Source organism: Haemaphysalis longicornis, unplaced genomic scaffold (assembly GCF_048455015.1).
Source record: "Haemaphysalis longicornis isolate Haplotype H1 unplaced genomic scaffold, Haemaphysalis longicornis Haplotype H1 scaffold_4, whole genome shotgun sequence".
NCBI lineage: Eukaryota > Metazoa > Arthropoda > Arachnida > Ixodida > Ixodidae > Haemaphysalis > Haemaphysalis longicornis.
The window spans coordinates 180,106,549-180,250,727 of NW_027526361.1; the positions used below are offsets into that span (position 1 = coordinate 180,106,549).

The 144,179-nt window shown below is 46.9% G+C and overlaps 1 long non-coding RNA gene across 1 annotated transcript; it reads left to right on the forward strand.

Moving 5' to 3' along the window:
- Positions 1-57,399: 57,399 nt before the first annotated feature.
- On the forward strand, positions 57,400-61,659 carry LOC144179530 (uncharacterized). Its single transcript, XR_013324272.1, has 3 exons — positions 57,400-57,709; positions 59,430-59,538; positions 60,047-61,659. It is a non-coding gene; the product is annotated as an uncharacterized LOC144179530 (long non-coding RNA).
- The last annotated feature ends 82,520 nt before the right edge of the window (positions 61,660-144,179 follow it).

Below are 144,179 nucleotides of genomic sequence, written 5' to 3' on the forward strand. Positions count from 1 at the left end.
AGAACTCCTTTTCAAACTCAGTATGTAGAAAGTTTCTTATTTTGTTTTTGAGAAAAGACGTTGTTTTATTGCGGTATTATTTCAAGTTTGGTAGATGGGCGAGGGACCTTGTTTTTAGAAATTTCTCATATAACCGGTTTTTCTTTCTCGTCAATTTAACGTATTCTTGATTTTTTTGTGGTGTACGATTTCTTGTAGACTTTCTTACTGTTTTCTGGAAAAACTGCTCATGGTATATGCGTTTAAATCAAGTAATAAATTGCGGGTTCACCGCGTCTGCACTCTCCCAACAAAAGACTACATCCCTGTGTTGATTTTTAAAAGCACATTTCACGAGCACATAAAGACGAAGTGATCGTGAACTGCACTGTGTAGCACGCCTAAAAGTAAATTACTTTTGTTCAGGTAAATGATAAATACACCATTAGGTGTGGCTTTTTGCATCGTATCGCCTTTAGCCGTCTGTGTCAGAACGAAATTTTATTTAGTTTTGACACAGACGTTCAAATGATGTATTAACGATATAATTCCACTGTTCTGGCTTGATGGTCCTATTGATGCTTGAACTGCTTGTTGTATTTTAGAATTCTGTTCACTTGACTTCACTGCTACCTTTGAACATTTTTTTGTAATTTTTATTTAAGGTATTCTTTGTTTTGTATTTTCCAGCTTTCATGTTCACCTTCTTCTTTTTTTCTGTTTTGTTCTATACTACTCCTGCAAACCCTGTTATCCCCAGTCTTATGTAATGCCTACGGGCCTTTAAGGGTATAATAAATGAAATGAAATGAAATGAAATTACCACTTGATTCAACGATAAGTAAAAGAGCTTCCTGAGCAGGAAATCGTTTCAGTATAACGTTAAAGTCATCCCCAAGCATTAAATTGAGCGTCATGTTAGCATTGCTGAGTTTTCGGCCCACAAATCCAATAAATGTATTTACCTCGGCATCAAGGGACCGATACGCTACGTAATAAATTTGTCACATTCATATTACCCAATCTCATGCAACGCCCCAAGCATACTTCATCAGCTGCCGTTAGAATTTACAAGTTGCCCATACCGCTCCTTACACCATAGTTGTTGGCTCTCGAAAATATTTTGTCTGGTTGGTAAAATTGTTTTTAAAGTTGCCTTCGTAAATGGCACCGCATCCTTTCGTTAGGTCACACACACACAGTACCCAACTAGTGTCAAGTGAACCGGTGTTTACGTTCCCCTTGTAATTTCTCAGCCCTGGTAGTTCAATCACAAAGTCATTGCAAACTTTCTAAATGTCTTCTCTTGTAGTTTTGAAGACTTTGTCTGACAGATTTATTCGAACATTGTCGTAGCAGCCGCCATACATTCGTCAAATTCTTCGTACCGTAACCGGGTTCTAGTTGCGCCGGCCTCGTCACATAATGAAGCCCCGCTTTAGCTGTTATTGCTGCCACGGGTGAACAATTTTCTATCCTTTCTTTGTCGACACAATTTTCTGTTTTTTTTTGCAGCGATTTATCACTCAGAGTTAGGCCACGAATCCTGGTTGGTGTATTCTTATCCTTTTATTTTTATTTATTATAATTTATTATTTATTATCCTTTTATTTTTATTTATTATTCTTAGCCTGCGCTGCCGTCATAATCTTTTCAACTCCCTTTCTCCCGCTTTGAAACATTCTCTACCTTTAAAAAAAGGGGCACACAGGCACTATTCTCCGAAGCAAAATAACCTCTCCCCCTTAAAGGGACCCTGCAACACTTGCCATCGACTACTAGTACTGTATTTTGGGATAAAGTCTATTGTCCCAGAAATCTCCTCCCGTAAGAATTATGAAAATCCGTTCACAATTAACGAAACTACGCGCGATGAGAAATCGCGCATAATCGTTCCCTCTCAACTCGAGCGCGGACAAGGCGACGAAAGCTGCGCGCTCTCTCCCGGAGAGGGGGGCGGCTCGCGGCGTTCTCTTCGGCGGCCTTCGATATATCACATGCCGGGTAGTTTTCTCCTTTTCTCCGCAACGCGGAGGGGCCTATTTCCGGTCTGGTGCCACAAAAAAGCAGGCATGAGTGCCTGCTCGCAAGTGCGCGCTCGGGCTGGTAGGGCGTTTTTGAAGCAATAAACGTTTGTAGTCGAGTGATCCCGTTGAAAGGGAAGTATTGAGCTCATCACTCAAACTCCGCGCGCACTCAAAACACAAAATAAACGGCAAAACTGTGCCTACAGGTTCAGGCATAGAAGAGGTTCGTACACAGCGATGACGACGACGGAAATGGGAGAATCTAGCCGCGAAGTTGACCAGTGACAGCCGATCGGGCAGCCATGGCCTATGTGACGTCCCTTAGGCCATGCATAATGAGGACAACTGAAGAGAGAGCGGTTTGTTTTTCCGCGTCTTTCACATCGATTTGCGCGCTCACCGCTTCACGTGCACGTGTAATATTTGGCTCAGGTATTCCTGGCAGTGTAATCTAAACGTCGCGCAGGTTTACTTGCACTGCTCAAAGAGTGTTGCAGGGTCCCTTTAAGTGAAATCGTTAAAAGAGACCACTGGGCACGGCCTCACGGCAATGGCAGGGCACAACCTCACGGTAGAGGGTACAAGGCTGAGGGCACACGGCACAACCTCACGGCAATGTGAACAACGAAGAGACACTACAGAGACGACGGGGTCACAAAAGAAAGAACTGGAGTGTCAAGACAACAATATTTACTCAGTGGGTCTGAGTTGCCTTTTAATCCGTGATCTTGTAATCTCAGATTGTATTCTTTTATGTTTGTCATAGGCCTTTTTCTATAAATTCAGTGCCAAAGTGTCCAGGGCTATTTTTAGGGGTTGTCATGCTGTAACTTTTGTGTCGTAGTGCGAATTTCCAGTTTAACCGCCCCCACTAAAAAACTCGGCAATTATTATATTCAGTTTCGGGAGGCCTTGTTAGTACGGCGCTTGAGACACCCAAAGAGTATTTCTGGTGCTTAATATTCTTTGCTCGCTAGCGCCATTCAGTGAAAACCAACGACGCTGCTTGTTCTCTGTGGACAGTATAGCCACCCTTGCCTTGTGTGCCTACATGTCCCACGCTGGTAGCCGAATGAGCACCACTTTTAAGATGTTAGAAAGGAGGAACGTGGAGATAGATGGGGCAAGGAAGGTGTGAAAACTGCATTTGGGAAATGAATCAAGCGAATATAATTACTACAAATTATGCCACGTAAGGTAAGTATCACTAATAGTAATGACCACCTCAGCATGCATCGGAATTATTGCGTGTCAGTCTTTTGTCTCCCCTAGCCCCTGCAACAGAAAAGAAAGCAAATTTTGCGTTTACAAGCTGCATCTTCACACCACAAATGTTTATTGAAAGGAAAAAAAATTGCGTTAGTTTTGTTTCTTCAACGTCCATAAAACGATGAGGTATTTTCTCGAAGGCTAATAGGTTCGCGTGAACGCAATTGAACGGGAAAGTTAAACGTGATTAATGTGATTAATGAGATAATGTGATCTGTGATTAATGAGATACGCCCAAGCTTCGTCGCAGCGCCATCGAGGAAGGGCGCGAACATTTCTCTCATTCGCCGCCGGGGCAAGCCTCTCACTTACGACCATCTCCCCCCGGACTGAAGGAGAAGGAAGCGCTAAGGTAAGGCACGTCCGGACAGCTTAAACACATCACAAGGAGAATTAACCTAGGTGCGCCCATGAGGCAGACAACTAAGGTGGCGTTACGAGCACCAGTTACTACTAGCAACCAGGCGCTCCACCCAATAGGTAGTCAAAGCAAGATTGATGATATTGTTTCGCTACATTTAGAAAACTAAGTTAAGGAACTTGGTTCAACCGAGCAAAGCATAAGCATCCCTAGCAGTATCAATTTCTACTGCAGTCCTCAAAGTGAGGCATAGGAAATAAAGTTCCCAATGTTGCCCCTTTACCCAGAAATCTGTATCGCAAAATAAATGAAGACCCGAGACGGCAAAGGGTTACATTTACACAGGAATTTGTGAAGAGATCGCCAGCGAGCGAATCGATATAGTACGTAAGCATTAGCTCAAGTAGAGGCAAACCCAGCATCCTAGTACTGAAGAGGCACCTTAGACTCGTAGTAGCTACCACACTTAAAAGCAGCCCCAATATCTACGCTGCAGCCTTTGAACTAACAACCATAGCCAAAGTCATTCGATACCATGACGTGTTCACACTGCACAGCGCCCAGGCCATGGAACTCCCGGTAATCATTTTCACATATTCCCAAGAATTGTACTGGTTACCCACATTAAACGAATAAACATCGATACAGCTGATCTATAAATACTCACTGTCGTCATCACTATACGATATATTATGGACGCCAGGCCACGCGATGTTTAAAATGTTCTGGGAAGCCCGCTCACAGGTGCGTTAAGAATCCAGGCAGCAAAACACCCCTGCACGTATAAGAAAAGAAACCGCCCTTCCTGGGGATACAGATGATTATGCACAGCTCTGGATCAGCAGCAAATCAAAGTTATACATTAAAATACAAATCCCAGAAGCAAAAATTACAAACGGCAAAGAACGTGGCCTGCTGAACCAAAGTTCTGTATTCCAGATCGGAAAGTGTAACGTTTGACCTTAATGATCTTGTTTTTTTGCCAACTGCGCACTCGCAATGTTTGTTCCACTGAAGTACGCCAGGCTAATTCAGTGCACAACGCTAACTAATAAGGGCACATAAAGAGTAATCACAAGGTAATTTTTATCTCCTGTAACGCCGGTGCTGACATCAGACCCTCAATCTCATACAACTCGGATTCGCGTTAACCGATTTTGTACATCTGCATACTGTATATTTACACTTTTGAACAAGTTATCGACGATCAAATGTAGCCTAAAGAAATAACTATATATATATATATATATATATATATATATATATATATATATATATATATATATATATATATATATATATATATATATATATATATATATATATATATATATATATATATAAGGTTAGTAGAGACAGAGACAAACGAGAAAGACGTAGAAAATGGAAATAAGTTTACTGACGTTTCAGGGAGAGGACTCCCGTTCTTCAGAGTTACCCGATCCTTGTTACCGGTGACGCGCATGTAAACTCACTGCTCGTGGCGGCGTGTGCTTTGTAGTTTTAAGTGCGAATGCACTTCTTAAGCGACCCTGAACCTGCGTCCACCGGCGATGTCCGCATAGCATACCCACGTGGGGGATTGGCCAGGAATCTCCTCGTCTTCCTTGGCAAAGGGGGGAGATGGGCGCGCGCTGCCTGGCCGCTGACATGGCACATACCCACGTGGGGGATTGGCCAGGAATCGGGCGTGAGAAGGGCTAATGCACCCGCTTAAAGGAGTACTGACACGAAATTTCACAGCTGAGATCCGCTCTAGCAATCAAGTACAACGACAACACAAATAGGTGTCTGTGAATAAATGCATCTTTCTTTCTTTGTAGTTGTGTGTGTGTGTGTGTGTGTGATCTCTCTTTCGCGAACATTACCGAACCGCGCAAATTCAACTCGTGCATTCGCACTTTCACATTCTTCCCCTCGGGGAAATGCGGGGAATTTTTTTCCCTCCCGGAGACACCGGATGTTTTTAGGCCTTTCGCCACCCGTGAACTCGTCGCATTTCCTGTTATCACCACCACTCGCGTTCATGCAGCGTGTTCCTCCTTGACTTTTTCTTGCCTCCTCCTTGCCACCTTGTTCCTCCCTCTTCCTTTCGGTGTTTTTTTTAAGGCTCTGTTTCGCCTGCCTTTGGCAGAATAAGCTCTGGTATGGTGTGTGTGGCCGTTTGTGTGTGTGTTTCCCATATGGCTTGTGTTTCGGGGCGCCGCCCCCACTATGAGTCCGTACGATTTTACCCAAAGCTTTCATGCCTGAGGAAGGCCTGTCTCAGGTCGAAACGTTGAAAATAAAGTCTCCGAAGAGCGTACTTCTACTTTGTGCGTATTCCTGCTCCTGCAGTAACTAAGGACTCTACTTCACGAATATATATATATATATATATATATATATATATATATATATATATGACAGAAATAAGGGTTGGCAGTCAAGAAAACCTCGGAAAGCAAAGGGGAGGTTGTGGTGGGTCATAGAAAGATATGAAGAATTTTTTGAGTCGAAAAGAAAGTGGTGAAAAAATGCCCGCCGGGTGGGATCCGAATCCACGACCTCCAGAATATATATATATATATATATATATATATATATATATATATATATATATATATATATATATATTTGTATATTTGTATATATATAAATACAAGAAAAGAAAAACTTCGAACAAGGTAAAAGCACGATTGTTGCCAACCTTTCAGCAAAGAGATTTGCTTTCGTCATATATATATATATATATATATATATATTTATAAGAAAACTTTGAACAAGGTAAAAGCACGGTTGTTGCCAATGTTTCAGCAAAGAGACTTGCTTTTGTTCAAAGTTTTCCTTTCTTGTGTTCCCTACCATCTTAAAAAGTTCAACTGCTCCCTATATATATATATATATATATATATATATACTCTGGAAGCTGGAAACATAAAAACTCACACCGAGCGCGAAAAAATAAGGTAAGTAGATACAGAGACAAACGAGAACGACATTAAAATAAGAACAAAAGTTTACTGACGTTTCAGGAAGAGGACTTACTTTCTTCAGAGTACTCTGAAGAAAGGAAGTCCCACGAATACGCCAACCAAGCCTGCACTTTTACCCTCCGTGCTATGGAGCTGCACGAAGACAGTCACCCGCTTGTCTTGTTCAGGATATAACCCAGCATTATCGCCCTCAGAGACAGATCCTACCTTTGTCTTACCCTGACCTTTCCATAGAGAGAGAGAGCACAGTTTAATGGTGCTGACGAGGTCTGTCCAGCAGATAGCCTAACATGCTAAGTGAGCTGAATAATGACACAAATAAAAAAAAATACATGAGGTCTGTAGACAGAGCTAAGTATTTCGAGGTAAAATTAAAATAAGTGTTAAAACACACTTGAGGAATGTTCTAAGGCACTGGAGAAATGTTCGCTTTCAATTTTAGCAGAGTTCAGGCCACCTCGGAACGACTACACGTGGTAATGAAATCACTAGGGCACGTTAAAAATAAAGTAAGTGGTAAACACGCACTGGCTAAAGTGACCTTTCCATAGAACAGCAAACTACCCTACAGCTCATGCAATCCGGCTCCTTCCCACACCCGACGCATCTTCACTTAATGCACCCGAATGGCTATGACGTTGAATGTCAATTTTGCTCAGAAGTCAAAACACTCCGCCACATAATCGCGGTGTGCGACTTTAGCCCTCAGCACCCTCCTCTCTTTCCGTGAACTACCTAACAAGAGCAATTCGAGATGCTGCTGCCCAGCCCCTCTCTGCCTAGCCAGCTTCAGCTAGTAGACAGAATACAGGCTGCGCGGACTGCATATTGGCTACAGTGAAGGAACCACTCCCCTATGCCGCAGTCTGGGCTGTTCATAACTCTGTACAGAATTATTCTCTTCTCTTCCTCCTTCTAATCCTCCTCCTCCATCTCTGCCGCCGATCTCGTAGCCTACGTCCGCGACGGCAGAGGGAGAGAGAGAGAGAATGGTTTAATAATAGAGAATGGTTTAATGGTTTAACGGAGAAGTGAGATCGTCTAACACCGGGTTTGAGGTTCCTTTAATTAAATAAAATGAGTTTCCACTCATGTGCTACACCAGTACAACTCAACCAACCACCGTTCATGCAGCATGCAATAATTTAACCTTACCAAGAATATCTCTTTGAAGTACAGTCAAACTCGATTATAACGAACCCGGATACAGCGAATTGTGCTATAAATCGAACAAAAAATTTGTTACAAAAATGCATGCGAAACATATTCCTTATAACGAAGTTCACATCGGATATATTGAACTCGGCGTGCCTACAATTGCCACCGAAATGCATGTTCTCGGAGCGGCGATTGAGATACTGGTTGGCCACGATTGAGATCTTGAGCCTCGCATGGAGTCACGTGACGCCTGACACCTTACGTAACTGTTTCCGACGCACGGGATTCCCGACGGAGCACATCGAGTCAGTGATCTGCGCGACGATCAGTGGTCTGCATCGGCGGTCTGCGCGAAGAGCTCGGCAACGTTACAGATGCTGTGCCTAAAGGAGTGTCCTGTGAGGATTTCCTGAGTGTCAACGATTTTGCCATCACTGGGAGCCCCTCAGGCACAGACAGCGTCATTGATGTCATGGCAGCTGGTGCTGCTGAAAGCACCGAAGAGTCTGAAAATGAAGGGACACCCTCTGCCTCTTCAGGGCTTTCATGAAGATTAATGAAGCGCTTTCGCCAGTTTATGTGCTCTGCCAATATTACTTCCATATTGAAGGACACGGACTTGAACTGGCGCAAACGACGTCAACGCCGAAACGAAAGTGCAAACAAAAATACCACTCTTTTCTCAAAATGGCAGTTAAGGCGGAAAGTAGGTTTATTGCATGCAATAAATGGATAGTTTTGTGCAAGGTAGTGCCATACTTTGCGTTTGTTTCTCTACGTGAAAATGTCAGGGGGAATCCCGCGTATTGCGAACTCGTTAGAAAAAAATTCGTTATAGACGGGTTCGGCTATATCGAACTATTGCATATATCGAACTAATCGCGGTGCATATTACAGTTCGCTATAACCGGGTTTGGCTGTAACAGAGGGTGCGGTTAAGTGCATTTCACTTCTCTCTGGTTTCACTATTTGTAGAACGACGTGAGTGATTTCAAGTGTCGTCGCATGGGTGATCGTTGTGGGTACCGTTCACAGCTTTGCTTTCCAACCACATTCATAGGGTGTATTGGCGCGAAGTTTTCCTTATTACAGATATTGTATTTTCAGTGATTTTCGCCTGGTCTATATATAATATTTGCATGCTTTGCGATGTTCCCGTAAGTAGGGCACTTAGACTATGGTGTTAAACATGCATGAAAATGGTTCATAAATGTTACTTAAATACCCATACTACCTTGTTTATGTTTATGTCTGTATACTTTTCTGCTTACTTTGTTTTTATGCACGACTGCTGTACACCCGTGCATGCACAAAAAGTTGTACATCCTCCCCATTCCTGCTATAGCCCCACAGGGGCTGCAGTATGTTCAAGTAATAATAATAAATAAATAATAAATAATAAACACTGTTGAAAACCTTATTATCAAGATCTCTATGAATGTACATCAACAAATAGAAATTTCTTAAACATTAGCACAGCAGACCTAAAATTACAGTTACAGATATTGGCCGCGAGGCCCACCACTGGACAGGCCGGCACTGCGATCGTTGTGACGTCACTTGTAGGATCCCCGTTCCTATCTTGCTGCATAGTTGGCGTGCAGCCAGTGATGCTTCGCTTAGAGAGCGTGTTATAAAATTATTTTCGTGTTAATTTCCGTCGTTTCAGGTTTATTATCAGTGCGTCCAGCGCAGTTTGACCTCATGGGGACTTTTTAACCGTATCAACTGTAGTGCATTATCCGCAAACAAAATGAGTGTGGTGGTGTATGACGTATATGCGAGCGAAGCGTAAGCAGCGGTTTGTTTCCCCGATCAACAACGTGGACTATGACAATCGCCGAGTTAAGTTTCTAGATTGGCCTTGTTTGCAAGAAATGTATACAGCAGGAAATCATGAAGCGTTAACTGCTCGCAGAAGCAGACGCACCCGCCGTGCCTGCTCGCACCGTCGACGGTGCGGCTCGAACCGACGCAGGTCGCTGCAGCAACAATTTGTCGCCGCTTTTTAAAATCCACAAGTCGTAGAAAAGAAGTCCCAGATTGGTGAAAGTGGTTGTTATGGTGATGAAAAATTGTGTTAGGTAGTGTCATCACCTGTTGTTTTCAAAGCGATGCTCAAATTACTGCCGCGATTTACACCGGATGGCCGCGCAGGTCGGTCCCGGCAGCGCGGGCCCGTTCACGCGTGGTGTGGTGAGTGGCCGAAGGGTGGCGATCCCTGCGCGCAATAATCGGCCGAAGCCATGGCAGGCATCTTGATCATCGATCACTTAAACGGCAATCACAGCGGTTACAGAGTTCCACATACGATAAGGGGGTGACAGTGCTGTGAAAAGTTGTGTCAGGGACTTTCATTCACAGCTGTAACGTTAGCGGTGATGAAATATCTGCCCGAAAGCTAAGCCTAAAGTTCCAAACATTCGATTACATGCATGCGAAGCCGGCGGCGAGCTGTTGAAAAACCTCCCGTCACGCGTGCGTTTTGCGTTTGGGTTCCCCTAACTTCTTGGGGGCCCCCAACGCTCGGTTCTTCTATTCTAAATCTCCTCATTACCACAAATCATTAACGACGTGTTTCGCCTCGTACACAGCCTCGCCTTGTGTGAGATTCGAATTTGATGCTTGAGAAAGGCCAGGGCGCTGTAAACAAACAAAAGCCCACATTACAATTTTAATTCTCGCGCCGAGGCCCTAATGAAAACTAAATATAGCCATGTCCAAACCAAGTTGTGCATGTCCAAGTTGTGTTGTTGTTCATGTGTCCATAAGTTATCTACCATTGTCTGTGTGCCATAACAACTAGGACCCCCTGAGGCTGTCGTACGACAACCTTTTTGTCCCCGTTTTCCTACATTTATTTGTATCAACAATGCTGAATAAAACTTCAAACTACTGTGCAAGAACTACTCCGTGTATTGAATTCATGATAGCAAATACCTGGAAGCTGGGATTTACAGACTAACCCTGACTGCGTATACTTGAATCTTTCAACGGAGCGTGGTGCTCAACTTTTGTTTGCGACAAAAGGAGACTTTGCACGTTGGTGCAGAAAGGTATCGCGAAGAGCAGCAGTCCAGCGCTGCACCCAAGCACTCCTCAGCTGTTAGCTCCAAACACCCTTATCAACCCCGTTCAGACGTACAGTCATCGGGTATGCCTAGCGCATCGCTACGCGGAATCGATATGAAGGGCAGCGACCGACGGTTCCATATCCAGAGAAGCACAGTGCGCGGAGAAAACAGTGACTCGCCCTTTCGATTGTTTGGTGGGAATGAGGATTAACTTCGTAGAGCTTCACCGCCCAGAGAGAGAGAAACCTCTGCGCGCACCGCGCTCAATGCAACTTAAGCTGCAGCCGACGGAAGAGGTTTTTCACGCTTTGTGCACCGGTGAAAACGCCTGCGCTATCCGGCTCTTCGAACACTGGCTGAAACGGGGCTCTTCGGTCGACTGAGAGAACTGAGAAAAGGATGGTTTCTGAATCCCGTTTACGCGCCGCGACGTCTCTTCACGAGACAGTGCACATTCGCTATCTCTCATGCTTTGACGCACCGTGACTTCAGGCCCTGTCAATGTCATTTTCAACCACGCTTTCAATGATGCTGGGCCCGTAAACTGAACAACTATCCAGCGCAGTCCCAACATTGCCGCAAGAATAAATATCAAACTATAGTTGATGATGATGGTTGGTGTTTCATGGCGCAAGGCCAACGAGGGCAAAGAGCGCCAGAAAAGAAGTTATATAATGAAGCGAAGTGATTACCACAAAAAGGTAGGTATAAAAACATGTAAACCGAACACAGTAAAATCAATTAAAGGTAATGGTGATGGCTGGTGTATAGGGCCAGATTTGATTATGCGTGATATGAGATAAGGTTTAAAAACTTAACATCTGAGAAATACTCAAACACACGTTTCAGGGAAACCATGGCATTGTCACCAAGAAACAGCGATGGATGTAGGGGAATATGTTGTCTGTAGAGTTCTCTGAAGTGTTTGTGTCGTGTTGTGTGAAGTGCCTTGCATGTTATTAGTATGTGCACTACGGATAGGGCCTCTCCGCACCTGCCGCACTGGGGTCTAGGAGATCCCGTCAGCAGATACGAGTGAGTTGCATGCGTGTGCCCCATCCGTAGCCTAGCCAAGGTGACTTCTGTGTTTCTGTTGTGTGAGTCAGCTGTGTACCGTCCCAAGTGTGTCTTTATTACATGTAGTTTGTTGTCTGTCTATTCGTTCCAGTGTGTTTGCCATGTTCTGCGCAAGTGTTGTCTTATGTGTGGCTTGAGGTCTGTATATGGTACGCTTGTTATGTCTACAGTGTTCCTGAGTGCAGCAGCACCGGCCCTCTCGTCTGCCAACTCGTTCCCAGCGATCCCAGCGTGTCCTGGGACCCAGCAGAGGAGCAGCCGATGCTTCTCCGCATACACCGACATGATAGTGTTGAATACAAGATTAATTATGTTGTTTTTGGGGAGTTTATGCGATGATAATGCCCGAAGAACACTCATGGGATCTGTGTAGATGATAGACTTCGGAATTTGATTTTCAAGTATGTGTCGTACAATCAATAAAATTCCATATGCTTCTGCTGAAAAAATTGTTGTGTGGACGCTCATGGTTCTGGCTGCACTGAAATTCGGACCATGAGCAGCGCAGGAGACCATAGTGGAGGTTTTAGACGCGTCACTGTAAAATTATGCAAGTGGGTATTTAAACTACAGAGATAGAAAGTGCTGCAGTATTGCAGCTCGCGGTACCCGATTTTTGTCAAGCTTTATAAAAGAAAGGTCACAGGACACAGGGCGAACTTGCCAAGGCGGTAAAATCTTTAAAGAGGATGACCTGTACACGTCTAAAAACGAAGCACTCAGATCCGAGGCTCGCTCTCTCGCTCGAAGTGAAAAAGGCGGAGTAACGGACGGGCGATTTACAAACAGCACAGATGTGGATGTATCGTTAAGGACAGGATAAAAAGGGTGGTTATTCTGAAATGAAATTTTAAAAGCATAAAGTAAGTCCATGTACGTTCGCTGGTTCTCAAGGCTCCACTTATTACATTCAACATATAGACTCTCGACAGGGCTAGTGCGAAAAGCACCCGACGCAAGCCGCAGCCCCAAGTGTAGTACTGGGTCAAGCATTCGCAATGCTGTCTTACTCGCCGACCCATATACCACACTGCCATAGTCCAAACGAGACCCAACCAAAGCAGTATAGAGCCGTAGTAGGAGTTCTTTGTCGGAACCATACGAATGGTGGGAGAGAACCTTCAGGATATTCCTTGTTTTAAGACATTTATGTTGAAGTTTCTTGATGTGTGGAATGAATGTGAGTTTCTGGTCAAACACAACACCTAAAAACTTGTGCTCCTTGTTCACAGGAAGCGACACGCCATTAAGTGTAATGTCTGGGTCTGGAAGGATCCCGCGCTTCCTAGAGAACACAACGCAGGAGCTTTTTGCAGGATTCAATTTAAAACAATTCTTGACTGCCCAGCTGGCAAGTTTCTTGACGCCGAGCTGGACTTGACGTTCGCATATTGACATATTACAAGATTTAAACGATATCTGCACGTCATTTACATACATAGAGTAAGAAATTGTAGGCGGCAGTGCCTTCCCAAGGGAGTTCATCTTTACTATGAAGAGAGTGCAGCTTAGAACTCCACCTTGCGGCACGCCATTTTCCTGCACGTATACCTTTGACAGTGCAGAACCAACTCTGACGCGAAAGGTTCTCTCTGACAAATAACTAATAACGGTATTTAACATGTTACCAGAGACACCGAACGACTTAAGGTCGGTAAGTATGCCATAACGCCATGCGGTGTCATAGGCCTTCTCTATGTCAAAAAACACCGTAAGACAGAATTGTTTGTGAATGAAGGCATCCTTAATGTATGACTCTAGTTCTAGTGCCACAAGTTGATCGTTTGTGGATCTCCCTGCCCTGAAGCCTGCCTGGCAGCTGTCAAGAAGACCGTTGTACTCCAAAATTACACGAGCCTCCGGTTTATCATGTTCTCGAGAAGCTTGCACAGGCAGCTGGTCAGGGCAATGGGTCGATAGCTAGCGGGAGAAGAAGGGTCCTTCCCTTCTATCAAAAATGCTACAACTATGGCATCCATCCAAGACTCTGGAATGTGCCCTGAAAGCCATATCTTGTTGAAAAGGTGAATAAGTGTTACAAGAGTGTCTGTGTGTAAGTTCTGTATCATTGTATATGTAATGTTGTCTGGGCCAGGAGTTGAGGGTTTACACGTGCTCAGAGCACCCTTCAGCTCATGAAGTGTGAACTCAGAGTTATAAGAAGTGGCTGACCTGTCATTGTCATGTAAAAGCTTCTTTTCGGCCATTTGTTTGTGTTTCATGAAAGTGTTTGTGTAGTGTGCTGAACTGGAAACGTGTTGGAAGTGTTGTGCGAGTGTGTCAGCCTGGTCTTCGAGTGTGTCCCCTGTTGTGCTGACCAGAGGCAGGCTGTGTGTTTATTGTCCTTTGAGTTTGCATACTCTTGTCCATACTTTCCGTGTGTCTGTGTAGGAGTTTATTGATGTTATGAAGGAACGCCAACTCTCTCGTTTTGCCTCACGACGCACACGTTTTCCTAACGCCTTGGCCCGTTTGAACAAAATGAGGTTACCCGACGTGGGGTACCGACGAAGACACCCCACGCCTTGTTCTGGGCCTCTCGCGCCCGCCTGCAGTCCTCATTCCACCACGGCCTCCGCTGGTTTCGCGGGGCACCAGAGGCGTGGGGAATGGACTTTTCGGCGGCGTCGAGGATGTGCGCCGTCAGCACTTGGGTAGCTTCTTCAACGTGTAGGTGTCCTATGAATGTGTGGTGTAGTTTGGATGTCTCTGTAAATGTATTCCAGTTAGCTCTTGCTTCATTAAACCTTTTATGGGAAGATGGACTGCTCGGGTCTGTACCTATATACGTTAATGAAGTGGAGAAATGGTCACTACCATATGGGTCCGTGCCCACACCCCACTCAAGACATGGAAAGAGAATTGCAGAGCCAATAGCCAGGTCAAGATGTGAGTATGTGTTGTGACCTATGTTATGGTATGTAGGCTGTTTATTGTTGAAAAGGCATGCTCCAGAGGATGTAAGAATCCTCTCTATCAGGCGACCTCGGGCATCCGTACGAGAAGAGCCCCAAAGAGAATTGTGAGCATTAAGGTCGCCTGTTAGAATGTATGGTTCGGGCAGCTGGTCAACCAGCGCCTCGAAGTCAGAGCTCAAAAGTGTAACATCAGGAGGAATGTATATGGAGCAAACCGTTATCAACCTATTAAATATTATTAAGCGTATTGCTACAGCCTCAAGGATAGTGTTTAAAGTGACAGGGTGGCATGCTAAGGATTTCCGGGCGATTATGGCCACACCGCCAGAAGAGTGTGTGCAGCCATCCCTGTCTTTCCTTTATACCAGGTAACTATTCAAGAAATTTTTGTGTTTAGAATTCAAATGTGTTTCCTGAACACACATTACACTTGGCTGATTGGTATGCAGAATCTCATACACGTCGTCAAGATTATTCAGAAGGCCTGTGCAGTTCCATTGTACTATGTTCTCTCTTCCCATTATGAAGTGTTCGGAGCTACTGGACAGTGTTGTTTATGTGTCGTCTTTCGGGGCTGTGACTCTCGTCTTTTTTGGCTTGTCGGGAGGCTTTGGGGTCGGGACGCGTTCCTTGCGGTGCACCGCAGACAAGAACGGACCGACGTCCATTTCATCCTCGGATTCCCTCGGAGCGCCTGAGGGATCAGGCTCCTTGGACTGCGAACCCTTTGGGGCGCGCTTTTCCTTGCCCGCAACCACCGAGGGATTCAGGAACGCCTCGGATGGCGCAGGATGGGTGGGTGGGGGTGGGAGCTGCCGCTGGCTCCCCCATGTCCATCTCTCTGCGCCCTCGCCTGTGGTTTGGGACGCTGGAGTGGAAGTGGAGGATGTAGCATCGCTTCCACCAGACGTGGTTGCCCCCACAGCCGCTGCTGGCTCAGCGAGCGGTGCGGAGGCGGGTTGGGCTGCCTGAGGCAACCCAGGGGAAGGGGGCGGGGGCGGGGGCGGGGGCGGGGGCGGGACCAAGTCCAACTCGCGGTACTGGGTCTCCGCAGAAACCAGACGCCGCTCCGCCCCCCGGCGAGCTGCGTCGGCGAACCTCCCCAGAGGGAAAGAGGCGAACCTCTTCCGCCCCTCTGGGAAGGTGACGTTTTCAGTGACCTTGATGTTAATGATTTTGTTTTCTAATTGAAACTTTTCCCAGCTGCGGGACCATGCTGCGTGCGGCCCCTGACAGTTTGCACAGGTGAAGGTAGTAGAGTCACAGTTTTCAGTAGGGTGGTTATGTGTGGCGCATTTCGCGCAGGTCGTTTTGCCGCGACAAGAAGTTGTAGCGTGACCGAATCGCTGGCACTTGTAGCAGCGGCGCGGGTTAGGTATATACGGACGTACTCCACACCTAATGAAGCCAGCATTGATGTGATTAGGAAGTTTTGATTTGTTGAATGTCAAGAGTATATGCTTTGTGGGGATTTCCTTATTGTCTCGTCTGATGGTGATACGCCTCACTGCAGTTACACCATGATCTTTCAGGCCTTCCAACAGATCAGCTTCGGTCTCATTCAACAAATCGGTCTCCGAGATCACACCCTGAGAGCTGTTGAGGCTACGATGGGGAGTGACTCTGATGGCCAGATCTGCCATGCAGGTTTGCGACAGAAGGTTAGTGGCTTGTTGCTGCGTCTTGACATTGACTAGGACTTCACCGGTTAGGAGTTTCTTAGCATCGAACGAGTTTCCGAGGATGCCTTCCAGGAACTTAGTGATCAAGAATACGGACATGGAAGAAACAGGGTTTGTTTTGTCAACTGCCTCGATAACCAAGAATCGAGGATAGCTGTCAGGATTCGGAATGTGGATTGTTGAATGGGATGGAAAGGAAACTTCGGTGCGGCCCCTTTTCGGGGGCCGATCACGTCTGGGGGGCGGGGGGGGGGGTTTGAATTATCCATATGGCATAGGAAAAAGCAGGAAGACGGGGGTACTTTCTTCTTTGACCTTACCCTGGTAGTCAAAGAGGTCCCGAAGCTCCCTGCCTGGTAGACAGGCAGGGAGCCCATCGGCCGGAGCTTGACCAAGGCTCCGACGGCCACCGTTCACGGCTTCTAACCCTTCACCTTTCAACTTCTAGCCACGGTAGGTGACAGCTTAAGTATGGGAGGCTCGGGGTACGCGGTGTCGCCACTCACCGTCACCAAGATTACTCAAGGTGCCCCGTGCGGGGTCTAACTATAGTTCTGCAATATCTGTGGCAAGGACTGTAACTACTAAGGCGGTAAGTTGGTTGGTAAAATTAGACTGTAAGTAATTTTAAAGAAGCCTTCGTCGCCCTGAAAAAGTACTTTGCTAGTGATAGAAGCTTAAGCAGACGAACTTTGTTTCTAGGATGCTAGTTACTTCAGTGATTTCTGAGGACAAGCTTGGTTTTACCCAGCGACAAGTAAACGCTAAGAAATTACACTTTGGATAGTCCACACAGTTTGTAAAGATGGTAGCTCACTAAACAACGCCGCAAAACTTTATTAAAAAAAACACAATCGCTCAGGCGGAGCAATGGGAGATCATGTTGCCTATAGCTTTCACCCAGTGGATCAAGTCTGGGCTATCCAGGTGGCGGACGACTCTGCTAGAACACAAGGCCGCTTGGCCGACGCCAAGGATAACCAGCTTCTCTCAATAAATCTCCCTGTCTCTCCCATACACACACTTAAACGCGATACTAGCTATAAAAAAGAAATGAAAGGCAAGCAGAAAAACAACCGTCTTGCGTATATTCCATTTCAACTATCCAATTTATGGGCCGCAGTCTTCAAAAGTAACATTGGGATACACTATCACTTCCAGGCTTGCAGTAAAGTAGCTTTTCAAATGAAAAAAAAAAAACTAGCAAAAGAAATTTTTAACTCGGCCTCCAAGTAAGGGAAGTATTAAGCCTTGATTCTAGTGTGCATGGCTTCGGCAAAATAGAGTTTGTTTACAAGTGAGCCCATCATTTCGTGGGTGCAATCGCCCGAACAGACAGATGCATTTTACATCGCTCGAATTCTGTGGCCTTACTTCACTCCGGAGCGTTTAATTTGAAGAATGGACAGCCTAACTGAACTATTTATAATCCCGGGGAGGGCCTACACAAGAACCACAGAGACGAAACTATTTTTACATGACACAGAAACACAGATAAAAATGAAGTCACAGAAAGTGGGCACGTAGAAATACAATTAAAGATTATTGAGATCGAGGCCCCACAAAAAGGCATTTATTGCAGGGCGCGCCGGCTTCGCAGCGCTCAGGCCATACACGTCAGTCGAGTAACATCAATCACGAAGTCTTTTATCAGGCGAAAGCCCTTAATGGCCCACTGAGCGAACAAACTGGTAACCGTAACGAAAAAAAGGGTTACTTCGAACACGTTCTGTATGCTATAGACCTCCCCACAGCACTCCCGATTTTGCTCGTAAACTTAACGCCATGTTAAATGATCTAACTACTTCATACCCCAACGCCCGCATTCTCCTTTTTGGGGATTTCAATCATCCTCTCATTGACTGGGTAAACCAAATTACTTTGACGTCAGGAGAACCCGAAGCGCACGACTTTCTTGATGTGTGCCTAAACTTTAACTTAACCCAACTTGTAACTGAACCAACTCGTGTAACTCATACGTGCGCCAATACCCTTGATTTAATACTAACGGATCACCCTGAGAGCCTTTCGTCCATTTCATATCTTCCAGAAATCAGCGATCACAAGGTAATTCATGCTGTGTTTACCTTCAAACCGGTGTCTCACCAGAAAAGTAAAAAACCTATACGTCTTTATGACAAAGGAAATTATACAGCTATCATTGATGAACTCCGCTCTTTCTTTCCATCATTCGAATCATTATTCCAAAATAGACGTGTGCAAGATAATTGGAAAATATTTACGGACAAAGTGGATTATCTTGTGAGCAAATATATACCCACATTTAATTTCCAGGCCGACACTCAAAAGCCCTGGTTCACCAAAACATTAAAACGCCTAGAAAACAAAAAGAGACGCCTCTTTCGTTCAGCCACACAGAAGGGAAACCAATGCGCATGGGAAAAATACTATGTAGCTGAACATGACTACCTAGGAAAGATATGCGAAGCAAAGCACTCTTTCTATAACTATAACTTGCCGAACATTCTAAAAAGTTACCCACGCAAGTTTTTCGAAATAATCAACCCTCACCCTACTCAATCGACTAACTTCACCGATGATGCCGGCAGACCAGTGAGTGACGGCGATTGTGCAAACATCTTTAATAACGCATTTGGATCAGTGTTCACAAAAGAAACAGACATCCCATTTTTCATGCCGACTTCCACTATCGAACTCTTCATGCCATCCATCACATTTTCCGTGTCCGGTATAATATCTATAATAAACAACCTAAAGCTGTCGTCCTCCGCTGGTGTAGACAATATTAACTCCAAGTTCCTTAAAAACACTGTAGATGTATGTGCCGAATACTTATGTTTATTGTTTTCACAGTCACTCTCAACAGGCCAACTGCCCGACGATTGGAAAAAAGGGAAGGTCATTTCAGTCTTCGAAACCGGTAACAAAAACTCGCCTCTAAATTATCGTCCAATCTCCTTAACGTCGGTGCCTTGCAAAATCATGGAACACGTCATATTCACTCACATTATCAGTTTTCTTGACAAGGTTAATTTTTTTCATCCTGCACAACATGGCTTCCGAAAAGGATTTTCATGCGAAACACAGCTAGCACTTTTTGTCCATGACCTTCATTCCAATCTCGATAATAACCTTCAAACCGACGCCATATTTCTAGATTTCACCAAAGCATTCGATAAGGTACCCCATAAACGCCTGTTACTGAAACTTTCCCACTTAAACTTACACCCCGCAGTCTTAATCTGGATCCAAGAATTTTTAAATAACCGTTCCCAATCTGTCCTTGTAAATAATCAGCTCTCCAATTTTATTCCAGTTACATAAGGTGTCCCTCAGGGTTCCGTCCTTGGCCCCTTGTTATTTCTAATATATATTAACGACCTCCCAACGAACTTAACTTGTAACATACGCATGTTTGCTGATGACTGCGTTTTGTACCGCACAGTAGCTAATGTATCCGATCAAATTAGCCTCCAATGTGACCTTAACCAAGTACAGCGTTGGTGTGAACACTGACAAATGGAACTTAATCCTAACAAATGTAAACTTATGTCGTTTCAGCGTCGCCATAACCCGCTCACCACTTCCTACATAATTTCTAACACTAATGTTCAACTTCTGCAATCATACAAATACCTTGGCCTAACTTTGTGCAGTGACCTAACTTGGACTGAGCATATCCGGACTATCATCGCGGCTGCTAATCGTACTCTCGGCTTCCTAAAACGTCATCTGCGCAACGCACCTCGCCATGTAAAATTACTAGCTTATCAATCCCTCGTAAGAAGCAAGCTCGAATACGCGTCGTCAATTTGGAACCCACACCACGCGTATCTCATCACTGCACTCGAATCACTTCAGAACCGGGATACTACATTCATTCATTCCTCATATGCCTATCACATTAGCGTGTCATCTTTAAAAGTAGAAATTGGCCTGTCCCCTCTGTCTTCCCGCCGCCGCATTGCGACGCTTTGCTTGTTTCATAAACTTTTTCACAGTCCACTTGCAATCGAACCTTACATCTCCCACCCATTTCGCAGATCACATCGCATTGGCCATATCTTTCAAGTTACCCGTCAACGTTCCCGCACCGTTACTTTTGCTGCCTCATTTTTTCTTCGTGCAGCATAAGACTGGAATGACCTCCCCCACCATATTGCAGCAATCACCTGTCCATCAACATTTATGCATAGCGTCACAAGCCATTTTTCAAACTAATTCATGGCTTTTTTGTACGTTTTTGTGTAACCCCACCCCTTATGTAATGTCCCTCCGGGGACCTTTAAGGTAATAAAATGAAATGAAATGAAATTCAGGCGTTCCGCTGCGCGAGCTCAAGGTGGAAAAAGTGTCAGCGTGTCCGTTCGCTATCTGCAAATGTCTTTGGAAGTCGATAGCCTTGTGCAGCCCCAGCGACATTGCCTGTCCTCTCTCGCACAGCCAAATCTCATGCTGTTCTCCTCCTGTCTCGGCTCTGCCATGATAAACGCAGTAGAGGACTGCTGAATTCTGTTTAATTCTTCTGCGTTGCACTGCTGGTGCGGCATCTGCTGGAAACTTTTGCTACTTTTTCGCCCGGCGTGGAGCCGTACATTGCAGGCTTAACAGCAAGATCTTTTTGAGTGTTGTGGTATAACGTCGTTCCTAACGTGTTTTTGTGCTGACTTTCACAACACTGACGCCCAAGTCTATTTTGTAACAAAGCAACGCCGCTTGTATCAGTTACCTATTTGTGTGCTGCCTCAAATATGCTTTATGTTCTCTTTTTGTCGAACAATGTACACTAGTATGAAGTTATCGATCACTTATAGTACTTTGGAAATGTTTTCCCTGCATAAATGTCTGGGTGAACATTCTTGTACTTTTGACTAGGCGGCTAAATTGAGCGACAGACAGACATGCATACCGACAGACCGATATCCTCGGATTTAGCAGCTCAAGAAAGACCATAGTCTTGGAAATCGACCCCGCGCGAGTGCGTAAACTCGGCCGTTGCGAGAGGTCGTCATCCCCGCCAGTATACCGTGTATGATGCAGCAGAAGAACAAACAGCGAACTTTACCATCGTCGGCAGCTCTTTCGTTGCAGGCGGGCATGAGCGAGCAGCGGCGTAACACGTAAGAGAGAGATCGTAGCTATTCGGAACTGTTCAGGTGGATGGCAAAGCGAGATGCCTCCAGCGGCAAGGCAGCAAGGACCTTCCACAACACGAGGCGAAACAAGGCTTCTCAGACGTTCAACTCGAAACAAAATTTTGCGTTCACAACGCATAAGAAGTGGTCACACGTCTTCGCATTTTTTTGTTGACTTTAATTTCAAGCGCTCATGTTCGGGCAGAAAAAAATGTATATTGAGCTCCTGAAACCGTTGCAGTGAAGCCGGTGACAGTGCGCTGGTATACGAGTGTCTGACTTACAGTAAATACCTAGGTACGTACCATACTGAAAAGATGTTCACAAATCCTACGTACGTACCGTGCTGAAAAGATGTTCACAAATACAAGTAGATTTATAATTTAGGAGGCCTACAAGTAAATCAAAACTTCACATATATATGACATCTCGGTAACCGAGCACTGCTATGTTTTTACTTATATGCACCGAGTGTCGTGGACAGCACGTTAATTTCTGAAGAAATTTATCAGGGTGTTTCAGCGTCCGTTTGAAATGTAGAATGAATGTTCGGAAACTTGGCCATTTTTAGAACGCTGAATTGCACAGATTTATACAAAAACACCCACTTAGCATTACCAATACCAATCCATGGCCATACTCAGGGGCCAAATATATTCAGTTTCTTTACACAGCCTCCCTTTTTCAGTGATTTTGGAGTTTGTTAAGGTGACAATACGAAACGGCAAAGGAACTCGGCGGTGTATAGGCTCATCGGAAAAAGTACATGATTATGACCCGTATTTTTCCACTGCGGTCCACTGTCGGCAAGGTATTTTTTTCACGCTGAGACTATCCGTTACTGAAAATATGTACAAGTTGTAAGTGTTACCTTTGAATGATAACCCAAAGCACAAAACCGAGCGTTTGTTTGATCGCGCTAATGGTATTCCCTCAGAATGTTTGTTCAAGTGGAAAGATTTAGTGGTTCCCTCCTTGTGTAACTGTCACCGCGCAAAAAGTAAATCGCAAATCCCGCAGAGCGTCGCTTTAACTCCAGGTACCAAGCAGGATGGAAAGTTTGGCCAGATACCAAGCTGGAAGATAAGCAGAGTGAGGCTTCCCTACAGAAAGAAGTAATGGTTTGCGCATAAAAAATGGCTTGGCGAAAGGGCCGCGTCACCGCGTTTTATAAAAATGACAACGCATCATTATTTTCATGTCGCAAGGTATACGCAATAACCATACGCGAGTTATGAGGGCTCTTACCTAGACGACAAGCAATTTCCCATAATTTGTGGGGAAATAGGTTCACCAAGCAAGTCTTTTAGAGTACACACGCAAGATAGTAGTTTTCTGAATAATGTTGAATTGGTTCCTTTTTTGCGCTTTTTTTACTTTCTGCGGTTGTTCTCGGCGACGGTTATTTTACTTTTCCCTCCTTGTTTTGCTCCATTCCTTATTGTACACAGGTCTCGTTGCTCACGAAACAAAATTCTGCGTACGCCAATAGAGCGGGATAGCCCCGTTAAAAAATAATTATTTTAGGTTCGACGTGATGGTCACGCTTTGAAAGAGCAGGTGCAACATACAGATATAAATAACTTTAAGCACCTTATTTTCTCGGCTTTTAACCAGAGGTCTGCTTGTTGTACCGAACGATTCTTTGTTGAAAATGCACTAATGCAAAAAAAATTTTAATGACTCGCTCTGCATGATAGAACTTAGAGTTATACAAATATTACGCAGTAAATAACTAATTTAATAATACTGCTGAACAATGTTCCTTCAAAAAGGATTTATTTATGTACTCACGAGAGCTTAAAGCATTGGTTAACCATGTTGACAAAAAAGCTGTCGATCCTCGTACACTAAATGGCCGACTCCTCAAATGATAATACACAGGTCAATGAATGGTCTCCATGACGCCACATTGTTAAGGCAAGGTCTTGTCATCAAATTGAGTAAAAGGAAAAGTGGATAAATTTAATTTGACACTGGGCGGGGCTCGCACCACGGTTTTTAAGAATCCGTCACGAGCACGGAATTACTGTACCACGACAGCCCGGTTATTCTAGCTGAGTAAAGGTGATCTAGAGAATGGGTTGCGGCTCTCGAGTAGAATACGTGTTGGAAACATTTACTCAGCAGTAAAGGAGGGATTTTAGCTTGATTATTTCACAGGCAGCAAAATGTGTAGGGCTAACAAGGGCAATCGGGGAAACCTCTAAGTAATAGAGGAAAAAGACGTTGCAAATAAAAAGGAAGATGATAATGACATGACACGGACAAACCACAGGATAAGTGCCACTGTAGGCCCCACGTCCTTACCGGGCATGAAATGAACACGCGGCCTTCACGTTACAATGATAAACTAATTAAACATATGCGATGTATGCGGCGATGCACTCTGAACCGTCTACGTCGAGAGCAGCTGCGAAACTTTGCTGCGCACACAATACCGGCGTACCTGTCCCAAAATTAAGGACTACCGCTTTTCCAAACATTACATCATTAGAAGCTCCTAGGTGTCCTTGAATTTTTTTAGGCAACCGTATTGAGCATACGTTTCAGAGCGAAGTTTTTATTGTCTCACTGATTCGTGTGTGAACGCCAAAAACACACTGCAGGAAAGCCAACTTTTTCTGACGATGATGATAACCGTCAAAGCAGCTAACCAAACCAAGCGCTTCGTGCGGTCGAAATCGAACCCCGGTCCCTCGCCTTGTTATGCTGACGTCTGTCTGATTGCGCCATGCCGGTACTGCCGAGGAAGTTTAGATTTGGAGGGGTTGCAAGGACGTGCAAAGTTAGAAAAAAAAATAGAACAAGCACCCGGCCGTCGGTTTTCTCGCGGCTATGGTTGAACAAGAAGCTTTCAGATCAAATGGAGAAGGGCCAAAGTCAAAGACAGTGGGATCAAACGTCCAAGCTGCGTGGGAGCCGAAGTCAAATCTCAACGAGACAGAACTGGAAGTGAAAACTCGGACGTGGCCTCGCTCGAGGAAGGGAAATTTTATATGGTGATGATGATGATCGTGTGCCTGCGTCTTTCCACTTCATTGATCTGCATTGCACTGGCGTGAACGACAACGTCTCCCTACAGCACAATAAGAATATAGACCGAATACAAAATCCAACTTTAGAGCAGTGGGAGTGAGAGCTGGCCAGCTCAGATCCTGATCGTCAGCTTCGGCTCATCGAGAGGGCGAAGGCGGCAGCAAGCTCTTCTGGGGTCCTGCACTGAGGACTCCACTCACAGCGCTCTTATTTGATATAAATAAAAGTTTCCCTCCTCCTCCCTACTGGTAAGTTCAAACTGGCATTCTTGAACGCCCAGGTTTAGGGAACGCATCCGAAGGAGAAGTTTTAAAGTCAATAGTCTTTCTTGGGCTACATAGACGCGAAAAAATTTGGTTTGTCTGTCTGTCTGTCTGTCTGTCTGTCTGTCTGTCTGTCAGCCTGTCTGTCTGTCTGTGAATTCAGCGACCTGCCCAAACCTGAAAGAATTCTGAAACGGGAAGTTCATATCAGGAAAATCTTTCCCATCCGCTAGATATGGTTTGGAAAGATCTCGAAAAGTTTTTTTTTAAACGAAGGCATTTTTAAAACATTGCGCGCATCTTCGAGACCGAATAACGCGAATTGGTATTGGGCAGTATTCTTTGAATTGACAAAAAAAGCGCTCTTGGTATTTACGATAGCAAATACAAATTACGAAATGTAAACCAAAATTTCCCCCAAAATACTAGATGCTTTCGCTCCCGAGCCCAGGCCTTGCGGTGGTACTTCAAGAAGTATAAGAGTAACGAAAGGTTCCAGTAGATGACGCACGAACAGTGGAACGCGTGAAAGTTGAATACATTTCAGGAAACTTTCACCGTGTTTAACATGCGAGGAGCGACATGGGGGTGGGAAAGAGCCTGATAGTTGTGGGCGAGACAGAAGTAAGGCATTTCCAGCGCAGAGGCGGCACGCCACTACGTCTTTTGACATTTACAGCGAAATTAGCAGGTATGATTTATTGTAGGGTTTAACGCGCCAACGCAACGCAGGCGATGAGGCGAGCCGTAGTGGAGGGCTCCGGATTAATTTTGACCACCTGGGCATTTTTAACGTGCACCGAAATCTCGTGCACGCGGACGTTTTTGCTTTGCGCCTCCATCAGAAAAGCGGCCGCCGCGGCCGGTAATCAGACCCGTGACCTCGTGCTCAGCAGTGCAACGCCAATGTATCAGGTTCGCGGTCGAGTTTGATTGATTGATTGATTGATTGATTGATTGATTGATTGATTGATTGATTGATTGATTGATTGATTGATTGATTGATTGATTGATTGATTGATTGATTGTAGGGTTGATTGATTGATTGTAGGGTTGATTGATTGCGCGCCGACGCAACGCAGGCGATGAGGCGCGCCGTAGTGGAGGGCTCCGGAATATTTTGACCAGCTGGGGATCTTTAACGTTCGCCGAGATCGCGAACACATGGTCGTTTTTACTTTTCACCTCCATCACAAAAGCGGCCGCAGCGGCAGAAAATCGAACCCGCGACCTCGTGCTCAGCAGCACAATGCCTTAGCCACTGAGCCACCGCGGCGGGTCGGTGGAGTTTCGCGTACACACGCCAACGCTAGACACCGCTTTTCACAGCCGAAATGGTCTAGGGTGGCTACCTCGTTCTTTTGAGACGAAAAAAAAAATTCAGATGGGCTAGCGCTCACCCGCAATTGAATGGCGAAGCTCTTGTAGATGAGCATTGCCAGACACATAGTTAAGTTTCAGTATCATAGTATATTTTCATTGTTGCGGTGCTAGTACTCGTCGTCATATGCAATGAAGAGGTCGCCATCTTCTTCCAGGGGAGCGGTGGATGCAAAGCCATCCTCAGCATTGCGGACTTCCAGCAGCTGAACTGGCGAAGCTTGCTGTAAGTCGCGCAAGGCTTGGACCATAGCGACGCTGCGGGTTTTTTGTACCTGAGCACAGAAGGACACGTCACAACGCAGTTGCCCAAGTCTGAAATTGTTTATTTACATGTTCCGTCGTCGCTTTGCACTGTGCTAGTAGTAGTCATCATCATATGCATCCATATCGTCGTGGTCCTCATACAATAATTACATGCGCAGGAACGCTCAACGACAGCGCTGAAGTTTTTTTTTTTTTTTGCCAAAGCCACTGCGCGTGCCGGGAACGCACGGCGGCTGCCGCGAGGCACGTGCTCAGGAGCGCTGCCCATTTTCTTGGTATTTTTTCTTCAACACCAAGCTTAGGACTTTTATTAAAAATCTGCTGTTAAAAGTTAGCCTGATTTTTTTTTTCAATCTCACGGGCTGGTGCTTTGTGCATGGGCTGGGGCCGACCACACGTGTTTTCTCTTGCTGTATGCGCACCCTCTCCTTTCGGCCACCAGTTCGCCGCCGGCGCTTCATAATTTTATGCGAGACTGCGTACATTTCCTCTGAAAGGATGTCTTACGATCAATACATTTGTGTTTAGGAGCAAAGCCGACTTTAAGAAATTGGTGTAAGCTTGGTCTTTTTAAGCTGGTTTTCTCACATTGCGTGCTGCGCAGAGAAGCCTACTCAAACAAAATAAATTTTGGCTGGCGAATACGATACTCCCTAATGGGAAATTTGAGCACAGCGCGAACAACAGAGTCTTCTCGGTGGCGCGCTACTCTGGATTCTGGGGTCGGCCGTGCCGAGCCCTTGCTCGGGCAGAATTCCTTCGTATTGCGAAGTAATCGCGTCATCGGGGAACGCACGAGGGCGCGCGCTGCTCTTGCGTTACCTTGTAGCGCGTCACTGCCACGAAACACTTCTCGCGCGGCACCCTCGACCTGCTGCCTTCCATTTCCCGCCTTCGGCATACTCTGCTCCCCTACATTCCTGCTCGGTCTGTCTTCGGTGTCCTTTTCGTTCTCTCGGTTACATCGAAACCGAAGGCAGGGGACGCTTAAAGGGGCCATGAAGAAAAAATGCAAGTTTGGTTCATTCAAAAGATTGCCTCGTTAGAATCATGCTGAAATTACTTTTAACGTAATCTTCGCTCAAATAAGATGTATAATTACGAAAAAAAAGAATGGCCATGCGAACCACTAGCTCATTTCCCGCAACAGAAATTATGATGTCATATCAACCTGCTCTCCGATTGGCGAAGGCCAGAAAAAGCAAACGCAAATTAAGCAGAACTTATCCGCTTGCCGAACGAGCTATTTGCCCTTAAATTTAGGGCACATTCTTTTATATCAGGAAGAATGGTGCGGCAAACAGTGGAAGTTACAAAAGCACACGTAAACATAGAAGTGCCGCTGCGTACTGCTGTTGGTACTGCGCGCACTATACTTCGTTTAGATGCACAGCAATGCGGGGCTTCGGGGTTGTCTCAGACGGCACTGGCCAATTGAAGCAAGCGACGGTGTCTTACGTGACCATATTCGTCGAGCGAGCACCATGTTTCACGAAACGATTATTTTCTCCGGGGACAAAAAGAAGCCGGGTTTAAACACGGTCACAGACAAACCAAAGGCCGAAAACGGCTTGCCGTGGTGTGGTAGCGCCCTCTAGGCTGACTAAGAGTAAGCAAGTCTCCGCTCCACGCTAAGTTTAGCTAAGAGACCTGTTCTTATAATGTTATTGCAAACGTCGTTCAAACACACGTTTTGGAACATGAATAAAAAATGTAGCTTAAATTGAGTAATTTAGCAGTGAATAAAGCATCGTTTCTTTCAGGACAAGCGCTGGGGCACTATAGAACACGATATCTTTCGAATAAAACAAACTTGTATTCGGTCTTCATGACCGCTTTAAGGACTGCGCTCTAAAACAGTGAACGCGACTTGAAAGCATCGACGAAGAACGGGCCGCGGCCTCTAAGCGTAAGTGCGATGCCCATTGGGGCGCCAATAGCGCGAAGCTGCAAAGACAATTCTGCGCGGCTACAATACTTACCCTCCCCAGCGCGACAGCATTTTTTGAGCGGGAATTTGTGGCCAACCAATTGTGCTCTGTGCAGCGAATCGTTTGGAAACATGCTTACCGTATGCCTCGGTTCGGTTACCATGCTAACTCACAAACCGCTGCGTTGGTCATCCGCATTCGCAAAGTGGAAAAGCCCTCAATTTTGCTAAAAATTTGCTCACTATTGGTCATTTAAGGCCCCTGCCCTCAAGGTTGTGCTACACTTATACAAGTTAGGCCTGGCCTATACACCTTTAGAAATTACGTTATATGCACTTGGGGACTTTCAACACTATAACGTAATCCAAACTTTGTCACTTGCAAAAAGTAATCTTCTCTTTCTCGTCGGAGAGACAAATTTTTTCGTTGATATTACTTCACCACTGGCACAATTCTAAAAACGAAACCCGAAGCAACCACACAGCAGTGCATTTAGCAATACCGTCCCTGGGGTAGCTGGACTGAATATTGGCAGCGCAAGATATTCTTTCCAAGAAAAAAAAAATAGGAAAGGGCTTTTCTTCCTTCTTCGTAGGCATGTGGGAGCCGGACCGTCCAACCTACAATATTCGCCAGGCTGCAGCGAAATAACGCAATCCATTATGGGTGATTTGTTTTCATTCGCTATCACACGCCTTCACCCTTCAACCCAAGAAAATGAAGAGCCCCGTCTAGCGAAGACGATCATTTTCAGTATTTTTTGGCACTCTGGTATTACCATCTTAGGCATATCTGGCACACCCCTCTTGCGTCATATATCTGGCATTAAATCACCCCCCATCGCTCTTGTCAGCATACTTAACTATTTATTTTTATTTGGCTTATACGTTACTGCATTGGGTTGTCTTTGGTACAAAGAACGTTGGCTTTACCGCGCCTGTGCCTTAAGCTGGTGAGGCCACGCTTAAAATTTTTCTCAATTTCTGTCGTCTTCGCTTTTCCCCGGCTATCCGTTCCACTGTCGTGAAGCGGCTTCATTGTTTTCTTCGTTCGCTATGGAGGATCTTCGCTCCTGTAATCAAAATTAATCGTTCTGAAAGAAAGCCTTCGTTTGAATTATGCGCAGCCAAACTTCAGTCGCAGTAACAAGATAAAAGTAACCTAATTTGCCACGTTTACTCAATTTTTTTCGTGTTTTGCTTCCCTCAGTTCTTTTCTCGGTGCTGATAAGTTCGCGTAACTGCGCACCGTGTCCGAGGAAACCTCTTGGAACTGGTTGTTTACAGCCATCAATAACTCAACTGTGTAGTGTACCATGCCTCTACTATACTATGCATACCTTGTATAGTGCCCGTGCACACTTCTCAATCAACCAATCAGTTTCATTTTCGCTCCGAAAAGTATAGCGAAAAAGTGGGGCCGAAGAAAATGCACATTTCTGCCTTCAACAGCGGGACGCAACTCACACAAAGATTATAAGTCAGATAGTAAGGCATACGTGTTGTTACGTAGCCAAAGACCACGCACAAGAACATAGTTTTTTCGAGCGAACTTTTTCCCCGCTAAAACTCAGAGAATATACTAGCGACGTAGAAGCAGTCAAAGAAGTCTGAAGACAGGCGTCGGTGAATCTAATGCCGTGGTGTTTGCTTTACGAGCATTTATATTTCGGCGGTAATTCTTCGAGAACCATCGAATCAGATCTAGAACGTTCGCGACGAAAGACGAACATTCTATTTTAGTGACGACAGGCAATACACACATCTTATCAAATTACATTGCCGGAGTACGAAAGGAAGAGACGGAAACGCGCCCTTCGCTTATGACGTAATTAAAACAGCTTGGCGCGGCCAAACGCTGTCAACAAAGCACAAAAACAAAAAAACCAGAGGATATAGTTTGCGACATTGCATCCCCAACCCCCTTAAAGGAGCCATGAAGAGAAAATAAAACTTCGTTTAATTTGAAAGAACTAGGATTCAGTATCTCACTCAGCTCCATTAGAGCCACAAAAGATATTTTTTAACAAAAAAGCAAGAACTATTTAACAACCTTCAAATTTTGCGCCACAGTGACGTGTTATGAGCAAGAATGACGTCATACGAGCCAACAATAAAACATAATTTTCAGTGTGTTAACTGCACGTTAGCATTCAAGTGATGCGGTCAAATGGAACTAGAGGCCCCATTACAGACGTCCAGTCATGTGTCGTCGCGACAGGTCAGTTAGGCGGCCGCCAATCGCACAAACAAGGTTCCGTGACGTCATAGAAAAGTTGCGGGAACTTGGCTAGGGGGTCGCGACTGCTTCACACGTTTTCTTTAACATCTCCGTTATTTGTTCGAAGATTGCGATGATATTGGTATCATTCTTATCGGGACTAAGCAGTCTTTCTAATAAACCCAACTTGTATTTTGTCTTCATGGCTCCTTGAAGAGTGCATCGACTCGATGCTGCAAATAAAATTGTAGTCCAAGCAATAAAAAGTCGTTCATCTTGTAAAGTAGGGCTTGAGGCGAACCACGTGGATGACTTCGGGCAGCGTGCGTCATCGTGCCGGGCTGGAGTCACCGTCGGAGACGACCTCGTAGTTCAGTTGGCCAAAACATCGCTGGATATTCTATGTGGTGCGCAATGCTTGCGAAGGAGCTTCTCACTACGTCCGCATCGTCGAGTCGGGGTCCAAACCCACACAACATCGCCTGGGTGATACTGGGCATCTCGGCCTCGGAGGTTGTAGCGTCCGACATCCAGCAGCTGCTGCTTCGGCCAAGCTGGCGGGCCTCTTCCTTCCGCTGTTTGCATCCTTGGACGTCGGCGTTAATGTCGTCGCCTTCAACTCGTGGTAGCATGGCGTCTAGCATCGTCGTCGGCTGTCGTCTTAAGAACGAAAGGAGTCATCTGTGTGGTTCCGTGGATACCAGTATTGCACACGAACGGGACATAATACAGTATTTAGTAGAATGTTTCATATTCAATGTCGACGTACATAGACAGCGTGACCGCGATTGTCTCATTCAGGCGTTCGGTTGGTCCGCTCGTCTGTGGGTGGTACTCCGTGGTCTCCGGTGATCCTTATTGCTTTAGCGTAGAACGCCGCGCCGTTTTACGGCCCGCGATTACATCCTCAGAGGTACAATGAAGCAGTGCAACTTGGTTAGTGAAGTCTTTTGCCACTTTTACATCAGGCCCACTTGGCATAGAGGGGGTGCCCGCGTAGCGCGTCATGTCGTCCGCTACAACAATCCCCCTGTTAGCGACTCGTAAATCAGGGAACGGGCCTTCAAGGTACATTTCGATGTGTTTGAAAGGACGCGACGGCATGGCGATGGGCTGTAGCAGTCCTGCGGGCCTCGTCGGTGGCGTTTTCTGCCGCTGGCAGTCATGGCAGCTCCAAACGCAGTTGGCGACGCCGGATATAAGGCGCGGCCAGTAGTATCGCGTCTTGATCACCCCGAGCGTTCGAGCTGTTCCGATATTTCCGGAAGACCGGTCATCGCAGCACGTTTCCAAAATATCATCGTGGAGGCCGGCGGGGGTGACGAGAAGTTATTTCGTTCTCGTTGTAGGGTCAAAGTTGTTCTTCACTATTCTTCACTAGCACCAAATTTTTCAGGCAGAATGCAGCGGAGTTGCGCTTAAATGTCCTTGGCACGGCGACGTTGCACCCTTCGAGATAGTCCATCATGTCACGCAACTTTGGGGCGGCTTGCTGCTGGATGGCTAGGTTGCTTTCTGTCACGATGCCGAAAAACGCGGTGTCTTCATCGGCCCCATGTGGTCAGGGCGCGTGAGAGGACGTCAGCGTCTGAATATTTCCTGCCCGATTGGTCAACGGTGGTCACGTCAAATTCCTGCAGACACAGGCTCCATTGCCCAACAAAGCAAGAAGGTTCCTTCAAATTTGCGAGCCACCAAAGTGCATCGTGGTCTCTTAATACAACGGCCTGCCATGGACGTACGGGCGAAACTTTGAAATGGCCCAGATTATGGCGAGGTACTATTTTAAGTGCAGAGCTCTTATGGGGCTCGGCTTGTCGTCGTAGCTCGTTCGCTCTCACGCTATATAGACACCGCAGGGACGGGGCATCACAACCTGTTCCCATTATGAAGTACCAACTAACTCGCATAGACGCATTAATTTAGCCCAAACAAAGCCCCGCGGCGTCGCGCACCCAAACAGAGGCACCGACAAGATACTCGCTTGTCCCTCGATTCATCTCCCGGCCAAGAGTTCACAGCATGCTTGAACAAGCGGCTTATATATTGCAAACTCCCAAACCTCTGGTACTTGTCGTACATGTCCCCATTATTTAGTGCAAAGAAAACTGCAGGTACATTCGAGGCAAAGTATACATAATAAACCCGCAGTCCTCACGTCCCTTTAGTTAGGAACGCTCATTAGGTTGGGTTTTATGATAGTCGCGAAAAATAGGTGGCCCCCGAAGAAAACAAATTACACCATCTTCCCGTTGGGGAACCCTGAGTTGTATTCAAAACAGCCTGGAGTCGATTGAAGTGCCTATTAGTTTTCAGTTCGTCGTTTCCGTTAGGTTGAGGTACGCAGGTACCGTTATATTTACAGTTTAGTTTCCATGGTAACTATCACACTTTTCACCTACTGGAACTACGAAATGGGAAATTGCGTTGAGCCCATGGCTGTTTCGCATACTACTCAGGGTTCCCCTATGGGAAGATCATCATAATCATCATCATCATCACCAGCCTATCTACGCCCACTGCAGGGCAAAGGCCTCTCCCATTATTCTCCGATTACTGCGGTCCTGTGCCAACTGTGACCAATTTGTCCCCGAAAACTTCTTGATCTCATCTGCCCATCTAACTTCCTGCCGCCCCCTGCAACGCTTGCCTTCTCTGGGGATCCACTCTGTTACCCTTAATGACCAGCGGTTATCTTGCCTTCGCATTACATGCCCTGCCCACGTCCATTTCTTCTTAATTTCTACTAATATGTCTTTAACACTAGTTCGCGCCCTGACCCACTCCGCTCTCTTCTTGTCCCTTAATGTTACACCTATCATTTTCCGCTCCATTGCCCGCTGAGTCGTTCTCAATTTAAGTTGAACCCTCTTAGTGAGCCTCCAAGTTTCTGCCCCGTAGGTGACTACCGGTAATATGCAGCTGTCATACACTTTCTTCTTCAGCGACAATGGTAGGCTGCTATTCATTATCTGAGAATGTCTGCCATATGCACCCCACCCCATTCTGATCCATCTAATTATCTCTGCCTCATGGTTGGGTTCTGGGGTCACAACTTGGCCTAAGTAGATATATTCGCTTACCACTTCCACTGCCTCGCCACCTATCTCAAACTGCTGTGCTGTCCCGAGGTTATTGATCATTACTTTAGTTTTCTGCATATTAATTTTCAGGCCCACTGTTCTACTCTGTTCGCCCAGTGCGGAAAGCATGATTTGCAATTCATCCCCCGAGTTACTTAGCAAGGCGACGTCATCAGCAAATCTGAGGTTACTGAGGTATTCTCCATTAACCCTTACTCCCACCTGTTCCCAATCCAACGTTCTGAATACTTCTTGTAAGCATGCTGTGAATAACATTGGAGAGATTCTGTCTCCTTGTCTGACACCCTTAATTATAGGTATTTTACTGCTCTCCCTATGGAGGATGATGGTAGCTGTAGACCCATTGTAGATATCGTCATTGTATGGGAAGATGGTGTAATTTTATTAGATGCGACGGGGCTATGTCTCCCTCCCTTGTCGTTATTGCGCCGTCCACACCCCCCCTGCGTATGCTCGGCTTGCTGAACGCCCGGTGGTGTCTTACCCTTTAATGGCTGCTGGAGCGACAGTGTTGCCGGTGTCTTCCTGGGACGGCCCGAGATGGGCCTAACATGCGCAGTAGCGATGTGGGCGGCGCAACAACAAGGGAGGGACATAGCCCCGACCATGAGATGCTGGAGCGACAGTGTTCCCGGTGTCTTCCAGGGCCGGCGCATGGATGGACGACGGACGACGGAGCCGAGAGCAAGAGATGCTTTGCATCTAAAAGTTAACACAACCTGAGAGCTGTCGGAAGTGCGCTGCAGTGATTCGCCATACGAGCTCTGGCGCCGATTCCTCTGTTTGTGCCCCTCTTCTCTTGCTGAATTGAACAGAGGTTTGTGCAACGCAATTCAATTTCCCCGCCTTCGCAGTGCTCGCGAGCTGTCCCAGGGGAAGGCGCAGAGCTCGCGCGCCTTCTTCTGGGTCAGGCGGCATCCTATTCTGCATCGTTTTAGGTGCAAAGCATCTCTTAGTTGACCCTCCGTTATCCGTCGGCGTCCGGCGTCCGCACCTGTCCTGCTTGTCCCCCTCTCCCCGCCAGCTGTGATAACGCCGCTCTCCTCGCCGCTCGGCTCGTCTCGTGCCGGCTCAGGAAGACACCGGCCACACTGTTGCTCCAGGAGCCCTAACCAGCTGTAATAAGGCCGCTCTCCTCCTCGCCGATCCTTCTCGCCACTCGGCTCGTCTCGTGCTGGCTCCGGAATACACCGGCAACACTGTCGCTCCACGTTCCATCTCATAGTCGGGGCTATGTCCCGCATCCGACTAAAACCCGCCCGCGACCGCCGCCAAATCGGCCTAAACACACCAAACTATGCTGGCAACGCTGTCGTTTTTGCCTCAAAACGTCTCCAACTTTGGTCTGAAAAATCGAGGGCCTTTGGCCGTGCTGACAACATTGTTTTGCGCATTTCTTGCTTTTCCGTTCGTGCGGGCCGTGCTTCTCCGGCACCGTTGGACGGTCTGTGCGCCTTCGTGGTTTGGAATCGCAGCTTTTACTCCAACTGAAGTTCCTAGGGTCCTACCGAGCCTCACGTCAGTCTGCGCCTCAGCTTCGACGGCGCAAAGTCGGAGACTTCGCTAGCTCGGTTTCGTGGCCGTCAACGTCGGTGGTAGCAACAAGGTCGGGAGGAGGTAAGTGTTTAGACTTGTCACATCGCCCTTTTCATACGGAGAAGAAAACACACAAGGTGAAGTTGCCTTTAGTGTTCGTGGTAGAAGTGTAGGCTAATTTCAAAGTGGATAAGCTACGTGCCATTTCTTGCGAAAGCACACGCGAAACACACGCTAGTGTCGTGATGTTTTTCTTTTTTAACTTACAGGCTCATATGGGTAACTGTTGGCTAGAATCTTCGGTGGTGTCACTATGCTTACCACTAGTGACAGTTATTACATGGAGGCTTACTACGTTAACAGCCGTAGTAAGCAGAACAGGGGTTTTAGATTGCACGCACAAATGTAAAGCAAGCAATGTTTCGGAGATATTTATTTCGTATCATGTTTCATCGAGACGCCGCTCACTGCGCTTTCGTTTCAGGGGCTGATAAATTTCCACCACAGTCCCAGCATGTGTACGGGTTGCTGACCGGTGACCTGCTCCGTTTCTAAGAGCCAGACCTACCTCAAGAGACTGCTTGTCCAAGCCTTGGCATACAGGGTGCCACTGTTCTCATTGCGGATGTAAGTGTTTCGCCGAATCTGCGCTCCCGATCCTGTTTTTCGTAGACAGTGCAGTGCAAGTATATTTCTGTTGCGGAGCCACACATATTTGTGGCGCGCGTGCGTGCGTGTGTGTGTGTGTGTATGTGTGTGTGTCGATACAATTTTCACCTGTCCTCACAATTTCTGTTCTAATTTTTTTTAAAAACAGAATGGAGAATTTTCAGCGTTTGTATGCAGGAGTTGGAAGATGGAATTTATTTCACGGAATGCATGTCATGACTTATTCTGTTGGAGGGAAAGCGCAATAGAGATACTTGATGCTTTCAATGAACAAATACTGTGTAGCATGTGGTGGGCCCACTTAACACACTCACGTTTGATTCCCGACAGTTGGTGTTGAGTGTACGTAATGCAGCTGCTTCTCTTTTTCAATTGCTATATTCGCACTACAACGGTTGCTGAGCATGGTCGTTTTATAGGTTATTGAATTGCTAAAGATTGCAATTTACTAACGTAATTGCACTTCAGCAGAAATTTTCTCAAGCAATGCAAGTGTGGTTTTGAAATTTTTGGTTTCGAACACGGGACACTTCTTGGCCGGTCTCACATCACTAGACGAGAATTTCTCTCGCATTGCTCATGCTATAGTCATCTCCCTGAGCCTATTTGTGTACACTGTAGCACAAGAACTAAGGCCTGCCTGCTGCATTTCTGATTGCTGCTATCTTGCTTTGTCCATATCCATTTGTTGCCCCTGGGTTTTCTTCTCTCACACCCCTCCACTGAGTGGTGTCTTCTTCAGGCCTCCGGTTCCTTGGTGGCATTGTCATAGGTGTGAGCAAGCTTTCATGCGACAAAAGGTGCTTTTGAACGAGTAAGCCATGTCAAATTCTTTGATGAAAAATTAATCCTGAAAGCAATGTTTGACTTCGATCTCTACGTACAGGTGCCGTCATAAGTGGAGCACGGGAGCTGCGGCCGAATTGTATCGGAGCGCCGTGTAGCTGCACCGGCGGTAAATGAAAGCACGAGAACACGCATGCGCGCCTGCCGACGGCGATACCCCATCTGTACTTCTCAAACCACTTTTTTTAACCTGGCTTCAAGCATTGTTCGCAGCATACTGGTCTCGGCGATGGGGCTGATAGCGTACACAAGTAAAAATATTTGAACGAAAAACTCACTACAAATTCCAGTGACAGCGCGCCGCTTCTCCGGCAGCTGGAAGTGCGCCAAAGACGCTGCCAGAATCGTCTCTGCTATCAGCGCCGTCGCCGAGAGCGGCACTGTGCTGCGAGCAATGCTCGAAGCCAAATTTAAAAAGGGGTTTGAGAGGTATAGATGGGTCATCACCGTCGGCAGGCGCGCATGCGTGTTTTCGTGCTTTCATTTACCGCCGATGCAGCTACACGGCGCTCCGATACAGTTCGGCCACAGCTCCTGTGCTCCAATTACTTATGACGGCACCTGTACGCAGTCACAGACTGGTTTTTTAGATTGTCCAATCATTCAGACACGTCAGTGGCGCTGCCGTCCACCCTATTGTGCCAGTGTATAACGACGTCTGAAACTTAATATGCTGAAGCCATTCACCATCTGGTTTTTCTGACTTTTTGTTTGCCGTGACGAGAGGTTAAAATGGCAATAACCGCAGGATCCCTATTGCTGTTCGCTTTATCCTACAGCTTTCAACTAGAATTTTCATGTACCACCCTCTGCTAACCTCTTTTTTTTTACTTCATATTTTGGCCATGCAGCATATGAAGAAAAGATAAGACGGTAGAAGAGAGAGAAGGGGTACAAAATCACAGGTAGTCAGGAAATTGATGCCCACAATGGAGAAACTTGTGATGCTTCCATGTGAAGGAGGAGAAAGAGCAGGCTCAGAAGAAGTTGTCCAGTGCCAACCTCCTCTGAGCCTGCTCTTTCTCTTCCTTCACATGGAAGCATCACAAGTTACTTCGTTGTGGGCATTTACTGTGCGTTAGATATCTGCTTTTGGCATTTCTTTTTTTGCTCCGACCCTGGTTTCTACACACGATTATTACCAGTGAGATTTCGTTCTCTGTGTACATTCGTTTTTTCAACTACTCTCACATTCCCTAGAAAGTTTGAACAATTGGTCAGCTTGTTCATTCATTTAATCTTGCATAACATATTAACTAGAGATGTGCAAACAGGAAATTTCGAACTGTGCATAAAATACAAATAGCAAAAACTGACTGGATGAATGAATCAAATATATTCGAATACAGATATCTTTTTCATTGTTTATAGAGTTTTTAAAACAAAGTGACAAAAAAGATAACTTAGGCAGTCGTCAGAACCTGAGACATTAGAATATTTATGTATCGATAGCAAAATGGTACAAAAAATGGCAAGTAAACGGCAACCACATGCTGCGACGGCAGAACGTAACTCAATGGGTACAGCAAACTGGTAGTGTGGATGACGGTGACAAGCGAAAATGTTTATAACCAGGTTGCTAAGGGAGTCGACAACAGAAGGCGACGGGCTGACGCCGCCGCTTGCTTTTTGCTGGACAGAAGCAGCCCACAGGTGAGCAGCAGCGACGAACGACGACAATGCAGGGCATTGGCGGCAGTTTGATCATTTTTTTCACTTGTTGCTGTCACTCGTGCTGTCACTGTTTGGTGTACCCATTGATTTACAGTTTTCACGTCGCTTCTCGCTGTCGCTGCGTGTGGTTGCCCCTTAAAAGATTAAGACAGTATGGCAAGGCAGCCGAATGAAATTTGGCACACCCTGCCGTGAAAAATGCGGTTTCCTCAACATGTTGTGACCAGAGAAATTATACAGTTGGCTACCATTAGTACAAAGTCCGCAACAAAAAAACAGAAGGCACAATAGCGCATTGCTACTTGTCCGCAACAATCTTATCTTCTTGGTTTTGTTTTGTTGCCTATTCGAACGTGACACAGCTTGCCGTGATAGTTCAGACTTGTGGTGAAAATCGAAGCCTGAAGCTTTCACCACGCAAACTGTTGCACGGAGCTGTGTGCAACAAAGAAGGTTGAGGGCCTCAAAAGAGAGATGCTTACACTGGTACAAGTCTCAAGTGACCAGCTGCTTTATCAGCTATGCGCTGCCTCGGTTGTGATGGTGCCAACATTGCAGGACACGGCGGTGTTTTGACGCTTTAAAATTTCCAATTTTATGAAGATGTGAAGTTCACCTTGATGCTTTTTATTCGAAATACTTTCAATTAATCGAAAAATTGGGTTTCAGCTTTAAATTACCGAGCAATTTCTTCTACTGAATTGAATGTAACATTGGTGGGACCAGAGCATTGCTTCCAATTACCCGAAAATTCCAATTAGGTGATGATCAAGAGTCGACTGCATTTGAATGGCTTGCTCCAGGCATTGAAAAGAGGTTATGTACGTTAGTGGTTGGTATTAGTGGTGGTTGGTTAGTGGTTTACTTTAATGCAAGCATTTCCAGCAAGTAATAAACCTTGATTTTTCACTCATACTACCATATTGATGGGAAACTTCGTTCCAGTTTATAAATTTTGCCCAGGTAGCGTTGCACCTCAGCCAACATTGGCTGCCAGAGTTCCACTCTTGTGCAAGGCTTTTGTGGTAGGCTTTCTTGCATGGCTTCGGCGTCGTGCCAAAAAAGCTAACACTAAAAAAAATGCCATGCAGTGAAGCTTGGAAGTTTGCATGTCATGTGGCAGAGCCAACTTTTATTCCTGTATAATGAGCTGCAAACCTTATCTGCTCCATGAGGATAAATATTTAGTGTTATAAGCAGTGAAGAGCCACTATATTCCCTGGGTACACATGGAGCATGGCTTACAAGGAGAAATAACATACAAAACGAAAGCAAGTCCTTGGTGGCTCCACAACACTGCAGGGCTCCATAGCCTCCCAGCTGAAGCCATCAGATTGCCTGGTATTCATCGGAGCTGTCTGGGGACCTCATGACTCGTGCCTCGACAGTGCAAATGGCGAACCTATCAGTTTACGTGGTGTTTGTCGAAGGTATTATAGTTACTAGCACCGTGTCTCGGTATGGAATGTGGTTCGACATCGGGTGTACTGCTAGATTCTGCGCCAGCTAATACAACATATAAATAGACATCTCATTTTTTAAAATGTTTATACCCGTGGTGGACTTACTTCTTTTACCCATTTTTTAACTGTAAAACTGATGCTTCACTCAATTATTCTACTACTTCAAGTAAAGTGGATCAGGAAATTTGTAATGCAAGTGAAAGGTGTCGTGACCATACCACTTTTTACATTCTGTCTTGCATGCTCATGCTCCCAGCGCTGCTGCAGCAGCAAAAAAGAAATGTAAGGAAAAACAGGGAAAAACACTTTTTAAAAATGAAAAAGGGCTGGAGTTATACATCTGTATATCATACTCTTCCTGACGGGGATAGACTGAACAAACTTCAGAACCAACCAAATTTCAGAACTGTTCAGCTACAGAAATAATTTCTTCGCAACGCAGCTTGCTAAGGCAATCTGCTTGCCATTTATTTTTTACAGCGCACCTCTTAAGTGGCCAACTGCACTCAAATTTCACCTCGACCAAATTTATTTTAATGTCTAGTAAGCACCCCCACATCAGCTGGGACACGAGTGGTAGCCCCGTGAACTGCCTCGTTAATCAGTCAGAAGCGTTTAAAAAAGCTCCACCGCAGACCACGCTGCACCTGCCGGCAGATTGCGTAAACAGCCATGACACGCCTGTGACGCTCCAGCTGACGGTGGCTTCTTCCTCTGGCCAGCCATGCAGCTAGAGAACCGGTCAAGCTCTGCTGCGAACACTTCACCCGTTTGCTGCCCCGCACGCCGTCCGGCTGCTCGCTGGATGGCTGCAATGTCATTTTAATGGCCGCGCTCTCCTCGATTTCGGTTTCAAAATGGCCGGTTTTTGCTGACCGCTTGCGGCGTCCACACGCGTATTTCAGCCGTTGTATTTTGCATCTTGCTTTCTTTTTCAGCAGACTATTCGGAAATGGTGTTTTTAAGAGGTCGAAATTTTGAATGCAGTTGGCTTTAAGTGCCCGCTTGACTCCTGTGGTTTCGTGTGGCCGTCGACTTTGTTGTAACCGAACGAAGATGAGGGCACTGGAGATAAATGAGATAAAGCAAGCAGGAAGGCGGAGGAGGAAAGTGTGAAAGGGAGGGCAGTACGCAGAGGCCACGCGAGACATGCTCAGTGGCACCGAGGCACTGTGAGAAAACGCCAGAGTAGCGTCTGCGTCGTGTGTTCACTGATGACACGATCACTTCCTGAGACACAGCAGCTACACGCTGTCACCGAGAAGACTGCAGTTTGCACTGCGCTCCAATTTTACATTAGGGAGTATCGTATTCTTGAGCCGTCTTTTTTTCTTTGATGATTATTCCTAGAGCAGTGTTCAGAAAAGTTTGCAGTATCTTAGTTTTGTATCATGTTTACTTTTAGCGCACCCAATGCAGATAGGCTGCTACCAATAATCTCGAAATCACACACCGTAAACAGCTCACTGCAATTGAAGAACAAAACACACTTGGTCTGCCAACAGTATTCAGCACATTTATTTTGCATTCCGAGTTTTCGAATGATACTTCAGCTTTATGTGCACAGAGGGCAAAGGTATCATCAGGCTGGACTCCAGTGTGCCAGTGTATTTTTCCAACAATGCTCCAACCATACACAAGAAATCGCTGTTTCTGAACCAAAAGAAAAAAAAACAAGCTATTCGTGGTTGCCTGCCGCTTTTCTTGTTTTTTTTTGTCTGATTCATAGCTTGTTCTATTTCGCCCGTTTGGAGAATGCAGAAATTTGTAGAAGCTTACCTCAGGTGTCACATACACCTGATGGAACATAGCTTGCACCACATGAAAAAGACAGTGAAAACGTGTCTGTTACCAGTGGCTGGTCACACAGAAAGGAACGTATAAAAGCGGGGCTTTCTTGAAAGAAAACTAGCAGCAAGCCACACAGTCAGCAGCAGCGGCATGACGGAAAAAAGCGCGCTTACCCACCGAAAGACAACGTACCTAAATAACAATATGTTGTCACCAATACTTAACAAGAGATTAGGTCGAACACTGCATACAAATCTGCTTGTATGCATTTAAAATTTGCCGGCAATCTACCATGCTGTTGCTTCTGCTACAAGCACATTCATGCACCATGCTTTGCTACAGCGGATTTCGCGTTTTTGTGGATTAATACCATGTTATTTTGGCTTTCTCTATTACCATTTCATACTTGCTTTCTTATGAAGCTTAACGAGTACTCAGATCGCAATAATTGTAAGTGGCCGCTAAATTTAGCGAAATGTTGATGCTGGTCTGCTAACATTGATGTAAACAAACATTCAAGATGGCGGCGCCCATGTATGCTTACGGCAATTGAGTTATCGAACTCAAATACCGCTTATTCATTAGTTACAGTCTATATTACGCTGCTTTTGAGCTTACGTGACGCACCCGAAGCCGGAAAAGCTTCGGAGCCTAGCGGTTCTGTACAGTTAACCTGTGTAAAGTACTACTATTAGCCAGTGGAAGAGGCCGAGCTGCTTACCGGCGTTGTCGCACGTCCCGTGGCTGTAACTTGGTTGCTTCATTGGGGCTCTTCGATTTACAGTCTCGGACTCACCGTGGGTAGTCCGCGGGTAGTCCGAGGATTCCCCGAAGTCATAGGGATACATGGAAAAATCGAATGCCGGACTGCTTCTTGGAGAGTCCGCGGTGAGTCCGAGACTGGAAATCAAAGAGCCCTACTGTTTGCGGTTGCGCTGTTGTTTTTATAGTACTCCTTCGATGTTCAGGCATGATTTGCAGTCAGTGTAACTTGCCTTGTGGCATCGATTTCGTTAAAAACTACGTAGAATGACCGTTACGATGTGCCGATATTCGGATCAAGAACTTGCAGTGACGATGCGATGACGATTGGATGTCTTGCGAGTAACGATTGTGCGAATCAGTCAGTGATCGAATATTATTCTCTAAACATTTAAATTTGATTAAATCTGATTTTTATGGGGTTAAAATTGACGAGTAAATTAGTGTTAACCTATGATCCTATTGGACCGCGGTAAGGCGAGGGCGACACTCGCAAAAATTGCTCACTGCATCGGTGGCGCAGCTGGTTGTGGTGCGGACGTTCAATAATCGTGTGTAGCGAAAATAAGAAGTTTATTAAACACTGAAAGTGTGCGTAATAGCCGAACATAATAGACAGGACGAGATTGCAATAGACGTTTGCATGTTTTGGAACATGCAGTGAGCACCTTGCTTACACATTGGTTGACTTCCACGACCAAACGAATATGGTGCTTTTTGCTTAAGCTATCACGTATTACTTCGCATGGAGTAACCTGGAATGCTATACTCATACACTGCAGGGTTTCGTTACGTTCCAATGTCCATGCAATTCATCCAGTACCAGCACCCCCCTGTCGCTCAGCTGAATGCTGGGGAGTGCCACATTTTATCAGAAAATGTGATGTGTACCTGACTATATCAAAATTTTCCTCTATCCACAGCACAAACGTCAGGAGTTCCTCCACCGCAATTTCATCTGGCTAGTCTTACCTTCGGGTGGTGTTGTAGTGGCCAAGGCCAAAATGCATTGGCTAGGAAGCTATACACAAGTTTATGTATCTTGCCTATGCCACTAGTGCGTATGTATACAACATATGCTGGCACACGTATATACATGCACCAGCATATATGCTTACAGAATGCAATGCATGCCGGATGAGAAAATTTGTTTACCTAATGTGAATCGATGTGGTAGCGCTCGAACAGTCACTAAGCACTGCTTAGGGCATGTGTAGCATGCTAAGCACTGCTTAGTGACTGTTACTTATCTTGTTTTGTGCAACTATTTGAGCCACTATTCTGGGTTCAACACTTCATGATGACCTTGGCATTGTTTACTCTGCGAAGTTCTAAAAGCGTGATAATGAGCACTAATATCAGCTGAATTACATGGCCTCTCTCCCTGAAACTATTGGAAGGTGATAAAGGCGATACGCTGTCCTACCACCAGACGATAAGGCCATGTAAGCTGGATCCTGACTATATATACCCTAGCCTCCTCCTCTTACTGCCGCCTCTGTGCAGTTACTGCACTCTCCATTGGTTCTTGCAGCAACTGCTGTACCCAGCATACCCGACGCCCCTGGGCATTGCCTAGAAAAGCTCGTTTGTTCACTTAACATTCTTTCGCTCTGTGAACTTTTGTTATGCCCTGGATGCGGTCTAACAGAAGGGAAAATGTTTGGGCGTGTTGGTTCATACTCTCACGAGAAACATTGCGCAGTAAAAACAGAATAACTCGAGCACGGGACAAGTGCAAGGTTTCAACAAATGCTTTATTGCAGGGCCAGCACATATAAAGACATCTGGCTCGTAAGAGGAGAAAATAAAAAATAAATAAACAACAAAAGATGAGACGAAACCCGCCACATGCCGCCTACACCAGGAAATCAAGCTCTGGCTTTGATAAAGCCACAGACACTATGCGGACACACTGATCACCAGAACATGCTATCTCACTTGCTTCCAGAAGTTTCTCGTCAGCCCAGAGCAGTGGTAATGCAAAACAATTGTCTGGTCGTACATGGGATAACAAAGGTTTCCCGATACACACATTTTACAATGGGCAGCCAGGTGGCTGTTAGTGGGATCAATGTCTTGTTCACAGCCACGAATAGGCTTTTGGGCTTGTGCAGGTTAACCTGTCTAGAATGCCGCTGTTTCTGTTCCACATCGTCATTCCTTCCCTCGGTCTTGCCATCCTTGTCATGCTGGACATGCCATCCAGCAAGATAAAGAGAACACACCTCCATTCCAAAGGGGCAGTGTTATGTCACCCATGCCTCATTGACACGAAGTCTCCATGAACGAGTGCATGTGTGTTTGCTTATGCATACGTGAAATCGCAGTGTGTCCTGTAATCCTTTAAAAGGAGAAATTGATTTTTTCCTCTGTAATCCTTTGTCTAACTCTCACTGCACATTTTTTTTGCCAGGACCTGTTACTCCCAGGGAGCCACAAGCCAGGTAGCAACAAACTTGGTGCAGATTGGTACCACTGGTGTTGTGTCCCTGGAGCGAGCCAAGAACTTCTGTTCGTGGTCAGCGGGGTAGAGTGTCTCATCTGTTTGAGCGGTGGACTGGAGCCATGGCACTTGCAGAGCAAGAAGAAAGCGATTGTTGTGGCGCAATTCAGTGACATTTTGTTGCTCATGCCCTGCCAAAGGGCACAAAGAAAAGTTTTACGAGGAGTTACTGACACTGCTAAACTTTTTTCTTTGCGTGTACATATGACAGTACTTCGTGGTGCCTTGCATCATTCAGCACTGCATTTTTTCATTTTGGCTATGAAAGAATTTCTAGCTCTGTTATAAGGAATTTTAAGTTTAGATTGCTGTCAGCACATATATTTAATGAAGCTTGCTTTCTTTTCCGTACAGCAGTTAAAATTTGTAGGTTAATGCACGGAAGCCATACTTGAGCTGTAATGCATACCGTAGTTGCAGACTATCGGCTAATTAAACCAGTTGGTGCATTAATGTTGTCTAAGACTTTGCGCACGAAGGCAATTTTATTTGCCTTCATGAGAAAAACAGCTGCTCTAGAAATGCACACCTCGTGCAACTGTTTTAATGACAGCGGCGGAGTGAGGAATGAGTTTAAAAAAACTGAGAGGGGGTTTATGAAAAACAGTTTTGCTCCGACCGACTTTATATACAGTGACCTCCCATGCTCGCTGATGCCAAATGTTTTTTTTCTCCTTGTTTGGCCTTTTTTAGTTCTTTCCTATGCCAGTGCACCAGCTTGTGCTGCTTGTGATCCCCATTGAAGCATTGTGAGCTATTTGTCTGGCCTGTTGTCAATGGTATTTCGCCTCCTCCTTAGTTTGTTGCACTTATTATAGGCTCATTGGCACTGCGCCAAGTACACCTGTGGGCTCGACAGTGTGCTTCAGTGAATCGCTTTCTAAATGCGAAAATATTACTTGCTATGTTGCGAAACGCTTGCACCCGGTCAGTGTCCACAGAATGCACATTCGGATATTGTTTGCAAAAGCGTCCACAACAGCTGACAATTTCCTAATGCATTCCTAACATTCCATGTCACAGAATGGTGCGCACATCCATGGAATTCCATGGATGGTTGTTCCATGGCGTGAAACAGAAAGAAATAAACAAGAAGCACTTGGTGTGCACTGTTGCATATACTGCTGCAGAAAAAGAAACATTTGGCGCTTGCTCAATTCCGATTTCCTCGCAACACGCTCCGTAAAACGTGCAACACAAAAATAAATGTGCATTCAAATAAATTGCTACCGCAGTCTTTGTTGGCCCTCTGCTTCAGTCGAGGCAGTGCCGCAGCAGCATGGATAGTGATTCTGTAATGAGTGGCTGCACCGAGTGCACTGTCAGCATTGTAGGCTATAGGCGGCATTGGCGGAACGCTCGACGACAAACCGAGCCATAAAAGACGCTGTCGCGCTCTCATCCTGTTAGAATATGATGAGATCCTGTGCAATTTTCTTGCGTTGCACTTTGAGTCAACCGGATGGTTTACTGTTGCATACAGCTGAGCAAGGCCAGCAGCGGCATAGCAAAAGCATTTTCTTTTTGTTTGGTTCTTATCGCTTTGGTATACGGGCGTGGCTCAAAAAGATATCACGAAGATAACTATGTGTACGGTTCTCATCACCGGCCCTGACCAGGGCCAACTCACGTATACCCAACTTTGCCATTTGTAGGGCTGGCGAGCCACCTTGAGGACGGTGCTACACGAGTGGCACAGTTTATGTGAAAGAGCCGCAGCCCCTGAAGAAGTTTGGATCAACTAGTGCTCCTGCAGCTGGAAAATTGTTATGCTCCCGCGCAAGAATGACGGCATTTCCCTGCTTTAAATGGCCAATTTGGAAATGCTTTGCACAAACTCAAGCGTTTCCTGTCAAATTTCGCATGTGCGCAAACGACCGTCACGCCAAAAGAAAGCTTCTCCATGTAGAGCCAAGGTTAGTAAAGGTTATGAATGTTTGAATGAATGGGAATGCTCAAAAATAATAATGGTAGTCGAGCCAGAAAGTGTGGTACCCGTGTGGTTTAGTTGTATACGTTGACTTTTCCATTGGTGAGAGTCAGGTCTGGACGAGCCATTGTATTCTAGGTGCTGACCGGTGATATACATACTAACTAGAACGGTCGGTTGTTATTGGTACAGCCACTGCATTTCGTGCCAACAGTCACTCTGTGAGCAAAGTGAAGCTGGTGAGGTTGGAGATTATTTAGCACCACCTGATGGAGTGCGCCGTCCCTACCCAGCATTTTCAGCATGCTGGCCCTCATTGTCACCGGCTGCCATGGGAAGGTCGCTATCTATAAGCCAGCCTGGTTTTAGCCGCAGCGTAGTAAAAAAAACAGTGCAGAAGGAAAGATTCTTTCATTCATCCTCTTCACCTGACCATACACATAATCCACATGGATTATATGTGTATTGTTGTTGAAGTGCAGTTGCAGCATGCCAGGATATAATTTTGAATGGGTACGTGTTTACCTCTCATGGCCATTGCTATTCTTTCTGGTGCGTATAGTTTTGTTTTGTACACCTCATTGTAACCACACAAATGGCGTGTACAGTGCATTTGTGTAAATAAAATTTATTTACAAGTGCGATTCCTTTTCTTGTGTTGCACCTTTTCAATATAGTTTGTATCTACTTGTCCAAGTGTCAGTCCTACGAGTAACCTTCATCGCCAGGTCCTGCCTAACAGATTAAAATGAAAATATGGCAGCAAAGCAAGTCATCAAACCTACTTTATTTTTCACTAAGTGCATACAGAACATTTTCACTGAAGAACTGTCTGTTGGTTTGTGTACACTAGCTGGCCGGAAAGGCCTCCATGGAAGTATTACAAATTGAAGGAGCTCCCATTCGTAACATGACTGAGACAACAACTCGACCGAAATGTTTACAGAGGTGGCACAACTTTGCACTGCTACAAAGAGCGTTGCCTACCTGTATGCTATTTTTGTCGGAAAAGGCAATATCTGGTGTACACCATGGTTTGCTCACTGTTGAAAACAATATCCCAAATTCTAAAAGGCTGCAATAAAATAACACTGGCCTGTCAAAGCAGCACTAAATTTTTGAGTCGTAATATAAAATCTGAAAGTAAGGGTCCTATATTGGTCTATGTAATTGAGCAACCCCAACAGCTGAAACTTATTCCCTTTTTGTGTGTGTGGGAGGGGGGAGAGGCTTTGTTCAACTTGTGTGCCGAAGCTGCACATGCACGTCGAAGCACACCATATTGTTGGCTATGGATCAATTTTGACTACTTTGGGACCTTGAAATGTGCAGCAAAACCTCTACACACAGGTTTTCTTTTTCGCCTCTACCAGAAAAATGGCTGCCATAGCTGGGATTGAACCAACATCTTCGATCCTGGCAGTGAAACATCCTAGCCGCTGGGCCATTACAGTGGGTAGTACATAATGGTTTTAATGTAAACTGGATCTATTTCTTGTCAGCAGAAACGTAATTTAAAACGGAACCATAAGTGCTTTTGGTAATTTTTGCTTGCATCAATAACCTGCTAAGGTTCCCTACAGAACGCACAGCTCCTTAAGTTGTATCAAGCTATAGAACACATGGCAGATCCTGAAGACGTTTTTCAGAAGATCGCAAAATAGAGACCCACGATTAAGGCAAATGTGTTATCCAAACTTATATGGACCGAGCTTTCAAAATGTAAGTAGTGATAAAATGCGATACCCTGGAACACATGAACGCAATAGCCTAGAAATTTCTAACAGCACCTCTAAAGTGAGTGACCTAGCGTAAATTATGCTGTGTTTTTCCTATTTTGATTATGCCTCAGACAGGGCCACATTTAGTCAGGAAAGACAGCTTGCAAATGTGACGTCTGGCTGGATATCACAGGTGCCACGCATCTATACCTCAGTTAACGCTATTTTGCTACTATAGAGTGCAAATGGCAGATTTATGCTGTACGCTTCTTCTATCCGAAGTGCAATTTTACCGTTCTAGGTATTCAAAATTTACGAACAGAGCTATAAAAGCTTGCTCTGCCATACAACATGCAATCCTTCAAGCTTCACCACAACGAACGCCTGTTTGGGTCGGCTTTTCTGCACGACGACTAAGCCTTGCAAGAAAGCCTAATAAAAGCAACACCTTGAGCAAAGCCAGAGTGGTAACTCTGCTGTACAGTAACTGAAGTGGAATGTTACCTGTGCAAAGTTAATGCGCCGGAAAGAAGTGTCCGGCCAATGGGATGGCATGAACGAGAAATTGAGTTATTACTTGTTGGCTATGCCTCGGTAGCATACTGGTCCTAGTAGGCATGCATAGCAAGGGCCTTATTTCAATGACTGGAGGGGCTGCAGCCCGTCAAATATACTTCATTCAGAGTACGTTGAAGAACCCACATGTCTCCAAGAAAATGTGTGCCAAACTTTTTTCACTGCTCCAGTCTCTTATTAACCTTTTTTTTGTACCATTTCTAAATCAGTGCACAAACTCTACATGTCAGGTTGTGATTAACCAATTTATCTTTTCTCTCTCTTTGAGCTCTGCTTTCAAAGCTGTAAACAGGCTAAATCAATGATATTCAGTCGAACATATTTTATTCCATCTGCAGTCACTTTTTCTATTCTTGTGTGATTTGCGGTACAAAATTTCATATTTGTACACCCCTGCAAAAAGGTGTATCGCAGGAGTAGTAAATCTAATTTCTTTGGAAGAAGTGGAAGTTTTTTTTCCCCCAATCTGAAGCAGCACGCACAGCATGATTTTTCTGTAAATTACATACCCTCCATTATAGAAAAAAAGAATTTGGCAGCCGTTTGACTTCAGTGTGTGAGTAGTAGCGCTTGAGCGGGGGAAGCACAGTTTGATTACCGTTCTGATTTTTTTTTTGTTCAGACTGACGAGTGTGACACTGAGCATTGATATCAGTTGAAATACTTTGCCTGTCCACCCGTGAGACTATTTAGCTTGCAGAGCCAACGCACTGCATGAGTACGAGGCAATAAAGCCGCAAAAGCCGGAACCCGGATATATATATATATATACTGTAAGAAAACTAAGCTTGAGCTCCCCGCTTCTCACAGTCGGCGGCTGTCCTCTTTGCTGTCTTAGTAAATTGACCACGGGTTGTGCTCAGCTCTTTTTTCCCAAACCTTCACGCCTCTACTCCATGAATAGGATGAACAACACTTTTGCTTGCTTGCAACATCCACAACACAAAAACCTCAGCTTAAAACAAATTTATGGTAATACATATTTTTAGGGTTTCCTCGAGTTTGTCTTAATGAGCGTCTACTGTATATATGCTCTACCCTGCTCTCCTTACTGTCGTTCTCTGTGTATCCTGTGAAGCTACAGCCCTTACTAAGTGGGCCCAGATGGAACCCGCTTGTCTTTAGCGTGTGTGAATAAGACGCAGCATAAGTTGCTCTTCCTTTGGTTTTTTTTCTTTAAATGGCCAATTTGGAAATGCTTTGCACAAACCCAAGCGTTTCCGTCGGAGGGGTTCGGCTTTTGAGGCACCAGACACGTGCATGAATATCTCGTGGTCAGCCTCCCTAGTGCGTGTGCACTAATAATACCCTGCCCTTGCCAATCCTCGAGTGGGCATGCGCCATTCTTCAGCACACTTGCACACAGTTTGTCGTAAGAAGCATGCTAAGCTTCTTGTTAAGTGTGTGATGGGACACCCTTGACTTGACAAGTTTACATAAGCCAAATGACCTAAAGTATTAGGGACCATTTGAAAACGCGCACTTTCGGTAGAAAATTACCCAGGCTGTTTCATTGCAAAGGTTGTAATTGTGTACCCAAATTGATAAACAAAAATAGCGGAAGGAAGCTGTGGTGTAATGGCACATTAAGTTTGTATCAAATGAAGGAGAACAATATGTGCGAGTGAGACCCCTCTTTATCAATCTACTCTAAGGAATGTGCCTTCTTAAGTTCTTTTTGTGTGTGCTCTGGTCGAATGCTTGTGGCCTTTTGTTATTGCTTTTCTCATACATGATGGACGTACCCTAAATAAATCAGTTGCAAGTAGCGTCCGTCCTGTTAGTTCAATCCTGGGTGATTTGGTATAAAACAGCGCCTCATCCTAACGCCAAATACAAGCATAATACAGCGCGGCACTTTTCTGCTGTGTATGTCTTTGTACCTACCTTGCTGAAATTAATAAGCGATGCAGGCATCATAGTGGGTAGCACAAGCCACATGCAGTAACTAGAGCTTCTATGTACAGTTAAAATGCATTGTCCGTTTCCTTGTTCACCCTTCGCACTAACTTAAGATTACATGCTTTTTTAGATTCTTCTAAACTGAACACAAATGCTTGCACACGTCAAATTATGCAACGACTAAAGATCCCACAGGCTAGAATACACTACAAATTCAAACAGACTTGACAAGCTGATACACTACAAACATACCGAAGCGGAGCTAGCAGGCTCTAGTAGAATGAGGTTATTCATAGAAGTCCTGAGTAATTAGTCACTATTGCTAGGCATGTTCCATCATAACTACGAGATAAAAGCGACGGCCAGAAGCACGCCGGCTAATACACGAAGCACAGGCACCAATGTCGAAAGCTTGCAGGGAGCGTAAAGCTCGCCTTCCACTCTCCTATTCCTTGGCACAAACGGGTGGCGGTGCTGCACCAAATGCACCAAGGTGAGCCAACTTCACACAAGGATCGCACGGAGAACACTCAGCAGCAGTTTGATGAAAGCAACCAGCAAGATGGGCACATTTCCGGCGCTGCACAGTGGAGATCGGCTTCTTCTGTAGATCGGCTGATGCGCGATACCCGCTTTTAGGTTCTGTAGTGCTGGGCCGTGCTGGGCAGCATCACAGCAGACCGCAGCGACTAAAACCCACGACAGGAGCCGGTCGTGCTAAAACCCGCCCGCAACACGGTCGTTGGTCAGGGCACGTTGCAAGTGTTGCCAACATAGCCATGAGGGGCAGCGTCCAGCGTCGGTCGCGGTAGGAATAAATCAGTGTTGCCAGCACGCGTTTCTCGAGTATGCTGGCAACAACGTCCGGTCGGCGGGCGGGTTTTAGTCGCTCCGCTATGTCCCTCCCTTGTTGTTGCGCCATCCACACCCCCACGGCGCATGCGCGTCTCTACTTCATTCTCCTCTCCTCCAGCTGTATAAAAGCAGGTGCGCGCGCTGCGCGGCGTTCAGTCTGCTCCGAGACACCGCCTGCGCCGGTTCTGCTCCGGTGTGGAACCTACATGGAACCCCCATGCTTTGCATCACCTTATAGTTCCCTTCGGGTAGATGGTGTAATTTTTTTAAAGACGATAGTCTTTCTTGGGCTACTTAAACCCAGCAATTTCAGTCTGTCTGTCTGTCTGTGACTCGATTCAGCCACCCGGCCAAAGTAAAACAATGCCTGCGTAGTATGCAAAGTAGTATGCAAAGTAGTATATGCATACTACTACGTAGTATGCGTAGTAGTATCTTCCCGTAGTATGCAAAGCAGCCATGGGGTCACTTCAAGTGCCCATTATTTTCAGTAACTACTAGTAGTCTTACATAGTCACAGCTAAATCTACCCATCTAAGTCCGGTGTAATGTTCATACTTGTTAACATTGTTGAAGAAAAACAAGATATTACGCAAATATAAGACCGCAAATTTATACAGAAGTGATATTTGAAGTGCTTCCTTTATAAAAAACATTACACCATCTTCCCGTAGTATGCAAAGCAGCCATGGGGTCAATTCAAGTGCCCATTATTTTCAGTTCGGCGTTTCCGTAAGGCTGAGGTACGTAGCTACCGTTAAATTTACCGTTAGGTTTCCATGGTAACTACCACACTTTTCACTTACGGAAACTACGAAATGGGAAATCGCGTTGAGCCCATGGCTGTTTCGCAGACTACTCAGGGTTTCCCTATGGGAAGATGGTGTAATTTTATTAAATGCGACGGGGCTATGTACCTCCCTTGTCGTTGTTGCGCCGTCCACACCCCCAATGCGCATGCTCGGCTTGCTGAACACCCGGTGGTGTCTTACCCTTTAATGGCTCCTGGAGCGACAGTGTTACCGGTGCCTTCCTGGGGCGGCCCGAGATGAGCCGAGCATGCGCAGTGTCGGTGTGGGCGGCACCACAACAAGGGAGGGACATAGCCCCGACCATGAGATGCTGGAGCGACAGTGTTGCCGGTGTCTTCCTGGGCCGGCACGAGACTAGCACGCTTCCCGTTAAAGGACTCCTGGAGCGGCAGTGTTGCCGGTGTCTTCCTGGGCCGGCGGATGGATGGACGACGGACGACGGATGACGGAACCAAGAGCAAGAGATGCTTTGCATCTAAAATCATACATGCTTGACTTTGGCGAAATTAAATACTTCATCAACTGCAGAAAAAAAATTCACTCCGCCGTCGCCTGCTGTCGCCCGCGCCTCATAGCTTCTGGCGCCATTTTAAGAAATCAACCGGAAACAGTTACGAAAGGTACCACTAGGTAGGTTCCACGTTCTGCTTGCAACGCACGTGGAGTAGGGAAACGCGGTTCTCGAAACGTTGAAGTAGGTCGCCTCGATTTACGCGCGTCTTCGCCGTGCGGTAGCGTTGGCACCGAGACACCCGGTTTGGAACAGTGGAACGCGGGAAATTTAAAATGATTTAAGCAAACCTTCGGCGTCTTTACGTCGGGAGGAGCGCGACGCAAGAGGAACAACATGAGAGGTGAGCGGGAAGCAAAGGGAGGCATTTACTTGGCAAAAGTCGATAAAGACTATCGTCTTTTGACGACATTTGCAACGAAAGGAGCAGATATGCGGGCAAATTTTCATGCCCTCCCTGCAACGGCACTAGCGGGAGTTGTGCTAGTTTCGTGTTTGCTTTCATCTCGCACGTGCCGGCGCCTTACTGCGAACACTTTTTTCGCTTACTTTCGTAAAAACCAAGCCGACGGGCATTCCTAACGAAATAGACGTGGGAGCTGCTGGTTATTTACACAGATTTTGCCTGAAATGTGCCTGCAGTTCTTTTGCGCTAAACAACGTGGGGATGTATGACAAGCGACAGCGGTTCACCAGTTTCGAACGGTTGTAACTATATAAAGCGCTTGTTTTTGGAAGCCTATGCTTGGGTTTGTTGCCCAGGAGGGCCTGCAGTATTTATTGAGCGTGTTGAATGTACACATCGTAGTTTACAGGTGTTTTACTGCAAAAAAGTTAGTAAAGAAAGACAAGTACCACCGTGGGGTACTGCTTGGGCCTGCTACGTTTATACACCGCCTGATTGCGGCGGTGGCTGGAAAGCGTGACAGCGAACGAACTACGTCGACAAGGGGGGATGCTATAGTGCTCTGCACTTAAGTAAAGAAAACAGTTCTACTCAGCGTGAAAGCTGTCGGACGTGCAGAGCAGTGATAGGCCCGAAAGGCTGTGGGCCGTTATCCTCTCATTGCTACAACCGCTCATGCTTTTCCCCTCCCTGTCTCGCTGCTCCGTTGATACTTTAAACAGAGGTTTCTATAACGCAATTCAAATTTGTCGCCTTCGAACTGCTAGCGCGCTCGGAGTAAAACAGCGCAAACGTGAGTTAAAGCGCAGATTGTAACGCATGTCTCCCGGGGCCACTTTAACCGCTTACCCAAAAACCCACCCAAAGAGCGTTCCTGACTAAATGAACCCGGTGTTGGCCGCCTATTTACAGAGATTTTGCATCAAATGTACATGCAGTTTTTTTTTTGCGCTAAATAATGGGGAGATGTGTGACAAGTGCCACGGGTTCAGGAGTTTACAGCGGCTATTACTATATAAACCGCTTCTTTTTCGAAGGCTCTGTGTTACACCGTTACGCCGTTGTGCTGTTTGGGTCCGTTATGTCGTATAGCGACTTCGCCTGATTGCGGCGGTGGCTGGAAAGCGTGACAGCGAATGAACTACGTCGACAAGGTGGGACCCTAAAGTGCTCTGAACTGAAAACTCCGCGTTCGAAATGGCGCAGAAAGGCAAAATGAAAATGAAAGCAAGAAAAAAGGTTAGATCCGTTCCACTCAACGCAAAAGCTGTCGGAAATTCAGAGCAGCAGTGTAATTTCTGTTCCTAACCTGGCACCCTGTACAACATGGTATGGGAGGGTCAGAACAACCGATCGCTTACCCCCCTATCCTCACCCAACGTACAAGCAGTGTGCGGGCTAGCTGGACCGCACCGACCTCTCAACCCAACGTTGAGAGGTCGGTGCGAGGTCACGGGTTCGATTCCAGGCCACGGCGGCTGCTTTTCTGGTGGATTCTAAAAGCGAAAACGCCCGTGTGTTCGAGATTTCGGCGCAGGTAAACATCCCCAGGTGGTAAAAATTAATCCGGATCCCTCCACTACAGCGGCCCTCATTGCCGGGGTTGCGTGGACGCGTCAAACCCTACAATGAATGAATGAATGAATGAATGAATGAATGAATGAATGAATGAATGAATGAATAAATCAATCAATGAATCAATCAATCAATCAATCAATTAATCAATCCAACGCACCCTGTTAGAGAGGGTCTGCAGAGCCCGCGCGGACCAGGGCTACACGGTTTGGACGAGGCCCCCTACCGGGCGGGCGCCCAACCATCAGCGCCTGAAGCTCGTCTTAATAAAGTTTTCCCTCACCCACTCTTATTTCTTGGTTTTTAGAAATTCTGTTCGACCAGGTTTCTACATTTACGTTATTTTAACGCTTAAAGGTGGAACTTCCGCAGAATCTATTTTATTGGGAAAATGCTGAGCGTTGCACGTGTCGGCTGTGGGGGTACCCGAAAATAATGCTACGCATTAAAACATAGTTCTGCGAATCGTGCTCCCGGCTTCTTGCGTAGAGATCTGGCATTCGCTTCTGTTGCAATTAAATTATTAGCTGACAAATCAGCGTCACTTAAATTAAAGTCCGCCTGGTCGTTGATAAGGCTAGCTTAATAGCTAGCTTTATCAACACCCTGGAATCTTTAAAATCGTGCTGCAGAATTTTTTTCCAACTGTACATTTATGTCATTCCACCATATGCCCTCAGAACTTCAACTTCCCCAGCTGTCATTGGAATCCCGTCTCCAGATATCTCGGCATCGCTGTTACGACCGATTTTTTCGCTTTCTCCCCTGAAACAGCCATATAAAAACACCGGCAGTGCAGCAATGCTTGCTCACTCCCATGAAGTGTAGCTGCCATGTGCCCGCACCGCAAGTTTCGACGCTGATTCTTTGTCTCATCTACACATCACTGGAACACCGTTCTTCCTAGAATTGCTGCGATGACTAACATCGCCAACTTCAATAGGGACACCTAAAATGCTTATCTACAAACATTCTCTTTTTTCATTGTTGCGAACTGCCGTATATGTCAACCACTCACTCAATGATTCAATAATCCTCAAGGGCTTGAGACAGTAGTTAAAATCTATGAACTACTAACTCATTGCTTATAATTTATTAAAAAATACATACATGTTGTCAAGGCGAATTTAGGCTCGCTAGCCAAGGCAGCCAAGGAATGGTGGTTTAGCCTGTAACAAATAGGAGAGAAGACGCTCTTCTTATGCATACAATGTGTTTGCCTACCAAATACGCTCAATTTTGCATACATACCACTGTCAAATTAGCGCCCCGTGCTTTGCATTTTTGCTTTACCTTTCTTTCCCCAACATGTTTTATCTTCAAAATATGAAAATCTAAGGCGAGTGCAGCCTTTCCTACATTATGAAATACATCATTTTCAGTAGTTGCGCCCCGCTCGCATCAGCATGTTAGCGTTAACGAGTCAGCGAAGTTGACTTGATGGCGTTTCATTGAGTCGAATAAAGCGAAACCGACGATGAAACAACACTGTAAACGCAAACTAGCCGGAAATGGAGTTTTAATCAAGTAATGTGCCCTGAAAAGTACTTATAGCAAAAAATGTACTCCCTAGGCATGGTCTAAACAAGTGAACGAACCTCCATGGTAGTACCGTTGCCCACCCGTGTAGCAAAAGGGAGGATTTAGAATGACATAACACCATTTGTGAGATGGCGTTCGGTCCCTTGTAAACAACCACGTTCACAATAAACTCCCCATCTGGGGTAATCATCTCAAGCGGGCGGTCGCCATGTTAGTCTTGTGTTGTTTCCGTGTGTCAGCACTTCAACCGTGGACTAATACTAATTAGAACGAGAAAGCAGGACGTGACAGTTGCATGCAGCTACAAAACCGATACCGTACGTATACCCGTATAGATGCTTCAGCCAGCGCGATCACAAGCAGACAGCGCGGCCGTGTTGTTTCAATCTGTTTATTTTGGCGGTAGGTGTTGTCAAACTGTGCTGCTAACAAAGAGCCAGTTCTCGCCGTTGCAAACAATTGCAATGTTCATCTGCTTCGCTTGCTTGCGCATATATAGACAATTTAAATTCTCGTGCCAGCGCGCCAACGCACCCGACTGCAGCGACTCAACTTGCCCTGGCGGCACGACTTGCTGCCCGGATGTAAACAGCCTCCGTGCTATCAATGCAGCGCGGCCGGTGACTTGGTGCGGCCGGAGCTTCAAGCGCCTCGCCTTGGGCCATCATTTTTTTCTTATTTGAGAAGGACTAGTAGTGCCATTTGGTGGAAAGATTTTTATGTGCCCCTGTCACACGACGAACGGCCGCTAACAACATTTGGATACGGCGACAGCTGTGGACAGCTCGCTGGTAAGTGCTCTTTCATCAGTCGATGCGTTTGTCAAACGTTTGGATAGGGTTAACTGCGAAGTACCCGTGCCGCACACAGCACGTACACGCACGGGCAAAGAAAAAAGCGCACACTCGTTTTATTGTACTTGTTTGTGGCTTTTGGGGTATGCATTCGCATTCTTTTGTAGGCCGGTTTGTAACAGGGCATTCGATATGAAATCGTTTGTCGCGCGCGGCGTCGTTTCAAAGCAACGTGATGGTTACTCAGGTAGCCGAATCGCCTCCGACAGCGGTGCATCGTCGGGCCCGGTCGGTGAATATTGTGGGACTTGCAAAGAAAAAAGCGCACACTCGTTTTATTGTACTTGTTTGTGGCTTTTGGGGTATGCATTCGCATTCTTTTGTAGGCCGGTTTGTAACAGGGCATTCGAGATGAAATCGTTTGTCGCGCGCGGCGTCGTTTCAAAGCAACGTGACGGTTACTCAGGTAGCCGAATCGCCTCCGACAGCGGTGCATCGTCGGGCCCGGTCGGTGAATATTGTGGGACTCTGTCTCTCATATGCATCGAACTGCTCGTGTTCTTTTTAGTTAACTGCTCTACTTTGTAATATCTATTTGTTAACGCTCCTGATGGCTTGCCCGTCCAAATATAAGTCTTTGTGTTGTTTTCGTTCAAGGCTCTGACTCATTCTTAGCGCTCTGGTCGGCGAAAGCCGCAGATCAGACGGCCACCCCCTTCGAAAACTGTGCCCTGTAGATTCGGTGGGGTTGTTTGCTCGCTTGAGTCGACTCTTCACATCTAACAGCGTACCCTATTAAGGAAACGGTGACATGCGTAAAAGATGCTATGAGCCTATCGAACGATTAAATGCATATAGTGTGGACCACGACGGCGACGTGGTTCGAAACCGAAATGTTTTTATTCCCTTTCGGATGATAATGAGGGGTCTGTATACAATCGGGGCCCGTGAGTCGCCAGCTAAAGCCACGTAATTAAAAACACAAATTCATGCCCTTATGGAAGAGAACAGAGTTTGCCGTAGTATGACACAAGTCTGCCGGGTATAACAAAGGATATCATTTTTTTACAAGAACAATGCACGCACTCTTCTTTTGTTGGTAATAAATTTGTCGTAATCAATAGTAAGACCATACACAAAAATTACTCGATTCATCTGACACCCGATTTGGACACGGGGCTTGCAGCTCCAAAAAGTGCACTGTGGTTTTACGTGACGGAAACTTCTACAATCACGGTAAATTAACTAAGGCAGGTGTGTGTGGCATGCAGCGTTGGTAAGTTTGCGAGAATAGCGTTTCCATTTCAGCTGTTTTTTTTTTTTGTTGCCATGCAATCACAAGTAATTTGGTGCCATGAACGAGGTTTACGTTAGCTAACAAGGCTGTAGTAACGGTTGCGGCTACAAATGACCTTATGCACCAATCACGCTTGTCAGCTCGGTGACACAGAATATTAAGGTGTCAGAATACGGATGACTGAGTCGCCTAGTTTATTACTACTGTAAAAAAAAGTGTTTTCTGACCCAGTGAAGGACTTTCCTGTATGACTAGCTGTGTTATGACAAATGACCATACTTGATGGGACAAGCCGTAACACATTAGCTTTGGATGTAACACCAGGAGGGAAATAGGTGGAGGTATCTGCAAGTATAACTGAAACAGTGGGTGCCTGTCCGGCATGAATTCATTATTTGTTGACACGATTTTCTTCTGCAGATCCTGATACATGATCGAGTTGAATGACTTCATAGATCTTAAGGCAGGATAGGCTGTGCTGTACAAGGCAAGGCTGCATTCGGAAACCAAGTTGGCCCCTCCAGCAGAAGTGAGTATTGCCACGGCTTGCAACAGCCGTCCAGCTCGCAAAAGCTCCACTTTTTCTATGAAAGTGAGCCACCATGGTAGGGGGGAGGCAGTGTAAGGGTTTGCATCTTTAACTGTGTGCCCACTCACTTGAATAGATGCAAGCTGGCATCTTAAAGCAAGAAACAGCAGTTAACAAAATCATGCAATACCAAAGTGTTTTTCAGTCAAATACAAAAACTAATCTATCAACCTACAGAGACTTGCATTTTATCTTCACTGTTATTTAAAGTTGTGCACGAGTATATTGTGCGGAAGTAATATCTTTTTTATTACTGCAAAAGCCACGACGGTTAATGTACTGGCACTTGGTCTTATGAAGCCTTTGCATTCCTAATTTAGGTACTGGAATTCGCAGGGAACCTGGCCTTACAATTTTATTACTGTACCGAATTATTAAGTTCATTTAACCATAGTGTCTGTTTTGAATTTTACGTGTGGGGCATTTTTTTTCTTTTTTGCTTTTTCAGGCAGATGTTCCTCTGACTCCCTGCCTGCATTCCGTGAACGGGGAAGTTAGCCTCCACATCGATGGCCAGCGTGTCTTGACTGCATCATCTTTACTGGGAGGACTGTGTAGTCTGTTTGCATCGTTCTGGATTTTCAACATTCAATATCCCAAGAAGGCACACAGAGCTCTAACGTTTGTGGAACATGGCTTTTTGGACCTTGCCTGCGCCAAACCACGTGTGAAGGATTTAGAACTAATTAACTTTTATCGCATCAATATCGCTCACTAATATTTGTTTTCAATCCTGTAATCATTGGATAGTAGTCAAAAAGAATTCCGTATTATATTTCTGACTTTTTCTTTTTTCTTTTTTTTACTGAAAAGGGGATATTTGATGGGCCGTTCTGTATGCTCATAATACAGCTATCTTTCAGTGAAGCAATAATATTAACAAACTAATTTAACTTGAAACAATTATCTAAATAATATTGGCAACTGGTGCGAAATGAATCAACTAAAAATTATCCGAGAAACACGAATTTCTTGGCTTTTTATTCTCACTCTAAAGAAGCTGTCGCGATACCACCCATTCTGTTCTATATCATTGCAATTAACCCGTCAGACTCGGTCACTTTTCTTGGCGCATTTGTGTCTTTATCAAAACGCACTGGTATTTTCCGCAGCATATTTTTCGTTCTTTATATTACTCATTTATCCATAGCCATCTCACTGCAGTCTGTCTCCTACATCATTTATCTCTTGTGCCTTTACCACCTACAAAATGCTTGTTACCTTTCAATATCAAATCGTTGCACAGCTCTCGCTTATTTCACGACAAATTGAAAAATTGTTTTGTTGTTGTAAACCACTGCAACCATTTTTTCTTCACTTTGTGTACTTAGTACTGATGTGTACTGATAAGTTCTGATAAATACTGACGGGTTCTCGATCCTCTAGTATTATATAATGATTTCATTTACCATGCGGTTGTGTTTGTGCCTATCTGTTTTTCAAGTATTTCCAGTTCTTGTATTATTATTGTTTCTACAATTTGTTCAACTAGCAGACAGCTCTCGCTCATTTCACCACCTACTGAATTTTTTTTTTGTTGTTGTAAACCACTGCAGCCATTTTTTTCACTGTGTACTGAGCGCTGATGCGTACTGATAAGTTCTGATAAGTACTGACGCGTTCTCGATCCTCTAGTATTCTATAATGATTTCACTTACCATGCGGTTGTGTTTGTGCCTATCTTTGTTTTTCGCGTATTTCCAGTTCTTGTAGTAATATTGTTTCTACGTTTTGTTCAACTAGCATCGTATTGCTGTCTTCAATTCCTAACTGGCGTGTTATTTAGCAATGTACCATTTGTGATTTCTAATATGAGGTCGCCATAAGTATTTATTTCGGAACCTCCTTGTGTACACCATGTACCATGTAAACTTGTCTGCGATAGTTCGTTTGAAATAAACCTGAAATCGAGAAAAACCGTGTGAAATCAGTACTCCCGCAGGGAACTAGAAATTCTCCCTTGTGGCCTTGAAAACCTCCTTTCGGAAGGCCTACAAAACTCCCCAAGCTTTCGTCAAACTCCATTCAAAAGAAGTAAATGCTTCCCTTGAACCTCCTAAAAACGCCCCTAAACTAACGTAAGTACTTCCAAAGGGAGCCATAATAGGCTCCTATTCAACCGCCTAAAAATTCCATAAACATCACTTAAAAACGCCCTTCAGGAAGTAAAGAATACTCCATTTTGACCTCCTTAAATTCTCCCGAACATTTCTTAACACTCCCTAAATACCGCCTTTCTATAACCTAAAAACTCCCTGTTTTGACGAGGTAAACAAAACCTCCCTGTTCCATGTAGTAAAAAAACTCCTACAAGGAGGACCACTAGAGGACAGACGAAAAAGAACCTCTATGGAGTATATGGGAGGAAAAAAGTTTAGAGTGAAGAATGGTTGTTAGAACGGCACGTAGAGTACGGAGCGCCGAGCACTTTTTTAACCACTTTCGTTCCCCCTTTTCAGTAGCGCTTTATTTTAGCGAAATTTTCTTTAGCGTTTCAGAGCTGTGGGCTAAATAGTATGGTCATTGGGGTGATCATCAGCTAACGTGGAATTGCTCTCACAGACAAAGGCAGTAGCTGTCTTTGGCAGTAGCAGTGACAGCAGCAGTCATTTCCCCGTGGTTGCCAGGAGCATGGAGAGGAAGGGTGTGAGGTCAAGTGCGCCAATAACAAGTATGCCGTTCTATTAAGCGGCCTCGAAAGAGGGCGCACGGATCATTAGCGTCAAATGATGCCCCGGAGGACGTGGAGTGGGCGTGGTGTCGCTTTTGGGGAAGTTCTCCCTCGCCCCGGACTCCACGAGTCTTGTGTTCACTCAGCTTAATTATTGTTTCGGTTCGCTTTTTTCTCTGTGCGCGTTGGCTGGAAGAACACTGTAAGAGTGAAACGGCTGTTTCCTATAGAAAGAAGATGGCAAAATTATGAGCAGAGGCTACGTAGCCGCGCCCACGAAATGTGACAAAGCACCACCAGATCATCGGTCATCCCAGGAGGCGGAGCAGGCGGAATGATGAACGCTAGTTGCTACGCCATGTCGTAGACTTTGGCGCTAGTAAGTTGAACGGCGATATTGGGAATTTTTAATGCGAATATTTCTCCGTGATTTTAATCGCAGTTGCACGCGGTTCCTAATTGCTTTTCCGAAGTAGCCAGGCAGTGAGCGCGAGACTCAAAACTGGGATTCTAACCGCACAGGGTGTTAAGGCAGGGGTGGGATTGGCGGAGAGGAGGCAAGTATCAAGGGGTGGGCCTAAGGGGGCCAGCGCCCCTCCTCAAAAGTAAGTGTCATGACCCCCCGACCACCGCCATCTCCTTCCTGGTACACATTCCTAAAACGAAGCCATACAAATCGTGGACTTGGCAGCTGTTCGTTCAACATTGGGCTTCAGTTACAATTTTCCTAAGATTGAGCCACACAAGCTCGGTGACTACGTCGAAGATTTGTTTGATCCATCTATACGCAAGGCAGTACCGATGTACAGTGGCCTTGTAGAAGCGTAGAAAACTCCTTTGCGGGTGGGGACTGATTTCATGTGTTTCAATCCAGCTTTTAGAGCTATCAGATCAGTAGCGTACTAGGCGCTTCATTGCTGTGTTGATGTGGACGTTTTTCTAACCTCTCGCGGTGGGCGACGTACGTCCAAGACCACTACGTCTTGCACTCTACGCGGTGTTGCGGCACCAGCGGGCCGCACATCGTTAAAATACTTCCAAATGACCACCCGAGCCGTTTTGCCACTTACCGTGGAAAAGCAGTAAACGAGGGATCCAAAACAACGCTAATCGCTCCCGAATTACATAGATCTTTATAATTATTCCGGAGATAATTCAGCAAACCGCTAATAAAAATCTTTATTATACATTTCTGTAGGAGGAGGAGGATGTTTCTTTTTTTTTTTGGCAGCGTCGTTCGCTGGCTTCGTTTCTGGGCGAGTCCATTTGATCTGGTTCATTATTTTCCAATTAAGGGTAGGTGATATCTCACAGGCGTATGTGTCAGATAGGCTCTATTACGTGCGGTACTCACATTTGCACTAATAACAGTACGTTCTCCTGCCGCAGTTAAATGCAAATATTTTAGGGGAGCACATGTTCGCTCCAATTACCTTGTGTTTCCACTAAGACAGCTGCGTCGCCTTTGGCGAAGGCGCGAACCAAAGGCTTGTTTATTTATGTTTTGTTTTTACCGCGCGGCTACGCCGGTCTGTGTTATCTGTGTTGTAAGTGAAGCGCGTGTTGCCTTCTTTCTTTCTTATGCCGCACGGGTTACCTCATTTGATAGAGACAATGTTTCGCCCTGACGTCACCAGTCAAGAATGGCCTTCTTTGATCTACAGTGTTCTGGATGTAATTCCACGGTTCGAAGAACACCCGCGCCGACAGAAAAATGTCCGCAGAGCACGCACCGCGGTATTCGATTCGCCTACACCAATTTGCGCCCGTCACTTTGTTGACTGCTGTTTCGCCGCCTTTGTATTTATTAAGTTGTTAGGGTAGCATAGGTTAGCTCCAATAAACTTGCTTTTCCTTCAAGACAGCTGCGTCATCTTTGGCTGCATGACATCATTTTCTGGGGGACCGGCCTGCACATTGGTACACAAGAAATGATATACAGAAATTGCAAGGCATGGGATAACCAAATTACACCGTATTAGTGCAAATGCACTTAAGCAACAAACCGGAATGGGCAAATGTTCTTTACGCCGACTACTTCGGGCCCGCTGCGGGAGTGCAGCTGCCATGGTTTTTTCGCTAGAAAAGGACCGCCGAGGCAGCGCTAATTCTTCATTCTCAATTATCTAGAGCTAGCAAAGGTGACATTAGGCTAACGTGCTGTAAATAACCTAGTCTTTTACCCACGCTGGACTGATATTTTGATGATTGTGGGGTTTAAAGCACTGGTCAGCGACTTTGGCTACTTTCGGTTTCGAATATTGGGGTGATCCTAGCGGCAGGGTGCAGCGGCGTGGCCCTTCCCTTTCCCTCAGCGTTCCTTTCTTTCCACACCGTCCTTGCTTCCGCGCCTCCTCACGCATGCACAACAGCTCACTGGCGCCAATGTTTTTTTTTTTCTGTCTCTCGGCGCGCACGGCGGGCCAGTTCGGTTGGTGCGTAAGTGAGCCGGCGTGCGAAGGGTTGCGCGGGTTGCCTAAACGCCTCCACAGGCTGAAAGGTGCACTACATTATAAAATATAATCGAATGTATTCGAAATATGGGACCGCGGAGGAAGGAGCGTCACCAGTCCTGCGCAGCTCTGTTTTGCAGCAACACAGGGCGAAACAGTTCGTCCAAGTTTCTCGTCTTCTCCAAAGATGACAGGTAAGCAAATTAGCTTTGTACAGGGGGGATTAAAATAAATGTGATCAAAGGAGTGCACAGCCTCCGACGCATGTTGCGCCACCTGGCTGCCAAGTCAGTAAACTGCGCTCATGCGCACTTCTCTGAGGGCGTTTGAGAGTGTGGCCTACATTTATGGGGAACGCTTGATCAAGAAGCGACGCCGGTCGTTTATTTTGAGGCGTCTTTTCACGCTGTGTCGCCACTAAACAGATGGTCGTTGAGGGCATAATGCTAGCTGCAATCAACCTGATCCGCGCTTGACTTCCGAATGTAGTAGATAACAGGATGGTTAGTGGCGACAGAGCATAAAAAGACGACTCACAACAAATGACAGGCGTCGCTTCTTTATCAAGCATTTTACCTAACAGTAGGCCACGCTCTCAAATGCTATAAAAGAACTACGCATGCGCGCAGTTTACTGACAGTGCACCCAGACGGTGCGGCATGCGTCGGAGGCTGTGTGATCCGTTGTTCGTATTTCTTTTAATCTCCCCTGTACAAGTTATAGGGAATTCAAAAAATCCCCCCACCTCCCCGAAGGTGATCGTGCGGAAATGCGAATGCATTGGGTGCACCGATGAGTGCGCTGCGGCAAGCAGTCACGGAGAGAGGCGCGCGCTCCACTGCATTTATATATATTTTTCCGAGCGCAGCGAGCGGACCGAGGGTACGCGGAGAGGAGAGAGAGACCCGCGCAACACGCCCGCCCCGCGCGCGAGCTCTCTCCGCCGAGCTCCGCGATGCGAGCGCCCTCACACGCCCGAGCGCGCTCCTCTCCACTCACTCTCCGCTACTCCGCCCGATCTCCGCGATGCGAGCGCCCTCACACGCCCGCGCGCGCTCCTCCTCTCCCCTTGCCCTCCGCTACTCCCGCCTGAGCTACCACCTGCTCCGGTTGCTAGGCGCGCCACAGCTGTTGCTAGGGGCGCGGAGAGGTAACACCTGCGTGCGGACGCCGGCGAACGCACGACAACCCCCGACTAAGAAATGCATTCGCATTTAAAAAAAAGCTGACCGATGGCACTCGTCTGTTTTCAAAATCCTTCGCGCATGTAATGTGACGTTAAGAAGACACGTCAGTCGTCTTGGAGTTGAAACTAATGCACAAATATATCCCAGCTCTACACGTACGCTAAGTTTTCATAGAAGTAAACGCACACTTTTGCTCTTAAGGTGAATTTCAGGCGGCATTGTCGTTTTAGGATTGCCTTAGTAACTGCTCGAACGTCGATTAAGGATTCTTATCAATGTATTTTTTGTTGTTGTTTTGTGGAGCACGTTTGAGGTTTGGTTAGCGCCCCAAGTCGAGGATGGTTTGCGACTTCATTGGACGCTTCCTGTGGTGACTCGCCTCAGCACCTCCAAAGTCATCGCGCCGCACCTGCTCACCCACTACCACGGCGATTGGTGGAGTACAAGGTGCTGAGCCCTAACCAATTTTTCCTGCGCCATCTTGCTCCAAAACGGGTATTTGCGGCGAAACTGCTGCCAAGCGTTTCTTCAGTGCCACAAAAGTCTGACGTAATACCGCGATTTTGAATGCTAGTCGATTTGCACAGGGAGCAGTGTAAGGCCAACACGAAATTCATGCGTTGTCTCCAGCCGTCATTGCAAGTGTTTCACTCATTAAGAAAAAATAAGTGGCATTGCCGGCTTTGCTGTTTAATCTACCCTGTGCGCCCGTGCCTTGTCGTTTTATCGCGACTGGGTTTGCGGTTCCATAGTTTTAAAATTCGAACCGTCGTAGCGTATCGGACAGGATGAGATAAGAGGCGCTGCCCAGACAAAAGCTAGAGGGTAGCTTGTGACAACCTGGCCGGTATGTGCAAGTAATGAGCTCGCTACATGCGGCTAACAATACAGTAACGCTTTTTAAAGCAAAGATTTTTACCTCTACCCCCCAAGGGTTCTTTCGTGACCGTTGGTGTCACCAGAAAACTCCAGCAAACAAATAAAAGAATTTACAGGCACCACCGGGAATCGAACCTGGAACTAGTAGACTAACAAAGCAACAGCCCGTTGTTTTACCGATTTAGCTACGAGCCCACTTTTTTTTTCTTTAATACATGGAAATTTTAGAGAGAAGTCAGCCAAGACAATTGACACACAATATAAACACTAACAGACAGCAAAGGGTAAGCACGTCAGTCTAACAAAGGTCGGCACCAATTCAAAACTCAGGCAAGCAAACGCACGCATCCAAAAGATGCAGCCACTCTGGTGGATCACTCTGCGCAACGTAAACGCTCCGTACCAACGCCGCCTGTACCCGAAAAATGACCTTGGTCGGCCTAGGTGGTTCAGCATGCCGATCAGTCATGCGGCACTTCCACAAGCTAAACAAACCTAGGAGCACAAAAACGTCATACGGCACCCGATTAACGTCCTCAGATGGCAAGAAGCGAATGGTGTATGGGGTGATATCAATATCCTTTTTTAGTGTCCGTTGCAAAACGTCCCAGAAAAACACCGCGTCACGGCACAGCACAAAACAGTGGTCAATAGTTTCTGGTTGGTTACACAAGCGGCAGTTGTCTGACCAAGGGATCGACATTCCTTTGTCTCGCAGCCATGTTTTAACTGGAAGCGTTTGCGAATGAAGCTTAAATAAAAACGTTTTGGCATTTGGCGGCACGCACATACGCTTGACACGGTCTAAAACATTATTCGTGTGGTCCCGCAAGTATGGCTGGCGATAAAGAGGCACGGGGAATAGATTATGAATTAAAGTGTTCGTCATAGCCGTCCTTGAAAGACTAAACAGGTACTCCAGAGAAAACCGCGCAGTAAGGAAATGAAAAGTATCTACAACTTCTTTTAGAAAACCCCATGGCGGCTTTTGGTTCACCTCACCCGTAGAAACAAGGAGAAACGGCAAATGGTAACACGCGAAGACTGGGGAGAAAGGTGGTGCACTCACCAAGCACATCTACGGATTTACCCCCTGCGTTCTCACTGAATGCCACGTGAAAGCGTCACGTGACCACTCACGCCCGTCTAGCGGCCCTGTGCGCACCTTGCTCATGTGCTAAGAGTTACAAAAATTAAAGGAAGCTCACACCAATGCATGGCATTTCACTTCTAGTACGCCAATGTGCTAAAGCCTGTGGCCTCCAGTGTTCACGCAAACAATCACAGCACTGAAAATGCTCGACCCAGTGCTGCATCTTGGCCTTCGCCTCTCATGTGGCGCATTCCGCAATAGCCCTGTTGAAAGTCTTTATGTCGAGTGCGACAAATGGTGCCTAGGGCATCAGCGGGAGTATGTTGACCTGTTGTATGCATCCAAGATAGTGTCTCTGACCAACCATCCTTTTAATCCCATCATGAACGATACATCAAATTTACAACTCTTTTTAAACAGGCCATCTATTCCCTTACCGTTCTCTGTCAGAGTTATGGAGGAGGCTTCTGCACTCAATGTCCCCCTTTCAGACACGCACAAGACACCCATTCATAATTTCATCGCACCATGGCATCTTCGTCCTGTATCATGCGACCTGTCATTCACTCTTGTAGAAAAAAATAGGATACCCAGGAATGCAATTCTGCAGCACTTCCTGTTCCTGCAGGACAAGTACAAGGGCGCAGAATTCTATAGCGACGCGTCCAAAAGTGGTTCTACTGTCTCTTGTGCAGCGCACGGACCAAATTTTAGAGTTATCGAAACAATGAATTTTCACAGCAGTATTTACACGGCAGAAGCGTATGGCATTTTACTCGTTTCAAATCACATCCTGGAACATAAGATTCCAAAGCCCATCGTCTACACAGATTCTCTAAGCGTTGTGCAGGCATTGTCACCAGGAAGGTCGTCAAAAAACTATGTGATCAATGTTCTTTTAAAGGTCATAATGACTGCATATGCTTCAGATTTATAAATAACCATATGCTGGGTACCAGGTCACTGTGGGATCCCTGGCAATGAGACCGCTGATCAAATGGCTGGTGCTGCTGCTCTCATGACCACAGTTGACATAACAACAGTACCTTACACCGACCTAAAGACACACATCAGACGACAGCTTCGTAACACATGACAACTACACTGGAGTCAACAAACAGACAACAAACTACACGTAATAAAACCACATCTGGGACGCTACATAACTGACTCACACAACAGATATACTGAAGTCGCCCTGGCTAGTCTGCGGATAGACCACACACATGCGACGCACTCCCACGTGCTCACTGGAACTTCGGGACCCACGTGTAGCAGGTGTGGGAAGTGCCTATCCGTAGTCCACATACTAATCACATGCAGAGCCCTTGACACAACACGACACAAACATTTCCCTGAATTTTACAGACGACACATTCCTTTGCACCCATCATATTTTTTAGCCGACGAACCAATGTTTTCAAGTCAGCGTGTTATTAAGTTTTTAGCTGAGGTGAACTTTCTGCAGCTCTTGTCATATCACGTGTAATCATCCTGGCCCTCTACACCAGACATCTCTATTGTCTTTTGTTTTGCATCACTTTTTCTTTTAGTCACATGTTTTAGTATTCACGGTCTCATCACAATTCAGTAGCTTCTTCTTTGGCGCTCTTTGCCCATAGTCGGCCTTCAAGTCGGCCTTCAATCAATCAAGTATACACTGAAAGGAACTTTCCAGTTATTTCCTTCTCCCGCCCATGCGTGCCCCGAAAATAATCTGTGTAGTGACTAGAACTTTGGAATTTCTTCTTTGGTAATCAATTATTTTGTACCTAAATGTGTAAGCAGCACGTTTTTTTTCTATTGTGCAATATTGTATGCCTAAATTTGCATATGTTATTGCCTTGCTTTGAGTACAATAGTATGCACATAAACTGTATATGCAATGTATGAGTGTAGTACATGTGTTTGCATCACTTCGAATCAAGAACGTCCTCATATGAATGTTGAATAAAGGAAAAACGAAAAGAATGTCTGTGTAACACTGCAATTATTATCACGACAACGACAACAATTCGACACCAGAAAACTCTCTATTACCTGCATGTTTTCTCCGTTCAATTATTAAACACGTTACTGCACATCTACCAAACGACGGGCGGCCCATTTCGAGGCATCGGCCGCCGCTCGTTCAACTTTCGCGCCTGGTGCCATTCCCGAACGGCCCATGAGGCAGCTGCGATGGGTGGCAGGCGCGAAAGTTGGGCGAGCGTCGGTTGCTCTGCCCGGCGGGCCGGCCAAGCTGTTGGGGAAAAATGACGTCAGCAGCACCCCCGACGTCAGAAACCTTCTTCCTTCCCTCGCCACTCGTTGCCATGACGATAAATGCAACCTTTTTTCAGACGACACGTCCCACTAGGGGGGAATTTGACGCTGTTGGCGCGAATTACGCGGGACCACGGCGGATGCTACAGAGGCCTATCCGTGTTTAAAACAACGGAACCGCACCTGAGCTAAAAGGTGCGTTGAAGTGGAGGGCTGCGGAGTAATTTTGCCCCCCTGGAGGCTTTTAACGTGCGCCGGAGTCTCGACACGCGGGCGTTTTCGATTTTACCCTCAATCTGCAAAGCTAACTCCCCGGCCAGGATCGAACCCTCCTTGGGCTAAGAAGCACAGCGCCTTAACCACTGAGCTACCGGGGCAATTGACCAACGCGAAAAGACCTCACGATGCAGTAAAATCTACACGTGGCACAAAATGCAAGTTCTGTGGTAATCACAAGAAAAATAAACGGCTTCTAGCAGATAATACTCAGCTTCCCGCAGACGCTATGAATTCCAGACTTTACGCAAGACGACACCAAAAAATAGCCATATTTATGTGGCGCCGATTTACTGCTCGGGATGTGCTTAACGTGATCAGTATGCATTGTGGGAAGTGCTGGTGTGACCAGCGGCTTAGCATTAACGTCATTTAGTATCTATATAACCCCCTCTTTCAGTACTCAGTACGGACGACAGGGTGGCAAAGGAAATCACGAAATGATTCCTTGACAGCTACACTGTCAAATTCGTATAGTACAGCCATCAACAGTGCTGTACATTGCTTACGGTGTTCTTTAAAGCCACGTTTTCTACTGAAAACGAAACTGGGAAATTTAACTATGGCGCTGACTTTCAAATGGACGCCTACAATACCAATTCAAAGCGTAGAAATGTGACCGCGCAACGGAAAACTTGTTCAGAACATAGGCAATTTTCCAAAATACTCAAACTATTTTTACGATAGGATTCTCGGACAGGAACCGTTTACGGACTCTTCCCAGAGAAAACCACCTAACTTCAGAAGCTATGTGGGGCAACTTTCAAATAAATGAGAATATCAGTGCAGTGAAGCCACCGCAGCTTATAATCCAATAGAACAGCAGGAGAGGAGCAAAATACATACAAGATGCTTCCACTCGGCATTGGGAAGTTTACAAAACATCGTAAAAAAAGTGGTAAACAATGCCAAAATATGCCAGGCTCAGCTGCACACATGAACTGTTATCCTCACCCACAAAATCCCCACTCTTGGTGAAAATTCCGCCATAGGCTTCTTGGTTGTGCATTGCCTACACGAAAGAAGCCTTTAACGACCCCCGAACATGGCTCGTCAATCATTCACATAATGCCGGCCTGTCCTCGATACTGTATACACGAGGCGTCCGGTGAGTCTTGCTATGTGACGGCGAAACGGAGGGGGGCCCGAGGCGATTCCTTTATCGCGTTCACGTGACGGCTTTCAGAACCGAGAGGAAGCTCCTTTATATCCCGCAGATCGGGAGCGGCCAGCTTCGTCTTCTCGGGCACACGCTGAGAGCAAGAGCAGCGTACAGAAAAGAGGGCTCACGAAAGCGACATAGACAAACTGTGCGAAGAGAACTCGGAAAGAGGGATTTAGCTCCATAGAAGCTGCAGTATCCAGGAAATCCACAACATCCATTAAAGCCAAGGGATACTCCGATGACTAAACCCTCTTTTCTGACGAATCAATGCTGGCGGGCCGACCGGCAGACATTTTTCACGGCTGCCGTCCCCGTAGCGGCACCTGGCAGCGACGAAAGACGTCCGCCAGATTTGACAGACGACTATTCGGACTGCTACTTTATGGCGGCGTAGCTCACGATGGTTTATCTTCCTAAATCTGGGATAAAATAAGAAGGATGGTGTTTACATTTTATACGTCACTCATAAGTGAAAGCCTAAAAGAGAATAAACTCCTACCTGTCATCGCGTTCCCTTTCTCGTTACCGAGTTTTTTTTAGGGGGTGCCGACGGGAACTAGAGATATATTTCGGCACTCTTCCAGTAAAACCACAAGTCAGAAAACACAGAAAACGCGAACAACCTTCGCGTAACAAAGTAAAGTGAAGAACTCTTCATGAATCTAAATTATTCTTTTGGATATACTTACAGCTGCCGATGGCCATCAATGTAGCCGTGTTAATTAGTAATCACAATAGCAATAAGTAAACGTATAAGTAAGCTCTACAGTAAGCATAGAGGTTTGTGTAACAGAGACGACAATTAAGTAACGAAATTATATGGGAAACATGAAAGACTTGCAATAGTAGTATTCAAGAAAAACTTTCAACAACAGAACGTTTACACGCCGTGGTGGCTCAGTGACTAAGACGTTGTGCCGCTGAGCCCAAGGACGCGAGTTCGATTCCCAGCCGCGGCGGCCCCTTTTGTGAAGGTGGAGAAACGGGAAAACCCGCGGGTGTTCGAGATTTCGGAGCCCGTTGGTCCCCAGGTGGTGAAAATTAATCCAGAGCCCTACACTACGGCGCGCCTCATTGCCTGTGTAGCGTCGGCGGGTTAAACCTCGTTAAACCTCGTAATCAATCAATAGTTTGATGATCGTACAATTTAATTTGGGAACACGAGGAAAAATTAATACTTGAATTCATTGAAGCGCCAATGGTATGGTCTCATTTTTTTAATTCGGCTTTCGAGCTCAGGCGTGCTCCTGAAGTTTTAAAATCGTATTGTTATCTAGTCCAGTTAATCCCTCCCAACGTTATAAAATACTTAAGTCTATAATCCTTTTTTTCTCTAGCACAAAGTTTGTCAATTTAAATGCTCTCGTATAGCAAAGCTTATTGTATTGTAAGTTCTGTGTAACAAATCGCACTGCACGTTTCCATTCCCTTTCTTACTGTTGTTTCAACGCTTCCGTATGCGGGTGTGACACTCCACTCGTGTATTCGGGTGAAATACGGTGTTTCGTTTTTATATTTAGAAATATCTTTAAAATTTATCTACTAAAATTACCGGAGCCGAGAGTTTTTCGCCGCTGCTGCATGAATATGGTCTGTCTGGTGTAACCTAGAGTTCACTGCAACGCTGAGGTATTTAGCTTCTAGTACATTTTGTAGCACGCCATGTTTAGAAAACGAACACTGCAGTTCTTTTTGACTATTAGTAGCTGTTACGCGTTACCATTCAGCTAGGTTGGAATTCATCTGTTATTGCGCGCACAAACCTGATACATAAATTTGTGTGCAACACACGTGAATCACCGACACTTTTGGCAGGATAGTACAATACACAGTCGTCCGCGCACAATCTAACAATCGACGGGTACTATTGGGCAAATCATGGGCAAAAAAGAATAAAGCAGTAGTCCAAAGAGTGATCCCTGCGGCACGCCAGACAACTTCAGCAGGTGATGATGATGATGTGCCACTTGTGATTACACGTTGCTCACATGCAAGCAGATACCCTTTCAACCAGCGAAGAAGGCGGCTAGTGATTACCAAAGGGAATCAAATCAATAATAACGGTCTTATTAAGTGCATCACTCACTCATCTGTCAAACTTTGTGCAAACGACGGCCCAAAGAGCTGCCCTAGTGAGTCGCATGAGCCTTATGATAACATTAGAACGTTTAAAATTGATGTAAGAAATGTAATACGACTAAACATTACTATTTCAAAGCTATTCGAATATCTTAACGCCCGAACCACATTATATTTAGGCGAAGCTTTAAATTGCGTGTGGGTCGGGCTTTAAATAAACAGCTTGGCTATTTAAAGCGAAGCTTTACTGTTCTCACTTATGGCGTCTGCAACCTGAATGCGCCCGGCAGGGAAGCCACTTTCTCTGGCGATGGTGATGGATGATCGTGGGTGAAGTGAAAGAAAAAAGGTTCAATGGCAGGACTCGAACCAGGGTCCCTCGGGTTATGAAGCCGACTTCTATACAGTTGCGTTATTCGTTTGTTTTTTCTTGTTTAATGCATGAAAATTTTAGAAAAAACTCAGACAAGACAATTAACACACAATATAAACACTAATAGACAGCAGAGGGTAAGCACGTCAGTCTAACAAAGGTCGGGACCAATTCAAAACTCAGGCAAGCACACGCGCGCATCCAAAAGATGTCGCCACTCCGGTGGATCACTCTGCGCAACATAAACCAACGCCGCCTGTTCCCGAAAAATGCACTTGGTAGGCCTTGGGGGTTCAGCATGCCGATCAGTCATGCGGCACTTCCTCAAGCTAAACAATCCTAGGAGCACAAAAATGTCATATGGCACCCGATTAACGTCCTCAAATGGCAAGAAGCGAATGGTGTAGGGGTGATGTCAATGTCCTTTTTTAGTTTCCGTTGCAAAGTGTCCCAGAAGAACACCGCGCCACTCCAATTCCACATGTTCGAAACTCAGCAAAAACTTGGACGACAACCAAAGATTCCTTCACGAGAAAGCTTCCCGTTCGACCTTCGCCATCGTTAGACGGTTAGACGGAGGAATGCATGGTTTTTTTTAAAATAATACTCACCTCTCGTCTGTTAACTCTGTCAGAAATCTTGGACATCATATCGCGAAAGACCTCACTTGGAATATGCATGTTGACCACATCCCTATAAATGGTACCGGAATGCGAGAACGCTTCTGTCAAAACTTTTAGTACGTGCCGTCAGATGTTAAACGAACACTTTACATGTGACTCGTCCATAATTAGAGTAGGCCTCCGCCATTTGGGAGCCCAGTCAGACCACCTGCTACTGTTCCATCCTAATAAGAGCCGTCATGCCAGTGTCCAATCAATGAAATCTCTTCTCGGCCTGCCAGAGATGTCCGTACGCCACAAATACCATCCTCTCTGCCTTTTCAATTTTTTTTCCATAAAGCTCCCCTAAAGAACCAGTAATATTCCCGCCTTCGGGTATTTCACCCCGCACAGATCCTGGCAACAAGGTTCTTTCTTGTCGGACTAACTTTCTCGGACTAGAACCACTATTGTGCCATTTCGCAGCAGTTACGATTAAGGGCTGCTGCTATTTGTTAATGTGTTTATTATTGCTGCATTTTCCCACTGTTGGCTGTGATATTTAGAGACCGGAACTTAAGACCTAAAAAATTGCCGTTTTAGCCGCCTATAATAGGCTCGAAAAAGTGCCATTTAGGCATTTATAGGCACCAAATGCTGTCGTTTAGGCACATGTAGGGTAAATTCGCATTTACTTCAGCAGGATATTTAGTGAAAAATGTTTCATTTGCAGTAAAAACAGCGAATGCGACTTTTGATGTGGGAAACTAATTTTATTTCTTCGTGAAACTTGGCCGCACAAGAGCTGCCATTTTAACAGATTTACGCGCAATGAAGGATGACTCAACAGTAAATGAAAAAATAAAAGGCTGTGAGAAGCCATACCCATCTTTATGATTTCCGGCTTTAAGTTGTACCTCATTTCAGTCGATAATTCGGTGCACCAAAACAACACTAAACTTTAACTGAAGTTGGCAGAGCTTGCTGCACTTCGGGGCGCTGCAGGACCTGATTCCGTCCGGAATATCAGAATGTTTAGTGCTCAGACCCTTCGGCAGTTCTTTTAGCACAGGGGACCGGGAATTTTATGGAGATATAATGGCAAATTGTCCGACAGCCGGTTCTTTGGGGATGGTCGTGAATCTGCCCAGGACCTTCGAAATCAGCTCAGCATTCTTAGCCAGAGTGGCGCCCAAGCTCTCAGCTGCGGAAATGCTTTGGGCTAGGAGTGTGAAATAAGCACACGAATGGGCCATGTCACGTTCAAAAGTAGCGTGGTGTAACTGATTTTGGCTGCGACGCTTCTGTCGTCCGAAACGATTTTAGTACCACAGGCGAGTGTATTTGCCGTAGGTTTTAGCCCTCAGTCGAGTTTTGTATTGGGTAAGAACGGGCTCTGGTGGAAGAGGCACACTCAGTAACTGCTGCTTGAACACGCAACTGCAGACCACAGAAAGTCTTAACTGCAGGTACTCATTCGTTGGCAGAGCAGAACGACCTCCTCAGCTCTTCAGAGTACCGATTAATCCCATAGATAGTACAGAGAAGTGCCATACTTCCATACAAATTACTGAGCCATGCTGTTCTGCAGAAAGGGATGACTAGGAAAGCTGCGGGAATAACACCATTAAGGAACTAGGAACTACATACGGATTATCAATATTAGACAGCAGGCAACATTCCTTCAACAAATTTCCCTATTGCTAGGTTTGCACATGCCGTTGAAGGTTACCCGGCACGGCAAATGACGACTGTGACGACTGGAGTGCTTCAAAAGTGCAGAGATGTTCATTCCCATACGCTCCATTTCTCGTTCCACCTTCGTCCTACACGTTGTTGCGACGTTGTCATTCCACTGCTGACAACCCATTGCTGCGCACGGGAGGGCGTACCCGAGCCGAGCTCCGTCGCCTCCGTCATACGTTTGGTAGAGTGGTGTGAAGCGAGCGGCCAGCCGCTGTTGCAGCCATGAAGAAGTCCAGAAGCCGTAGGCTAACGTAACTGTTTACTTTATAGCGAGAGATGAGCCGAAGCCAAACAACAATGCCCCGACGGGCGAGGTTACAGTACAGAACTCGAGGAGAATGACAGCATGAATTCACTGCTCAAACAGGAATGGGGTATAGCGCTTGAGAGGCTCGTATTTATACCTAAAAGCACCAACGGCCAAAACAGCGTTCCCTCTAGATTGTGCACACTCCACGAACGTCACAGACAGACACCACATTCTTTCCAGAGTTTGTGAGCAGTCGGTAGCAGCCACACACGGTGAGCCCGAGAGAGGAAAGGGAGGAGAACTCCGCTGCGATCGCGGGGCCTCTGTGTCCTTGCAGCGCCCTGAGACGTGCTTCGCCGGTAACCGTCGAAGTTTGAAACGAGCCGAAAGCGAAGCGTCTGACCCGGCCTTGTCGAGACGTGAAAACATGAGTCACCGACACGGTGGGGCTTGTCTGAAAGACGCACGTAGTGGAAGCTTTGCCGCACAGCCGCAGAGTGTTGAAAGAAATCCCAACGGTGGGCTCAATCGTAAGAGCTTCTCCGCCGGGGGTCCGAGATCCCGATGAATAAGGGCCTTCAACCGTTGTTCAGAGGGATACTTTCGGAGAGAAGTGCTCGCCAGATGTTTGACTCCAGGCCTGGGCTGTAGGACACCGTGCTGGAGCTTCACCGGGATGGTCACTCGACGAATAGTGACTTGACAAGAACGTCTCTGGCTTGGTCAGGCAAGCAACAGAACAACACATGAAGACACAACCGCATCGCCGGAAAGTGCGAAGACAAATCCACACTGAAGCTCTACCAGCCTTTTAGTTGCGATAAAATACGCTAATACCTAATTACACTAGTTATATTTACCCCAGCAGTACTTTAGACAAGTGCACAAACTTGAAAGGTGACATTTGGCGTGATTGGAAATGTCCCACACAAGAAAATGTAATCGTAAAGGGCGAAACCTGCTCCAGAAAAACAATGAAATTGAGAAGGTCAGGCGTCTACAGGTCACTTCTCGCGCTAAAGACTGCGATTTCAGCTCTCGACATTGCCCTGAGCATTCCTCCTGTTTGTACCGCAATTTAGGTGCCCCCGCTCTCTGGAAGCGACTGCGACCGGTCGAGAGGACATCGGCCTTCTTCGGAGACGTGTCTCGAGCAACCCGTTTCTCGTGTCTCGAGCCACCGCAACGTGTCTCGAGCCACCGTGCGCTTTCGTTCTCAGCCGCTCCGAAGTCCGCTGAGACCCAGCGCAAAGCGAGCGTGCGGCGCTGCCACTCGGCAGGCGCGCATGAGAGCTCTTGCCGCATTTGTTTCCGACACTGTCGTTGAGTGAACACCGAAGGGTGTTTTCGCTCTCGTTTCCGGCTGTAAAGGCCAATCTAGGTACGGGCGGCCCGGTCTCAGACGACGGCTCAATCCCAGACGACAAGGGAATGGCTACATGCTCGGCTGGCCGTTGCCTGACATCGAGTATCTGATTTTCAGGTGGAACGCTAGCGACTCGCTCCGTTGCGGCGCCGTCACCACGCTTAGCTGCACCGTGAACATCGTTCAGTGTCTCGACTGCCAGCTTTGCCCCAGCGTTGCTCGGTTCGGAATTCGCGTCCGGAGAAACACCCTTCCTTTCAGCGGACTCGTTGCCTCCTTTTGCAAACGTCGCGTTTTTGGCTTTCCCACAGAATGCCGTTAGCCCGCGAACTGCGTGCGTTCGGGTCGGTAGCCGTTTTCAAGGCCTCCCGTGAACCTGAGCACTTCGAAAACGCCGCTGACACATCTCCGCTCACAGTAGGGGCCTTACACACAGTGTACGTACGCTGCCCTCTGTCGTGAGCCTCCAGAAATGCCCCATCCTCGTTACCTGTCTGAGTGTCGCCATTCCTCTTAGAGGTGGCGACACTATCGTTACTTGAGCTCTTCGCAGCGAGCTCAGCTGATTGTTTGCTCGGCAGTTTCTCAAAATTGTACCCCTCGTCGCGTAACAGCTGATCCGAGCTGTTCGAGAATAGGTACCTGTATTCCAGAAGAAGTTGTGAAGATACTGCCGCCTGCGTGACAAGTTTACCAAACGGACCTCCGATGCTGACTTTAGCAATCGGCAGGCGTACGTTTCGTGCTGTTATGGCCTGCTTCACCCAAACACACTGTCCCTTCAGCTGATCCCGTTCAACGTACGAAGTGTGGATCATGTCTACCGTCGCCGCGGGGTCGCGAAGAACTCGGCACGGTTTACCGTTGACCGCTAGCTCATGTACGTACGGCTTTAGAAACTGCCTGCTCTCCTCACTCTTATGTAGCACGTGAAAGACGGGTTTTCTCTTCTTGCAACTCGCAGCGAAATGTCCCGTCTCACCGCAGTTGTAACACGCAGCTTGTCTGCGCGCTTCAAAAGCTTTCTTTCTGCGCTGCTCCTAAGCGTCTTCTGCTCTCTTTTCGTTATCGCGGCCAGTTTCCTATCCACGACAACGAATTCCCGTGCTCCACCGTCTTCCTGGGGAGCTCTGCCTTTAGGCCCTGACTTATCAGGCCTCGGCCTGAACTCCTTTTGCCCGTCTTTCGGCCCCTGCGCACCTCGTCATGTGACGAACTCGTCGGCTAGCTGAGCTGCCTGATCCACAGTATTTACCCATGGCCTACCTTGCATCCTGAGTCTCAGGGTTTCTGGCAGACGGCGGCAAAACTGCTCTAGACCGAAGCACTCAACTACCTTGTGCTCTCCGAAAGCCTTTGCCTCTTTGAGCCACTCTTCCATATTAGCCCTCAGCTTGTAGACGAACCCCGAGTACGACTCGCCCTTAGCTTTCTCGGCTTCACAGAACTTCTGGCGAAACGCCTCTGCTGACAGCCTGCACTTCCGCGGGAGGCTCGACTTCACTTTTTCGTAGTCATCCGCCTCCTCCTTTGGCAAGCGGGCTATCACGCCGGATGCCTCACCTGGCAAAGCGTAAGCAGCTTTTGCTGCCATGAGTGTCGGCTAAAATTGGCCCTCTCGCACGTACGCTTTAAGTTGACCAAAAAAAGACTGATGTCTTCTCCTACCTTGTAGGCTCGCATTAGGTCACACATTCGCAACGTAGGTCGCTCAGTCGCCGCAGACTGCACGATTGGCGCGCTGCTGTCGCTCTCACGCCTAGATCGAGATGCCTATATCTCTAGACACTTCATTTCCAGGTCATGCTGTCGCTCCTGCTCTCGTGTTTTATCCTCGCGTACTTCCTCTCGCTTTCTTTCCTCACATTCCTGTTCTCGCTTTCTTACCTCGCGTTCCTCTCGCTGGCGCTCAGCCTCTGCCTCTGCGGCCTGACATTTTGCGGTCTCCCTGCCATTGATCAGGTCAATGCATTCCGACAGCTCCTCATCGTTAGCCCCGACAGCGAGTATAGCCTGTATCAGCTATGGCTTTCTCAGCGCGTCCGTAACAACCAAGCGCAACTCTTTTGCAAGTTCCAACAACTGCGGTTTTTTCAACGCCTTCAAACTCATGGCCCGTCTAGAGTACTGCTTTCCCATTGCTCCAAAAATGTTTTGCGCGAATAATCCACGCGACAAAACACACGCCCTACCAGGTATCCTCAGAAACCCGGTAAAACTCAGTGAAGAAAATTCCCGCACTCACCATCGACCCTCGTGAATTCTGCGAAGTCCGAAGCCGCGTTGACGTCCATGATGTTCGATCTCGCACCATGGCTCCAGGTGTTACGAAGTTGCCATCCGACCGCTGCCAACCAGTTGTTCCGACGTTGTCATCCCACCGCTGACAACCCGTTGCTGCGTACGAGAGGGCGTACCCGAGCCGACCTCCGTCGTCTCTGACATACATTAGGTAACGTGGTATGAAGTGAGAGGCCAGCGGCTGTCGCAGCTGTGAGGAAGTCCAGAAGCCGTAGGCTAACGTAACTGTTTACTTCATAGCGAGAGATGAGCCGAAGCCGAAGAACAATGCCCCGACGGGCGAGGTTACAGTACAGAACTTTAGCAGAGTGACAGCATGGATTCACTGCTCAAACAGGAATGGGGTATAGCGCTTCAGAGGCTCGTATTTATACCCAAAAGCGCCAACGGTCAAAACAACGTTCCCTCTAGATTGTGCACATGTCACAAACGTCACATACACACACGAACTCTTTCCAGAGTTCGTGAACAGTCGGTAGCAGGGGCGCACGCTGAGCCCGAGAGAGGGGAGAGAGGAGGACTCCGCTGCGATTGCGGGGCCTTTGTGTCCATGAAGCGCGTTGAGACGTGCTTTGCCGGTAACCGTCAAAGTTCGAAACGCGCCGAAAGCGAAGCGTCTGACCCGAGCTTGTCGAGACGTGAAAACATGAGTCACCAATACGGTGGGGCTTGTCTGAAAGGCGCGCGTAGTGGAGGCTTCGCCTCACAGCCCTAGAGTGTTTAAAGGGGTCCTGAAATACCTTCCTCCGATGCATGGATGTACATGTACCCAAATAAAGCAATGTATTTGCAATCTCCTCCCGCAAGAATTTTATTAAAGCGATGAGTATTAGCTGAGAAATGGTAAATCAAAAACCGCGGATTATCGTCGCTCCGCGTTTCCTCCTCCTTTCGACTTACTCTCCGCTGTTGACGGAGCGCGAGCCTTGCCTCCCATGATGCTGCGCTCCGCAGCGGTGACGTACTTCCGCTATTGCGCTGCTCAGACTGTCGTCTGCTACGGGCAAGCTTTGTTGACACCATGAATCCCGCACTCCGCTCAAGGCTGGAAAAGCGAACGAAAAACCTGGCCGCATGTATGCGGCGGCCAGGCCTTGCCCTTTCGCGGTGTACGTTGCTGGCGGCACATGACTTTTTATCGGCGGCGAACTCGCAGCCGCACGCGGAGGGTCGTGCGCTCGTTCCCTTAATGCACCGCGCACTGTTTATCCAAAAAGCGCCGTATTAGATGTGGCCCCGCTGGTGCCGGGTCTTATTTTGCGGCGATGGTAATTTCTTCCGGCGGCATGTGAAAAAGTCATATTAAACCGATACAGAACCCGTGCACAAAACGCTTCAATCATGTGACCAGTTCAGCTTGGGGCGACGCGTGGTGGAGAGCGGCAACGTTGGCAAAACGTGCTCCGCCGCGGCTCTGAGCTTTCTAGCGCTGGAGCGAGCGCCATTTCTTTGACAATCTCAAACATCGGTTGCCTTGGCAACAAGGTACAAACCGCTCCAGAAGTCAGTTACGGTTGCGTGATCCCGGTTCAGCTTGGGGTCCCACTTCGCGACATGTGGGCACTGCAGGCGTACCACTCACTCCCATTGGGAAGTGCGAGATGCGTTTGGCATTACAGGAGGCGATGGTGTGTGTGTTGTGGACGCCTTTGTTTCGCGATGAAATGCGACGTTGTGCTTCTGCGGGTGGACAGTGCTTCCCATGGTCTGGATTATCTTTCTCGAGTGACGTACGACTCAACCTCGCATGGGGTATGTGCAGTGTGCGTGACTAAAAGCCATCGGCTTGTGCGCCAGAGTTAAGTGACTTGCTGTTCGTCCCCGCAAAGCGCGCGCGAGGTGAGTACCGAATTTACGACGGGCAGGAGGCAACCCATCCTCTGTCAATCGTGGTTCAGACTTTCAACGCATGTTGTGACGTTGTGTTCGTTAGAAACGAATCTCTGGATTGTTTTGAAGTTGAATAAAATGTATGCGTCAAACCCGGGCATTCGGCTTAGGGCGTTCTCTGCGATTGCAGGAAAGAAGTGCCACGGGGCTTCAACGCTTTCTCTATGGAACGTACTCAGGTAACAGAATATCCATGTCGTGTTATGGCCGTGTTGCATTCAATACAAACGGTTAAGCGTTTGTTTTAGACTTGTTTCGTTTGTCGTAAAATGTCCAAGCACTCCGACACTCCGCTGGCACATCAGCCGGCGAGCCGACGCTGAGCAGACGACTCATCTCTTTGCCGGAAGTGCGTGAAAAAGCCGCCCAATAGCAGGATGTCTAGCTCATGACGAACATCTGGGAATCGATGATGTAGACATGTGAAGATGGCGGCGTCCAAAAACACGAAGGGAAGCGTGAGAAAAAAACGACAAACTTTGCAACAAAAGTGTGATTTTTCCGCAGCGCGTAAAAGAGTAATACTTGGCACAGAGGACGTTGACAACCCAATCTAACGGTTGCGCTAGTTCATTTAGTGTGCTCAAAATGCCTTTCAGGGCCCCTTTAAACAAAGCCCAACGGTGGGCTTAATCGTAACAACGTGCTGCGTCTCGCCGTCCGGCGGTGTTCCTGTGATCGGCAGATGACTGTGCACGTGTTAGTGGCGTCCATTGAGGAACTAGGAGCTATATACGGATTATCAATATTAGACAGCAGGTAACATTGCTTCAACTAATTTCCTTATCGCTATAGGTTTCCACATGCCCTTGAAGGTTCTCGGAACGAAAAATGACGACTGTGACGACTAGAGTGCTTCAAAAGTGCCGAGATGTTCATTCCCGTAAGCTCCATTTCTCGTTCCTTCTTCGCCCTACACGTGCTGCGTCTTGCCGTCCGGCGGTGTTCCCGTCATAGGCAGATGACTGTGCACGTGTTAGTTGTGTCACCATAAGAGTATAGTGTGCCAATTTAGCCCATGGTTTCCGCCTAGCAGGAGTCTTTCACCTTGAATGGCATAAGCACGGCTGTGGCGTGTTCATTTGCTTCATTTTTTTGTAGGATGCATGGGCAAAAGATTTCGCCTTTGGTCCGCGGACACAGCGCGTCAGGAAGACAGCGAACAAAACAGCTCGTGTGGGCAGCGGTGTCGCCGGCGAGGTTGGCTGCTGTGTCGCTGCGTACAGGCGGCCGAGGCAAAGTCGAGGCGCCTGTAGCTCATGCACGGTTTGCGTTTCTCGGCTTGTTTGGCATGGCTCGCGGATTTTTCTTGCGACCGGTGTGTGACAAGCATCCCGTTGCCGGCTTTTGAAGCGAGAACGGTCCTTCCAGACTATGTACGCGAAAAACCACAAATGAAAACAGGCATTCTTAACCCCAAATAGGCCGATTTAACGCAAATAGGCGCTAAAAAGCCCATATAGTTACAATAAGCGCGCACTTATAGGCACAATAAACTATTTCTTTAAAATTCCCTCCCTTCCGTTAATTCGTGCTTATATGATAAATAGGCTTGATAGGGACTCCAGGGGGAAATAGGCAGTTTGCCTAAAGTTGCGGTCTTTAGTGATATTACTGTACCCCACTTCCTCGTACTGTGCCCATTGTCCCTGAAAGTATTTTAATAAATAGATAAAAATCTGGAACAACTACTGACAACATCAAGCCAATGCTCACAGTTGAAGTTTGCTGTAAATGGGACGATAGATTCTTTTATTCGGAAACGGACGCTGGTCGCTGGTCGCTGGTGAGGGAAGACAGGGATAGGGAAGAAGGCAAGAACGGGTTATGAGAACCACGGGTTCTTGCTTTCTTCTCTATCCCAAAGTATGGTAATCTAACTTGAAGAGTAGTGGGCCGGATATGACTCTGTGCAGTTTCAATATCAATATCTTATAATATTTCTGGGGCACTAAAGTCCGCTGACGTGTTTTGAAAATGAAAGCATGTTGGCTCCTCGTGCGATGCTTGCCAAATCCTTCTTTCTTGCTACATCGTGTTTGCGCCTCTTTCTTTGCTTTCGCTATTTCGACTTTTGACGTGAATTATTTCGACAAGCACACTTGCCAGCCCTTACGCAATGCTTACCCAAATAAGGGTAGCGTCCTGGGCACGTTGGTGCTTCATTGCTAAATAAATTAATTGCGCTAAAAAAGTGGACACGAACGAAGTGAGGACAGAGACACACGGCGCAAACTTCCAACTACATTTTATTGCCACTGTGTCAACTTTATACACTTTACAAAGGACGATCGCGCATGCGTCATTTTTAGCGCAATTAGCGCAATTAGTGCAATAACCTTGTTAGCGCAATTGATTTATTTAGTTTTCCTAAAACTCAGAGTTTTATTACCGAGCCACCTGTTCCACCCACTGGCGGTCACATGGACCTGCCACGCGATATGAGATCAGCACCACACGCAGTATGCTATCTTTAGCTCCAGCACTGCGCTGAAGCACACTAAACTTTTTTACACCCTTTTGGGCCGAAAAGGGTGTAAAAATCTTGTCCCATGGCTAACACCCTTAAAAGGTGTTCTGGCAAAAAAAGGGTGTATGGATGAAAAAAGGGTGATGAGCTCAACACCTTTAAAAAAGGGTGTTAAGGATGCTCAACACCCTAAAAAAAGGTGTGGAGTCTCACACCCTTTTTTTGAGGTGATGGCATGCGCAGAGGCAATGTCAAACGGCGGAGCGCGCAGCATTCAACACAAACAGCCAATACGTACAAGTCACAGTTGGAACACGGGATGCAAGCGGTACAGGGAGTGCATACTTACTTAGCAATACATGTGCTGTTCTTGCTTTTATACCCAGCAGAGGAAAGCCCCCAGATGGAGTCGGTGGGCTTGTCGCAAAAAACTGATATTTTGGCGCTAATTTTAGAAGTATGGATTTTACTACAAGAATATAATAATCAACACGTGGATTTGCAAAAACTTTTTAATTACGCGGTAGTTTTTCTGATCCGTAACTTAAAGAATTTTATTAAATATCATACAAATCTTCCCTGCCACCTCAACACCCTTCAAAAAGGGTGTTCATTATTTCAACACCCTTTTTCCCAGAAGGGTGTAAAGCTACAAATTAGGGTGTTCGAAACTAAGAAACAGGGCGTAAAGAAAAAAAGGGTGTGAGAAAAGACCGCCAACGAAGAAAAAAGGTGGAGAGACCTCCAATTTTGGAGGCATTTTGTACCTGTTTACACGGGTGGACTGAACATTCTCTACAAGCGGGCGGGGGGGGGGTTGTGCCTCACGATGTTTACAGCAATATGAATTGGCATAATTTATTACCAGTGAAGCTCTTTAAGCTTCAGGAGGTAGTTTCAGCAACATTAGCAAAAACATAAAAAGAAAAAACTGGGGCGCCTGTAAAGGGTGCACCACCGCAGATAGGGTATTATGACAGTGAAGTCGGCTTTCGAGCTCGTTAGAGTGTGAGCACAAGGGGCGTATGCGTATCCGCACCTCTTACTGTACCATTTCAAACGTACTAGTCTTTTTTGGATTCTAAAAGGTAAAAAAATTCGGGCAGCTTGCAATAGTGGTGCAAGACTGGAGAAACAGCAACGCTGGGGGCCGACCTACCTTGTTTCCCTCTTGGATCTCCTGGAAATGGGGAGGGGGGGGGGAGGCGGGCACACTGGAACAGCCTTGTAAAATCTGGTTAAATTTGGCCTCATCCCTGAGCGGTCATTCTGGCTTAGCAAGAACATTGTCAACCTTAGCAAACATAACAAAACCTAGCAACACCGGAAGAAACTAGGTCGACCCCCAGCTCCGCTGTTCTTTTTTTGCAACTGAACACCTATTTCACACCGTTTCAACAACCTACAGAAAGCCAAGCGTGTTGCAGTTCGTAAACATCCTTTTCGCCACACGACTACAGTCTTCTTAATTTTGAAGGTTCAAATTGGTGTTTCACGTGCCAAAGCTAAACTTGGGGCATGAGGTGCACCCAATAAGGAAACGAGCGATCATTGCATAAGAGCAATTATTTTTTTTGTTGCGTTTGGAAATTTCTTGCGAGTAGAGGAGTATATGAGGGGATGTCTTCTTCTTTACAGTGCTATTATGCATCCGAACATGGCCTTATTCAATGAACAGCTGAACACCTTTTCCACACCCTTTCAACACCCTAAAAAAAACCAAGGGTGTTGAAGTTGATCAACACCCTTATTTTCAAACAAAAAGGGCGTAGAGCTAGAAAAAGGGTGTTGAGACTCAAGAAAAAGGGTGTAAAGGCCTCCCAACACCCATTTTCAACCTATGCTACGCTCTTTTTGGCTAAAAGGGTGTAAAAAAGTTTAGTGTGATAGCCTGGTAGCAACAAATTCGGCTCCTATCACGAAGACCCTGTTGTGAGGACCCACAATACCCATACGAAACAAATAAACTGTATTTCCCTTTTACACGGCTACACGAAGGAGCAGCCAAAAAAAATTAAAGCCGTTCCACTCAATCTGAAAGCTCTCGGAAGTGCAGATCAGTGAATCGCCATAATGAGCTGTAGCGCAGTTATCCGCTCACTGCTACCGCCCAATGCAAATCAAATTTTCCGCCTTCGCAGTGTCGCGAGCCCCTTCCCTGAAACTGCGCCAGCAAGAGTTCCGTTCTTTTTGTGCTTGCTTTTCCTCCTACACGTGCCGGCGCTGCACTGCCACTTTTTGTTTGCTTACTATCGTAAAAACCAACCCAACAAGCGTGCCTAACTAAATGAACTCAGGCTCTGCTGGTTAATTACGCATATTTCGGCTCAAATGTACCTACAGTTTTCTTTGCGCTAAAAACGAGGAAATGTATGACAAACGCCAGCAGTTCACGCGTTTCGAACGCTTATTACTATATAAACCGCTTTGTTTCTGAAGCCTCCCGGTTAGGGCGCGACGGCAGCGGCTACGACAGAACGGCGGCTCTACTTGGGTCCAGCGAGCGAACTACGACGGAAAGGCGCGGCCCTAAAGTGCTCTGTACTTAAAATATGGTCGATCCCTCTTTCATAGGAATCGGTAACACACGAACGTAAAATGTGCGGTCACAGGAGCAGTTGAATGTTTATCGCGCATCGATATGAACTTGCATATTGCTATTTATCTACTTCAGTCCCAAGAATACGCCAATACAAAAATGCTTTGCAACATACTTTTATTCGATTCATTATCCATAGAAATAAACGCAAAAAAAATTACAATAGCAAAAAAGCAAACAGAAGTAATAGAATTTTATGGTACCAATTTGGGTACTCTGTGTATCTGTGCGTGTAGAATGCAAGGGCCAATATTTTCAAAAATTCTGAAATGCTTCAAAAATGCTACAAAAATGCTACAACGCACTTTTATTCGGTTCATTGTCCACAGAAATAAACGCAAAAAAATTACAATAGCAAAAAAGCAAACGAAAGTAATGAAATTTGATGGTACCCATTTGGGTACTTTGGGTCTTCTTACCCAGCGGACGCACTGGAGCGCTCGCGCCGTTGAAAGCCAATTTTGCCGCCTGCCTCTTCCGAAATGACTTGACACATCACCCCACCTGGGGGGCTTAGTGAAAGCAAGGCATGCTTTTTGCGGGGAAACAACTTTTGACGCGCAAATTTCGAATAGGGGAAAGCTTTTGCCTTTATGGTTATGGTACCCATTTGGGTACCCAGGGACCAAGGAGGCTATATTACATCGGTATGGCACCGTTTAGCGCATCAACATTAGAGACTGGATTACACGCCCCGGAGCATTGCGTAAATTTCAGCCGCTCGCAAACCGTGCGACAGAAACCGAACGGGTCCAGCGAATCGTTTGGTGAAGTCACGGTCCACCACAGCGAAAGGAGCATGGTTTGAGGGTCGGCAGCAGTCTTGTGGGTGTGCTTGGCGACCGACGTCCTACTGGTGGGTCACTTCGGCAAAGGTGCGACCATTTCAGTCCTGCTCCGTGGCATTCACGGCAGACGCCTGCGTTGCGACGAGCTCAGCTTGTGGAACGCGAGAGGCAGTGTTCACGCATTCACAGCTTGGGCTGTGAATGCGTGAACGCATTCCGCTTCCCACTGGCGTCTCGCTTCGCACCAAAGCAGTCAGGAGAGCGATATTCGCCAGTCGGCGTCGTTGCCATTCTGCGACAGTTTTCTTACACGGGGCCATGGTGGAGGAGTCATTCCTCCGCCGTGCACGGGGTCATCTCACCCGCATCCGCCTATGCTGCGGTGTTTATCCGCCATAGCATAAAAAAGTGCTGCTATACGGTGCCCTATCGTGGCGCCAACTATCGGCGCTCGTTAGCGTCATGACGCACTACTACGCTTCACCTCTCCTAGACGGTAGCACCATCTGAGTAGAGAAGTATATACGTCGCATTCGTAGAGGTATACGGGCTGTAGTTCATAGCCTAGTTGCCAGAGCGCTCCCGTTGCGGTCGGAGTGATCGTGGGATCGAATACTAGCGGCGGTTCTCGTCAATGGAACTTTTTCTGGAGATGTAATTTCCGTGACGGATATGACGTCGGTGAGGTATTCCTGTACCCCGGCAGAAAGCACTTTCATGTTAAACACTTTCCTGTTCATATTTTACCCCGCCGCTGCCGTGCGTACGTCAGCGGCATGGTAAAACGGTGCAAAAAGAGCAAAAGAGAGTGAACGTAATCTTGAACGCGCTTCAAGCCAACAGTACTTAAGTGCTAAACTGTCACGTATAACGATGTAAAATAAGCATTAAAATGAAGAATAAATGCATTTCTCAAAAATAATACAGCGTAGCGACAACAAAATACAACATGTACGTAACACGCGCTGCACTAATTTATTCTTTACTTACCCATTTAGACACCGTACTAATCCCGACTGCCTTACTTAAGAGGCTGTTTATTAATTTGTGCAAGGTTTATCTTATGATCCTTAGGGATTTAGGGAAAGACAATCAAACGGGTTTACGTTCACCTTACAGTGGAGGCCGGTTTCCGCAGCGGACAAACGACGACTCGTTTTCGCACAACGGGGCACTTCAGGCTATCTTCTGATTTTGTGGTCATATTGATAAAGTATTAGAGTAGGGTAATTCGAAATACGCGTGGTACTGTCGTTTCGCGCATGGAGTAGCACTAAGATGAATACTTAGGGGGCAGGGGTGTCCATGTTCGTTCTGCGGTCAGCGAGGGTGGGCCATTTATAAATTATGCCAGAGGTATTTGGCTTTGTTGTAGGTACCTTCTTGATAAAGGTTTCTTTGGGTTGCCTGAGGGCTATAAGTGATGCTCTGTGATGTTCATGTTATAACCGTTTTAACAAAACAAAACCAAGATTTAGTAACGTTGACAAAGAAAGTTTACGACAAATTGTGTAGTGTAAAAAACGTCACTGCGTAAACAAAAATGCACCTCAAACGCACAGATTAAGATGTGGTTTAACATGCCGACGCCGTATTGTAAGACTCCGGTTTGATATTGAGTGCCTCGGTATCCTTAACGTGTTGCGAAATCTCGGCACACAGGCGTTCTCGCTTTTCACCTCCGTCTGAAAAGCAGCCACCACGGCCGGCATCAAACCCACGGCCTTGGGCTCAGCAGCACGACGACTCAGCCACTGAGCCACCATGGTCGGTGGCTTTAGCACATTAAAGCTGTCTTTTAGAACGAAACGTCATTCTCTTTCACTGAGAAGAAAGAGCACCAGCTAACTGCGTTGGCTCTGGTAGCCTCCCCGTGCGAAAAAGCACTGAAAGGTGTAAAGAAAGAATCACCAATCAGCTTCCTATCCATTTCCTAGCAACGTTTTTGGTTCTAGAAAATCTTTTCCATAATGACAAAAGGAAAAAAGAGCACAAAACCCAAGAACCGCAGTTCAGGCCCGTGATGCTGTGTGCAAGACACTTTTTCGATGAAGTATGAATGGCTTGTAAACGAGAGTAGAAAGGCTTGGCTCCCGGATAACGGGTGGGTTTGGAGATTCTGAGACTTCAAAATATAACGCTTCTGAGTGGCGTGAATCCTTTCTTTTTTTGATTGCAGTTGCACTGCCCCCAGGCAGGAAGTGACGAAGAAAGTAATAACAGCTCTAAGCGCAGCAATGTTCTTAGCAGTCAAGTATCTCGCGAAGAGTAAAATTGCACGTGGAAGCCGATTCACACCGTCTCAAACAGACAAGACCCGTGCTTAAAGAAATCGGAGTAAAAAGGAAGATTAACAAGAAGCGTGGAAGAATACAAACTCAACTTCACGGAAAGGGAAAAGCAAAACCCAGTAACCGAAAGTAAGAAAATGTGAAGGCAAAGGGAATCCACCGCAAAGAGAATAGTGGGCTAGGGCTTGGTAGTGTATGTTCGGCTCTCTGAGCAGATTGCGATAGCCTCAAGGCTAGGTCGTTAATGCGACCGGTAAGGGCCGATGTATGGTAGGTAATCTTGCAGAGGAGCTTAAAGATTTCAGTTAAGCATAAGGTTGAATTCACTAAAACGTTCCTTGAATAGCTTCGACGGAAGAACTCACTAGGCAAAAACGAAGCGTTAAGCTTTTCAAGTGACACCATTTCGACTTTTTCTTCACATAAGACGATAGCTACTAGCATCCTCCTAATCTGCTTCCACCTGTACGTCTCCACGTGCGGAATATCTGGTGCAGTGCGGAAAAAGGTTGAGGGTCGCCAGGGGAGGTGACCGGGCTTAAGATTTATTCTAACCTGGTGCCTAAGCCTCTTTTTCAGGTCGTCTCGTGCTACTAGCAATTACGAATAGGTGAAGCCTTTCATTGTATAAAGACGCCTTCACCCCAGCTGAAGAAAAATATTCACCAACCCCTCTATTATAACAGGGATGCACGCGAAGCTTTCCCAACTCTGCCCGAGGGTTGGCTCGAGAGTCGGAACACATTAAGGAGACGTGGTTTCAGTTCATTTCATTTCGCTTACCCTCAAGGCGAAAATTTACAGAGGGGAGTGGGCTAAAGACATATAAAAGATACAACAAAAGCAGCATGGCTGATGTTATTCATGATTAGATGGTGCCAGCAAAAACGGCATCAGCTAAGTTTCTTCGAAATTGTGAGAGTTCAGCGATGGAAGCCGTTGGTCTGGGAAGGTAGTTGCAGCCCAGTGATGTCGTGGGCATAAATGACTGTGAACACGTCTTAGTGTGGCAATGCATTATTCCGACTTCATGTTGATGGTCATTGCGTGAGAAGACGTAGGATGGTGAAGGAATGAAAGAGGCGCGGAGAACCGGAGTATGCTAAAAGATATCGTGGAAGAAACAAAGATGGAAGTACAGGCGACGAGTTGCTAGTTCTGGTAAACACAGTGGGTTTTTCATGGAAGTGACACTCGATGTGCGACTATAATTCCGGTAAATGAAACGGACGGCATTATTTTGAACACGTTCAAGAGAGTTAGCCAAAAGTTCACACCCGGGATCCCAAGTCGGAGAAGCATATTTAAGTTTAAGGAGGGCTAATGTTTGGTACAGCAGTGTTTCCAGGGTAAAAGGGGCGGTAGAAAAGCTACGAAGGAGGTAGCCTAGGGTTGGTCGGCACTGTTAATTATGCCATTAGTGTGAATCGACCAGGTAAGATCCAAGGATATGTGTACCTCTAAACAGCGGTAAGATGCTACATATTATAAGAGTTTTAATTCTTGAAACCCGTAAAACTTTCAACTCGTTACTGTTGAGCTCCGTCTCCTATTTGTTGCACCAGGACGTGACTGCTGTAATATCTGTTTGCAAGAGTTTAATACCGTTAACGTCAATAATTTAACAGAAAATGACGCAATCACCCGAGAACAAGCGGATGTTAGATGAAACGTAGTCAGGTAGCTCATTAACGTAAATTGTAAATAACAGGGGACCTAGAAAAGAGCCTTACGGGATGCCAGAATAAATGGGACTCGGTGATGATTCGTGAATATTGGCTACTACATACTGTGACCTATTGACGAGGAATAACTGAAGCCACAAAAGATTAGGATCCAGGTTTACTTTACTCACCTTTACAAGAAGTAGATTGTGAGAGACTTTACTCAATGATTTAACAAAATCAAGGACTACACAGTTTGCTAATGCGCGGTGGTCCAAAATCAAGTGAAGCTTATCAGTGAATGATAACAGTTGAGTTTAGCGGGAAAACATCTTGCGGAAGCCGTGTGCAGCCGGGCTAAAAAAGAAGTTCTATTCAAGGCAATTTATGGGACTAGAAAAGAGAACATGTTCAAGAATTTTACACGGTATCCTTGTCAGTAATAAGGGGCGATAATTAATTGGCAAATGTCTATTACCTGGTTGTTTGAGCAAAGAGAATGGGTGTCAATTATTTGCAAGTGTGCAGTTTTGCGTTACCATGACAATGTTGCAGGCTGACGTGGAGCTCCTTTGCGCAAAGTCCCAAAACGTTGATGTTTGGTAAACTGGCCGAAGTAGGAACCGGCTTCGTCTAACCGGGTCGCGCTATTCCGTTTCTTCTACTTTCCAACGGGGGCGTGGCCTTTGGGGACTCTGACGTATCTGACGTCGAGGCCGCGCAACCGTCACATCCGCTACAGACGTTTTAGGGGCAGTAGCAGCAACGGAGCTGTCCCAAATACATTTTGTAATTCACCTGTAGAGCTTTTAAGGTGTTTATTGGGAATATATGCGCTTTTGCAATGATTTTGTTAGGCACCAAAAAAAAATTTTGAATCCAGGCCGGCATCCATTGCGCAGTCACGCTTTAGCCGATCCGAAATGCTGTGTGCCAGCTGGTGACAGCTGCCGTGGTGTGTGCCAGCTGTGCAACAAATCCTAATCCTCCCGGTTCTGTGTGTGCAAACCAGAACCACCCGCTGAGTTGGGTGGGGGTGGTGGTGACTTTAAAAAATTGCGCGTTGTGCTTCAGAAGACTTTTTTTCTTTTAGTCGCGCATTAAGATGAGTGGACATGTTCATATGACCAAACGCATCGTCGTTTATCTTAGATGTTTTAATTATCAAGACGGAGCGGCACCATATGTTCTTGTATGCGCGCTGAAAGAATGAAACCAGGATTTTCATTTCAGGTTAATCAAGCGTACTAGATACCCGCTGGTTGAACAATGTCATGTCGAGAATAAGAATGTCTGCAGTTTCGCCATTATGTCATTGTGAATTTGTTTATGCCTGCTGTACTCACTCAGCTCGCGCACTGCCAGCGATTATGGCGAGGCAATCACACGGGCTCGACGGGATGAATGTGTAACGGAAGTTCGTTAGCCCGAGTGGTAAAAAAATGCATTCAAGTGTTGCCCTCTGAAATCTTTCAAGTAGTACTAGAAAGGTGGGTGCACCTTCACAAATTTGTACTATTGCTTAGTTTCTAGCAAAAGTTTCTCTGTTGTTCAGAACAGAAATTTTCTGTTTCATTGTTTTTTATGTTGCATGTATTTGTTTTAACTCCACTGGTTTTACTAACCAGCACTGTTACATTATTCTGCTTATATCCAAAGAATGCGCTTGAATACAACCAATTTCCTGCGCGTGGTTTCCTTCATTTCTTTTCGATTTCGCAGCCACAAGAGCGTGGACAAGAGGGACTAGTAAACAATATTTCTGTGGAACTGCATTTCCGGCAGCAATACATTACTCTAGCTGTAGAGCTTCATAAAATGTATGGCCACACTGGCTCTTGCAAGCACAAAAACTTGTGTGCTCCAAACCTCCTCTTTGATGGGTTCCATAGTTCATTCTCGTAGCTTGGAGTTGTGCAACGCTTATTGATCACAGAGTTAGTGCAGCTGGGTAATTGTTTGGGTGACCACACATTGTTTTTTTAGTGCATCTGTATATTTATGCAGTGAAAGTGCAGTGATTTTCTTTTTGGTGCTTGGTGAAATGTAATGCCAATAGAGTTTACAAACGTAACATGCTGTGAACATCCCTATCTCTGCAAATACAATTAAGGTGCTTTTCAGTACAGTTTTTTCAGGAATTTTTTTATGTCCCATAAATATGAAGCAGCGATATTCGAAACTGCAGTTGCAACAAAGTGTAACTTATTGCTCACAATTTGATGTACCATTCTCTGCCTTAATGATGACAATCACCAGAGCCATTGTGTAAAGCATTTCTTACCTGCTCGATACAGAAGTTTGCCTTTGCTTTATTTTCTCGCTTGAAGAACTTGCAGGGTGTGAAATACTTGCAGTGTTTTCCGTGCCAAATATTACCGCAATAAAAGATTAGTAATGCTTAGAGCCATGCATCGGTGAAATAACTGATTGGAACGTACCATTTTTGTGGAAGTGAAGTGCCGACAGATGCCCTCCCAACTGCTGTACACAAGTGCCTTGACTTTATGGATGCCTTAACTCATCACTCATAACGACCAAGTCCCTAAATCATAACTCATAACGACCAAGTAACGACATGAAACATCCTTTGCTCATTACTGTAGTGTACTACAACCAGAAAATAGGCAACTAAGTTAGGCATCAGCTTTTCCTTTAACTTTGGTCATTCGCATAGTTTCTATAAAAGGGACCAAACCTGCTCAAGTTTTACCAAGAACTACGTGGCAGTTCATACACATTCTGGTACATCATGCAAGGCGGGAAGAAAATGAAGAAAGTGCTACATTATTTTTTAATCCCTGCAAACAAAGTGTCATAGGTCACAAAGCAGAATTAAAACTTCAGTTCCAACAGTTCAAGTAAAACATTTAGCCTTTAATGTCCCTCTAAAGAAAGTTGACAGGCAAAATTCAGCCTTGCGGTAATTTTTTTATCAGTGACGTTGCTTTGTTTGCAAAAATGAAAATAAATAGCTCTGGGCACGAACAGATATTTGAGACTTGCGAAGCAAACTTTTCAGAACTAAAAAGAAAATTTAGGTGTAACAATAGGCACTAAAAACTGAAAGCCAGCCTTTAATAGGCACAACCAACCCAATTTTACATTTTGTCTGTCGTGACAAATTAGAGCATCTGTTTAAAAGTAATTCCATTGAAAAAGTGTAGTGTAGATTCATTTTCACTTTTCAAACGCATTGATTGCAATTTGTTTGCAGCATCAAATCTACCTTTTGCCTTGCGACAAGATGGTTACGCATGATCTTTATACGCCATGTTTGGCTCCATATTTGTGACTGTGGCCAGTTCTTCATGCTGCTTTTCTAGTACATCTCATCAGGGAAAACATACATGTGCACACCTACTCAGCATCAATCACCAATAGCCTATATAAATCCACTGCAGGGGGAAGGCCTCTCTTATTGACCTCCAACAGCTGATGTCCTCAGCCACCCGAGGCCAATCTTTGCCACCAGATTTTTTTACTTTGTCTCTCCATCGAGTTACCTTGGTAATACTGGTTGTCACTTCATCTTATTACATGGCCAGCCCAGGTCTACTTGTTCTTAGCTAACTTTAACTATACTATCCTACACACGAGTTTGTTTTCCAATCCAAAGCAGCTCTTTTCCTGACCCTAAGCGTTACTCTCAACGTTCTTCATTTCATGGCATATTGAGCCAACATTAGTTTTTTTTCTGGTTCTTAAAGTAAGCCGACGTTTCTGCCCCACATCTCATCACCGGCTGACTTGGTTGTATACTATTCTTTTTAGTGGTACTATGCACACTGCTTACGTAAATATTTTTTCACATGCCCCACTGACACTAGTGAACGCATACATTTTGATGTTCCTGCATGGCATCTTTCAGTTTTTGTACATTATTCCCATTATGTATTGTAACGCAATAGCATGTCTTCGGGAGTGGGTGTCTTTTTTATTGCCTCTTTGACTTCCCTTCTTTATTACAAAAATTAGATAAACCACTTCTTTAAAATGCTTTAAGCCAAACTCATGCACAAGAAGTGGTGCTGTCTTTCCGGTTTCGAGGATGTTGACAGGCACTTAAATTAACTATTAAACTATAAAAAGGTAGAAGTAAAACAGCTGTCATTAACCCTAACTAAGAACAGAGTGTCACATAATTAGAATGCTAGCCTTGGTTTTTGATCATTGGCAATGCATTCTGTCAAAGTAAACCAGAATATTGCTGAATGACAGCTATATATTTTCTTGTATATCCTAAGTCGATTAAATATGTAGACCCACGCCATATTGATAAACAGTGTGCTATTGCTTAAGTTACTCATAAATATACATGCGGGTTTTTTTGTATGGCTCGTTTGTTGCAGAAGAAGATCACTTTAAAACACATGCTATGCAAAAAATTGAGCCGGATGTGTTTGACGTAACGCAAAGTGAAAAGTTAAAATTATGTCCGATGTAACATTATCTATATGCTTCAAGTTACGTCTGATGTAACCTGAAATTTACATTAAAGCGATGTCCTGTGTAATCCACAGTAAAGAATTACTCCCATTTGACAGAACCCGAAATTAAATCCATTTGTTCTTCAGTCATATGCACCCCGTATTATTAAAAAATTTGTTTCTTGTACAATGGTAGATTAAGTTCTCTCTCCCGACGTGTTCACAAGATGCAAATCCTCTGAAAACTTTGAAGGACAGCTAGATTTGGTGTTTATGTGGACATTCTGTGTTGTTCGCTTTTTACCCCTGCTGCAACCTGCAAGGGCTAGCAGTGTTGTAAACAAAAAATATCAATTTACGTTCAATGAAAGGTCAAGTAAAAAAATTTACATCTGACGGAACCAAAATACAGTGACGCTTTATGTAATCTCTGCAACTTTACTCGAAAACAACACTGTTGCTGCATACGACAGATCAACTGCGACTTGATTATGGGGTCTAACAAGCCAACGCTACACAGGCGATGAGGCGCACCGCAGTGGAACGCTCGGGATTAATTTTTACCACCTAGGGATCTTTAACGTATGCTGAAACCTCGAACACACGGGCATTTTCGCTTTTTGTTGCCATCAGAAAAGCGGCCGCCGTGGTCAGGAATCGAACTCGAACCACGTCCTTGGGCTCAGCTGCACAACGCCTTAGCCACCCACTGCGACCTAGTGTTTGCTTAAAATGTCAGAAGCACGCTTGTCATCATTGTAGAATACATGACAGTGCCCGTGGTCCAGCAGTCACTGGAGCCCACCAACATTATTCGATGACACAACTGAAGGGAGCCGATTGAAGCGGCACCAGGTGTTCCTGTACAATCCGGCGTGTCGCCAAAGCATCGCAATAGAATTTCCACGCCGTCTGGGTAACTTCGGTTGTAGCCCGTGAATAGATGCAGCAGCTGACCCATCCAGCAGCGACTAAAGGTAATGAAACTTCTGTTTATTCTTCAGGCTGGGATTTTCGTGGACGGCTGCCTTAAAGGAGCCATGGAGAGAAAACACAAGTTTAGTTCATTCAAAAGATTGCCTCGTTAGAATCATAGTCACACCACTTTTAACGTAAACGTCGCTCAAATAAGCTCAATAATTAGGCAAAACGGAATGCTCATGCGACCCACTAGCTCATTTTCCGCAACAGAACCTATGATGCTATACCAGCCAGCTCTGCAATTGGCGGAGGCCGGCAAAAGCAAACGCAAATTAGGCAGAGCTTATAAGCTTGCTGAACGAGCTATTTGCACTTAAATTTAGGGCACATTCTTTTTAAAGCAGTAAGAATGGCCGGACAAACAGTGGAAGCTATGAAAGCACACGTAAACATAGAAGTACCGATGCGTACTGATGTTGGTACTGTGTGCACTATGCTTAGTTTAGCTGCACAGGACTGCGAGGCCTTGGGCTTGTCTCAGACGACACTGGCTGATTGACGCAAGCAACGGTGTCATACGAAAAATCTGTCGAGCCAGCACTATGTTTCACGAAACGATTTCATTTCCATTTCATTTATTTACTTTCAGGGCCCGAGGGCATTACAGAAAGGAGTGGGGTTTGAGAACAAAAAAAAATGTGCAAACAATACATTCAAAGCACTTCTTGTTGGGTGATGATTTTGAAGTTATTTATGTCCGTGATGGAGGCGATGGCGGCGGGAAGGTGGTTCCAGTCCCTGCTAGTTCGTGGAATGAAAGAGTCATGATAAAGATTAGTTCGACTAGATGGCACACCAACTTTTAAACCATGATCCAAACGGGATGAAATATAGGAGGGGTTTGTGAAAAGCTGTTCTCTTAAAATGGGGTTGTGATGAAAGATTTTGTGAAAGAGTGAAAGCCGTGAACACTTACGACGAAATGACAGATTGTTTTCTCCCTGAACAAAAAAGCCAGGTGTAAATGAGGTAAAAAAAACCAAAGACAGGAAATGGCTTGCCACGGTATGGTAGCGCCATCTAGGTTCCCTAACGGTTATCAAGGCTTCCCAATCGGCTGCAGCGAGGTCGGCTCCTGTGATGTCATTGCAGACCACGAAAGCGCACAATTTAGCGGGAAAATCAAAATTTTATCATAAATTGATTAATTTCTCAGTGAATAAAGCATCGTTCACATCCAGACAAGTGCTGGGGAACTGTAAAACAAGAAATCTTTTGAATAAAATGGCTTGTATTTTGTCTTCATGGCTCCTTTAAACTGCATCCAAAAGCTGAGCCACTGGCTCAACTCCCCATTGAATGTTTTTAGCTGCAGCGTTGGAAGCTTCATGGAGCCTCCATGGAGCCTCCATGGAGATGACACTCGTCACTCTGAGAATCCACCACAGAAGGTGCTGGGGCTGTCGATCCCGGCAGGCATTGACCATTCTGTAGCGATCTCTTAACCTTTGGCTGGCCCAGCATGCCTTTGGCGGTAGCATCATTGTACCACATAATTATGTCGAACTCGTCGTCAGGTAAACATTTTTAACCTCGGCATTCAGCTTGCTCAACTCATCGTTGTTGGACTGCAGCCACTCTATGAGTGAGCTTGAAGTTTCCCCATCAAGAGTATCCAACACCGTCTTCGCTCCACTTACAAGCCTTGTGTTTTGCTGCTGACGAGCTCTTCCTTACTTTCAGCTAGTGCATTCTTCTTTCCAGATTATAACAATGCCTCCTCCACCTTGTGGTCACTGACGTTGCTCTTACCGATTGGACATGATAGGCCGGCTTAGTAGCCCCGGCTACTTTCTTCTCAGCCTTCCAGGAACCATGAGATCATGAAAAATGGCCAAGTTCACTAATAAGAAAGAACAGCAGTATTTAATTAGACAGCTAAGGATGTCCATGGCTTCGGATGATCCTTGTCTTCCTTGTTCAGACCAAGGCTGTCCGCCCTTCTCCTCATCTGGGTTATCTCTATGTATCCGACAACTTAAAATGCAACAACACGCATGCCTGAATGAACCCTCCGTACCACACACATTCATAGCTTGGTCTGAGCTGACACCCCGGTATAAGATTAGTTCTAAAATCTAATGTTTTTGGGGTAGGTTTCAAGGCAATAGCTTGGAATCATAGGTTCATAAGCTAAGAACACTCTATGTAAAATATGCTGAGAATAATGTGAGCAGGAAATCTGTGTTTAACAGCCACATTTGCCACCTTACACATCAGAGGCATGGCAAACAGACATTAAAAATGGAAACTGAATGTCTAAAAATATTCGAAATTATTAGTGGCAGGAAAAGTCACACTAAACAAACAGAATCTACGAGTGACACAAAACAAACAGGTGCCTAAAATGTACCATTGGAGAGTAACACAAGTCAAACAGCTCCCAACAATGTGCAATTGGATAGATTTTAAAGTAGCCATGGAGACAGAGCACAAATTTGGTTCATTCAAAAGGTGGCCTCGTTAGAATCATACCGATTGCAGTTTTAAGGTAAACTTCACTCAAATAATTAGGAAAAAATGGAATGGACATGCGACCCACTCACTCATTTCCCGCAACAGAACCTATGATGTCATACCAGCCTGATAAGCGATTGGCGGAGGCCGGCAAATTCAAACGCAAATTATGCTGAGTTTATAAGCTTGCAGAACAGGCTATTTGTGCTTACATTTAGGGCACATACTTTTTAAAGCAATAAGAATGGTGGGACAAACAGTGGAAGTTACGAAAGCACAGTAAACATTGAAGTACTGACGCGTATCGCTCTTGGTACTCCGTGCACTATGCTTGGTTTAGCTGCATAGCACTGCGGGGCTTTGGGGTGGTCTCAGACGGCACTGGCCGATTGGCTCGCAAGCAACGGTGTATTACTTGACCATATTCGTCGAGCGAGCACTGTGTTTCATGAAACGATTATTTTCTCCCAGAACAAAAACAAGTCAAGTTTAAACACGGCTTGCCACGGTATAGTGGCGCCATCTAGGTTCAGTACTTAAACAAACGCGAGGACGGCGCCGTAGGGTACCTCGATGCTAGCGCTGTCGTACAGGGTTGAGACACCCTTTCAATGGTCCCGTGTCGCCGTAGTTGGGTAAACGTGCTCAACGTGTTGTTCTTTTCGTTTCCCACGAGACCCAGCAACGCGAAACAGATAAGATGACTCAAACTTCGCCAGTAAACCACGTTGCGGCGATACGTTTAGTGCAGTTTTGATACAATGACTTGCTTCGGCGGCGAGCGAGGGACCCAAAATGGCGGCACCAGTGTATTCATGTCTCCACCATGTACGGCGGGCGTTTGAATCAAGGCAAACTAGGATGCGGAGCGGTCGGTTCCTGTGATGCCACTGCAGACCACTAAAAAACATGATTTAGCGGGAAAAGCAATATTTTAACCTAAATTGATTAATTTCTCAGTGAATAAAGCATCGTTTGTATCCGGACAAGCGCTGGGGGCAGTAGAAAACACGAAATTCTTCGAATAAAATAAACTTCTATTTTGTCTTCATGGCTCCTTTAGATACCCAGAGAACTGCAGTCTAAGGGCTATCAGGCACAAAGCTAATCCAATTTCAGGTAACATAAAATAAAGTTCCTTTTGAGAAACTGATTGCATCACAAAATACATACCCTTATGCACCAAAGCATACTTGTTAATAGCTCTAGACTAGGCATGCTCAGAAAACATGTAACTATGCAGTGGTACCCTTTTATTTGATATGCATCAAAATTTTTCGTGCAGCATCCACAACTGTTTGGCTATCTGCTAATGGCACATAATGGACACTGTAAGAACTGTTGTGGGAATTGTGAAAACGGTATCGGACAAGCAGCATTTAGAGGGCCATTTCAGTAGTTCTTTTCACTCAAAAATTCAATGACGCGAAGTGCAACCGTATTAATGTGTCAGCATTCTTTGGCAAGGCTGCCCTTAATGAAAAAAGTGCTATACCTAACACATGCTAAGTAAACACATAATCAGACAAATTACCCTGCGTAATTATTATAGACTCGTACCTTCCGACTCGCTAAGAATAAAAAAACGGGACGTAATGCACTAATTTGGTATTTACAAAACGGCTTTGGAACCCTACATTTCGCGGTCACATTGCTCATATTTCCCCTTATTAGATGTCTTTCTAGCAATGCGTTAGCGCTTCGGGAAGCCGGTTTTACAGTGCTGGATTTCAATCGGTCCACTGGGATGTGTTTGATAACCAATGAGACCAATACAGGGAAACTTAGTGGGTTGGCCTAGATACAGGTAGCACCAATTCATATTAGACAATACAGGTCCACTGCTGAAATATCGATCTTTTGGGTACAGCTTGAATCACATCGGCAATGAAAGCAATACAGCTGCTCGTCATCTAGAACAGTCAACGTCACGCGTGGCACCTGCCCACTGAATACCTCTATCTCACAAAAAAAGCGTTAACAAAAGACAAAAATGGTGCGCACCAATTTTTCAAGAGTTACGAAGCACAGCACGATACGTGGCTTTCTAGAACTGCCGGTAAGAAAATAGATGCTCACCCACCGACAGTTGCTTGGCAGAGCTGGCACACTACATTCCAATTCACGGACAGAAAGCAGACAGTTTACCAGCAGTCAAATTACAAGCCTGAAGCAACATAAACTGGAACGACGCAGCGGCTCCCACCGCAGGCATGCCACCGCAGCCGAAAGCCTCGTAGCACGCATGTTAACGCAAGCCCGCACTTTCGCGAAAAGTTACTAAATACATTGTTATTATAAACTTTACGCAACTTAAAAAGGAAACAAAAGCATATTCAAAACTAGAAAATTGTGCAATATATCTCAATTGAACAAATGTGTTTGCTACAATACGAAAAAGAGCGGCGCCGGCGTAGCCATTATCTTTCAATTTAGGGAGTACTGCAATCTATTTTTCGTCTTAAAGGAATTGTTAAAAGAATTATTGAACGTATTCAACCAGTGGGAACCTTGTACGCTTGATTAGCCTGAGATGATAAGCCTTGTTTGATGCTTGCAGAGTGGATACAGGAACAAAGTGCCACTCCTCCTTGGTCGGTATGAAAACCGAAAGATAAGTGGCGATTCGTTTGCACATATGAAACATGTTCGCTCAGGCGTCGAGCAAATCGTAAGCGTAAATAAAAAGCAAGAAAGAAACGAACACATCAAGTCACGCCGTAAATCCTCTGACGGTGAAATGGAACATCGCAGGTTCGGAAAGTTGGGCTGGGAAACTAGCACGGTTTCTCAGCACCTCACAATACAACAGCTTATGAAGCACGCGGCGCACTTTCATCGCAGTCATCACCACCCAACCAACCCAGCGAGGGGTTATGTGGTAGCACAGCTCAGAGAAACTTTAGGGCGCAGCAGCTTGAGTGTAGCACAGCTTGTGAATCGCACACGGTACAAGACATTTTTTTTCGCTCAGCGGATAGGCTAGGCTAGAGCCTGACTTGGCATTGGATGCGGGCGTGGATTCGACAATTTTTCGGCGCCTAACATAATCATCTCAAAACGTTTATTTGGGGCAGCTCCGTTGCTGCCACTGCTAATAAAAAGCCTGCAGCGGATGTGACGGCAGCGCGCCGTCGACGTCAGCGATGTCAGAGGCAAAATATCTTGATGAGGAAGAGTAAGTCCATATGCATTTATGTTTTAGGGGCGAAGCCCCTCAGGGGCTGAGACTGGTTGGCGTCTCCTGCCGTCGTCGTCGTCGTCGTCGTAATCCTCGCTCGTCTCATGTAGTCACGGTACTGAAACACCGGGAAACTCGTTTGCGCCTCGCGCTAGAACGTAATGCGCACTAAAATAACACCGTGACACTGGTTTACGCCTCGCGCAAGAGAGCTTCGTGCTCGAAAGACGAGAGACTTTTACACTAAAGCTGTACACTTGTACCTCCAACGGTTTCATCTCCGTCGGCAAAAACGCCAAGGCGCCAAGAATACACTTATACACTACATTATTCGCCCCTCACCAGGTTTCACGTTAGTAAAGATGGCCCAGATTTTTTTTTTAGCCTTGCTGCTTCCTACTGCGCTTGAAGTGCGCGGATGGCAGGCAGATTAGTATATATTATGGGCAGAAGCCTTTGTGGAATTCACCGTCATTCTCACTGTTGTCATGGTGTTTAGCATAACCTTGAATAAACGCACCGTAGGGCAAATTTCTGGCAACCAATAAAATTAACTCATCTCGCCTGTTTCGATAGTTTCGAAAACAAAACACCTCAGAAAATCATTCAGACACACTAGTAGGACAGCCGGGTACATTGGAAGCTGGCCATGACAACCGTGTACACCGCACCGTAACAAGAAAATAAAAATAAAATTGTTTTATAAATCTTCGTGATTATTGTTCTGAAGCACACCTAATTTTGAAAACAACGCATCGAAGATACAGGGCGAACAATTTACTAGCAATAAAAGTTGGCCAACAATTCGCTTTGCAAAGACATCGTGCGGCACAAAGAAACACGGGGAGACACCAACGTTAGGCGACTATTACGCCTTAATTTACGTTCCAGATTGTACCTACTTTATCAATGTTACCATAATTTATCGTTTATCAGCAGACTAATTGCCAGCAAATTGTATAATCGTCACCCTCGATGGTTACTTTGTTTTCTTAGCTAAACCTCCCACTCCAAGCTTGTATTGATGATGCTTCGCCATGGGCGGTGCTGTTCGCTGAAGCAACGGTCGTTTTTAGAACGGCGGTGGCGCTTAGGGCGGCGTACTTGTGTATAATTTTCTGTCGTTCTGCTATGGGGCGGCTTGCAAAGCCCAGATAACGGCCAGGACGTTTTCAGATCAGTAAATCTTGAGAGGGGAGGCGACCTGTACACGGGGTGCCATTTGAACAGAGAAAGAGAGAAAGCTCTTTATTGTATGATTTACGCCCATACTCAGTAATTGCAAATTGCAGACGACGCTCAATGCCCCAAGGTGGAAGTCGAGTTGGAAGTGCAAGTTCATGCTTTCGTACAAATTGTTCATGCCGTATTGTTTCCTGCGGGCAGTTTGGCGCATCGAGCCTACATATTGCAGCTAAATGCTCCTACAAAGCCGGAGTGAGCAGCCGATACAAATACGCGGCGGGGTCAGGCCTTTGGCAATAGAAGACGAAACGTTGTCGTGCACGAGCGAACGCGAAAGTGGCGGGGTACCTTCTAAGATTTACACCAAAAGAAAAAGGCTCAGCGACAACTCTAAGTATACCTCATTACTTACCAAAGAAATATGGCTTACTTCCCGAAAATAAGTTTACAGCGGTCACGGGAGTCGTTTCCACAATAAATGGCGCTTGACAGTAGGAGGTAATTGCGTGATGTGGGAAAGCATTGTATATGCCTGTCATGAGTCTTGGTTGCTGGGTAGCTAGATCATGGTTTTTCAAAAAAAAAAACAGTTACTTGGCTGAAGCCTGGCTTCATTTGCACAACTGAATGCTGCCGTCGCGTTTTACCACAAGAACAGAAACTGCGTCGCTTGCGCTGCAGTAAAGCCGCTGTCACAAGTTCTACGATCACACAAAGCCCACGTCATAAAAAAAAAGTTGCAGAAATTTTGAGGATTGTCTAATAATGCGCAAAAATTACTTCGCTATTTTTTCTGTTTAACCTAACCTGCGTTTTCGTTAAGCAGGTATTAAATGCTTAAACAGAGACAGCTAATCACGCGAGTGCTCAAGATGAGAATACACGTTCACTTTGTCGGTTTTTTTCTCAGTTCTTTTTTCTTTGTCGTTTTTTTTAGCCACGCATGAAGGCGCACGATTACGTAGAACCGTGATTCATTATTTATTATCCGCACTATTTTCTTTTATTTTTTCGAGTTTCCTGCAACTCGGCTGTCACAGTCCAAAATGGGCGGCTTTTACGCTTGGTCATATTTTTTTCAATGACTCATTTACTCTTAATTGTGATGAATGTATTGACAAAATATTACACGATTTGGGTTGAGGTACTCGAAAAAGAATGCTTACGCATTAAGAAACATTGACACTCTGCCACAATTCTTAATTCCTTGGCCGCCTATCGTTTCCAGCAATTATTTCCTACAGGTGGTAAAATGGGGAGGGCGGTTGTAGCATGGGCTCTTGGTTGGTTGTATTGCTTTGACCCGGGATAAAATTACCACTACAAATGCGGGACTTCCGCTTCAGCTATCAGGATACTATGCTGTAACTCATGGAAACCGAAGGCACGAAGCTTACCGTTACAGAAAAATGCTGTAAGCTTCCGCGAAGTTAGTCAATTCCTTTTCAAATCTCGCGCATCCAGGTATTCCACCTTAACATTCTGGCTGATATGGAAACCATAGTGATTGAAAGCAGTCAAAATATTTTACACTGGCAGGAATGAATAATACTAATAGATTTATTCGTACTCAAATTGGGTGGAGTCATGCGTGCAGCGCCGCAAAAAGCGCCCATACCAAATCCACCCATACCCAGCTTAAGAAGCGCCCCACCAGTTTATGTAGCCGTTAGAGCATCTAATAACCAAACACATCTGCCTAAACTTCGTATCAACGCACATATTTGTTTACAACGCCACCTAAATGTTAAAAGTACCGGAGGAAACACGCAAAAATAACAGAACGCTGAATAGTCCGATGCGCTGGCCCATTCCAGTAACGAGGGGAGTGTCGAGTGGTGTCGCCAACTGTCCAGCTTTCCGGCCCTTAGCAATGGCCATGAAATGCTAAGACTCCTTGAGCCCTGGCTTACAACCGGCATGGCAAGTCGCGCAACAACAGTGCTCTTAACGTTCCTCCGGAGCACTGGACTGGTGAGTGAGCTATGAACTCTCAGACAAATGACTATATCGCCTTACTGTGTGTGTGCTTTTTGTGTGCGTCTGTGTTTTGAGTATTCATGCGTGAGAGTTTTCATAATTTTCATCACACCTTCACCCCCATTTGGTGTATCAAGTCGGGCGCCCAGCCTGTCTGACGTCACTTGCCCATCAAAGATGTTTCTCTCTCTCTCTCTACACGCGAACACATTCCCAGAAAACGCAAGGAAAACTTGGACATCACGCCGGAGAAGCACCGGCGTGCCGACGCTCATGTAGCTGCGCCGGCAGAAGACCGTTGTCTTAGGACGGCATTTAGAGCGACGCAGGCAGATACGACGCCATTTCTTAGCGTGTGAAAAGCCTGATAAGCCTGCTTTTTGACATTAAGCGGTGCGTGTCGCGGCTGCGTCCTGTTCACTCGTTTCTTATTACCAGGTTTCCGGGTTTGTCTTTCGGAGGCGACAATTTACTCGGCACCGCTACTATTTTGCTTCTCGCAACCGCCGACTTCTCTTTTCACAATTTTTATACGCCTCGCAACCAACAATAACTGTTTCATGACATCGGCAATCGGCTTATAACAGCGCTAGAGCCGTTGTCACGAGTTGCACTTTTAACTCGCTATATGACGGACGCGTCTCGTTCTAACGGAGGAAGAGGAGCGGGCATTGAAGGAGCCTCGGCGCGCTCGCAGCTCTAATGGGCACCAAAATAGCGGAAATCCGCTGTCGCAGAATGTGCAGCTGCCGCCGTTGCCGCCTAAGTTACACCGCGTAGAGTAGCTGCTAATCCCTCCCGGAGAGCAACTGGCCGCTTGGAACGCCGACGTAAACCACTAACAGTAACAAATAAAGCAATGTTGGGGCTTTGCTATAGCAAAACCCCCATTGCAAATACCACCATAGCGGAAGCTTCGCCGGCCTCCATCTTCACAGAGTGGAATGGCTCTGATTTTTTCTGGTCTTTTTTGCTTTGTTCTCCTTCAAGTTTTGGTTTGTTTGTGCCTGCGGGTTTTTAGGTAAAGCTTCATTGTCGAGGCTTGCCTCCTTCATTCTGTTGAGCACCGCGACACCCCCTATGCACCTAGATTTATCGGTATGTGGAAGGACACAGCCGTCTACCCTGTTGCATTGTCGCCATGGAGGCATCGCAGGAGGTGTCGAAGGTTTCCGCCAAAGCAGACAACGCTTACCCCCGCCATTGTCGATGTCCAAACATATCAGTACAGTTTGTGGCTGTTTTATGCCTAAATTAGCCCATTGCTACCACCGCATCGCTATTACGATTGTCTCCCAAATCGCCATCAGTACCACAGCGCCTCCAAGTCTTGAAGCGGGAGTCGTGGTGCCGAGAAGCGAGGCGGATTCGCCTTGTCACCTTGTTTATGACGTGTTTCCGTGGGATTGGAAATTCACTTCTTTCTACTGCGTTGTACGAGCACAAATCTCAGCGCGTATATTTTAAGGCCTTATTGGTTCTTTATTGAAGTATCTTTTTTATATAAGATCATTATGTAAAGGCCTTTACCCCATAAATTGTAGGGCTATTGTTGAAGATAAAAACTTGCAAATTACTTACCTAAAAATGATTAATTCAGGCGCTCCTTGGTGGCTCTTCAATACAGGCTACCTTTTTTTCTGGAAAAGGAACAAAGCAACCGAAATACAAAGAAGCAGCCGAAACCGTACCTTTTGAGCAATCGCGGTGTCGCCTAGCTTGCAGAAAGGCGTGAACTTTGCTGTGAGCCTTTTTTTGGAATCGTACAACAAGTTGAGTTTGTTGTATGCGGCAACCCTTTTTCACTCCACTGGCAAGTCGACTATGCATGCAGACTTTGGACAGCCAGACAGGTTTGATGAACAAAAACAAAAGAAGTCTCGTGTTCAATGCTCTCGAGTGAAAACGATAAGAGATGTTTCAGAGAGTGAAAACGATAAGATACGTTTTCGACGGTTACTTAGGCGGCGCAAATACATTTATTTATCTCCTAAAAATTCAGGGTAATCATTTGTCTTGGCTTATAAATTGGGTCTGTATTATACGACTAGTACCAGTTTGTTTCAACCGGCCTCCACGTCTGTAAAAGCATCCTTGGAACGAGTCAATAAGGAAACTGCGACCACTAGAATACAGCCCACGAGGTAGTCAAGATCAGAGCTCTCAGCAAGAACAGGGTGAACGATGGGTGCGTGCAGGGAATTTACTGCGGCGTTCATGGGTGCCGCTCGTATACGAGTTGCAGCACGTGATAGCCACTGATTTACAACTAATCTGTATTAAACCTAAAGCGTTAGGTGCCTCATCAAACGGGAAAAGTGGTCGTACTCGTAGTCGTCATTGTTGCTGTCGGCGTCAACATGAATGGTGCCCAAATGGCCACCGCTGTCAACAGGAAATAAATTCAGTGAGTTTGCAAATGTCCGTATGCCCACAAATTTAAGTACGCAAGATTTCAGCAGGAGCCGCCGTGGAGGCTCAGTGGCTCAGGCCTTGCGTTGCTGCGCACGAGGACGCGAGTTCAATACCCGGCCTCGGCGGCCGCTTTTCCAATGGAGGCGAAAAGCAAAAACACCCATGTGTTCGAGATTTTGGTGCCCGTTTTGATCCCTAGGTGGTCAAAACTAATCCGGAGCCCTCCACTACCGCACGCCTCATCGCCTGCGTTGCGTCGGCGCGTTAAACCCTACAATCAATCAAGACTTCAGCAGGAATTTAATCACGACGCACATTTCAGATCCGGCTGTGCGGTGCGCGACACACTTTTTTGATAACCACTTATTGGTGATAAAATGTTGAAATGTTGGGGAGCTTGAACGTTCACTAAGCCTGTTGCGGCATACCTCACCTGAAAAAATTGACTTGGCTACGGTCAGAGTGTCCGGGCCATGCGAAGATTTGTTAGTGCTCGGTGCTATGCCGTGGTTTTCTTCGGCAAGCGGAGAGATGTCTACACAGGGGCTACACAGGTTCGCTGGTAATTGGGGAAGTTTCCACGAATCCACGCTGACGAAGCCGCGGTGGCGGAGCCTTCGACGTCCTGAACTTATCCCGGGTTGCTTCAGGAGTTGTGGCGCTGATGTTTCATTGTTGTTTTCTTCATCTCGTGAGTTTTCGGCGCTGCTGTTTTACTAGCCATTTTAAGATTTATTTTCAATTGAAAAAATGCTAGTGGCTTGGTTGATGTACCTCTGTTTGCTACTAATAAGCCTGAAGTTTCCTTTGATTTTTAAGCCATATGTTGCACTAAGGCTTGACTTTGGGCTAGTTGGGTACCATGACACCTTAGGAAGCTGCGCAAACTCAGACAGAGAGAGGGCAAGCAGACACGAGCGCTAGCGTCTGAGTGTTCGAGTACCACCGACCATTACCGCTGCTTGTGAATTCACTGAGGTGCTATCTTTACTAGAATCCAATCGCTGTCGCCTGTCGCTGAAGTGTCATTAGCAAGTTGCTATCGTCAGTGTTTCCCTATAGTGAATGAGTCCTTATAGCCGTTCCTTCCTTACAACCCGTCTGTCAGCAGGTGGAAAGTGGGCGAATGAAATCCCTCTGAACGCCTCCTGTCACGTTTGAGAGCTGGAGTTTGGAGCCGACTCCAAACACTTTCCTTAACCGCGCAATCGTCAAAACGCAGAGCAGCAAGCGCAGCCACTCTACCAACCTCTACTGCCGTGGATTTCATCTGACTGGGTCGCGCAAATGAGGGATTTTTAAATGCCAATTGTCATCGCCGAAGAAAACAAGACGTAATGTGCCGAAATAAAATACAATATCTCAACGAATTGTGACGATTATGACACGCTCGCGCGCTGAAATTCCTTCGCGGGCACTTAATCTCAAAACGTTAATGCCATTTGTCCACCGTTCGCGCTCCAATATTGCAGTTCAGGAATTCTCTTTTAATTCAACGCTTGCGAGTTTTCCTTCACGCGCAGCACAAGAACATGCGCTGCCAGGCGGTGCAGTCGGAAGGGTGGCACACATGGGCAACCTCTCTAGGGGTGAGTCTCGCTCAAACATTACTTGGCTCAGGTGGCAAAAAACGCCCATGTATGCGTGACGATAGAAACGTTCACGCAAAGTTTCAATTAGCTGCGAACGCGGATGTGTATTGGCTTCGAGAGCGGGTACGTGTCTGCCTGCGGGTATGCGTCGGCCTGACGTCTCTATTGGCTGCGAACGCAACTATGACCCTGTTTAACATCCCCAGTGGCTGGTACGCGAGTTGTGGCTGAACAAAAAAGGCTGATGATGAGTCATAAATCTCTATTGGGCAAGGAGTGGACGGTGGAACAAGAAAAGATGTGGAAATGTCGAAATGTAACCATCCGAAAGGCTGGCGAGGAAGGGGTGTACGCGGGTACGCCATGGTCTGACGTCAATCCTAACGTGCACGATTTTAGGTGTAACGCCTTTAACCGATACCCGCAGCTTGGCCTACAATGATTTTGGCGAACCGGAACCGGAACCGAACCCCTAAACATTTCCGGTTACACACACGTGTTTAGATTCCCCAGGAGGTCAAAATTAATCCGGAGCCATCCACAAGAGCGCGCCTCATAGCGCGGGTGATGCTCCGGCGCCTTAAATACCACAGCCAATAAAAATATATTTTATGGACATGCAAGAAAGATACTGATGGTTAATTAGCAACTGCTGTATGTGAATGCGTTTCATTAAGTTATTTATTAGTTTTGGCACTTTACTTTTGAGTAGTACATCCACCTCATCAGCTCTGAATGCAGTTTTGAAAAGTAACTCAGCGTAAGCTTGCTAACACATCACGACGCTTCCTTGGCCATCATTGTAGCATAAAAATGATCAATGAAAGTGACGGTGCCCATTGCTGTGGAAAATAGTTGCACCTTTGCTTTTGCCGGTGAGTCCCAAAGTTACGTGTGATAGAGACGTATATTTACAAAGTGTTCGCGAGGAAAGAGCACCATCACGGCTTGAGCGTGAACCGCTGCTGAAGCCCACATCCGCTTGTCGCCGTTCTCGTTATTCACCGCGAATACCAGATCGCCTCTGGTCACGTGGTATGGTCAGCACGCCGCATTACAATACCATACCAGGGTTCGCCGTAAAACGACTTCGCTAATGAAGGCAGATTTTATGAAGCTTCCCACATCAGAAATGTATTTAGAAGTACTTTAAAAACCATCGTTCCTTTCCTTATCAGAGCGTGCGTTCATTGCACATGCTCACTTCGGGCACAAGTTCAATAAGGAAACAGGGATACGGAGCTTTTTATATGCGTAAAAACTAATGTCAAAAAGAAACACATATATCGAGAAATAAATAGAATATTTACGTTTACGGATTTTAAGTTGCTGCAAGGTTTCCCGGGCAAATGGCAAGCGTTGGGCAATCATTATTATTTTTTCACGTTTGTAATCGTCCGCGCGCGGTAATGGTGGGAGCACCGTTTAAAAAGTTAACGTCATCTTCGTGAAGCATGATGGAGATATAAAAAGACATATCCTTTTTACTTTTACTTAGCGGTGATATAGAAGGGACTTCATACGCCGGTGTCCTTGATGACCTAGGATGTCTCGGAGATCGGCATCAAAGCCCCAAAATCGCCCTTCGAAGCCGGCGTGCCTGTGACACAGCGTATGCCAGCCACCCTCTAAGTCGTTAAAAATGAAAGTTCGAGGTGAGCGAACGTAAAGCTTCCATCAAAACTGAGCCCCTGTGATTACGAGCATTCGGAGATAATGGCAGCTTCCGCCGCGAGCGAGCCGTTAGGTTGATGCCAGCAGCGAACGATATTGTAAAGCAGCTTTTTAAGCATGGCGTTCAACGTTTCCTGTCCATTATCGGCGCGGAGTTTAGAATCTGGCGTGCCATCTGTGGTTGTATTTATTTTAGCGCTTACGCGAATCTCCCCTCGTTTGCGAAACACACCTACTTCGTTCTCATTGTCTACGAGCCTCGGACAACCAGGAAGTCGTTTCGAGAACAAGCTCGCTGGGCTAACATTCCACTGTTTCGCGTGTGTTCCCTTCACAAAAATTTAAAGCCCGAGCTTTGGGTACTCATTAACTAATTGGCGCAGCATAAAAGAACAGCTTAGGCATTTTAGTACCACCTTCAAACAGGGAGAAAAATCGCGATATCCTGCGAATGACCTTGCAGTAAGGTGTAGTTCTGAAAAAAAAAATTGAAAGCGAGCGATTAGCGTTTCCACGACGGTCAATTATAATGAACATAAAAGGCGCCATTTCTGAAGCGCTAGCATGCACAGGCCTCAGCTGTGCTTGTGTTAGTTGCTGGAAGACCATTGGAGATTCCCGGATACAAAAGTGGAAGGACTAACCACGGTGGCCGAATGCACAACGATTGGGTGGTTGATTACAGCGACTACCTTGAAACGCGTAGTGTCGATAATCTGCGTGGGTGCCAATTTGCGATAGTCCTGGGTGTGTAATAAAGAGACTCTGCAACACTTCCGATAACCACTTTCACCCTTTCCTTCGCGTCTCGAAGCCCTGCGAAAGCTACAGTTATTGGCAGCACGCGGCGGCACTGCGTGATTTGCTCGTTGCAGCAGATACGCTTTCCCTTTCTGCTTTGCTTTTGTTGCTTTTTTCTAAAGTGGCTATTGAATGCGTTCATTGCTGCAATTGAAGGAAAGCCAGCCAATACTCGCTACACTACAGTAATGACGTAATTCCAGCGGTCGAAGAAAGCAAAGACAGGGAAAAAGAGAAAAATTTTTTGAACAAGTTTCTAAGTTTTACTAAATTTCTCAGCTGTATTGGTGGGTACAGAGCAGTAAATTTTGGCTTGTGTACTTTGCGACCCCCCAATATAAGTAATGAATGTGTTGGTTGACAATGTTTTGAAAGCAATGAATATTTAGAAAAAAACTTGAAAAAGTGTTGCAGGGTGCCATTAAGCACAAAATTTTGTCCAAGTATCTTCTTTCCGGAGGAGTGGTTGCATTTAGGTCCTCACATTCTCAGTCGTGCTAGATGCGTGTTTCTAGCTGTTTTTTCTAGATTGGCTTTATTAAGCGTGAGTACGCGTCTTTAACTACTTGCCCAGAACTTAAAGTAACGTATTCAAAGGTAAGCTGAAGGCAAACTTCGGAAAGCAAACACTTGCCGGTTTCCTTGCGGCTTATTCTAGCTAATATAGTCTTTAAGTGAAGGCGGTTAATGGCCCACTGAGCGAAAATCAGGGCCGTTCTATCCTGTAGAGGAAAATCCGGTGAACTTAGCGCCTTGGATCGATTTGTTAAGTTGGGGTTTTGCCATATTGGGGATTTGCGATGTTAACTTATGGGCACAGTGGCCCGATCTCTACTACACAGATCAAGGACACATGCGACTAGTCGACAGAGGTAGTGACGTTTTATTATAGCGCGGCTACGCCAACCTCAGCGCAGGCAATACCTCGTGCGTGGCACAGGGGACCGCAAAACAGCGCGTGGCATTGCGCAGTGTCGAGGAGGAGGTGGGGGGTGGAGGGTGGACGAGGAAGTAACTTTGTTTTGTCCAAAGAAAAGGCCTAGTTATGCCCTGGTGAGCTTTAGACGACGGCCAGGATGTCTTGGCTCCTAGCAGCGTCTTCGGCCCTCTGGACGGCCCAACGTAGGATGGCAGAGTCCTAGCTAAGCATCATGGTCTCCCACTGCTCTTTGGTGTTGACAATAAATGTTCCTTCTGTATTGCTGAAGTCTTTTCTTTGTATATCAGGGCATTCCCAAAGCAGGTGTGCGAAACGTGCAAGCTGGGGGCAGTGTTTTCATTTACCGTCACGAATTTCAGGGTGGAAGAGCCGGTAGAGGCCTGGGTTGGGATATGTATTAGTCTGAAGACGTCTCCATGCAACTTCTTGTTTTCTGGTCGGCGAGGGGTTGGCTGCAAGGTACTTCCGTCTTTCGCCTCTGTATTGGCCGAGCACGTCCCGGTAGGTGCACAGGCGCTCCTTGGTGTTGTCGGCAAAGTGTAGGGTGGATTGCAGGGCTCTCGGTAGGTGAATGCTCGAGGCAGCTCGAGCATTCGAGCATTCACCTACCGCTCTCGAGCTGCTCGAGGCTGCTCGAGCATTCGTTGGCCCGTTGGTTGCCCTCCAGCCCAGCGTGTTCGGGCGTTCATATTAAAGTGGTTCGGGTGTCTACGTTCTTGTCCTGCTGGGCAAGGACTCGCAGTGCCACACTGGAGATTCTCCCCTTTGTGAAGTTGCGGATTGCAGGTTGGGAGTCGCTGAGAATTTTCCTCGCTTGGGTTGTGGCTAGGGCTAACGCTATGGCTAGTTCTTCACATTTCGTCGGGACGTCGTCTTCGGATAGAACAGGTGGTGAGAACTTTTCCTTCAAGGTCGGTGACAACTGAGACCAGAGCCCTTCGTTGTTCGTAAGAGGCAGTGTCCGTGTAGAGGACTTGGGGTTCTCCTTGAAGCTGTCTCCCTAGCGCTACGGCTCGCATATCTTTTCGCTTTTCGTTGTAGACAGGATGCATGTTCTTGGGGAGGAGAGGAATGTAGATGCCTTTGCGCAGTTTGGCTGGAACAGTGGGTTTTGCTCCGAAAGTTCTCTTGTACGGGATGTGTAGGCGGTCGAGGATTTGCCTGCCGGTGGCCGTCTTAGTCAGACGTTGGAGGTATGCGATGCGATGCGCCTCGATAAGCTCTTCGAGGGTGTTGTGTACACCCAGTGCCTCAAATGTTTCATTAGAGGCACATATCGAGATTCCGAGAGCCTGCTTATACAACCTTTTGATGATATTGTTGATTTTATTGCGCTCTGCCTGCTTGAGGGGTAAGAAAGCGGCTACGTACGTAATTCTGCTAATTGCGAACGCATATACAAGCTTTAGCAGGTTGGCTATCGAGCAAGCAGTCTCGTGATCTGATGGGTGGCTTTCTCTAGTGTTTGCACTGTCTTGCCGTTGTGTCCCTTAACGTGGAGGTGGAGGCCGATGATACGTATCTCGGCCACTTCGGGGATTGGGGTATCACCTACTCGCAGTGTAATGCTGTGATTTTGTGGGGTATCCTTGGGCTTTAGACCTCGTTGCATGGGCTTGTACGACAGCTGTTCAGACGTTTCCGGAGGACAGAAAAGGCCAATTGTTTTGGCGTGTTGCTCAACAGCATCCACCGCCAATTGAAGGCGATCTTGTATGTCTCTATCTCTGCCCCCCGCTGTCCACAAAGAGACATGGTCGGCGTAAATGCTGTGATGTACTCCATCTATGATGTGCAATTTGTTGGCGCGGTCGATCATGTTGGCGTTCAATAGGAATGGTGAAATGAAATGGTGAAATTGTGGAGTTCCGATGCTCCCCGTTAAGATTTCAGGCAATTCATGGGTACCCACCTTAAGCTGTGCCGTTCTGTCGTGCAGAAATTCCATGATATGATTGTACGTCTTCTCTCTTACCTGTAATTTCTGGAGACTGCGGGAAAAAGCATCATGTTTCAGTTTGTCGATGCCTTTGGTTAGATCAAGCGTGACTATCACGCGGGCGTCAGTGGCCGCCTTGTCTTCGTTGTTGACGATCTGGTGCTGTATTTGCAGCATGACGTCTTGGGTTGCCAATCCTGCCCTGAAGCCTGCCATAGAGTGTGGATAGAGCTGGGTGGCTTCCATGTGGTTGTTGATCTTATTCAGAAACATGTGTTCCAGGAGCTTTCCGAGACAAGATGTCAGGCAGATCGGTCTAAGGTTCTTCACACAAAGTGCTTTCGCGGGCTTAGGTATGAGCCGTACTAGCGCCTTCTTTCATTGCCTGGGTAGTGTCGCGTCGTGCCAGCACTTGTTGAAGTAGTTGAGTAAGAGGTCGCACTCTTCGTCTGCGAGGTTGCGCAGCATCCCATTAGTGATGCCGTCTGGGCCCGGCAATGACTTCGGTTTTAGTCCCTGTAGGGCCGCCTTAAGCTCTTCTATGGTGAACAGTTGGTCCATTTTTTTCAATGGGAGAGGCTTTATAGTATACATGCGTCTCGCAGGGGTATTCGAATGTATATCTAGCTTGCATCTCTTGGATTGCCTTGTGTGCATCACCCTGATTGTGCGTGAGAAGTTTTTTCATATTCCTTCACTGTTCGGATTTACTTTTGGCGGGATCGATGAGGTATATTCTACGCTTCAGCCGTGCCCATCTGGAGTTCCGTGCGCTCACACAGAGAATGTCAATTTTGCAGCGTGAGCTTGTCGGCGTACTCTTCAATTTCGAGGTTAAGTCGCGCTATGCGGCGTTTGAGTGGCCTATTGCATTTATTTCTCTTGGAGCGTTTTTTAAGGCTCTCATTGGCCTCCCACATGTGTAAAACCCGGGAGACCACCCGTTGGGATTCCGCTTCTTCGGCTATGACTCTTGAGCCATCCTCTTGAGTCTAGGCCTCCCCTCTTCGATGTCACGTATTTCACCCCCGGTTTCTTTGGCATGTTGCCTGAACTTTTCCCAGTTAATGATTTTGCAAACTTTCCCATTGGGCTTGGCCGGGCCTGTCGCGATCCAGGTGGCTGTGATGATGTGATTGCTGCCCACATCTTGGCCGAGGTTGCTCCAATCAACACTGTTGCCTTTAGCCAGGTTCCTTACGAACGCAAGGTCAGGGGTTGTGTCTCTCGTGACGCTATTTTCATGCCGCGTGGGTTGGCTGAAGTTCGTGATCAGTATTAGGTCTTCTCTCTACGCGTCTGCCCACACGTTTCTGCCCTTAGCCAATTCTTTCGTGTATCCCCATGCGGGATGGGCCACGTTGAAATCACCGAGTGTGAGCAACGGGTGCCCCTTGGTGGCTTCTATTGTCTTGCGGAAGAGGTTGGTGAACCTGTGCTGTTTTTTGGGGCTGCTATATTGGTTAGATATGAACATGCTGGTGTCACCTTTCTTGGAGGTAAGGAAAGTTTCCAGGAGAACGTGCTCGATCAATTTTTCTTCGATGTCGGGCTGGAGAGTCGGTGAATTCCTTCGACCAAAGACGCAATGGTAGCTGTCTTGTCCGTGGCGTTAAGGTCTAGGAAGAATCTGTAGCTTGCAAGTATGGCTTTTCCCCGTTTCCTGTAAGGCCAAGATGTCGGGGGGGGGGGGTGTCTGTTGCGTACTTAAGTATAGTTGCGTGGTGCTTTCTCTTTTTTTGGAAACCTCTGCAGTTCCACTGCCAAACACAGTACCAGGAATCCCTATTTGCAGTCTGCATCATTGTAGACATTGGGATCAGTGCTTCTATGTCTATCGGTGGAGCAGTACCTTTCATAGGGCTTGCTGTATTTTGAACGTTTTTGTGCTATAGCTCCCTCAATGTGGCTCATTATGCTGTTCTTCGTTTATTCTATTCGGCCTATTCTGTCAGCCAGGTCTCCTACGGCGCTTTGTATTGTTTTGCATCGGTCTTATAGCTTCACCTACGGGCTCATTCATTTCCGCTCTGAATTCGATCGTCAGGTTGTTGTCAGGTTCGTCTAGCTTATTCTCCTGCGCCTCGGGTTCAGAACTTTCTTTTGCGCGCTCCCGCGATGGGTTAAGGTTCTCAGAGTGGCAGTGGTTTTTGTCAACTGTAGGTGTTGTGTTTACAGGTACTTGCTCTCCGTTTGCCTTGAGAACCTGCGCTATTGCAGAAGGGTTTGCGCTCGTGGTGTCGATGGGTTGGAGTTCTTTTTGGCCCTCAAGTGCGGTTATTTTCTTTTTGAGCTCTCTTTTTTCTTGCAGGACTACCTCGAGGAGTTGTCGGATGCGCGCGAGTTCTGTTTGCTCGCCCTGCTGTGTAGTAGGCATATGTTTCCTCTCTTGTAAAGCTTTACTATTATTGTTATTGGAGACCGGGCTTGCACAGCTCACCTGTGGTGATGTTTTTCTTGACGGGAGGATTCCGCTGCCTCCCAGGTTGTCCTCGAGGAGCCAGGTGGCCTTGTCTTGTACACCCTGTTCACTGACTTGGTTTGGGCACTCTTGGATCTGGTGTCTTGGCGGTCGTTTCCCTCGGCTGTTAGATCGGCGCCTGTGGTCCTTACTGCTGTCTCTTGCTCCAGGTACAGGGGGAAAGAAACAGATCTCTCCCTCCTCGGTGCCGATGGACGTCCTCCTTTCCTTCTGAAGGGGCCGCGTGACGGGCGCTCCTTGGACGGGCTTTCTTGCTGGCGGAGTTTCTTCTCCCATTGGCATCTCTTCAGAAGGTAGGGGGTTCTACATCGTTTGTGGCATTTCTTGCCGCCGGTGGCGTGGCCTTTTCCACAAAGGGCGCAGGTGGGGTCACAAGGATGGTTTTGAGGCGGTTGTGCTAGCCCACATCACTTGCTGCGCACATCCTGAGGATTTGGGCATGCGTCCATACGATGGCCCACTTTGCCACAAGCGTTGCATACCTCGTACTTCTTGTTATGCAAAAAGCAGCGGTATTCTGCCCCACAGTAGTAGACGTATGGGACCTTTCCTCCTTCGAAGACTATGATGAGCGAGTTCGTCCGACCCATCCTTCGTGCTTGTAATATAGTTGGGTTCCGCTTTCTGACCAAACTTCTGGTGATGTTCTCTTGGGTGTCATATGGGGGTACTTCGTATGACACCCTCTGCCGTGGCTTCAGGTGGGGCTGCATACGCCATGAGCTCGTAGGAGCTTCCACCGATTCAGAGTTCCTTAATTTTGCCGTAGACGGCGGCTCTGGCTAACGATGGGATGCTGATCACCAGGGTGTTTCGTTGAGGGTTAGCTCTCAGGATGCCCTCCGTCTTTAGCTCCTTTCCTATTCCCGTGGCTTTAGCGATGCTGTCGTGGAGCTGCGCTTGACAGTGCTTTGACAAACTGAGCCCGTTACGGGATCTTAATGTCCTCCCCGGGGAAGCTGGTTCTCTTGGGACCTTCGTCGTGTCCGTATATTGCCGGACGCTGATCCCTGCAGCGCAGACTGATGTCTGCTACGACGTTTTCTGAGAGGTTTGGCATAGCTCCGCGAGAGCGCGTTTACTTTTGCTAGAGTGGCTAAGGAGCCATCGAGGCTCGCTTTCGAAGGATCAGGGTCAACAGTCTTACCTTCGACTTCAACGGCCGTCGGTTGTAGACCGCTTGCCTCTAGGATGGTTGCTTCGGGCGTTTTCTGCCTCCCCCCTGTGCTTCGGTGTCAGCCGATATGGTGGTCCAGGCTGTCGGCCGGCCGCGGCCCAGCCGCCATTAGGGTTAGGGAGGGTGCCTTCAAGAGGGTGGGTTTGGTGGCGATTACACATAATTAGGCGTCCAGGTACGTCCAGGTCTAGAATAAGAAAGTGTGATTACCGGCATGCAGCGCCTGCGAGGCGCTTTGAGGCCGCCGATAGGAATCCGCGAGGCGGCGCGCGCGGTCGTTTACACGTCGTGCGCGAGCGCGCGAAATCGTCTGCTATCGTCTGCTATGCCGTCGCCGCTTTGACCAGTGAGATGTAGCGGTTCTTTCTTGTGATGTAGCAAGTTTAAATGTGCTGTAATGCCACGAAAGCAGAGCCACTGTTTTGTGACGGGCTGCACTACCTGTGTACAAGTCCTGTAAAAAGAAACTGTCGTTGTTTGGCGTTCGGAAGGACCCATCCGTACTGGCGCAGTGGCGACGAGCAATACCTCGCGCTGACAAGCAGTTCCAGGAAACGTCTGCGGTGTGCGGGCTTCACTGTGACGAACGCTACATCTCTTGGCAATTTGAAGACACAGTAAAATGAGAAGCTGTATTAATCGAGAGAGGCAGGCCAATGTTTCTCCCGGGGGCTGTGCCCACGCAGTTCTTCAATCTTCCAAAGTACCTGTCGAAACAACTTCCCCGAGCAGGAAGCGTCCAGCAAGAAGCGCACCCGCGGCTGCACGCAGAGAGAAGAGCGCCAAGGATGGTGAGGCACCTGAGAGTGTGGAGTCTGACGAACAGCCGCGTTCATTTTCGATCGAGAAACTTGGCTCTACCTTCGGCTGCATGGGGAAAGCACACGCTGAGTGCCCCCCCCCCCCCCCCTAACTGTGGCTTAGAGCGTGTGTCGCACTGCGGGAAATAAGCACGTCCTGCTCACGGACAAGTTAGTTCTGCTTTCTTTGGGGGTAGGTTGCGTCACACACGAAGTATTCGTCAAAGGGGTGCGGCAACACGATGTCGCATGTGACGACCCTGCGTTGCTACTCGGAAGAGTTGATGCCATGTGCATCTGTTCGGGTGCTGGCACTGTGCACGAATTTCCTATTGTTACCGGCAGTAACAAGCTACTGCTCGCCGACACGTCCATATCGGGCAAGAAATGCCAGGGCGTCTCGACCGAAGTCAAGCCATGCGTTGCGTGCAAGCATTTGCGGAAAGCTCTTCTCAACCAAAGATCCAGAAAACGTGGCAGCCAGAACGAAGCAGCACGCATTTCAAAGCGGACAAGAGCGCCAGCACAAACCACTTGTCGGTTGAAAGCTACGCTCTCACTGTACACGCGGACTATTGAGAAACTCATGCAACAGAGCAGAGAACTTGAAGAGAGCGCCCTCGCAAACCGTTTCGAATCCCTGCCACCCAAGCAAAGACTTGCTCCAATGCAGTGCTTTCAAGCAGCTCGCCGCAAAATCAGTCAAAGGAATGCGATACGATCAGATCTGGCTGTTGGAATACTTGATAATGCGAATGAAAAGCCCAAGACTGTATGAGCATATCCGATGGGAAGGCATACTGATGTTTCCAAGCTCAAGCTGTTTGAAGGTGTACATGCACAGGTACAAAGGTGGGTTTGGATTGAACTCTTCTATTCTCGCAGGCATTGCAAGGAAAACAAAATCCATGGATGAATTCAAACGTCACAGTGGTTTGTGGACGAATTGAAGCTGACCGAGCACTTAAACGTCAGGGAGGAGGGAAAGTGAACGGGCTCGTAGATTTGGGAAAATTCACACCGGAAAGCGACAACCATGTTCCCTACGAACATGCTCTCGTTATCATGTTTCAACCTGTTGCTGGTTCTTGGCATCAGATACTTGGAGTTTACGCTTCTAGAGGAAATGTGAAGGCTGCGCTTCTGTCGAAGATATTGCTAGAAGCCGTGTTGGTGGCATGGAAAGCTGGCCTGAAGGTCGACTACATCACGGCCGATGGGGCTTCATGGAATCGCTCAATGAGGCACATTTTCGGGATATCCGGCTCCTCAGCTTCCATAAAGCCATGCGTACCCCACCCCGTCGATAAGGGACGAAGCCTCTTCTTCCTCTCTGATTTCCTGCACTTGGTAAAGTGTGTTCGAAATAGCCTCCACAGCGGAACATATGATACGCCTGAAGGCGTTGTTGATTTCGAGAACATCAGAACGGCGCACGACGAGGATAACAGTGCACTCACGCTGAAAGTAATGCCAAATATTACTGCTACTCCCGTGATTACCAAGAGCTTCGAAAGGGTGAATGTAAATCTGGCTGTTCACCTCTTCGGGGCCTGTTCTTCTACAAGAGCAAAATGAAGAATGGCGGTGACCGTGCACCAACCCAAGCCTTTGCCCTGCTCAACTGGAAGGTAATACAAGCCATGACAGCCCGCGTGCCATCGGAAGGGTTTAAACCTGGTTCCACACAGGAGAGTCACATTAAGGATGTGTTGGAGTATCTCAACCAGTGGGAGGCTCATGCGGCAACTTCACGAGGGCGATTTCTTTCAGCATGCACTGCCGATGGCTTAAGAGCCACCCTTGAATCTACACTTGACCTCTTGAAGTACTTTCATGACAACTGCGGATTTACGCACCTCCAGGTTCAGCCAGGACTGCCTGGAAAAACTGTTTGGCATCATCAGGCAACTTTCTGGGTGCAACGACCATCCCACTGCTGCGCAGTTTTTGCTGACGGTGAACTGCCTCAGCTTTTATGACTTGGTCAAAGCTCCTCCGAGTGGAAACTGTGAAAGGGGTGAACTAACATTTCTGCTGAGCCGTGAGGATGAAGCCCGTGAACTAGGCACCCGTCTCGACAACGGAAAGATTGACGAAGCATCGGACGTACTAAAGAAGTCCGCAACGCTTCCCGACCATGATTATCCGGAAAAGATGAGCGACTCCCGACTCGTCTATTACATGGCTGGTTACGTTGCACGCAAAACGGCTCTGAAGAATGCCTGCAAAGATTGCTTTGATGAGCTCCTTGTTTCTGCTGATCAGGCCGACGAGCAGTTGGCAACGTTCACCAAGTTTTCCGACAATGCGGGTCTTCTTTACCCCTTCGAGAAGCTCTTCTCATGTGTGGATGCCCTCAAATCCACATTTTGCTATACGGTTCAGTTACAACGAGCTGTAGAGTGCCAGCTTAGACAACTTTGTTTTTCAGAAAGACGCCGTCATCGTAGGATGTCCGCGGCATGGCCGCAGCCTCACAAACCAGGTCATCAACTTATTTCTGGTCACTCTGCTGCACTTCTACACGAAAACATTGAACAAGGGAAGGCATCTTCTTGGGAAAAGAAGAAACACCTCAAGCTCAGTCGCCTCAAGTGACAGCCGGAAAGAATCAAAGGCTGAAAATGCTTAAACATGGTGACCAAAAGCCTGAAAACCTGGTGAACAGACCCAGAAAGAGTACTTGAGTTTGTTTACACAAAAAAAAACTTCTAGCACCTGAAGGCAAGGTTCACTGAGAAAACAACGCTAATGGCTTAAAAGGGTTTGTAATCTCGAACGTAATCTGATCTATTCATCAAAGGTGATTAGTTTTTGTTTGTTTATAACGAGCTCGTAGAAAATAAAATGTATGTTTGTCAGTTTTACCTGTGGAAAATTCTCATTTGCGTTTGAGAAGGGTTAGACCCAGCCGGCTACATTTGGCTGTCAAAGCGAGCCCAGTCGGTTGTAAACTTCGATTATTCTAGTTATTAAGAGATTCGGACATTCCTTATATAGCGATTTGCACAAGCACAAAGAATAACTATCAAAAGCTTTTCTGGTTGTCGTACTGCCCGCGAAAACAATTGTGCTCCACATTACTTTCACCGCGCTGGGGCAGTCCGCCGCCGCCGCAGCGAACGTGTAAGCGTGCGACCGCGCCCAGTCCCAGTCCCAGTCCCAGACCCAGAGACTCCAGTCCCACAGGCAACAACAAGCTAAGGCCAAGGCACAGGAAGAAAGCGGTGCCGTTACGGCTCTGCGCACGGAAAACAAGATGCTCAAGCAAAAGATCGTCGAGTAAAACGCCACCATCAAGGAGATCGACGAGAAGCTCGCCATGCCGATCTCGATGCACCAACAGCAGCAGCAGCAGGCCGTGCGGCCAGCAACGCCGCAACCACAACCCCAACCGACGCTACAGCGACACCAGAAAATAATGACCGAAAATGAACAAGAGCCAGAAAATGACCCTAGGCAGTCTGCCTTAGGGTTACTGCAGGGTGCTGTGCGCCGAGCAATGGAACCAGGCATGATGCACACGGGCAAGACGTGAAACATGCTATGACGCCTCCTGGACGAGACCACGACCAAGAGTACCTAACACAACCACATTGCCCGTACATTCCACACGGCCGTCAAGGAACTGGGAGAGGACGAGGTCAAGAAAACACTAGACGCCAAGTACCTCCCGACCACCTCCACCGAGGATCACCCGGGTTACCTCAGAGAGGAGAACGCGGAGCTAGACAAGGACATAAAACCCTTGGAAGTGCGCGAAGCGCTGCAGAACCTCAACAGAAGATCGGCGGCGGGGTCTGACAGGCTCAAAAACAAGGCTCTCAGGAACCTAAACGAAGCGGCAGTGAAGGCGCTGACGCGCTACTTCAACAAGTGCTGGCGCGCAGGCCAACTCCTAAAGCAGTGGAAGACGGCCAAGACGATCCTAATCCTGAAACCTGGCAGGCCCCCGAGCATAGAGAACCTTCTTCCGATATCGCTCACGTTGTGCGTGGGGAAGGTGCTGGAGCACGTCCTCATGAACCGGTGGCAACGTTACCTAGAAGACGCTGAGCTCTACCCCAACTCCCTCACAGGATTCAGAAATAAGCTGAGCACGCAGGAGGCCATTTTGCTGCTAAAACACGAGATCCTCGACGACGACACGACAACCAGAGACAACAGAGCGGTGCTTGGCCTGGACCTGCAGAGCGCCTTCGACAAGGTCCGACACTCGGCAATCCTAGAACAAGTCACTAAACTCAACTTGGGACGACGGACGTACGACTGCATCAGGGACTTCTTGACGAACACAACGACCAAGATCTGCGCGGGAGCCTGCCCCGAAAAGAAGCTCGGCAGCGTCGGCACGCCGCAGCGCTCGGTCATTTCCCCGCTACTGTTCAACCTGGTCATGATCGGCGTGGCCAATCGGTTGGAAAGGGGGTGACCGTCCGCCACACCACCTACGCCGACGACGTCACGCTGTGCGTCCTGGGAGGCAGCGACGGACACATCGAGACCAGTTTGCAAGAAGATCTATACGCAATCGAAGAACAGCTCGACGAATCGGACCTCGTCTGCTCTCCGACCAAGTCGGAGTTATCGATACTCCCACCGAAGGGCGTTAAGAAACGCAAAAGAGACGACCAGTCAAGCATCGTCTTACATACGGCAAACATAGAGGTAATGCCGAAGGTCGACGAAATCAGGGTGCTGGGCATGCTTCTCGAACGAACGAGGGTCAACGGCGCCACGGTAACCAAGCGAACCACGAAAGTGGACGTGGCCATGCGCCTTGTCCACCGAGTCTCCAAAAGAAGGGGGGCATGAAGGAGGAGAACCTGATGAGGCTTGTCCAATCCTTCGTCATAAGCCACGTCGCGTACGTCGCCGCGTTTCACGACTGGAAGTGCAAGAAAGCCAAGATCGAGACGACCATACATAAGGCGTGCAAGATGGCTCTCGGCCTCATCAGAAGTACGAACACCGACAAGCTCGCCACGATGGGGGTGCACAACACCCTCGACGAAATCGCCGAAGCCCAGAAGACGACGCCATTTGAGCGCCTGTCGGGCACCAGAACGGGACGGTACATTATTCGACGCCTGCAGCACGGCCGCTTGATGGGAACTAGGTCTAGCCTGCCCATTCACGTGCCGCCAATGGGCAGGCGCGTGACAGCGGAGTTGTCAGTTGCCGCCGCTACTTTCGGCGGAGGCCTCACACATCGGTGACGGCTCCCGCGGCCCTCGCTTCGGGGCGAATAGGGAATATCAACGATCATCGTTCCTTTAAACCTCGTTCACTCGCCTTCTAACACACAGATCTGGAAAATAATAACACCACAATTTACTTCAGATATGTGTCTTTAATGTCTAAGAGTTTCATCTCTTTGATGGCGGTAATTCTTGTTCCCGGTTTAAAAAGACGAGTGCGATGCGGCCGCTCCCGCAACCCACTTTCACTGATGTTCGGAAATATGACTGTACAGCATGTTACAATGCTAATTCGGTTTAAACACTGCAGCCCGTCACTGCTCGAAAATAAAACTCCAGTACTTCTGCCATTCACCATGCTAATTGAAGGACAATTTTAAAACGGCCGTGTTTTAACCTTGCCAAACACAGGCTCAGCAGCCATTATCTCTATGCAGCAGCCCCAGGACTGTCTTATGTTTGAATTTAGGCATGGTAATTTTACTCCGAACCAAATGTCCCCAAATGCCGAGAAATTGTAGAAGGTCACATATATTAGTAAGCGAGTTATTTAATACTTAAACAGGAACGTAAATTGCTTAGATGCGCTGCGTACCTGATTCCTTTGCGTGTGAGAAACACCTGTGTACTATCGGTAATGTGTTTGTGACTTGCTTTCTTCTTTCCGTATTTCTTTTTAATCGTGGTTTGATTTCGCGTGTGCTGTCGAGTTTCCCGTATGTATGAAATCTGATGTGTGAAGTCTGATAGGCCGCTTAGGTAGATATTCATATATTTAATAAAAACTGCTTGGCAGTAAGAACTTGTGTATTTTTGCGTGATTCTATGTTGTCTAGCATTTACGCTGCTTGTCGTTTTTCATTATGAACAGCACCGAATTAGCTCTGCTTCCAGTTTTATTAATCTGTACATGTTAACTTCAGCAGGGTGGAACCGGAATTAACGCGGGCAAGTAACGCGGTTGGAAGCATTAATGCGGCTTGCAGCATCGCTCGTCGGCGAGAGAGAGAGAGAGAGAGAGAGAGAGAGAGAGAGAGAGAGAGAGAGAGAGAAGAAACTTAAATGAGCAAAAATAAATTGTGGGGTGGCTTCCTAGTCCGGAAGTCCATGGGCTGTCCTGGCTCTGTCCGCTCGGTCAACCAAGATCATGTGGTCGTCGAGGCTCGAGTTGGACAACATGGACAACTGCTCACGGGAAGGTTTGGGAATGGCGGGAAGGTCGGGGTTTCGGTCGCACTCCCAGACGATGTGGTAGAGGTTGCCTGAATTGCCGCAAAAAGCACACTCCGGGGAGTATTGCGTGGGGAATAGATGATTTAATCGTACTGGATTTGGGAACGTGTTTGTTTGAATTCGTCTTAATGTGTTTTCCTGCATTTTAGACAAACTGCGTTGGGCGGAGGGAAAGGTCCTTCTACCAAATCTATAATATTCGGTTATTTCCTTGAAAGTCTCAATCGGCGTTGGACTGTGCTCCTCCTCTGGGGCCCGGTTGGTGAGAGCGCGGGCCAATGCATGGGTGCGTCGTTGCCCGGGAGATCGGAGTGGGCAGGGGTCCACACGATTCTGACCGTGCGAGAGGGAGGGGTTTTGCTCAGGAGGCGCAGTGCTGTTGAAGAAACTGCTCCAGCCACGTAGCTTTTGCATGCCGCTTGACAATCGGTGATTATCGTAATCACCGTGGTTTCCGTTATAGCCAAGGCAATCGCCACTTCTTCCGCTTCCTGGATAGAGCCGGTCTTGATTGTGAGACTGGTGAGTGGTTGATCACTTGAGGTTACCACTGCAACCGCTGCTCTACGGTAACACTGGTATGGGGCGGCATCTGTGTACACTGCTGAGGAGTCTTTGGAATACCGCTTGTCGAGGGCCGCTGCTCTGGCTTTTCTCCTCCCCTCATGATGGTCTGGGTGCATATTCTTTGGGAGGTTGGCGAGGAAGACATTCTTTCTGATTTCTGGTGGACGCATCTGCGGTTGCTGTTTCTGCTGAGCCTGCCATTTATATGTAGCCAACAGTAGTCGCCCCGCAGTGGAGAAGCCTAATCGCAGTTTGTGGCCTCGATAAGTTCTTCGGCAGTGTTGTGAAGGCCGCGACTGAGCAGGCGGGCCGTGGAGGTACTCATGGGTAATCCCAAATCTTGCTTGTAGGCTTTTCGGATGATTATGTTTACTTTTTCGAGTTCTGCCTTGGATATGACTGTGTAAGGGGTTGCGTACGTTATCCGGGAAATGACAAAGGCTTGCACGAGTTGTATTGTGTCCTGCATCTTTATGCCGCGCTGTCTGTTGGAGATTCGGCGAATCATGTGCGTTACTTGTTCTGCTGAGTGCTTAAGGTGGTTCACCGGGATAGTGTTCTTGCCATCCGCTTGGATTATTAGCCGGATAATTTTGAGGTGTTTGCAAGGATTTATAGTGTGCCGTCCAGTTTGATCTGAATGTCATTGGAGTCCTTGGCGGTGACTTTTTCCTTTCTAACAGTAGCTCTAATTTTTGCGGGGCACAGGAAAGGCCGTTTCCTGGGCATATTTTTTCGACGGGCGAGGGCATGGAAGCGAAGTTTACAGTTGCCGCTTGTGCTCGCGGTGGGGTGCCACGTATCGGCGAATCTCCTGTTTCGGAGCGAAAAGCTCAGCAGCAGCGGGAGTGTTGAAGCTCGCGTGAGCGCTTTGAGCTTTTCGTTTCGCAGAATTCCGCGCACTGCGCGTGCAATATGCCGGACAAGTGTGCTCCCCGCTATGAAATGCCCAAAACTGCTGCGTAGCGCTGCAAGTCGAATTCTTTGAAAACCCCGGACGTCTGCTACCACGAGTTCACACCCTAACAGCGACTCCGACACGGCTGGCTGCACATCTCCCGTCAAAGGTTCGACAAGGGCAGCCAATGGAAGCCAAGCTTCAGATCGGTCGTTTGCACGCTGCACTTCAAAAAAAAAAAGGATGACTACACGGTGGGACTGAAGAGCGAGTTGTTGCTGCCAGCAGCGGTGTCGACAAGATTTCCGTCGTACCCAACGTACATGCAGCCGGGAAGCCCAAAAAGGAGGAGGGCGCTTGTTTGGACGCTGCTCGAGGCGTGTGCGTCGGCATCTCAAGTACGCAATCAAGGGCAAGTGAGCACAAAGGTTGCACAAAATCAAGCGATTGCACGTTCAATTCTGGGCCTAACTGAGAGTGAAGAAAGAGATCAACCGCACTCATCGACAGAGGTAGACCCAATCCTCTACGCTCTCATGGACATGCAATCACGCGGCCAACTTAATTTTGAGACTCGAGAATGCCAGGCTTCGTTCAATCTGACAGGCTTTTTCGATAACACCAAGAGAAATGCCCGCCGCCTTAAAATGAAAACAAACAGACTAAACGAAAAACTACAAGATCGCTGCGACGAATTCTGTGAACAAGTGAAGAAGTTCGAGTAGGATTTCGCTGTACAGGCAGTTCGACACAGCGGACAAATTTGTAAGCTCCTTTAAAACACCGTATTCCCACACCTCGCACACTGCCTGTTGATGTGGTGCGCCAGCAGTAGGGACCCGTACCACTCTCATGAGCTATGCGAAAGGTTCTTGAAAAAGACGCTTCTTGACAACTGAGCTGGAGACGTTAATAGCTCTTTGGAGAATCTACTGAAGCTTTCACGAAAATATTTCTCGACAAAGGTTTTCCGCTTGTAAAGCTGATTGCCGGTGAACCGTAGGCGAAGAGGACTTACATATTTTCTAACAAACCCACTAAATCGCCTTATAAATGTTTTATTATATTTACCTTTTTATGTCCCAGCGTTTCAATACAGTTTAATTTACCTTCCAAGTGTATATTACCTTGTGCAACTAGTGTAAATCAAAGAATGACTTCCGCAGTTTTACACCATTCCACCTGCAATGCGTACTCATTTCCGTGTTTTGGTTCCCATGTAAATAGTGTTCTTGTTGCAATAAATCAGTTCATAGTTGCGTTCGCTCTGTCTACTTCATTCGTGTGAGGACACACGAATGAAGTAGACAGAGCGAACACAAGTATAATGTTGTGTACTCTGTAGCCTAATAGACTAAAGCGCAGTCTAACAATATTTCTAAAGCAAATGAACCAATGGATCCTAAAAGGTATTAAGATTATTCCAGTTTTCTTTGAAAACGCAGTTAAAGCAAGGTGTGAGAATATGCAGTCACATTTGTCAAACGCGCATTGAGAAATGGGCGTGTACGACACAGCATTAAATGTTTATGTGATTTTTACGTACGCGCAAGTTATAAGCCTGTACGTAATAAACAGAAATGCCGTTGCTCAGACTAGCTTGCCACGCCAAATATTATTCCTGAAAGCCTTGGGCAAGTCTTCAGAAACAAATCCGCCTATTACGCTCGACGTTAGCAACGCGCCACCTGCTAACGTCGCATGCGGTGCGCTAAAAGGAAGACAAATGCGGCGCTGTGGCTACTTCGGAAATACTAGTTAGTCCATGACGCCTATATTGCGAGTTTCCGCCTCACGTATCACCGCAAATTATTACAATTATGAAGATGCTGACTTCGGTCGTCGGTGCAGTCATGAACAACTTCCACCGCATTGAAATCGTGACCGCGGCTGGCAGCCGCAGCTCCTCTTTCCCCGATGATTAGTGCCACAACTCGCTCTGCGGCGGAAAGGGAAACTAACGCCGTCACCGGCGGAGAGGCGCGTTCGGAGCGGCCGTGCCTGGGGTACCTGCCCAAGGAGAGAGGACAACCAGAAGGGGAACCGCGGCCCGAGTGAACGCGGGGCCGGCTCATCGTCTGTTCGATCCCTCGGAATATGGACCCAGAACACAACAAGGAACGAAGCAGCACTCGGGCCAAGGCCCTGGTAGACCTACGCACAAGCGACAACGGGGCTGTGTACGTGGATGCTGCGAGATACCAAGAAGAGGAAGACCTCTACGCGGCGGTGGTGGTGACAGCCATGACAGGAGACACGAAGACGGCGGCGAGCGTTCACGTCAAGAAAACACATCAGGCCGAGGAGGTAGCGGTGGCACTAGCCCTAGCAGACCCCGGGTGCACGACGGTTTTCTGCGACTCGAAAATGGTGATACGCACTTATGCCAAGAACAGTGTGCAGTGAGGCCGAGCGCATTCTGCGCAAGACGGAAGCCAACGGCCGCTTCAGTAGAGGCAGTAGGGTGCTCAAGTGGTTCCAGGCCCACATGGGTAGAACCGTGGCGGGCCAGGGGGCAACTCGAACCAGAACGAGACGGCCAACGCCGTCGCGCGAGGACTTGCACGCCGCGCGACGACGGACGAACGGCGACCAGACCGCCTCGGACGACGTGGACGCAGGCGCCGAAGACTACGACGGAACCAAGGATACGATGACCAGCTACAACGACGTCGTGCGGTGGTACATACTGTGTCGACGAACGATGCCGCCTCCCCAGCCGAGGTTGACTCGGGACAAGGCCGTATTATACAGACAATTACAGACGAACTCCGTGATCACCCTGGTGCTCGCGAAGTACATATGCCCAATGGTGTACGACAGTGATGTGTGCAAACTCTGAGTGTGAGCGGGCCACGCTGACCCATCTCATTCGGGACTGTAGAATCAATGCGACGAAGGCAGCAGAAGAAACGACGCTTCCACCACGCTTCGAGGCGGCGAAGTGGACTTATGATTACGACGTGCAACTCCAGGCAGTCCAGCAGGTCTCGGTGTCCCTAGGTTTGCAGCGACCGACCGACCCCGCAGAGGGTAGGGGGAGTGGTGGCTCTCCCCGACCCGAGCGGGGAAGCAAGGGCGCAGACCCTAGGGCCCAGCCGGGACGATGTCCAGGCCACGTCACGGCTAGGATTAACCTCTCGTGAGAGGGTCGTCTGAAACCACTCTGCAGGTGATTCAATAAAGTTGTTCTTTCTCTTTCTCTTCTCCACGCGCGTGTTTTAGGACGCAGTCCTTCGGCGGCCGTCTCTGGGCTGAGCCGGTTGTCTTCGTAACAAAGGGGACGATGGTCTGGACAGACGAGTGAAAGAAAAAGTGAACGATGAAAGAAAGCAAAGGAGGGGAGTGCCGCGAAATTGGGAGGGGAGGGCAATTCGTCGTGGCGGCGCGAGCCAGCGGTCTCCGAAGTGTGCGACGGGGTGGGGAGGGGGCAGTATGCTGTGCCCGCATGAGGCGCTCGAGGGGGCGACGCATGGCTCAAAAGTTAGGGGAGCAGAAAGTTGGGCTAGTTTGTTATCTGACAGCGAATGTACTGTTTACTTTTTTTTCGTCCGGGTCTGTTTTTCGCTAAACAAATGCAGTGACGGGGACGTGCGCGTGAATATGATGTGCGGCCCCTTCCTGAGACGCACTTCGCGCCGCCGACGCAGACGCTCATCATCGCTGCCGCCGAGAGAACCCACGAGTGAGTGCTGCCTCAGCGCGCTGCTGCTGCACCCAAACATGGCATTAGGGAGTAGCGTAATCGCCAGCCAGTTTTTATGACGTTAATAATGAAACAAAAACATTTGTCTTAATGGTGGTAATATTTGAATAAGATAGAAAAGCAAGTGTAACTGTGGGTGCATTACCATTGTTCATTGGGGAGCGATATTTAAACGAAGTACAGCCCCGCAGCGTCAAAAGATTGTATGTAGTTAAAGCGCACTATATTTTCCTGCAGAGGACAGTGCCGCAACACACCGCGTACTTTAGATGGTTGCAGTCCGCACATGGGCGCACGTGCGCGCACGTTGTACTGTGGTGCGTGGGTTCCCTCAGTAGTTGTGCCGGGTTTTCTTTCTGAAATGGCGAACATACGCCGTGTTGTGTTGGTGAGAACTTCAATCGAAGTCCTCCTCTTGATTTCGCTATGCCAAACAAGTTCTGCTTCCCTCAGTACCATGGAAATTACGACTTGAAGTACAAGTTGCGTGTTTATAGACTTCCCCGATACGAAAAAAGTGGCCGCGTATCTGCTCCTCTCGTTGCAAATGTCGTCAAAAGACGATCGTGTTTATCGACTTTTGCCAAGTGAATGCCTCCCTTCACTTTACCGCTCACCTCTCATGTTGTTCCTCTTGCATCGCGCTCCTCCCCAGGTAAAGACGCCAAAGGTTTGCTTAAATCATTTTAAACTTCCCGCGTTCCACTGCTCCAAACCGGGTGTCTCGATGCCAACGCTGCCGTACGGCGGAGACGCGCGTGAATCGAGGCGCCCTACTTCCACGTTTATAAAACCGCGTTTCCCTACTCCACGTGCGTTGCAAGCAGAATATGGAACATATCTATACTCGGGGACAACTTTCTGTGGCAATGGAGAGAAAGCTACGGGAGGGGGGGCGAAGTGGCCGGCCGAACCACGACATTTCGCTGCGCAGTTGTAAGTAGTTCTACAAACATTATTCAATGCACATGACCTATGCAATACAAAATTATATATTTCTCTTTTTCTAGCCTTGCTTTGACAATGCGAATAAATCGCCACAATATAATCGCCAGTAAGCGTTACTTTTTTTTAAATAATCGGTTTTGTTGGTTGCGGAAATTACCACTGGTGGCACGACGGTTCTCTTAAAAAAATGGCGTCTTCATCGACAGCAGGTACTTTTCCGTCCGATAGCCCGCCAGTTAATTCGCCTCAAACGATTTTCAAAAAGCTTCACAACCAAGTCCTAGCTAGTCTTTTCAGACAATAAACGTTTATTTCTCCCTCACAACCAAAAGCTGTCAAACCAGACCAAGCAAGTTGTCTGCAACGTGTACGCCCAAGTGAGACTGAAGCAACCAGGACTCTCCGTCGTTTCCGCATTTCGTTCGGTTAGCCAGCTTACCGGCGTAACCGAGCGTACGGTCGCACGGCTCAAGAATGAGGTTTTGCGTGGCACCCTGAAGTCCCCAAAGCGCAAAGGGCTTCGTTTGTCGACTGGGAAACCGCCTGCAGTTACAGGAAAGACAAGAGTACAGCGGTACGACAGCTTCACCCTTGCTGCTCTCCGACGGAAAGTGCATCAGTACTTCATTCGCAACGAGGCGCCAACTGCAGAAAAGATCCTCAGCGATGTAACCAGCGACCCCGACATGGGGCTGCCGAAGCTGAGTGTCAGAACGATGCGTCGGCTTCTGAATGACATTGGATTTGCTTTTCGGGAGCGAAAACGTAACTCTGCACTTCTGGAAAGGGATGACATCATCGTGTGGCGGCGGAAATATCTGCGGACGCTTTGAGAAATGCGAAAGCAGAAACGGTACGTGTTTTCGATTTGGTGGACGGATAGATAAACGTCAATTCCTGCGATTAAAATAAAAAATTCGTATGTAACATTATTTGACAGTTGAAATGTAACAAGAAAAAATAACGATGGAAGTTCTCGTACAGCCAAACATTTTATTGCTGAGAGGTACTTATCAACACCGCTCCACATGCATACTGGCGTTCACTTTATGTTTTTCATGGCGTTTTTTCTGTATCCCTGCCTCTTGTTCGTATTTTGCATGCTATTCTGGTTCAGCAAGTGAAGGGACAAGTATGCATCGACATGTTATAATAATGTAGGGATAGCACTCAGTGAGTGGATTTCGTTAGCCATGTGGGTGGTGTACGTTCTGTGAACATTTTTTATTTTGGTGTTTTGCGGTGCCACCAAAAACTAAACATATCTGCCTGCGTAGTAGAATGATGTTAGGTGCAAGCAATAAGTGCCTTCTCTGTCTTTATGTCACCCGTTTCCTTAAATTAGGGTGCACTGTCAGAAGATATGGGGAGTCGACTCAAGAGAGCCAACAAACCCCACCGAATCTACAGGGCACAGGTGACAAAGGGGGTGGCCGTCTGATGTGCGGCTTTCGCCGACTAGAGCGGCAAGAATGAGCAAGAGCCTTGAACGGAAAACAGCACAAAGACTTATATTCAGACAGGCAAGTCACAAACACAAGCACGAGGTAGCAGATCGATAATGACAGACAACTTAGATGGAATTCAAATGCAAGAAACAGTCCAATTAGACAAAATGATACAAACAGGAGCGTTAACAAATGAAGATTACGAATCGGAGCAGTTAACTAAAAGAAAACGAACAGTTCGATGCTTATGAGAGACAGCGTCCCAGCATATTCACCGACCGGGCCGGACGATGCACCGCTGTCGGAGGCGAGTCGGCTACCTGGGAAGCGTGGCTTCGCTGTAGGCCAGGCCGTCCGAGACGATCACGGTCATTCGAGGCCCGGGAGCACATTGGAGTCCTCCAGGGGGCGGGTCGCCGATGGTGTGATGTACAAACTGGCAGGTGCCGTTGTCAGTCACGACGTCCAAACGTAGCTGCTTTGTTTAGCCGCGGCTTCTCTTTTTATAGGCGCGCCGGCGCGGAGAGGGAGAGCACAACACACAACGCGCCCGCCACCGTGAGCGAATAACTTCCCTCTTCTCCATTCTAGAATGATCGACGCTCTTTAGAACTGGCAAGGCCACGCGCACCTCCTCGAAAGTACTGGAAGCTTCGACGAAACTGGAGCGACGGAGGTTTTATTTTTGTTGTTTTCTCGCCGGTGAGCCGGCGGGTGATCGCGTTACTGTCGCTTCGTTCGAGAAAGTTCCAGCCCTTTCTCGGGCCGAGTAGAACCCAACTGGATGAATCGGACGACTGAAGAAGAGTTAGGCGCTGTACAATAAAATGAAAAATTTATACGATACTTTTAGACGTCGTACGCTCGAGTTTGTGACACAGCCCCCCAGTTTCAGAATATTATGCAATAATATTCCCAAAACTCACAAAGTCGTGCGTAGGCGTCGTTCACACTTCGTGAACAAAAGAGGCTGTGCCTACTAACACAAAATTGAGTACAGCCCAATGTTCTCCCTAAGAATAATGACAGGTACAGAATTCTAGTACAACGGTACAGGTACAGAACAGCGGTTTGGCGCAGATTTCTCAACAAATACACATCCTAGGGACAACTCATAAGTTTAAGAACAATAAAGTTCTAGCATTCGAATTAAGCCAGGGCCCATAATAAATGTCTCTCCAGTAGTCATTACAAGTGCGAAACTCGTGAAAATACATCGTGCGCTCCATTGCGAAGGTCTCGTAGGCCCAAATACAATGAGTGTACGTCAGTACTCAGAAATACATACAGTGCACTGATACAATGAAACGCATCAGAACCATAACTAATATGTTGTTCACAAACAATAACATGCACCCGCAACGTTCACGAATGTCACCACTAGTAACGCCAATAATACACAACAAGTGTACTGTTAACAGCGAAAGTAAAATTTACGCAGAACGCAACTAGTACGTGAATATACACTCTACAGCCAGAGTGACAAAATAAGTACAAGCTTCGCGTACAGCACGACAGAGAAACAATGAATACAACGTCCAGGTATGCAGTACTTGACGTGAAAATACAACTCTGTCTTACACTATTCCACGCATATCCCACGTGCATACCTAAATTGGCATTCGTTATGCTTAGCCCGTGTCTATCGGGCGCTGGCGTAACTGCGGCTGCGGAATGCTTCTCTTCGGAGAAGTTCCTTTCCAAATGTCGCGCGAATTCGCGACAAACCCTTTCGTGTCCGCCGGGATACCGGGCCCGCGAAAAAGCTTCGGTGTCTGGGCCTTCGTCTGGCGAACATCGGAGCGCCTAGCGACTTGGCCTTCCCTCGCCTTTCCTCGTGTAGTAACTGACCGGTGCTTCTTGACACCTGCCCGCTGTCTGCAATGCCGGCGCACACGTTTACTCCTAAGCTTGTATCCAAACCTGCACTCTTTGTTTCGGCAGCTCAGCTGTTTGTCGAGTTTCTGAATGCCTGCTTTCAAACGTTTGTTCTTTGGATGACCTTCGGCGCTTATTTTCCTTCTGTGCGGCTCCATCGCAGGGGCCGCAGACTTTGGGCGCCGGGAATGTGCTGGCTTCGGTTTTGTCGGTGCTCGAGTTGCGACGGGCACGGCTTCGTCTCGATCCGAGGCATCGAATCGGGGTTCTTCTTTCGAAACAGCGGGTGGTTCCTCTCCCACCGCTGAAGTCACAGGATCGTCGCCGACGCTTATGTACGACGAGTTCCCTCCGCGGAGTGCGGCTCCGCTTCGCACGGGGGTTTCAAACTTGACCTTAGGGTCAGTCTCTTTGCTCCTCGAGCTGTCAGTTACGCACGCGGCGCTAGCCTGCCCAGCGAGTTCGTAGTCTCGAACTGGGTCTTCCTGCACAATGAGCGAGCAATTACCCGTGTCTTTCGGAAAGACAACGGTTTCCTCGGGCACTCTCCCCGCAATATCGGGTACCCCTTCGTCTAGAGGGTTCGGCCCCGACGTCGTGATGGCATCCACAACCGGGATGTTATCTCCATCCTCAAGCTCCGCATCACCTGTAGGATCATCGTCCTTCCAGGTCTGAAGTGGTGCGCTTTCGCACAATTCTGGAGGTATTTCCTCCTTGCGGATCGCGGATGAATCCGCCTCTTTGCCTCTAGAGATATCCGGGCGTTCCTTTATCGTTTCGGGGTTAGCACTTAGGCCACTACTCTCATCTTTCGAATTTTTATCATTGAGTTCATCTTTCCGATGGAACTCATTTCGCACAATCTCTGTGCTCCTATTCATGTCTTGAGACCCGGCAGCCACAGCTGCCTCTCCAGCCGACTCATCGTGGTGCGGCTCCTCAATAAGTGGCTCTTCTACCTTCACGGGTGGCGGCTCTTCTGGGGCAGTTAAAGTTATCGGGTCGTCGGCATCCATGGCTCCGTCGATGTTGCCGAGGATGAGGTCATACATGGACCTCTCCATGCAAAGGGCGGTTACGCTTCCCGTATAGTAGGGAGTCTCCACCTCGATCTGAGCTGCCGGCAACTCTCGCATTGAGCCATCCATAAAGTACACTGGGTTTCTTTCCCCAGTGAACTCCTGTTCTCGGACTAAGTCTGTTCGCACAATAACTGTGCTGGTGCCGGTGGAGCGCAAAACGGTAATGGGTTTGCCTGATAATTTTCCCTTAGCCACCGGCACTGTCTTCGACCCGAATGCTGTAATGGCACCCACGACGTGAATTTTCTTGCCCCCTTTTTGCTCCTCAGAGCTATCAGTAGAATCGTATTGCTTGGGTGCCCTGAGATGTGCGCATTTGCGCAAATCCAGGCGCCTTTCATCGTTGCTGCTCCTGCATGTCGCAGCCTTGTGTCCAGCCCGCCCGCACTTAAAACATCTGGAAACTATATTTCTCTTAAAGTTGTTCCAGCAGTACTTGGCAATGTGCCCAAACTTGTTACAAGAGTAACATTTCAGCGGGGGTTTTTGGCTGGTCCTACTTCGGTCCGCTACCGCGTTTCCGAAATTTACCTTAACCTTTTCAAGGTTTGTACTGAGACACAGGCGCCTATTCTCTCCTCTCATGTTCCGATCTCCTGATGAGCAGTCGAGATTCAAACGTTGAGCATCAACATTTGCTCCTGTTAGCTCCTCTTTGCTTGCTTTCTCCTCTCGCTCCAACCGAAGTTGTCTCCGAAATTCTTTCTCTCTTTTCCTCTCAGCTTCTGTTCGTGCTGCCTGTCTTGCTCTCTTAACTTTCTCGTTTTCTTCTTTTTCTTTCTGAGCTACCCACTTCCGCAGTTCGGCCCCTGAGAGGCCCAGCTTGCAGCCCAATGCTACAATTTTCTCTAAATCCATGATTGCAAATGTATCGCAATCTAGTCACAATACTCTAGCCTCTAGCTAGGTATGTCTACGCAGAGAAAGTTTACAAGAGCACCAACTTATGAAGGCAGTAGCAACCTATGCCAAAAAAAGTTCCCGGCTCTTTCTCCTCCCCACCGCTCACATCAGACGTCCTGTCGCGGACGCCAGAAATTGTCACCCGTTTCCTTAAATTAGGGTGCACTGTCAGAAGATATGGGGAGTCGACTCAAGAGAGCCAACAAACCCCACCGAATCTACAGGGCACAGGTGACAAAAGGGGTGGCCGTCTGATGTGCGGCTTTCGCCGACTAGAGCGGCAAGAATGAGCAAGAGCCTTGAACGGAAAACAGCACAAAGACTTATATTCAGACAGGCAAGTCACAAACACTAGCACGAGGTAGCAGATCGATAATGACAGACAACTTAGATGGAATTCAAATGCAAGAAACAGTCCAATTAGACAAAATGATACAAACAGGAGCGTTAACAAATGAAGATTACGAATCGGAGCAGTTACCTAAAAGAAAACGAACAGTTCGATGCTTATGAGAGGCAGCGTCCCAGCATATTCACCGACCGGGCCGGACGATGCACCGCTGTCGGAGGCGAGTCGGCTACCTGGGAAGCGTGGCTTCGCTGTAGGCCAGGCCGTCCGAGACGATCACGGTCATTCGAGGCCCGGGAGCACGTTGGAGTCCTCCAGGGCGCGGGTCGCCGATGGTGTGATGTACAAACTGGCAGGTGCCGTTGTCAGTCACGACGTCCAAACGTAGCTGCTTTGTTTAGCCGCGGCTTCTCTTTTTATAGGCGCGCCGGCGCGGAGAGGGAGAGCACAACACACAACGCGCCCGCCACCGTGAGCGAATAACTTCCCTCTTCTCCATTCTAGAATGATCGACGCTCTTCAGAACTGGCAAGGCCACGCGCACCTCCTCGAAGTACTGGAAGCTTCGACGAAACTGGAGCGACGGAGGTTTTATTTTTGTTGTTTTCTCGCCGGTGAGCCGGCGGGTGATCGCGTTACTGTCGCTTCGTTCGAGAAAGTTCCAGCCCTTTCTCGGGCCGAATAGAACCCAACTGGATGAATCGGACGACTGAAGAAGAGTTAGGCGCTGTACAATAAAATGAAAAATTTATACGATACTTTTAAACGTCGTACGCTCGAGTTTGTGACACTTTACTAACCCTTCTCCCCAAAGAAAACCTGACACGTATTCCCTTCATTTTCGCAGGACTATATACTACCTCGACGAGACTTGGGTCAATGCTGGGCACACCAAGGGCACGGTGTGGGGGGACACCACTGTGATATCCCGTGAAGATGCCTTTCGGAAGGGTCTAACTACTGGGCTTCGTGCACCAACAGGCAAAGGTGGTCGGCTCATCGTCCTTCATGCTGGAAGTGAGAAGGGCTTTGTGGACGGGGCATGTCTCATTTTTCGTGCGTCAAAGAGTGCTTCCACTGACTACCACAGTGAAATGGATGGCCCACGCTTTGAGAAGTGGTTCGCAGAACAACTTCTACCCAACATTGAGCCACGCAGTGTTATTGTCATGGACAATGTTCCGTACCACAGTGTTCGGACCAAAAAGCTGCCCTCGACGTCGTGGCGCAAGGCCGACATTCAGTCTTGGTTGACTGCAAAAACCATTCCCGTGGCGTGATGACCAGTTTAAACCCGAGCTCCTTCGGCTGGTTAATGAGAACAAACACAAGTTTTTTGGATACCGGATTGAAGCCCTGGCCAGAGTTGCTGGTCATGACATTGTTCGGCTTCCTCCTTACCACTGTGAATTCAACCCTATTGAAATGGTGTGAAGCCAGGTTAAGGGGTATATTGATGCCAACAACACTTCATTCACTCTCGCTGACGTTGAACAACTACTCAACGAAGCCATCGCCCTCGTGACTCGCGAAAACTGGGTCCGGGACTGCGCTCATGTGGAGCGTCTTGAGAAAGAGGCCTGGGAGAGGGATGGTGCAGTCGACACCATTATCGACAACGTCGTGATTCCGCTAGGTTCCGACTCCAGCAGCTCTAGTGACTGCAGTGACAGCGAAATGAGCGGCGTAGAGGAACTGTGATGAAACCGGTGTGCGCTGACTTATGCGGTGCTGGTCGTGTGTGGCGAGTGACAAGGTGCTTTGTTTACGGTTGTGGTGACCGGAAGCTTGGAAGTACGCTCGGTTGGTGCTGCTTTTTCGTGGCAACCTAAAGAACCCCCTGCTTAACTTTCCGATGTCCAGTAGCTTGTAAGTACGCTTTGTCGGTTATGTGGTGCTGGCCTTGTGTGGCATGTGACGAGGTACTTTGTTTTCCTTTCTGTTGGCCAGAAGCTTGGAAGTACGCTCTGTTGGTTTATGTGGTGCTGCTTGTGTGCAACAACTTACAGGACACCTTGTTTACTTTTCTGATGCCACGCAACTTAGGAGGTAGCTGCTCATACAGTGGTGGATTTGTGCAGCACCAGGCAATCATTTGGAGTGGTTGTTGCTTGTTGTCACTGTGCGAATTAGGCTTCAGGTTGTCGGTTGTGGGTGGCAGCTAAGATGCACTTGCTGTACCTTTGTTATGCATAAAATGAAACCTGACGAAGAACGTTGGTAGCAAGCAGTGAGGAGTGGCACGTCACATATCCTGTTTCACGCAGAAGAAATGCAATGGGAAAATTTGATTACAACCCAAGAGGTTGTAAACAGCCTCTGCAAACAGCAGTTACCTGTCCATGACATGACAAGACTGGAAGAATTATTTTACAAGAACTGCGAGATGGTAGTGATATCCAGAAATGCATTGTTGAGTTGTCTATCATTTGTAATTATTTCAGCCATCTGAAAAAAATATACTACCATCAGTTGCACATTGTAAGTGAGCTAATAATTTGTACTCACTTGCTGATGTTTTGTTGGTCTTTTCGACTACAGAGGGTAGATTGCTGAAGTAAGAGACCATGTCCGGCTCAAATGATTTCTTTTAAATGCGTATTTACAGGGTTAAATGGCGAGGAGTAATACGAATCGTCAATGCCTCACTTCCAAATGTCGAAACGCTGTGGGTTTCTTTGCTACCAGCCTTAGCTTTTGTAAAAATACTATCTTCCCGAGGCCCTGGGATATGAGGTCGAACACCCGAAAGGTAACGGCACGCTCTCATGAAACAGAATTTACAGAAATGTTCACTGCCATGGGGATGAGCAGTGTCACTTTGTCATGTTTGTGGTGCAATGTCTGGTACATCTATGTTGTTTTCACATTTATCATGAAGAAATTACTGCACACCGTACTCAGTGACTGCGAATAACTGCTAACAGATCCAGAAATGTTTGTTTCGAAATACGTGGCTGCGTGCCTTTGAGGGCTCAAGTGGGCTTGAAAGATGGGGCCATGGTTTTAAAGGTTTACTCCTGTGACTGGCGTTCGTGTGCATGTTTGTGGTTGTGTGACTACTTTGAGTGGCTTCCAGATTTTGTCCAGCTGATTATGCAGGAAATAAATAAATGAAACAAAACACATTCTTTCTTCTGCTTCAATTTTTCACGTAGCACATATTATTCCTGCTAACTAATGCTCACGGTGTACCGATGTCAAACGGTTTGCAATTGGCGGTGGCAGCCCTGAGTTTCGGAGTGTTTCTGCTGGTTCTGGAATTGTGTGGGCAAATCCTGGCCACACCACAAAATCGTATATTTTTGCAAAATGTTGGAGCACTTTAGCGATGGTGGGGTGTCACGTCGCCGCCAAATGAAAATTGGTGAATTGGACGGGCAGGACCATCACTGGTGAACCCATGTGTTGGGCTTGGGAACAAGTAAGAGCACGGTGAGGCCAACATCAAATTTACAGCCATGAATACCAGTCAGCTATTTTTTAATGTAGAGCCAGCCATGCTCCCACAACATTGATGTAAGTGAAGAAAGGAGGCTGTTGTAGCCAATTGGAATGTTGATGAAGAGTTAGCAGCTACACTCAGCCAACGCGATTTCTGTTGCCTGGTTTGGAAGCCAATTGAAATTCTGCTGACAGGCCCAGTTGCGGTGTTCTGGATACGGTGATTTTTTCGGCAAGTGACCCAAGAAGTATGCGAGTGACCACACATTAAAAAATGGAAAGGGGTGGCTTAACCACCAATCTAAGAACGGCTCGATATATTCGCATTTGGCAAAGTTAGCTGATGCAATGTACTTTACGATGTCAGTGACCACATTACTTGCAAAATGTTGAGTGACCAATTGTTTTTAAACTTTACGACCAGCGCTAACTGTGCAGGTGTTTAGACAGCGTTACGTTTTTCATTTGTCCAAGTACTGACACGCCTTTAGGCTGTAAATAGGCAAGTCAGCCAGTGAAGTACGACTGCTATCCTAGGTATGAAACCTGCGCCACGTAGTATAGCGAGACACGCCCGAAAGCACGCTGTTCATGAAAGATATTGGAATAGGAAGGCGTGGCGATTGAGCGCAAGATTCATGGGTCTGCAGCGCGAGCTTCCCCTATACGCTTTCCGAGTTGCGGGTCACCGAAACTTCCTTGGGACTGCCTAACTCAGCGCGATCCAAATGGGATTTCATTTCGCGCCGTAGTGCCGTGTGCTGCCCTAACGGTATAGTGAGCCTGCGCTATGTAAGCACGCTACACGTGCGCGTTGTGCTGCCCAGTTTTCGGCTAAAGAATAGTTTAAATATCAGTGCCTGCCCTCAAAACTGCAGCGCTGACAAAGTTAACGGCGTTTCTGGGCGGCTCAGAGTTCGACGGTACCGTCCAGGCTATAATATATTAAGTCGGTCCGAGTTCTCCAGTGAATGCGTTCGCTTTTGCTTAGAATCAAATGAAACGTAGACAAGGATACGCCAATGCCTGCATGATTGGTGATTGCGGTTCAGCGCACTCAACCAAAGAGCTCATGCGAAGAAACGAACTGTAGCAAATGCCTATGCGTCACGCCGAAACTGAAACAGAAACTAGTTTATTGAGAACTACTTTGGCCCAATAACACAAAGCAGTTACCCAAAGCAGACAAAGCAGCAGCTTTGTCTCCATTGCCACCGAAAGTTGTCCTCGAGTATAGTGTAACCTTTCGTAACTGTTGCTGGTTGATTTCTTACAATGGCGCCAGAAGCTATAGTGGCGCTGGCGACAGCAGGCGACGGAGGAGTGAATATTATTCTGCAGTTGATGAAGTATTTAATTTTGCGAAAGTCAAACATGTATGATTTTTTAGAAAGGAACACTGCAAATATCACTTCTGTATTAATTTGTTGTGTTATATTTGCGTAATGTCTTGTTCTTCTTCAACAATGTTGGCAAGTATGAATATTACACCGCACTTCGACGGGTAGATTTAGCTGTGACTATATAAGACTATTCCGCAGGCATTGTTTTGCTTTGGCCGGGTGGCTGAATCGAGTCACAGACAGACAGACAGACAGACAGACAGACCAAACTGCGCGAAAAATGGATGGGCGCTATCCCACGAGAGAACTTCAGTCCTTCGCAGTATTCCAGGGTCAGTTATCCTGAAAATTTTCCTCGTGGTACCTAGCGTAATTAAGAGCGTTTAATCTTCAAAACACATATGATATTGGAAGTCTGTGTAGCGCATACACGAAAAAAGGTTGAGTTAAATGCGGACTCGTTTTTATATATTTGGGAGCTGCACTTCCTACCCGAAGATTTAATCCACGAGTCTTCGCACTCTGACGAGCAACCAAGCTCAAGTGTGAGAAATGCAGGGAAGCGTTTACACTGGACAACAAACTTTTAATGTCAGTTGCAGAAGAGCAATATGTCTGTTGGAAACGCTGTTGCGCATATACTGTTGTCCTAGGGCAATTGTCACAAAATGGAGTGTTTTTAAAGCTGTCGAGCCAGCGCCAAGTGGTTACAGGCCCCAGCGTGGAGCTCCTGACAAACGACGAGGTGGCATATTTTGACACATGCGACAATGCACACGCCAGCGAGCCAGATTTGAAGCACGTGCTGTGGCGTAGTACGAACATTCTCCTGAATAACTTTTGTATAAGAACGAATGACGAGATCTTGAAAGCTCATACGGACTCAAAAAATAAAAATTTTGAAACAACCGGCAAAACATACCTCTGAAATAGCCTTTATCTGCGCTGTACATAGATTTGTTCAGAAAAATGCTCGCAGTCTCCCTATCTAGTTTATAACAATGCTTAATATCCTGTGACCTATTTATTTACCACCTGCCCATAAACTTAACGACAGCTGGCAATCGCAACTCCTCCCGCCCGTGCTGTTAAAGGCAGAGGGCGCGCTAGCACTGCGAAGGCGGGAAATTTGA